General features: G+C 31.7%; 14 protein-coding genes across 16 annotated transcripts; 11 read left to right on the forward strand and 3 right to left on the reverse strand.

Annotated features, from left to right (window-relative positions):
• The first annotated feature begins 1,153 nt into the window (after positions 1–1,153).
• LOC123208557 (zinc finger protein 3-like) lies at positions 1,154–1,915 on the forward strand. Its single transcript, XM_044626091.1, has one exon. The coding sequence runs from the start codon at positions 1,154–1,156 to the stop codon at positions 1,913–1,915; it is 762 nt and encodes a 253-aa protein (XP_044482026.1).
• Positions 1,916–8,613: 6,698 nt separating this feature from the next.
• Positions 8,614–12,507, reverse strand: LOC123208558 (double-stranded RNA-binding protein 1-like). The gene is made up of 6 exons (XM_044626093.1): positions 12,253–12,507; positions 11,913–12,014; positions 11,009–11,235; positions 10,583–10,802; positions 9,276–9,443; positions 8,614–9,161 (listed from the first exon to the last, which is right to left on the reverse strand). Exons 1-6 carry the CDS (start codon positions 12,467–12,469, stop codon positions 8,779–8,781), a joined length of 1,317 nt encoding a protein of 438 aa, XP_044482028.1. The 5' UTR covers positions 12,470–12,507; the 3' UTR covers positions 8,614–8,778.
• Positions 12,508–13,851: 1,344 nt separating this feature from the next.
• Positions 13,852–19,292, reverse strand: LOC123209441 (5-methyltetrahydropteroyltriglutamate--homocysteine methyltransferase-like). The gene is made up of 12 exons (XM_044627506.1): positions 19,081–19,292; positions 18,644–19,006; positions 18,468–18,555; positions 17,558–17,685; positions 17,034–17,425; positions 16,788–16,951; positions 15,944–16,024; positions 15,697–15,863; positions 15,500–15,605; positions 15,116–15,366; positions 14,837–15,038; positions 13,852–14,502 (listed from the first exon to the last, which is right to left on the reverse strand). The coding sequence occupies exons 1-12, from the start codon at positions 19,203–19,205 to the stop codon at positions 14,134–14,136; spliced, it is 2,436 nt and encodes an 811-aa protein (XP_044483441.1). The 5' UTR covers positions 19,206–19,292; the 3' UTR covers positions 13,852–14,133.
• Positions 19,293–33,314: 14,022 nt separating this feature from the next.
• LOC123203953 (non-specific lipid transfer protein GPI-anchored 12) lies at positions 33,315–35,326 on the forward strand. Its single transcript, XM_044620451.1, has 3 exons — positions 33,315–33,789; positions 34,755–34,805; positions 35,034–35,326. The coding sequence occupies exons 1-3, from the start codon at positions 33,375–33,377 to the stop codon at positions 35,138–35,140; spliced, it is 573 nt and encodes a 190-aa protein (XP_044476386.1). The 5' UTR covers positions 33,315–33,374; the 3' UTR covers positions 35,141–35,326.
• Positions 35,327–38,705: 3,379 nt separating this feature from the next.
• LOC123209420 (F-box/WD-40 repeat-containing protein At5g21040) lies at positions 38,706–40,885 on the forward strand. Its single transcript, XM_044627481.1, has one exon. The coding sequence runs from the start codon at positions 38,950–38,952 to the stop codon at positions 40,633–40,635; it is 1,686 nt and encodes a 561-aa protein (XP_044483416.1). The 5' UTR covers positions 38,706–38,949; the 3' UTR covers positions 40,636–40,885.
• Positions 40,886–44,234: 3,349 nt separating this feature from the next.
• Positions 44,235–46,444, forward strand: LOC123209483 (GDSL esterase/lipase At5g37690-like). The gene is made up of 3 exons (XM_044627557.1): positions 44,235–44,565; positions 44,773–45,402; positions 45,949–46,444. Exons 1-3 carry the CDS (start codon positions 44,364–44,366, stop codon positions 46,182–46,184), a joined length of 1,068 nt encoding a protein of 355 aa, XP_044483492.1. The 5' UTR covers positions 44,235–44,363; the 3' UTR covers positions 46,185–46,444.
• A 1,918-nt stretch (positions 46,445–48,362) lies between these two features.
• LOC123204610 (geranylgeranyl diphosphate reductase, chloroplastic-like) lies at positions 48,363–50,017 on the forward strand. The gene has a single exon (XM_044621373.1). The coding sequence runs from the start codon at positions 48,476–48,478 to the stop codon at positions 49,811–49,813; it is 1,338 nt and encodes a 445-aa protein (XP_044477308.1). The 5' UTR covers positions 48,363–48,475; the 3' UTR covers positions 49,814–50,017.
• Positions 50,018–51,049: 1,032 nt separating this feature from the next.
• Positions 51,050–64,504, forward strand: LOC123209152 (probable apyrase 6). Of its 2 annotated transcripts, none has more exons than XM_044626954.1 (8): positions 51,050–51,651; positions 53,638–53,750; positions 55,035–55,137; positions 57,223–57,294; positions 59,478–59,633; positions 60,765–60,862; positions 61,665–61,861; positions 64,151–64,504. In XM_044626954.1, exons 1-8 carry the CDS (start codon positions 51,129–51,131, stop codon positions 64,419–64,421), a joined length of 1,533 nt encoding a protein of 510 aa, XP_044482889.1. In that variant the 5' UTR covers positions 51,050–51,128; the 3' UTR covers positions 64,422–64,504. The 2 variants fall into 2 exon arrangements, with proteins under 2 accessions (XP_044482889.1, XP_044482890.1); XM_044626955.1 differs by having other exon boundaries at positions 51,051–51,651; positions 55,035–55,142; positions 57,240–57,294.
• A 1,548-nt stretch (positions 64,505–66,052) lies between these two features.
• On the forward strand, positions 66,053–68,146 carry LOC123205449. Its single transcript, XM_044622400.1, has 5 exons — positions 66,053–66,372; positions 66,452–66,516; positions 66,611–66,671; positions 66,785–66,931; positions 67,910–68,146. The coding sequence occupies exons 1-5, from the start codon at positions 66,129–66,131 to the stop codon at positions 68,008–68,010; spliced, it is 618 nt and encodes a 205-aa protein (XP_044478335.1). The 5' UTR covers positions 66,053–66,128; the 3' UTR covers positions 68,011–68,146.
• Positions 68,147–68,577: 431 nt separating this feature from the next.
• On the forward strand, positions 68,578–78,691 carry LOC123208983 (NADH--cytochrome b5 reductase 1-like). The gene is made up of 9 exons (XM_044626673.1): positions 68,578–68,933; positions 71,700–71,841; positions 71,998–72,088; positions 72,195–72,272; positions 74,145–74,225; positions 74,341–74,430; positions 76,580–76,645; positions 78,087–78,173; positions 78,269–78,691. The coding sequence occupies exons 1-9, from the start codon at positions 68,819–68,821 to the stop codon at positions 78,359–78,361; spliced, it is 843 nt and encodes a 280-aa protein (XP_044482608.1). The 5' UTR covers positions 68,578–68,818; the 3' UTR covers positions 78,362–78,691.
• A 2,090-nt stretch (positions 78,692–80,781) lies between these two features.
• On the forward strand, positions 80,782–82,386 carry LOC123208984 (60S ribosomal protein L30-like). The gene is made up of 5 exons (XM_044626674.1): positions 80,782–80,942; positions 81,039–81,144; positions 81,409–81,510; positions 81,976–82,044; positions 82,139–82,386. Exons 1-5 carry the CDS (start codon positions 80,922–80,924, stop codon positions 82,177–82,179), a joined length of 339 nt encoding a protein of 112 aa, XP_044482609.1. The 5' UTR covers positions 80,782–80,921; the 3' UTR covers positions 82,180–82,386.
• A 2,259-nt stretch (positions 82,387–84,645) lies between these two features.
• LOC123201958 lies at positions 84,646–88,763 on the forward strand. Its single transcript, XM_044617636.1, has 3 exons — positions 84,646–84,895; positions 87,657–87,984; positions 88,440–88,763. The coding sequence occupies exons 1-3, from the start codon at positions 84,748–84,750 to the stop codon at positions 88,645–88,647; spliced, it is 684 nt and encodes a 227-aa protein (XP_044473571.1). The 5' UTR covers positions 84,646–84,747; the 3' UTR covers positions 88,648–88,763.
• A 12,898-nt stretch (positions 88,764–101,661) lies between these two features.
• On the forward strand, positions 101,662–103,427 carry LOC123206857 (calmodulin-7). The gene is made up of 2 exons (XM_044624123.1): positions 101,662–101,837; positions 102,683–103,427. The coding sequence occupies exons 1-2, from the start codon at positions 101,762–101,764 to the stop codon at positions 103,054–103,056; spliced, it is 450 nt and encodes a 149-aa protein (XP_044480058.1). The 5' UTR covers positions 101,662–101,761; the 3' UTR covers positions 103,057–103,427.
• A 1,873-nt stretch (positions 103,428–105,300) lies between these two features.
• LOC123206843 (SNF1-related protein kinase regulatory subunit beta-1) lies at positions 105,301–109,220 on the reverse strand. Of its 2 annotated transcripts, none has more exons than XM_044624105.1 (4): positions 108,976–109,220; positions 107,867–108,042; positions 107,515–107,674; positions 105,301–105,741 (listed from the first exon to the last, which is right to left on the reverse strand). In XM_044624105.1, the coding sequence occupies exons 1-4, from the start codon at positions 109,114–109,116 to the stop codon at positions 105,415–105,417; spliced, it is 804 nt and encodes a 267-aa protein (XP_044480040.1). In that variant the 5' UTR covers positions 109,117–109,220; the 3' UTR covers positions 105,301–105,414. The 2 variants fall into 2 exon arrangements, with proteins under 2 accessions (XP_044480040.1, XP_044480046.1); XM_044624111.1 differs by having other exon boundaries at positions 108,905–108,978.
• Between the last annotated feature and the right edge of the window lie 7,399 nt (positions 109,221–116,619).

Below are 116,619 nucleotides of genomic sequence, written 5' to 3' on the forward strand. Positions count from 1 at the left end.
TGAGCACGTGTCCAAATCAAGTCTCTCCTTCTCGCCATTAATTATTTAATTAGTAATACTAATAACTACAGAAATTTGACCATTCATATGGAAATAAGCTCACATATACCTTACTAATTCATGATATATTTGGAATAATTTAGATGAACCGCATTTTATGACCCAAAACTTGAACAGCTTAGTCATCAGTTTAACACTCAGATAATTAGCATTAACTTAACATTATATTAAACACGCAACATGATTTCCTTCTATAATTGAAAACTGCATAGTCAATTTACAACATCCATCTCTTTCACATACCTTTTCAAACTCAAACTCCAATTCATATTTATATCTGTGGTTAACAGTTTAATCTAAAATTTCCCATTAAAGACAACAGAAATCTCTCTATTGCTAGAGAAATAGAAAAATCTCTCGTGAGCACATAAATGGCTGTGTGAAGATTATTATAAAGACAAAAATACTATTTATAACCTTTAAGGTGTAGTTTAAATAGTAAAATATGAGACTTCATGTAAAAGAGAGTATTAGTTTAAATCTCTTCTAGTAATATATCATGATAAATTCTTGATTTATCTGATTCAGTAGTTATAAAGTCGATCATTGGACTTGAGGTTTAACCTACTTGGTATGGTTGATTCAATTCCAAAAGTGACAATTTGGCTCTAGTGGGGGTTCCTTACTATAAAAAAAAAAATACTATCTAAAGTTAACAATTTATCTTTGTAACTATTTGAGTACATAAATGAGTAAATATTTGATGGGTATTTTTACATAATTAAATAATTTTGAAGTAAAGAGAAACTATCATCCAATCATATAATGACACATATAAGAGTATACCCATTTGTGTATTCAAAATGGGTTCGCATAGCATTTTTTTAAATTGGAGGGACAATGTTATTTGAACAATAAAAGATCAAATGTCTTTGTTAATAACTTTCCAATTGAGATAATATGAAATCTTCTATCTTTAATATAGAAGTATAATCCCTGTGATAATGTCTTAACATAAATTAATTTACGCATGTTTAAATTTAAAAACATCTTGTGAGTTGTAATTTCATAAGTTCCTTCCATAATCGAAGATGCAATATACTCAATAAATACATCTCTTTCATGTACCTTTCTCAAGCTCAATCTTAATACCATGGAAACCCTAATTTCTAGCAAAAAATCCCCTTCAGAGATCCCAATCAACTCATCTTCTTCTCATGAAAAAGCTCCAACTAAACAACTATCTAAACCAAACCAACCCAAATCAGATTTTCAACATTTGTTTAAACAGAAGGGTAATGAAAATGATGATTCAATTCGTGGATCTGAAGTAGAACTAAAACTCTTTAGCATGGGTTCTTCGTTTCAATCCAAAGAGTTGTTATCATCTATTGAAACCATACGCAACAGAAAACAACCAAAACAAAGAGGCTTCTCATGCAATTTTTGCAACAAAAACTTTTCTACATCACAGGCCCTAGGGGGGCATCAAAACGCGCATAAACAAGAGCGTGCAATAGCAAAACGACGGAAGGAGATGGCGATGGGGGCTCTAGGGCATCATCATTTCTCTTATTATCCTTTATCAACTTTAAATCATCAAATCCCTTTTTATGGATCTTATAATAGATCACCACTTGGGGCTAGTCTGCAGTCTCCGCTGATTCGAAGGCCAGTTGCAACGTTTCCATGGGTCCCGCTCCGGGATCGGTTGGGCAATGGACAACTCCCGATGAATTCAAGGTTAGATTATGAAAAACTGAGGCAACAAGGTGTGATGCAGGCTCATAATGGTTCGAGCATTGCGGCTAATAAGCCTCCCACTAGTGGTGACTATCTGAAGGGAGAGGGTCTATTACAAAGTGAACATCAGGATGATCAAGCATCAAAACTTGATTTATCTCTCAAGCTTTAGATAACTTATTTATTTTAAAAGTATATATTTCCATTGTTATGATCTTAAGACTTTCTTTCATTTACAACTCTAGTGGTTCAAGCTCATTACTAATGATCAACGGGTTTAACTTGATTTATCTGAAGGAATTCGTTCCATTACAAAAAAAAATGATCATCAGCTTGAACATTCATGAGGATTTGATTTGTCTCTTAAGCTTTAAATAATTGTTGACTAGTTATATATTTTATATATTAGAACTATTTTATTCTTAACTTCTAATGTCAAGAGTCAACTTTTTATCTTCTGTTTTAAGTTTTATAATAAATTTAACCTTAATTTCCGGGCATTTGGTGCATGTTTGTCTGTGTGATTTTAATTGGTCCTTAATGCAGAATAAAGGAACGTAATCTCAGCAAGTACACATATCAAAATCAAACTCTTAATTTATTGGATTCAATGATTGTGAAATCAGTTATTGAATCCAAAGTTTATCTTGTTTGATGTGGTTGATTCTGACCAAATATATCGGTTCAATTTGGATAGAATTTCTCGTTATGAAAAAAACAAAGTACTGATTACACTTAGTAGGGGTGAGTAAAACGATTCTAACTATAAAATCATATCAAATTGTTGGAAGTTCAAAAATTGGTTTGAATTTCAAAACAGTTTGGTTTCGAATAGAAAAATTTTAAAACAAAGTTTACAGTATGAATTACAATTTGGTGACTTTCATGTTGTGTGTGTGTGTGTGTGTGTGTTTTATGCAAATAATGCATGTTTGTTTGTATGTCATGTTGGATTTAGTTGATAACTATAATTTTGTTTGGCTTGTTTTTAGTGTCAAAATTAAACTCTACGTGTAAAATGCCCCTTCCACTTTTCAAGAGGTAATGAATAAAATTTTTCGGCCAAATAAAGAAAGTTAAATCAAGGGCAACATTTCTAGACTAAGTTTAGTCTGCTTATTACCGTTATTTGTGACGGTTCTATATCTCAGTTAAATAGTTTTGGCTCAAAGCAAGAATGACAATACATATTTGTAATTCTTGGTATATCGAGCCTACAATTGTATTGACACTAAAAATAATTAAAATTAAAAGAAAAAATTCATATATACATAAATAAATAGATAAAAAAATCAGAAATATGATTGATAACACATCGTTTGTTAATAATATTGTGTTTTATATTTATAGACCCAAACCTGTAACACTCATCTCTAGACGTATACACTCCAAAGATCTAGAATCAAAAAAGACATGTTGAATTAATTTACTTAGAATTTTATTTTCCTGAATATCAACGCAGTGGAAATTGGAACCTAAAAAATTAGTAAGCATGACAAACATCTTATGAAAAAGCTTGCAAAAAGTGTCTCATCATGGATAAAAGCAAATACATCATTCATATATGTAATAAATGTAAATAGTAGTCACATAGCAAAAATAGTCTAATGCATAAATAACATAATATAAAGGGAAATTAAATTAAATGGCAATTTTACCTTTTTATTAAGCAAAATTACCCATTTTTTTATTTTTAAGCAAAAATGTCCTATTTTTTTTTAAAATATTAAAATTACATTTCACCATATCTATATAAACCCTCTCACTCTCATTCTCATTACATATATTTTTCATATCACTTAAGCACTAACATTCACTCTTATTTTTATTTAAATATCAATTACTATGAGTTCGTTCAGAAGAAAGAAGTTCGTATTTTTAATTCGAATCGAAAAAATTAATTCGTAAAACAAAATATTTATATGAATCTTAACTCAAACTTAATTTTATTTGTTAAATCTAGTTTGTATGTCATGTAAAGAGGGTATTTAGATATTTGAAAATAATTTAGGGGTTAAATAAAATATTAAAAAATATGAGAGGCTTTATGATATTACACAATATATAAATGATTTAAATAATATGTTAAGAATAAATAGATATATTGAAACTCAAGATGTCAATAATAAAAAAATTACTCGAAAATATGAAAAAACATATATAAATTTTGAAAACTTCATGTTCATAGGAATGAAAAAACCGAAAAATCGATCTGAAATTCCATAATTACATTATAAAACATGTCTAGAAAAGCACCAAACTAAAGAGACAGATATCAAATTTGAAAACTACATATCAAAAAATTCTAGCCTGGTCACAAACAAGCTTAAAATCATAAAAATCGAAAATCTTAAATTTGGTAAAACAAAAAAATTGTATAATACACACTGAAACAGTTTTACTTAGGCCTCCAAATTGGGCACAACTAGCAAAGCTAATTGTTATTATAGAACTCGAAATGAGTTTTGCGTTGGTATATTACAGGTCTCGTAACTCCTCCCGGATCAAAAGTTATGGCCGTTCAAATTCTCTCTCCTACAGGCCCTATAGTTTTAAAAAAAGTCAATTTCCACCCAACCTACGGTTTTCACGAATTGTCCCACGGTTTAATGTAAAATTTTTCACAGACCCCCGTGGATCTCCCCCTCTTCCCCCTCCCCCTAAAATTTTGAAAACACTAAATTTTCCTCCACCCCACGTGCACCCGTGGGGAGATTATCATAGCGTCGACAGATCTAACCTATTTTCTAACCAAAAATCGTCATTTCAGCTTCTAATTTCAATACAAATCAAGTCTATACATCCAATAACACAAAACCCTTTAAAAAATTCAAGCAAAATAACCAAGAATCAAATTATTCTATGTATTATTCAAAATCGAAATCTTAAACATTCAAACCTCAAAATCTCTCTCAAATCTCAATACTCCTAACAATAAATTAATTTAAACAATAAATAAGATGATATATTATCCTTATGTGTCATTTTTTGTTGTCAAAAAACACAAAAAATCTACTGAAAAGATGAAAATCCATTGTGCCTGTGGGAGATCCGAATTTTTCTCTGAATTTGAACAACAAATCCATGGAAAATATGGGGTTTATATATAAGAGTAGTTTAGTCATTTTCCAAATTAAGGGCATTTTTGTTTAATCCTTAGAGTTTTGAGTAATTTTGCTTAACACCCTTTAGTTTTAGACATTTATTATAATTTTCCTAATATAAAACAATGACATCATAAATGTCTCTCCCTGTGCAACCCTAACATAGCCAATCAACTCTCCTCCTGTAGACTTGTCTGACTTTTCTTTTACCTACAAAACAATTTAAAAAAAAACACTCAATAAATAATTAACCATAACTTGCACACTCATAATTCTTAATCATAGTGTTTCACAACTTATTTCTTAGCGTAAATTTAGCACATAACAATCATTATTAAGATTTCTCAATTTTATGTTCTGTTGATGATGTTATGCATTTGTTTCTCTCTTAAAACTCCTCGACATCACATAAATGTCTCATGAAAGCTTGGTACTCAAACTCATACACAACAACTCTACAAAGTGCGTATAACAAATGTCAATCAAACTATAGGCTCTATAGGGCGTCAACACCTTTGTCACATGAGGAATCATTGATGTAATCATTCTTTCCATGCATATAAATTAAGAAGTAGCCTACCCAAAAATCCATCTAGAGATGGTCCCTACCATAGGCACACATATGAAATATCTCACTGATTATAGGAGGAATCTTTTATGCAGTTTTTCTTTCCATACACAAATTCATAAGTGAACTATTCGACTGACACCCTCAACTACGAATACCTCATACAGGTGTGGGCATGAAACATCTCATAAGTACTATGCTATAACTCTCATGCTTTTACATGTGTTTGTGAGTCTGAGATCACACAATAATAACTCTGAATTTGGGCTAAAGATCGCACAATATTGACCTTATCGTGTTAAAGATCATAAAATAGTAGCACAAAATCTATTAACGTTAAGATCCCACAACATGACACCTCATGTTAGAAATCACATAATAGTGACACAATATCTCCATAATGCCAAAATCACACAACATGACAATTAATCGCCCTAGATAACATAACAAGGGCATCACCCTAAGTCACATAACAAAGCTTTAATACTTTACTCATACCAAAGATCATACGACATTGATACTTTTTTAATCCTTTCAAAGATCACACAACATCAACTCATCATCCATATTCTTATGCCACATTGCACACAATCATTGGCTCATCATAAACCATTCAATTGTTTCTGTATAGGTACAACTTCTTAATTCTTTTGACTTGAATTTGAACTTCCCGAGATATATGCCTTCATCCAAATAGTTAGGAACTCTTAATTATTCCTTAATTTAACCATATAAGGTTACGCTTATTTAATCCCCCATCAATTACACACAATTTAATGTAGTTCGGTAATTTTAGTTCTTTAAATGGGCACAAATGGTCTATGCATGAACATTCACTATATCACATGTCTGCACTAGTGTCACTATCCTAGTGATGATTGTGCATCCTTGCATGTCATTATGACCATGCACCCATGCACTCTCACTGTTCCTCATCTTCATCCCTATGTATGAATGATGTGCACTTCTTTTGGCATTTGTCTATACACCCTAAATCATGAAAATTAAATCTCTAACACCCTAGGTTAATCTTATCATCCCAAATTGCTTATTAATATTCTCAGCAATCAAGATTAGAAATACAGTAGCTTCAATATATATTTAAACTCAAATTTTCAATTCATACATATCATTACTTTTCATTCGACTCTTAAATTCATAATACTATAATTTACAACTAGATATTAACATGATCATGGATTCCTAACATTTTTAACTTTAAAGAACATTGTAGAATAGAATCACCTACTTACCTCTATCTCTAACGACTCAATAATCATTAAGTGGCTATAGGCTTTCCGTTGACTTCCTTCCTTTTCTGATGTTCTAGGAGGGTTGTAAAAATATTATAAAATTCCTCTCAACCAAAATCAATCTCTTTATATTGTTTATAAGTAAAAACCATCATGTACGGCAGTGAATTCCCCATGCACGTTCATCCAAGAAGTTACAATTGCCATGGGTCATGTCCTTTATCATCTAGAGACACGATTTATCCATAGCCATTGCATATAAATGGTGGTGCATCATCAATGCATGATCATTCATCATGTTCATCTTACATAACTCCCTATTGCACAATCATTCACATTGCATGAATGATTCTAGCAAATGAATGGGCATACAACTAATATGTTTGACTGTGCATCTTCACAAATTTTCAAAATAAAATAATTTAAATAACATAAAATGATTAAAAATACCCTTAAGACGTACCTAGAATTGAATTAGAACCGAATTAAACCCGAATAGAGTAAAGTTCGTTTTTGGGGAGATCAGCTTGAGCTTAGCTTGGATTCACCAAGCTTGGGCTTCGTTAGGCTCTTGTTCAGTTCAGCTCACTTCATAGATCAGGAGTTTATGTAGATAAGCTGAACTTAACTCGAGCTCGCCAAACTCATTTGCTTGAATTTAGTTCACTTGTGATTTGTGTGGTATAGTTAAAAAAAAAATTTAATATATTTTAGCTCTGGTTCGACTTTGAGTTCGTATATGTCAGGCTCAAGTTTAGATTCGTTTGAACAAAGCTTATATCAAGCTCGAGCAAACTCATTTCGAATCCAACCCTAAACGTACCTATGAATGTTACAAAACAATAAATCAAACTAGACCAAACCATAGTTTTCTAGTTCGGTTTGGTTTATTTTAAAACTCAGAATTGTCTGGTTTGATTCGAAATTTTGTCAAACCACCTTTTTTTTCCAATTTGGTTCCAGTTATATTATTTTAATTAATTTTAGTAATAATTGTACCAATTTTAACTTAAGTTGTATAATTCATTGTAATACTTCTTTTTCTATGAAACTTATGTATCAAACCTCCTTTTAAGATTTAGAAGCATGTGTTATAGATATCAATCATCACAAGAGTAGGTCTAGCAAACGGACCTCTTGAAATCAAGTTTGGCTAGTTATTTCAAAAAATAACTATAAAAAAAAAAAGATATTAAATGGAAAATAAAAAGTAAAAGTAAAATAATTATGTATGTTTCAATTAAAATTGACTAAATTTGTATTGTTTTTGTTTATGCAAAAAATGAAATCAAGTCTATTAATATGTATATCTACTTTGACATGTTTAACATATCTGCGGGGGATGTATTTAATATTGCATAATTAAAAAACAAGTGTATCCAACTATCCATGTTATTTACTTATTACTCCAAATTAATTTGGTCAAGAACTAGAATAATTTACCATTATTGTTGGAAAAAATCATACTAAATCTGTAAATCGAAATACTGTAAATTGTGCAACCAGAATATATCAAATCATTCGTGGGATTGATCCGTAATGTTCGAAGAGATCCAAAGTTATTTGTTTTCACAGCACAATTTGTCTTTTATGTACTTTGATTCCGGGAGTGGAAACACCTTTTCTATGTATTTTGAGAGGAGTATTGTGTTTATCATTTCTGCCTCTTTTGTGTACCTTTAATCATATGGCAATTGTTGGGCTTTAATACGTGTCCAATTGTCAATAACCTCCTTCAACTGCGACCAATACATTTAATGCAAACAGGTCAGATCGACTCGTCATGAGTAGATTATAAACTCAATAATTATTAACTTCGAAAGAAAATCCCAATCAGGGGTTTAAAATTGTGTTTTTAATCCTGATAGATGTACTAAAGATCAGATAAATTTAAGTGAACTGCTTCAGCAGCCAAAAATGTCACACAACAGACACAATTTATAAGTATGGCAATAGTTATTATTTATTATGTATATAAGTCTTACGGTCTCAGACTATGAGATCCATAACAAGTCTTCTAAGTTGATTTCAAATTTCAATACAGAAGAACATTTATCAGTCATATCATGATGTATAGGCGATAGACATAGTTACCAGAGAGCAGCATTTTCTAATTGGTTTCATTTGGGAACTCCAAGCTCACGGCCACCCATTGATTGTCGCTAATTGGCAGCAGTGTGATGCCCTTGGGGAATGTAATCTCAGGGATGCATGAATAAACCCTCACCCTGTTGCAAAGCAAGTAGCTTCTTGTTTCTGCAGGAGTTCCGACACTTAAGTCTGCAATCGAGAGAGAAGAAATATCCGGTAATTGCTTCATTGTTATCGGAGGAGAAGGAATTGAGCATCCTTCGGGTGAGGTGGGTATATGAAAGCTAGACAGCGTGTCATGCATACATGGAATAGATTCATCAGAGCTGCTCTTTGCATTGGCTGCTTTTGTTTCAGATGAATGTACTTCTTGGACTAATTGTGTGATATGCATTATGTCATCTATAATTGAAGAAACAATCAGTATAATTTTTGGCTAATGCAACCTGAAATTTGTTTCATGCTTTTTTAACATATGGTTAATATAAAGAAATAGGAATTGCAAGAACTTGTTACCTTCACTATTATACGTGTAATTAGTTACTAAAGATGTCAAGACATCAGATTTTTCTTGGAGGTTTTCGGAATCGAAAATGACTGCCAAGTCTGAGGTAGAAGTAGATGTTGAAGCTCTATTCACCTCAGTAGTGCGAGAAGATAACCCAATTGTCGGACTCTGTCCACCTGAACAAATACCAGAACTTAGGTACCAAATTGAATATTCAGCTATTCTATTGCTTAATTCAATGAAGCGGAAACAATCGAGAGAGCAACAGAGAGACGCATTTATATGTGCAAATGCATTTGGAAGCACATATATAAAGTAAAACATTCAAGCAAATCGTTAAATGACGGAAAATTTGATGATATCAAAAAGTGAAATTGCCAGGTACAAAGGGTATTGGTTTACTCACTCCGGTAAGATGAAAAACTTGGAGACTAATGATGGACGGAAAACTTGGAAATAATCAGGAAACAGAAAATAGGTACAATGAAACTAATGCTAATGGGCCACAGATGAACTATGCAACAGAATGGCCTGAGAGACTAATGAAGGCTTGATGGTAAAATCTGGAAAAGCTTCAGCACTATTATAGCTCAGAAATTTACATCCAAATGAATAAGAAAGAAAATGTAAAGTTGACAAATTAAATAATTAAACAAGATAAGCACTCAAAAATAGGATAACAAGATGAACCAAGAAAGAGATACCAAAGGATTGAAGTTGTGACCTATGTAGCACGGAAATGGAAACAGAAAAACATGGAAACACATTTTTTAAAAAATATAGGAACACTTATATATATGAAAAATATAAGGGTTTTTTTATAAATATCAAATTTTTTGTAACAAAAATACATAAACTTATATAATATAAAAATAAATAATACAAAAAGAATGAAGAGAAATAACACTATAAATAGAATTATAGAACCTCTTGTAAATTGTTCTTGAGCAAACACATATAGATATTTAAAAAATAATAATAATACACACTAGTCTATATAATATGTAAGGAAGGAGATGAATAACACATCGAAAAGTGGAGATGAGATGAATTCAATATGAGATTTAAAGACATTTCAGATTTGAAAATACAAAAGATATGTGTTTAATCGATTTTATGATTTTTTTTTTTTAAAAGCGTTTCAAAATTTTTTAAAAATTTCAAAATAACCCGAAACGTTTTGTACAAGTTTCAAGGAGTTTTGGAAATAGAAAAGTTTCTAAAATATGGAAATGCACCCCATTTTGAGTTTATGTGCTACTTTGTGACGGAGAGAATAACATCGACGAAATACAACAGAAAAAGGGTAACATACTCTCTATTAAAGCTATGTAAGCAACTATCGCAGCATTGATCTCAGCCTCTTTCTTGGACTTTCCTGCCTTCCCATAGAAAACTTCACCTCTTACTTCCAAAGTAGAATAAAATACCGGCATGTGAGATGCACCAGATTGTATTGTCTTATACACCGGCAAGGAAAGATCTTGTCTCTGGCAAAACATCTGTAAGAGATTCTTGTAAAAGCCATAGTCATCCTGAAAATTAGAATACAATCAACAATATAATCCTTGGAAATTAGAATAAAATCAATAATATGAGTCACAATAAGCATGAAACACATTACAGAATCACACGAATATAAGCAGGCATGTGCATGCAGACAAACTTTTATTAATTAATGATTGTCTTTGTGCCCAACATATTGTTAGAGTAAAATGGAGGATTCAATTTTGGCATTTACCTCTTGAAGTCCATCCAATGACAATGATGTTAAAGCAATCTTTGCAGCAGCCTGTTCTGCTTGATTTAGATTTGCGAAGAACTCATGGCTCTCAAAAGTATGTCCATCAACTGTTACTGTAGCCTTAAAGCAAGGGGAATGAGCTGAGCCCTCTGTTATACTGGAATACACTGGTGACTCAAGATTTTTGCGTCGAGCATAATTCTTCAGCAGACATTTGTAAACATCTATAACCACAAGTCAACCCGGTAAGATATCTTACAGAGGTACCCGGGCAAGCACAGCAAGAGATGTGGTAACTTACAGGAAATCAATCATGGCACAACAAAAAATTTAAAGAATGTGTCATTCACATGGAATCATTTAAAATAGTGCAAAAAAATTTTTAGTTTTAATGTCACACAAGCTGACGCCCAAATTTGAAATTAGGAGGTTAGTTGTCTAATCTATTCTGCCCTAAAATGGATGTTAAAAACAAAGAAACAGTCTGTTCTTGGACTGGGGATAAAATGAGAAAGAAAAAGAAAACATTGAAAAGCTACTGTCCTGTGATTTTTGATAACTATAGCATACGAACAATAGCATAAACTAAAAAGCTTCATATAACTGCCCTATTTCTTTCCGATAAGAATCAAATATGAAGAATCCAAAGATAGGCATAGTGGTACATTCAATCTTCCTTGCAAATAAACAAATTCCAGAACTAATTGAGCCATGAGAAATTGTGTGAGTAGAAAGACTAAAGAATTTTCCTTTCTTAGTTGTAAAACTGTTCTCCAGCATTTTAGTGATTTATTCCGATAAGAGCTTTAAAAATATAAGTTTATGAGGATTGTAAAAGAAGAGTTCTAGCTTTTCATAAGATAATTTTTTGAAAGAAACACGTGATCATGAAATTCCTCACCATTTTTGTCAGCTGAAGCTTGTAAATAAATCTCAGTACCCCTAAAATTTTCTCCCATTTCTGGTTCTCCTGCAGTGGGTTCAGCACTTGCAATCGAGGAACCTGATGATAATTATAACAAGAAAAGATCATGCTACTCATTTCAATATTAAAAACCATAAAATTTGTAAACCCTTTATGTTGACTCCATATATCTTCCAATAATTATAGTTAAGAAAAATTAGTATAACAATACTTCAATGAAACAAGGAAACACAAAAAACAGAAGGAAATTCATTTTCAAAATAATATATAAAAAATTTTCAAGACATCGTTCCTTCAAGTGCATTATCAGTCATACCAGTAGAAGCAGTCAAGTGGAGATAAGCGAACATGGCAGCGTCGTTTTGAGAGTGTTTAAAAGATTTGCAAGAGACAGACGAGTGAAAGGAGAGGCCATTGACGACAACAGAAGACTTGAAACGAGGGTTGTGATCAGGTCCGTCTTTCATGGAGGAGTAGCTCGGCAAGCTCCAACGCCTCTTATGGCACAGCTCCTGCAGCTTCGCCTTATACATTTTCGTTTATTCTGAAATATTAATCACTCTGTCTCGAATTTTTGAAGCATCTCAGAGGACGAGCTTTGTGAAGAATAACTTCAAATTCATGCTTGCCGCGTGCTGTACTTCCATCACGATAGTTTTGTTTGCATGATTTTTTTATCAAATACACAATTGGCAATTGATTCAAGAAGTTCATGAAAACTTTTATAAAAATTCAGATGCAAGTTTTATCGTAATGGCAAAATTTTGTTTCACTAAAGGAAACATTTACGACTGTTTAAGATTTCGAATGTACGGATAAACTGATCCAAGCCAATTTAGCTCGAATTGGCTTTCAATTTGATTCACATTGAATTCAAACTGAAATTTTATTTAGTAGCTCAATTTAAATTTGATTTGAATCTTCTTATAATGATATTGTCAACACTATTTAATCTATCAATAATACTATTTATTTCATCACTAACATTTTTTATTCTGTCAATAATACTACTCATCCCACCTAGAGATGACAACAGAGAGGGGCAAAGAGGGGATATCAATCCCCATCCTCATCCTTGTAAAAGATATCAATCTCCATCTCCATTACAAATATGATAAAGATTTTTCGTCCCTTCTCCATGAAAGAAAATCTCCTCCCTATCCATTTCTTATACTCGTCCCCACAAGGAATAATCCCTTTCTCATACATTATAAGCACAACATAAATATATTAAATAATAAAATTAACTAAAATTAAAACAAACTCACTATTTCAAATATAACAAATATCATATATTAACTACATTAATATACACAGCAAAATAAATAAATAAATTTGAAAAACATAAATAATTTAAAATTATAAGGATATGTTAATATCTTAAACTTATTAATGAAAGATTATTAGTAAGATTGTGAACATATTTTTTATTTCCATCTCCTTTCTTAATTATATTAGAAAATCTCTTATCTGATAAGGTTAAGAAAGGCCCAAGACCCTAAATTCGGACCAAAATAGTTATCTCTAATCTCATCAATAATCATCCAACAATATTTTCCATCAGTTCAAATTCAATCTAATTTTAACTCAAATTTGACATAATGAATTTGATCAAACTCTAAGCAAATCCACATTCAAGTATTACTTGGCTCAAAGCGCACTGATCCTATTTGCTTCTCTAAGGTCTCAATCACTAAAGGAGGATAACAATGAAACTCCAAGGAAGTCTTAATCTGGTCTGAAGCCGCTTGCAAGTTTATTAGAGTCGAACACCCTATAACTTGAGTTCAATAATGTTACATACCCATGGCTTGAGCCCAACTTATGGCCGTTCATTTTGAGCTTCAACGAATTGAGCCAGTAATCAAGACAGCTCAACTGGGATCCACCCCTACAAAGAGACCAGAAAAGCAAATGGTACCAATATGCAACTACATTTCTATATTTTCCATTCCATTTTTCCAGGTATTTATACAACACAGTAAAGCCAGGCAAATATGGTAAAGATAAAATTGCTTTATAGAAAAGAAAATTGGAGGCAATAATGGCCTAGATAGTATACCCAGATACAGTAGAAAAACATAATCATCTCCCAAGAAAAGGAAAATTTATCTCAGAACAAAGCCGCCAAATTATTCAGTCTCTCGCAGATAATCTCCTAACTTTATAAGATATACTTGCATGCCACCTTTTGAACTTACTTTGTGCTTGCAAGCTGGTTACGAAGAAGCTTGGCAGCAGCAACCATGTTGCTAAGTGCAGGCTTGACTTCAGAATACTTGCGAGTCTTGAGACCACAGTCGGGGTTTACCCAGAGGATGTTACTCTCAAGAACGGCAAGCATCTTGTTTATGCGGTCAGCAATTTCTTCTGAGGAAGGAATTCTTGGCGAGTGAATATCATACACACCAGGACCAATTCCAGCACCATACTTTATACCCTCACGGAAAACAGAGAGAAGCTTTTCATCTGATCTAGAATTCTCAATAGTGATTACATCGGCATCCATGTCTATAATTGAGTGGATGATATCATTAAAGTGCGAATAGCACATGTGGGTGTGGATCTGTTGAAATTAACAATAACATTTTTCAGATGATATTATTAACTCATGATGAATACATAAAGAGATGTGCACATTCACCAATACAGCTGCAAAACTGCAGGCTCTATTTTGAAAAACTAAAAAATATATAAAAAACACGTTCGTCCTATGATCAAGCAGAGTGTTGCACATTAATTTTCACAAGTAAATTATGTAATTTCATTATGGAAAATGTCTGTTAAGGTATTTGTCAACATGACCTGCATATTCCAAGATTATACAAGCAATACATAAAAGAACATTAAGCAAAGATACAAGACAAGTAACATTAAGTAGAAAAAAATTAAAGATGAACCTGGGTGGTGTCTTGTACACCACAGTTGGTGATCCTGAAGGAGTGCACAGCCCACTTTAGATAAAATTCTTGCTCAGACTTTCTAAGGGGCAAACCCTCTCTTAAAGCAGCCTCATCAATTTGGATGACATTAATACCAGCTTTCTCAAGATCCTCAACCTCATCCTTGATTGCCAAAGCAATTTGATAGCAGGTCTCAAATCTAGAAACAGGAAACACATAAAAGGTTAAAATACTAGAAACTGAGTTTTATAACATTAGTTGGATTACTCTTCTCACCTGGGCTGGTCATTTCTGACAAAGGACCAGTTCAAAATGGTGACTGGCCCAGTGAGCATTCCCTTCATTGGTCGCTTGGTCATACTCTGTGCCATTGAAGACCAGAAGACAGTCATGGCCTTTGGGCGGCTTACATCACCATAAATGATGGGAGGCTTAACACAACGTGAGCCATAAGATTGAACCCAGCCATTCACAGTGAAGGCAAAGCCAGATAGTTGCTCCCCAAAGTACTCAACCATGTCATTCCTCTGCATTGCCAAGACATACAAGTGACAAAAGAGAGACAGACAGACACAGAAAAAGAATTCAATATCTTATTTCTGCAGCAAGCACAGCTCCAGTGGACATACTAAGTTAATCTATTCAAAAGTTTTAACTCACCTCTGGTTCTCCATGAACCAGAACATCAATGTCAAGCTCTTCCTGAAGCTTGACAACTTTGTTAATTTCCTCCTTCATACATTTGACATAATTATCCTCAGAGACTCTGGAAATAAACCACAACTAGTTGCATAACACATAAACAGAAATAATGAAAGAGTTAATCAAAACACAACATCAAGAGCAATAAATCTCACTTTTTTGCCTTGTACTCACGGCGCACTCTTCTAAGATCTGTAGTCTGTGGGAAAGATCCAATAGTGGTGGTAGGAAGCATTGGAAGGCCTAACTTCTTCTGCTGAGCATCCAGCCTGGCACTTACATTAGTGGATCTGCGGTGGTCGGAACCCTTCAAACCACCAGCCTAAACAAGAATCAACAAGTAAGCACCGGTCCAAGAAAATTAGCAATGTGAAAGAAAAAAATAGTTCTGTAATCACTTACAGCCTTTTGGACAGCATCATGTGTCACCCTTGGGGAGGATTTTCTAGAAGCCTGAGCTGCAGCGTTAGAGGAGAAGTAGGCCTGCAGAAAGGAAAAAATGCAATGAAGCACTTAGAAGCATTCATACAACAACAAAAGAATAAAATTAAAACCAAAACTTCGCAGCAACAGTATGCTACCATCCACTCTGAATCTAAAGGAATTAACAATATATTCTAGGAATACAGAGGACTCAGTCAAACAGAGTATAAGTTAACTTCTTGGACACAACTGAAGGGCTATGAATCATCATTTCCAGAGTCAAGAATTTCAACCACCCTTAACTAATGAGGATTTAGCAGAGCTAAGAAAAATGGCCAATGTTGTGCACACGCATTCACGAAGAAAATTTTATTAAAAAATTCAGAAAAAGTAACATAACGAAGAAAATTAGGTTTCAGAGAAGGGGAATCTCATATTAACATGAGAGAATTACATTAAAGTCTTTCCCTCAAAGTATGTAAAACATATGCAGTTAAAAACATATCAGGCAATGAATAGAAAAATATCACTTCATTTCTTCTGTTAAGACATGATAACACAACAAAGAATCAGCTTTGTTTCTTTGGAACCCTCAAACTTTTACTTTGTATATGTCAACATATATAAAACATTGACCCAAAATGATAGTTTTGAGTCATTCTAAGAGTTTTGATTAGCCACAATATTATCTCAAGGCTCTGATGGGCAAAATGTATAACAGTAAACTTAAAAACAATATTCTGTAAATGTTATAGACTATAATTTCAACCATTTAAATAATAAAAACACATATAAAACAAATCCTCGTGGCAGACTGCAGTACCTCATCCTTGTGCCCAGAAATTGCCTTGGCCAGTGCATTTACTTCAATTATTTTCTGTGCAGCAAATGCCAGCCAGGACTTGATCTCACTATCCAACTTAGTTTCATTCACTAGATCAACTGCTGTGTGGAGTAGTGAGCAAGCTGTTGAGACTACAAGCTTATCTGCAGAACCAAACAGCTAGAATTATTAAAACCATAAAAATAAGTCATAAGTGCAATAGTAAAGGAATGCAACAGAAAATACCCTTTCCAACAATGCCCTCAAGAGTCTGCAGGGTACTAAGGGAAGAAGCTAGATCATTAGCCCAAATGTTCCTACCATCAACCAATCCGGCAAAGAGATATTTGCCAGAAGGAAATCCACCTTTTACTAATTCAAGTGTCTTTGTTCCACGAACCAGGTCAAACCCATACCCAATGACACCCTTCAACGAGGTTAGAGTTTTGTATGCCTCCGGAGTAACATCAGCAAAGTATGTCTCAATTAAGACATTCAAGCCAGACAGAGATGACTCCAGCTCGGAGTAAGCATTAGTAAATGCCTCTAACTGATGAGAATCAAGATCCATCACAAGAGTTGGCTCGTCAAACTGAATCCAGGTAGCACCAGCAGCCTTCAACTCAGCCACAACCTCCCTGCCAGTATATATAAATTCACATGGATCAATCAAAGAGAGAAATGCCTCCAAGTACAATATGCAACATGACCATGATGACTCAACTCAGTCATATATAAACATTAATAATCAATCTTATCACATGACTTACTTGTAGACAGGAAGAATCTTGCTAGTAAGGGAAAGAAGAGAAAAAGATTTTTCCACACCCTTTGATGGTTTAGAAAGCAACAAGTATGAGACAGGGCCCACCAGGACGGGAACTGTATCAACTCCAAGCTGCACAAGAAAAAGCAAACAAAAAGAGACTTAGCGAATCAAGAAGTGCATAGAAAATCAAGAAGGGATATTATAGAATTAAAGCCACCATTAATCATTTCATGAGTACACTTAAAAAGATCTCTTAATTGAAGGTAATAGCCATAATGAAAATCTATATGATGCAATCCAAAAGTTGATCATTAAACTTAATTTAGAAAGGTGGTTATTCAATCAGAAAAACATCAAGTTCAAAAATATTGTTGTTAATTCTCATGCTTTAAGCATTGAACCATTAATATGAACCATTGAATATTTCATTGATTTAATTGTATGCATGCCCCAGAACGAAAACTTTCATTCTGGTTTAACAAAGCTATAATTGGACTTTTAACTTCTCTGTGTTCGATAATTTTTAGCATACAATTCATGTAACATTGACATTGTGCTTTAACTCGCCTATTATCACACTTTTTTACAAAAAATTAGATCCTTAAAAGGCAGGAGTTTCGAACTTAACTCTTTAACACTCTTTTTTCTGTTTTATTATTGGGTTTATTAAACCATTTGTCAAAAAACAATGTAGTTCAAGGAAGGCTGTAGATTATAGAACAGACAGAGTAAAGAATGTTAAATAAAATAAAGTGGTTAAAGTATAAACTAAAGGAATTCTTTTAATTGTTTTTCGGCATCAGATTTTGTACTGGGTAAGTGGATAAAAGATTTATCTATGTTATACAATTTAATTCTCAATGATGTAATAATGTAATAATATAATATCAATAGTAACAGAGCAAACTTACGGCTTTGGCCTCTTTGTATTCATTGACAGCCTTGTGAGATGCATATGAAAACTTGATCTCCGGTCCCAATTCAGGCACAATATAATGGCTACAAAACCAACCAAAAACAACACATCAAACATTTATCCACAAAAAAATAAAATTTGAAAAACAAATCTTTGAGTTTCACAACTTACTAGTTGGTATCAAACCACTTGGTCATTTCCATAGCGGGAACAGAATCATTACCCCTAGCCATTGAAAAATAGACATCGAAACCAATCTCACCACCATTCCAATTATATCTTGAAGGAACAGCACCCAACATGGCAGTGGTATCCAACACTTGATCATAGTATGAAAATGTATTACTGGGTATGAATTTAATTCCCACCTCGGCCATCTGTTTCCAAATGGACGATCTGAGATCAGCCGCCACCTTCTGCAAATCATCGGCGGTGCTCTTGCCGTCCCAGAACGATTCTAATGCAAACTTCAACTCTCTCTTTGGCCCCATACGAGGGTATCCAATAATATGGGAGGCCATTGCTCTTATAGATCTATCAATGAGATAAAAACATAAGCAAAAAATGAAAATATAAGTAAATTTTCAAGAAATAAATGAAAAATGCACCTGAAAGAGAAACGAGTTGTGTGAGAAGTGAAGCGAAGGAATGAAGGGGAAAAAGAGTAAGAAGAGCGAGTTGTGAGAGATATGGATATGGATACTCCTTTTATGGGGGAAGTGATTTGGCTCATTTATGCTCTTCCTTGGATCTAAATCTCTTTTATCATTTTTTTAAGGTGATGGCGAGTTTTCTTGGAATGGTTGTATTGGGTTGAAGGTATTTGATGTGATACAGCATATATACATATATTTGGGAGAGTGACGGCCCTCTTCTAATCTTCTTAATTGATTCATTCTTTAAAGGCCAAAGGACTTATTTTCACTTAAGGTTGGATTCAAATCGAGTTTATTCAAATTTGATTTCAAATTTAACTCGAATAAACTCAAAATGAGCTAAACTCAAACAAACTTGAACTCAAAGCTAAAACTTCAATATTTTTGAGTTCAAGTTTTTGGAGTGTTTAGCTCGTCAAGTTCGTAAGCTAAAAATTTTGATATAAAATGATATCATTTTAATAACGAGTTACTTAAAAACTCGAACTCAAGTTTTGCTCTTTTGAAACTAGTTAAACTTGAGCTTATTTGAAAGGAGTTTGAGCTCAATTCCATGCAAATCGCATTGAGCTCGAGCACGATTCAGCTCAGCTCGAATCTAACCCTATTCCCACCTAAGATTGATGATTTCCCAGGTTTTTACTTTTTAATTTTGAAAAATTTTTTTACTCACTCATGAACAATAAAAATTAATTGAATCGATTAGTTTTAAAATTTATATTGGTTTCCCCTCCTAAACTCTAAAAACTAACAATTTTTCTTTTGGTGAAGTTTTAAAAAATCATATTTCCCTCCTAAGGGTTATATCCAACCACTTCCTCTGGTGCCACCACCAGCGGTCTCTCCCTCTTGACAATTCCTCTTTCTCCAACGGTCTCCCCCAACGTCTCTTCTCCATCTAGCAATCAGGCGATGTTCATTTGAAAAGACAAATCATCTTCTCATATGAAAACAAGATCAACCTCCCCTTTGCCTAAGAGTCGCACAATCGCTAAAGGGAGAAGAGAGGTTGAGCCTGTCGAAGAAAGAAAAACTGTCGAGAGGAAGAGACTACTGGCAATATGCCAGAAGGAGTGGTCGAATATTGAAGTATAAACCCTACGGGGGGAAATGTGATTTTTTTTAATTTATCATAGGAAAAAATTGTTAGTTTTTAGAGTTTAAGAGAAAAAAATTTAGTGTATTTTTAATATTATAGGTAAAATGACGATTTTGCTCTTAAAACTAACTAACTTAACTAGGTTAGAGTTGAACCAAGTTGGCTCAGGCTTGAAAGCCAACTCGGCTAGGTTTGAATTCGTTTACTTCGAATATGAATCAAGTTCGAGTTAAGAGATCGACTCGTTTTAAAATCAAGTCGAACTCTAGCTATAGAGAGTTCGGCTCGGTTTGACTCATGAGCTAGATAATAGCTCGATTCAATTCGAACTTGGCTTGTGGCTTGATTCGAATTATATTAAATAATTGTTAAACGACATCATTTTGTTAATGAGCCACAAATTCTAAGCCATGAATTTGCGTCATAAATTCAAATTAAACTTAAATCGAATTTAAACTAAAATATTTTTATTCTAACTGAATTCAAACCACCCTTAATATTGGTTCGACAAATTCAAGTCAAGTTATTTTTCATTTAAGTCAAACTCGAGTCAAATGGTGTTCGGGCTCTTTGGGTGGGAATAAGTCCATTGGCCTTCCTTAAATGATTAATTTGAATTTAGAGCTTTCAACCTCTTCCTCCACTACCCTATTGTGGAAAAGAATGATTTATCATGTCATTCAACAACAAAAACTAGGATGGAAGTGCTAATCTTGGTGTTTGCAACAACTAATATTCGAGCACCATATCTTGCAAATTCTGACATTGCTAGCTTTGCCTGGATTGAAAAAACAAACATAATTCTAAACAATATTAACTTGTAATTTTAAGTTTCGGGTCAGTTCCGATTCCCAAAGGCAAGGAACCAGAACCATTCTTGAAACCTATAGGTTACTTAAGTTTATTACTCAAAACCGACAATATTTATTTTCAATTGTAAGTAAGAACCTAAACCGATAGTCAGGTACCCATTGGTTTCACTTCCAAACATGTAATTTGCTCACCCCTAATGCACACCTAATATGAAACAATCTTCTAATAAATGGTAAACTTAAATTATTCATTATTAATTAAATCACTCTATTATTATATTTGACATTATCTAATGTAATTGTAATAATAGAGTTATCAATTTAATATTCATTAAAAATATTTGTTAATGTTTGATAAATAGTAACACCAGAATAAAGATATTTTAGTGACATAAATGCGATATTTTTTTGCACATCTGCTAATTATAATTAATGTAATTAGCGCAATTGTGCAAAGGTATACTAGGCCATAATTAGAAGCAGTCTATAAATCATAATAGAAATAAGATCAATAAAATCAAATAGCTTTGTCATAATGTAAATTTAGAAATTCTTCTAAATATTGGTTGAACATTATGTTGCATTATCCATTTTGGACAATAAGTGTTTGATTTTAGAAGCAGTCTGTTGAATGAAAAACGATTATTAAACAAGTTACAAATAGAAACTAAATTGTTACATATAATTAAAAATTGATTGAGACTTGAGACAGTTTGAGAATGAGAGATTGATAGAAGTGTAAAAAAATAAAAGTTGCATTTGTAATTTTTCTAGTTTACATTGCTTTTTAAAACATGCTGCCATGTGCAAGATCTCTAGCTGCTAGGATTTGTATTAAGCTACTCCCAAACTGAAATGTTTAAACTGATTAGTTGATAGCCAAGCTCTATTTGGTAGATCTCAAAATCTACAAAGAGCTTGAATTGCCACTTTAGCAGACAGAATTATAACATACCAATGATAATCCCTTTAGCAAACACAAGTTATAAACAAATAGAAGACAATTTGGGGAACTTTATTATGACATATTTTTCATTTTACCTGAAGGTTTAAGTTGATCTGCAATAGCCCAACAACAATATTTAAGCTCTAAAAGAAATATATGGCAACGCTGCTCTAAAGGTTAATCATTATAATAGGATTATTTGATTTTCCATACCATTGTTTTGTGTTTTTTTTCACTAATGTTATCAGCAAAACTCGGTTTCATTTATATATTATTTGTTTGGGGATTGCATACTGCAATATGCAATGACTGTTTTCTGTAGTTGCTGCGATGTTGTGTCATAAGCATGTTTGTGGTTCATACTCAGTTAAGCATTAGAGCCAAAGAAGGAACATGAAGTCTTATTCCAACAAGCTGAGACTGATTTGTTGGTCAAGTGTGATTCATTATTATCTAGGCTATTGTACCTCATTTGTTCTTGCTCTTATGGGAGGGTGAGTGTGTAAGGAAGAGAGGCCTGTGGTGATTTTTTTTGGGTTAAAATTTGAGTTTTTGCATCACATGTCATCTGCACCTTATGGAAGGTCGCATGAGCGATGTACAAGGATTTGTTTGCAAACCATGGTAGCCATTGTGGCCTGGTTGAGTTTTGCTGAGATCAGTTTCTGGAGCCATCTGTCTGCGGGTCTTTCAAAGGGACGCGTTGTTGCAATTAAATTTTCTTGATAGCGATCTTCCTGGTGTTCCCGGGCCTTACCTGTTACAGTGACAAGTTGTGTTGTGCCAAAATGCAGGTCCTGAGGCCGGCTCGGTCCCCTGCTATGTCCAAGCCCAACTGCCGATTATCAACGAACTTATTATTCTTTGCCGACCACAAGAAATGATTCCACTTATCAAAGATCATAACTCAAACAAAATCAGAAGGTATTTCACACAAAATAGTAACTGAAAAAAGAACAAAAGTTGTTTCACCCAAAATAATAACCGATTATGAACCAATATGGCAGCCAAAATATAAAGAATGAACACATCCACTCTAGGGTAATTAAAATTATATGGGAATCAAACCGAATTAATTTTCAAATTGAAAACTAAATTGAAAATTAAGTTATTTGATAAATCAATTTAGATCTCAATTCAAGAACATAGAAAACCCATTTTGAGGTTTGGTTACTAGTTTGTCTAATTTTTTAAAGTGGTTAATTATATTGAATTAGTTTTTAAAAAGTTGAACAAAAATTAATAAAGCAACGAGTATATTTTCAAAAAAATTAGAGAAAAATAAGAAAGTAAAATAATCCTTAGAAATTTGATTTAAAATTAGTGAACTGAAAATTTGATTTGATTAATTAGTATTTTTAGTATAGCTCAAATCAATTACTCTTTAAATTAGTTTAGTTTTGATTTATGATTTTTTTCAAATATCGTCAAACTGATCTCAATTACTACGAATCGATTTAATTAACCAGTTTTGGATACCATCAGTCCACTCACAAGTTATAGGAAGGTAGGAACTCAAGTTAGGAAGCTGAATCAATGGAGAAAAAACCCATGACAAATCATCAAATATCCTAGAAGTGTCTATTGGTTATTGAAAGGAGAACCCTTGAAAGAGATGAAATAAAACTTGATTGTCAAAGAAAAAAAACTCACTTATTATGGCCCCGGAAAAGAGAGTTGTGACTTGTTCTTGGCTAAAGAGAGAGCAATGGTAAGAAAGAAATCATTAAGGCACCCATCAATGGTCGAACAAGAATAGAACAATCAGATAGACAAAAACAACCCTAGAAGTTGATAGCCGATGACTGAAAATTGTGGAAACAACACCAAAAAAGGAGAACCGATGAGAAAAAAACCCATGAACACACATTTGTTTGTCATAGAGAAAGGAAAGAACAACGTTGAAAAAGAACCAAATTGGCCAGAAAGAAAACTTTCTTTTGATGTGAGGTGAAAATGAAAGTTTTCAAAACTAAAGGTGGCAGATATATATATATAGCATGAAAAGTATCCTTTAAGGTTGGATTTAAATCGAGTTTATTTGAGCTTGAAATGAACTTAACTCAAGTGAACTTGAGTTTGAAAGTTAAATATTTTTTAGCTCAAGCTTGAAAAGTGTTCAACTCGTTAAATTCACAAATTTGAAAAAATTTTATATGAATCGACTAAAATAATATCGTTTTGATTAATATGCATTAAAACGATATTACTTTAACCATTTTTCAATTGGCTACTATACCAAGTCAAACTCAAAGTTTGACTTAATTTAAATTTGAACTCAACTATCCTCAAGCAAGCCAAATTCAAACGACTTTGATGAAGGTTTAACGAACTCGAGCTTAAGTTGAATCTAGCCCTAGTATCACCTTGTATAAAATGAGTTGTTACATTAATAGCTCTCATATTTGCCTTGCCATTATATTGATCCAAAATGCATAATATGAGTATTAATTAATAGGTTTCACATTAAAAAAATAACTTGTTTAGATGTATGGGTAACTTTTATGACTAGCATGGCTTTACCCCATTTGCACCTTCTTTGATATGGCAGAAGTAGAAAAAATCCACACTGATAAAATGCGTATGATCATTGGACATTTAATGGTGACATTCTTTTCAAGGGAAAAGGACTATTTCCCACCCAAATTTTAGCCCAATTTCAAAGTCACACCCACGGGAGATGAAAAACCTAAACTTCTACCCATGATCAAACTGCCTTCCAAATTTTCAGTTAAAGACAAGGGTAAAATCATCATTTTACCTATAAACTGTAAAACTTCAAAATTTTATCATTTTCCCCTTCAAGTTTTAAAAACTAACACTTTAACCCATCCACAAAGTTTGAGAAGTTTAGATTTCACCCCTAGGGTTTGCTTCCTTCTCTGGCCACTACTGACAGCCAACGCTTTCCATCGATCTCCCTTCTTTAGCTACAAAGGACGACAAAGAATGAACCTTCGTCGCCCAAATCTAGAGGAACAGACAAATGATGACGTTTCGTTGTCACGTCTAGATAACTTGATGAGTGACGAAGGATGATGAAGCATCATCCTTCGTCATCTAGATTATGCAACGAAGAAAGATCTCTTCGTTCCATGACCATCATCACACCAGGAGAAGGAGGAGGTTAAAGATGACGTCGGAAGATAAAGTTGAAGAGTGGGGGTGAAACTACTATTTTTGAAAGTTATCGGGGGTGACTGAGTTTTGAAAAATATGGAAACCCTAGGTTTGGGGGTGAAAATGTTACTTTTCAAAGTTTAAAAACTTTAGGTAAAGGTAAAATATTAGTTTCTAAAACCTTGGGGGAGGAAAAAGTAACAAACTTTATAACTTTTTATATAAACAGTAAAATAACTATTTTACCCCTCCCTTTAACAGAAAAAATTAAGAGAAGTTTGGTCATGGGTGAGAGTTTAGGTTTTTCATCTCCCATGGGTGTGACTTTGAAATTGGGCTAAATTTTGGATGGGAAATAGTCCTTTTCCCTTCTTTTCAACTATAATAAGTTGACATCTAGTACATTTTTTTTAGAATTCTGGTGTTGAATATTAAAGTGCCAATACTGATGTGTGTTCATAGAGGTATAGTTCAATTGAGATTAGAATTTAATTCAATAAAACCATGTGTATAAACTTTATACATAATTAGATATATAAATTATATGTCATCATATAATTATGATCATACTTTATACAAATATATCATCATATAAATAAATAATAATATTTTTTATATAAAACTCTAGTTTTTTTTTTTGATAACCGGAAACTCTACCAATATTAGTTAGTTGCATAAACTTGGGATAGAGTAACCATGTAAATCAAGGTTTCACAGACATAATCTCCTTGAAAGTTTTAATTTTCTACCAATTTTATTAACCGTTATAATCTAAAATTATAGTATTTTGGCTCTGTCCATATTCACTTAATTAATTTTGTGTCTGAGATCAATTTTCTGGTTTCCCCTCTTAGTATTCAAACAAACGGATTAATGATGAATATATAAAGAAAGATAATTACTAAAGAGTAATACTATATGTAAACATTTTTTTTTATATATAATTTAAGTATATAGATATGTCATCATATGATTGATGGTTTTTTTATTATTAATTTAAAATTATCTAATCATAAGAAACATGTTATTTATAGGCCAAAAGACTTATTCTTACCCAAGGTATAGTGAAATCTTAAAATCATACTCTCCAATTTTCAAAAACCTAAATACCTATCTAGGAGGTAATTTCTGTTAAAAATCTTAGATAGAGTTAGGGGTAAAATTGTCATTTAACAAAAAATTTTAAAAATTAAACTTTATCACATTTTCTCTTTTCTCTGATGAGACTCCGCCTTCTCCTATCATCAGTTATTCTCCCTCTCACCTTATCTCTCCCTCTTGGCCTCTCTTCAACCACCAATTGACGAAAATTGACTGAAAATCTAAACGATTTTCATTTGGACGATGATGTCCAGACGAAAAGAGTCATTTGGACGGTGATGCTTCCAAATAATTAGTTTAGACGTCATCATCCAAACAAAAATTGTCTGAATTTCCAAACAACTTTTGTTTGGATTTTCATATGTAAATCTTATGGATTTTTAGACGATTTTCATTAATTAGTGGTTGAAGAAAGGTCAAGAGGGTGAGATAAGATGGAAGGGAGGAAAACCAAAGGTCGAAGATGGCAGATCCTCATCAAAGAAAAGAGAAAAAAATCTTCAGAGAGAAATTGTCATTTTTTAAACTTTGGGTGAGAGAAATTGTAAGTTTTTAAACTTGAAAAAAGAAAATATGATAAAACTTTAATTTTTTAAAATTTATTAGTAAATAATAGTTTTACTTTTAACTTTAACTAAGATTTTTAATAAAAATTATTTTATAAATAAATATTTAAGTTTCTTCAAAATTGAAATATATGACTTTAAGTCTTTTGACCTTGTTTATATATATAAATCATGCAGTAAAAATAAGTGCCGATAATTTTAGTAATTACCAAATACGCAGTGTGAACCATTGAAATGTTAGTAAGAGTCAGAGAAGGACGCCCTGATATAATGGGAATGTATCATAAATGCTTTCTGCTTAATCTCAACTGCCAACTTCCCCTAAGTATAAATATTAAATAAAATCCAACCACCCGCCAAAGCTACAATATGGCAAAAATGGTTGCGTGATGGATTATAACTTCTTGTGTGCATGGTTCCACGTCATTATCAGCTTGCCTCCATCTAACCATGTCTAATATTTATGATTTTCACCAACAAGGCAAGAAACAGTGAATGAATAATAATAAAGGTTCTTGCATGTGTACCCATTCCCATTTTCTCAGTTTCTTGTGACATGAATATATCTTTTTCTTGTGGGTGGGTGGGTGCTTGTCTTTGCCAGTTTGTAAACTATTACTTGTACTCTAATTCCATAATAAATTTAAGTGTAGGATTATATGACCGTTGTCCTCCTAAAGTATCACAAATTGGATTGACATAAGGTAGAAGAAAAAATTATCACATATTACACAAATGCCCCTCCTACAGTCAACTTTCATTATTAAATCTACATGTTGACCAATAAAACTAATTAAAAAGGTTGGGGAACCATGTCTGTATTAGTTGAATGAGTAAACTCAATGCACAATGATTGAACTCAGAATTATTGAATCAGATAAATTAGAGTTTCACAAATATGATAGAGATTCAAACCCAGATATTTTCTCTTAAAATTTTAGTGTTAAACTAATTTTATTACCCTCTAAGATCAATTAAAGCATGATTGATTTGATTAAAAAAAAAAGAGTCTTAGAAGATCGATAAAGTTTGAGAAAAAGTTGCATTATTATATCACACAATAAAATCTATAAAAAATATATATTTATAGATGATATTGTCATAACAAAAAAGAAAAAAATAAAAATTATATATTTAAAATTTTAAGATATTTTTATTGGTTTATGAAAAAAATGTGTAAATTAAATATTGTTGTTGCACATTTTTTACTTAGTATATTGATTTTTTTTTAAATGAATATTAAGGTTATTTCTTACTTTTCTTATGTAAATACAAGGTATTTTATTCTTTCTATCATTCCTTTAAATTATTTTTTTATTAAACCAGATTTTTTTTTTTTGGCCTATTTATTGGCCATTATTGGATTGTAGTTAAAGTTAAATGATGAAATTGGCAAGGCAGGTGTCTATATATTATGTGATCATTTCAAAAAACAATAAAATTATATATATATAACTTTTATGTACAAATAATAATATTTATCTTTAATTTTTAATTATTCAATTGTATAGTGATACATTATTATTTGTGTATATAACACTGCTCTTTAAACAAATGACAATTTAGAGGTTTAGTTTACTGTGATTTAAGGGCTTTTTTAAATTAAACTGAAAAAATGGTTTGAAAAATTTCAAACTAAAATAAACTATTTTAAGTTTCAAACAAGAAAGAACGATTTGTTTCTTACAGCATCAAAAGATGAGAGAATCTCCTCAAAAGAAGAAATAATCACTAGTAAAACGTTTATTTGTGGGATCACCCGCCTATTCAACATTAGAATATGCATGTAATATAAGAAGTCTAAGCAAAGAATGAAGACCATGAAACAATGTATTTTCAATATATTAAAGGACACGAAACACTTTCACAAAGTGAATAGTATAATGAGCAACCATGAACTGACTAATAATATGAATGACATATGTTTTGTTTAGTCAAGTGACAATTAGATAGATAAGAGTTCTAACCAATTGTCCATGAAGAGTAGGATAATACTGAATAATTCTTTCAGTGCATAAGAGAAAACATGACATTGGCCTCAAGTGGAATGTTGATAGTTTTATTATCTAAGAGGACTACATGGGATAAAAGATTTGTAGTATATTTGGCTTGAGATAATTAATAACCAACACAATCAGATAAGACTTCTAATCCAAAAAAATAACTCAAGTGATCAAGACTTTTCATTTCAAACTATGTGTTGAAGAATTGTTTTAATTTTGTAATACCTTATAGATCGTCTATAGTATATAACAACAACAGAGTACATTCCCTCTCAATTTTATAGATGAAAAGAAAATTATCATAAGATATAAAAAAAATAACCCAAATTAGTTAATAGTAGAGATGAATTTGGCAAACTACACTCTTGAAATCTACTTAACTCCATATAAGGCTTTGCGAAGATGACAAACCTTGTTAGGTGTATCATTAAATCCAGGCAAAGGTTTCCTATAGGCTTCTTTAGAGATATCCCTATTCAAAAAGCTTTCTTCACATCCATTTAAAAAAGTTTTCACTTTCTAATAACTACAACAACCATAAGACTGTGAACATAAGTAATATGAGCCACTAAAACAAAAGTCTCCTTACAATCAATGTTCTTCTTGTGAGTAAACCGTTTGCCAGTAACTGGATTTTATAGTGTTCCACTAAGCAATCGATATGGGTTTCAATTTTGTAAACCTATTTTCATCCTATCATAGATTTACCAAACAATAAGTAAACTAATTCTCAACTGTAAGTCTTTACTAAAGCATGCAATTCTTCTTGTATTGTTTGTGGCTAAAGAGGATTCACACTAGTTTCTGGGTAAGAGGAAGGTTCATGCAAAGAAACAATAGTAAGTAATAATGATAATCATATAGATAAAGTGGTGGTTGATAGACTCTAGTTAACGTCTCTTCAACTATCATCCCAATGAACTTACATCTAATGTGTTAAAGCGTGTTGTTGTGTCTTTTTCTACTTGATATTCTTGTCTTGATCATATTTCCTCCTCTTGATTATATGCTTTGATACCATGCAAAGAATTGAATGAAATAATTTTTGTATATATACATGACTGAATTTATACATGAATCTTTCTTTTATACAAGGAAATAATACCTTAAACAAGGAAAATGATCACATAGTTGCAAATCGTATATTCTAGCTAAATATAATTTAACAACAACAACAAAAATAGTAATAATAATAATAAGGAAAAAAGGGTGTAGAAATATAGTATTCTCTTCAATTGTGAAATATAACCCCTTCTAAATTATATTCCCTCTAGCACCTTCTTATGATTTATCTAAGTTAAACATTGGTAGGGTTGCAAATGAGATGAGTAACTTGCAAGAAGCTTGTAATTTGGCTCATCTTAAGTTAGACTCGATTTAACTAAAGTTGAGTCAAGCTTAAGTTTGATGTTGGCTTGTTCGATGGGCTTATAAGCTCACAACTCAATTTGAGTAAATATTAATAAGACCTAAAAGTTTTGAATCTTTCACTTCTTTAAAATCTTATCTCTAAACTTTAAATATAGAGATAATTGATATATAAGTTATGAGATTAAAATTTATTTACTTTTTAAATTACGGAATTAAATATAATTTTTTGAACCAAGCTTGAGTTAGTCATTTATGTCTCTAACTCAAGCCAAGATCTTATGGGTTTGACAAAATTCAACCTTGAGTTAAGCACTACTCGATTCAATTCAACTTGTTTGCATCTCTATCCATTGGTGAAACAATTTGAATTTTGTGTTCTTCCCTTCCATCGAAGCATTTTTAGAGGGTTCTCAGCTACTTTGTTATATTCATTGTCCTTCACTCAATAACTTAAGATTTCGAATAAAAGGCCCATAAATGACAATTGAATTTCTTTTTTTTTTTTGATTTCTCAAAATGATGTTGCATGAAAAGTATAAGATGGTAATAAGGGATGTGATTAATATTTTAAATTAAATGCCAACTATTTTTCAAACATATAAAGTATTCTTGATGAATTAACCTTTAATATTAAAAATTCTAAAATCATAATTTCATAAATATGTAAAGTGATCCCTCTTGCTTCCTTATTTTCTGCATAAAAGTCTCTTTTTCATCCTATTTCTTCTATGCAATGTTTTTAAAATCAAATTGGTAATCGAACTAACTATCTTACTGATTCATGATTTGATCAGTTTAATCAGTCAGTTCAATCTATTGTCAAATTATAATAAATTTATTAAATAATATCAAACATTTAACACATGTTTTAAACAGAAAGCATATGAAGTTTAATAGAAGCAAATTTGTACGATTATCAATAATAACAAGGTATATTTGTTTTTTTTAAACATAAAATTCAATTCATTAAAACAAAACAAAAACTAAAAAAATTTAATAGAAATTAAAATTAAAGGTTAGGGCAATAAGACTTGGTCAAACTCGATTATATTGATTTTAATCGGCTTACCCGATTCACCAGTTTTAATCGAGTTTGATCGAGTCTTATATCAAACCAGCTTTTAGTGAAAATTGAATCAAACCATAGGCCAATTCTCGATTAAACTGACTAGTCCGGTCCGATTTTTAAAATATTGATTTTATGCTTATTAAGAAGTTCCAATGCTTAATTACCATATTGTATCAAAAGAAGGTCCTCCATCTTTCATTCTAGTTATAATTTGTTGCTAGCAATATTATTTGTACTCAATTTTAAATATCGAATTGAATACTAAGACAATGTATCATTATAAACTACCAAAAAAATGATGTATCGTTATATAACTAAGTATTATTTTATTCATTAATTTATACTGTTCTAATCACACAACGACAGATCACCTAATTAGATACTCAAAATTAGTTGTACATGGTTTATTGTTTTGTTTTGCCAAATATCAATATTAATACATGATCAACTTTTCAAAAACTCAAAACACTCACTCATGAGTTAACTTCAGTTAGAATTTTCTGTTAGAGGTAAGGGTAAAATTATCATTTCATCATTAAATCCTAAAACTTAAAATTTTATTATCATTTTCTCCTCTTAATTTAGAAAACTAATATTTTCCCCTTAAAGTAAACTTTGAAAAGTTGCATCCTCCCCGCCCCCCAGCCCAGCCCAGCCCAGCCCAGCCCAGCCCAGGTTTAAATTTTTTAGCAGCCCCTCTCTCTCCAGCAACCAACACCCTATGGTCATCTCTCTCCCTTTTTCTAGTCTCATTCTCGTTTAAGAAAACAAGTATTTGTCTAAATGAAAATGATTTTATTATTATATATGGGTTTATTGTTTTATTGCACCAAATATCAATATTAATATATGATCTTTACCTACTAATTACCAAGTATCATGTATTACTAAAGTTACAACACAACCTTTCGAAATAAAACTCAACTTTAATATTATTAATTTTATTCCAGTTCGAATTTTTTGTTATTATTTTCACTAAAAATTAAGAGAGGTGATTCTGTGACTTGCTTTAATCATATGAATGGCTTGACTCAAAGAAGCCAATTCGGAAAGTATGAAAAGAAGAAATCAAACAGTCCTTCCTACACTTGCTTTTATTGCGATCTAGCTAACACAGGTCACGGTGTAAGCGAATATTGAGAAAAAGACTAAAAAATTAGGTGGTAGTTTCACTTATTTAATAAGGGGAAAAGACAATTTCCCACCTAAATTTTAGTAGAAATTTAAAATCACACTCATTATATGTGAAAAATTCAAATATCTACTTATAAGCTAACTATTATCCAAATTTTTAGTTAGAGACAGGAATAAAATCATCATTTTATCTATAAACCCTAAAACCTAAAAAATTTATATCATTTTTCCCCTTAGTTTAAAAAACTCACATTTACCCTCATTATTAAACTTTAAAAAATTTGTGTTCTCCCTTTTTAGGTTTCATCTCCAGTGGCCTAGAGAACTAACCAATAATCAGAAAAAAGCAAAAGGCTTTTCTAACGAAGGATGACTCTTCGTCGTCCAGATCGACAAGAAGAGATGAAGGGCGACGTTTCATCATCATTCATTGCGTCATCCAAACACGAAAACGAAGCATCGTCCTTCGTCGTTTGGATGACAGGACAAAGGACGACTCCTTCATCAAATCTTCCAGATGACAAAGGATGACTCTTCGTCATCGTCATCCTTCATCATCACGTCTGGACGACTATCCTTCATCGTCCTTCGTGGTTGGATCTAGAAGATGAGTGAAAAGCATCGACCATCGATCGAAATGATGGTTGCTAAAGGAGGAAATAAACCCTAGAAGTGAAATCTAAACTTTTCAAACTTTGAGAAAAGATGGAAGTATTAGTTTTTAAAATTTGAAGGAAAAAATGATATAAATTTCAAATTTCTATGATTTATAGGTAAAATAATTATTTTTCTCCTATCTCCAACTGAAAATTTGAACGGCAATTAGTCTATGGGTAGGTGATTGGGTTTTTTTATCTATTATTAGTATGATTTTAAGATTAAACTAAAATTTGGGTGGAACATAGTCTTTTTCCCATTTAATAATCTCCGCTGGCACAAAGTTAGGTTCTGTTTCCTTTTCGGCACCATATAAACTCTTATCCATCCATCTCTAACTCTTCACTAACTTCCTCTTCTTCACAAAAATGGGCACCCTGCGATCATTTTCAACCATGTTAATGATGGCAGCGTTGTTGATGGCGTTGGTTTCATTTTCAGCTGCTCAAGCACCAGCTCCTGAGCCCTCCTCCTCCGCCGCTTTTAGCCCCTCAGCTATACCTATGGGGCCATCAGCTATGGGGCCGTCGCCATCAAATGACTGTTTAAATCAACTACTTAATATGTCCGATTGCTTGTCGTATGTGACGGCCGGGAGCAATGTGACGGTCCCGGACAAGCCGTGCTGCCCTGAGCTGGCGGGGCTGGTGGACAGCAACCCTATTTGCTTGTGTACTCTTCTCGGTCAAAGTTCTAGTTTCGGCATCAACATTGATCTCAAAAGGGCTCTTAAGCTCCCTTCTGTCTGCAATGTTACTACTCCTCCCGTTTCTTTGTGTTCAGGTATGTTTTTTTAAATTCTTCTCTCATACTTAGAAGATCTAATACATGAATATCAGATCATTCAGATTAATCTATATAATATCACATCAATTCAAATAAATTAGCTTTTTATGCATGAAGTTTATAAATTAATAATATATTTTTTGAAAATGTGTATATTATAAATTTCTTGATGTGGATTGTGAAAGGCACTTAAATTGGTAACGTGAGCTTCTTTAATAATATGAATAATGGTGGCCCAACTAACTTCCTTCCTTCCTTCTAGCATACCCTAAAAATCACAATTAGGGTTAAGAAAATCGATAAAAAATATTAAAACTTTTAAAAAAAATATTTAAATTTAAATTTTTATTATATTTATAAAACGTTAATGTATTATGGATTCGATTGTTATATCTTAAATTTATTTATTTAACTAATACAAATAAAATCTCCGATTAAAAAAAAAAACCCTAAAAGTTGGCACTAAATGCAATTTATGTGTATAGATTTTTAGGCTACTTTATTGATTGCTTTATATGCGTAAATAATTAGCATTTTCATGATTAGTTTATAATAAATCTTTAAGCTCTAATTAATTGTAGGCAAATTATTAATTATTTAATTTAAATCTTTTCCGAGATAAATGCCTTTCTGTCACTTAAAAATCATGACAGGTAGACACTTACCTGTATTATAAATTCCCTAAGAACTTGGGCAAAGCATTCCACCTACCATGGGCCCTTTTCTTGGAAAAGAGAGATATTCATTTAATGCCTTTTAAAGATTCTCACCAGAACACCTGGGCCGTCAAGCATGGCAAGTTTATTGGTTTAGGTCTTCTTATTTATGGGTCAAATGTGTAAGCTTTGTTTTGTCATAGCTCTTTATTCAGCCCTGAAGGCTGTCCTTGGTAATAAAGGGGTGAGATTTGAAATACAAAAATAAGGGTTCAAATTTTCTAACTTACTGTTTTGTTTTCACAGCTGTGGGTGTTGGAGTTCCATCTCTAAGTCCAAGTGCAGGACCCGTGCCTGGTAACACACTAGTCCAGTCTACTTGCTACATTTTGTCAATTATGAAGCTTAAGCACGTATTTTTACGATCGATTAGCTTTGTGATATAGCGTTAATTAAGAGTAATATTATATACATAAATCATAACATATACATCGTTATTTATTTACATGGTTTTATTGTTTAATTAATATTAAACTGTCTGAATCTAACATCATAATAATGCTGGCATTGGTGAGGCATCCCCAGGTTTAGCTGCTAGTCCTTCATCAGGAGACAATAAGAGTGGAGCTTCAAGCATGGAAGGCTACGTTTTGGGTGTGGTTGTTGGCTTGCTTTTCGCAATTCTAATTTAAGGGATTTGTTTTGTTATGATATTGCTACTTTAACATCATTGGATTGGTTTTTATTGACTTATATTACTACTTTAGGCTTTTATTTTAGTCGATTCGCATTCATAATATAATAGGAGTTGTGTTGAATTCCACATTTGTTATTTCAATTGAAGGTTGCCTAATGATGGAATAATGTTTGCTCTCCCATTTGACACCTTGTCTTCCCTCTTTCACAATAAGAGACTTATATTAATATAAGAATAGTTGAAAGGGTAAAAAAGAAAGTTTCATATTTAATTTAGTTTAGCGATTATAAGATGAGTCATTAGACATGAGATTTGTCATATTTAGTGTGATTGGTTTTGATCTAGATGGTTCGATTCAAGTATAATTTCTTGTCTAAAAAAAAAAAGAATATATATATATATATAATTTAATTGATGTTACGAGATATTAAGCTTATGTAATTTATTTATGGAAGGAAGTAGTAAATAAAATAAAGAAAATTGTGTGCGAAGAGTGAGAAATTAGAATTGGAGAATGAGAGGAAACGCATGGGGCAAAAGGAGGGTTTGTACGTTTTAATAATAAAATTATGTGTATATATTTTTTATATATAATTTAGATATATAAATTATGTATTATCTTGTGATTAAATAATTTTGAATTAAATATAAAATAATACTCAATTATATGATAACGTATTATCTGCGTATGTAAATATATATATATATATATATATATATATATATATATATATATATATATATATATAGGAGATTACTTATCTTTTAAGTGTCCAATGTTGTATAACATAGACAAAAATAACAAGGGTATAAAACCTTGAGTTGCTATTATGAATTATTGTTATTAAAGATTTTATTCTTCAACGATTCAACAAACTTTTATAAAATTTTCAAGAGTATGAACAAAAAAAAGAATAAAAATTTTGACTCTAACGTTATTAAAACTAGTAAAGTATTAGAACTTTTAAAATTAAGATATTGGTTTAAATCTCTTCCACACCTGTGAAACATTGACTTACTTAATACAATAATTGTAGGTCCGATCATTGTATCTTCGAGTTTATACCTTTAACAAATACGGATGAGGTCCTCAATTATTAAAAAAAGAATAAAAAAATAAAATATATATAAACCCAAAAGAACAAAAGACTTTGAGAGTTTATAAAAATTACTTTGATACTTTATTTTTTATAATTTATATTGTTTTGTTTTGTTTATAAGTAATAAAAGATTTCGATATTCTTCTATTATTAATATTAATATGATAGATAATATAATAACTACCTTCATCCGGAGTATTAAAATATTATCAAGTTAACTTTAATTTTATTATAATTATATTTTTATTTATTAATTTTTAAGATAAAAATAATCTTACTTTTAATTAATATAACAAATAACATAAAAATATTTTAAAATAATTAAATTTAAAAATATTTAAATAAAATTATTTTATTATTTTTAATTAAATATAATAATTATTTTTATCTATTTATTTTTATCAAATTTTATTAAATAATGTAATGACTTAATTTATAATTAGATTATGATCGTTACATGGTGAAGAGAAAGAGGAAAACAATATTGTAAAGTTTGTAAGCGGTCATGAAATAAAAACTTTAGGGGCCATTTGATTCCAATTTTTGAATATTACATTGGTAATCTATCTTTTATTCTCTTGTTTAGTTTATCAGTAATAAAAAATCACAGTAATCTTCTATTACTAATGCTGACATGACAGGTAATATAAGTGATAATCTGATTACCACATTCATCTTAGGTATTTAAATATTACCAAGGTAATATTGATTTTATTATAATTATATTATTATTCATTAATTTTTTGAGACAAAAATAAATTTATTTTTAATTAATATAACAAATAATATAAAAAATATTTAAAAATAATTATATTTAAGGGTATTTAAGTAAAATAATTTACTAGTAATCTTTTATTACTTTTAACCAAACACAATAATTATTTATACCTATGAAATTTTATTAAACATAGTAATCATTTATATCCAGTAATTTTCAAGATAATCTTTTCATTTTGAGAATAAAATATTACTCAAACCAAACACCTCTTAAGATCTTGTACTTAGAACTTAAGAAACTAGGCCCGATCACAATTGCAAAAAGGCCTCAAGGTAGTGCCTTATAGAGGCCATTTTCTAGCCTCTTGGAACATACAAAGGCCCAATTTAGCATTTCCATCGAAACAAAGGTTGAATTTGGCCTTTACCACTGATGAGAAGGCAAATCTTGCTCATGACTCTAATGAACTGATCTAGTCCGTGGACATCAGAAAATGTCAAAATAAGCCCTACTAAAGGTCAAATTTGACCTCTATGGAGGAGATGCACACTAGATGTAGCCTTAACGAAGCATATTGAGTAAAGATAATAATTTTGATTCGAATTTAAATTCTTTGACCCTCTTTAACTTTAATGGAGAGAAAATTTTCTATAAAAACTTTAAAAAAATGGAGATAAAAAAGAAAAATATCCTTATAATTAAAGACGAAAATACATATATCCTCTCTTCTACCCGTCCCATTCCCATTGTCGTCCTCATCTTCATTTCTGTTTTTTTATATTTATATTTTTACTTAAAATACTAACATATTCTTATAGTTTTAAATTATATATATTTTTCAGATTTATTTATATTTATTTATGTATATTAATATACTTAATATATAATATTTGTAATATTTAAAATAGTAGATTGATTTTAATTTTAGTTAATTTTATTATTTAATATATTTATATCGTATTTAAAGAATATGAAAAAGAATTTTTTCTCGTGAGGATAAGAATGAAGACGGAGAGAGCATTTTTCTTTACAGAAGGGGATAAAAAATTATTGTCATCTACTTTATAGGGATGGGGATTCAAATCCCCTACTTGCCCCTTTTCATTGTCATCCCTGCTATTGAGGCATTTTATATCTAAAGAGAAAAAGATTAGGTGGAGAGAGAAATGGAAAAAAAGCAAGGGGAAAGCAGAGGAAAAACGGAAAAAAGAAACAAGGGAGAAAAACAAAAATTAGGCTGTCATTAAAAAAAACCTTTCTCACAAGTTAAAAAAGTAATATTATGTATATATTTTTATATAAACGAGTATATAAATTATATATTATTATATAAATAGATATTAAAATTAAAATTATTTAATTATATAATGACACATAATTAATATAACTAATTATGTGCTTAAAAGAATGCACATATAGGGGTATTGAAGCTAAAATTACAAGTTGACCTATTTCTGATTAGTAAAGTTTAACGAAAATGTCAAAGAATGGGACTAGGGTTAAACTTTCCAAACTAACTGATGCTTTTCAGAAATTCCTTAGACGCGTCGGGGTTCTTGTAGAAATCCACGCGAATGAATTTAGCGTAAAAGTTAAAATGGGCGCGTGTTCGGTGTAAACAATGCACATTTGGTAATCCTACGGCTGGTACCATTCTATGACTTCTCAACCGTCCGATTCCTTAACCAATGTACGGTGGAAATATCGAACGATATTCCTCCCAAACTGCTTTCGGTCCATAAATCCCTAACATTAGCCAATCAACTCATCACTTAAAACATTTTCTTCTCCGAAGGGCAAGGTAACTTTTACCATTCAACTCCTATATAATTTTCCTGGCTTAAGGGATTGAATTTTCATTTTGATTTATTTTTTCACATCTCTTAAACATTTGCTTGTTTAATTGCTTTCCTGATTTGGGTTTTTGGTCGCAAGACTGTTAGGTTGTGATTATTGATTTTTTAGGTTAGGTTTAACGATTCTTTTATGGCATTTGAATGCCAACAAAATCCTCTGGTTTCCCGGGATTTGCCAATTTGTGTAGAAAATAGCGTTCAAAGTCGAGCTGATTCACTACACTTTAATTTGATTGCGGAATCTCAAAATATTGAATCTAACTGTAGCGATCTCTTTGCTAAACCCAAATGCAAATATTTTGAAAGTGCAAGTTCCACCTTAAAGGGAGTTTTATGTTCTTGTAGTGGAGAAAAGTTGCCTTGTAATGATGTTTTATCAAATTGTCGTCGGTCAATAATTGATCTTCCTCCAGCATTGATATCTGAGATTCTTAACTGCCTTGACCCAAAAGAGCTAGGTGTAGTTTCATGTGTATCGACTCTTCTACATAGAATTGCATCCGAACATCGTGCTTGGAAGGAATTTTATTGTCAGAGATGGGGACTTCCGATAGTTCCTGCAGCATTGAATGCAGGGTTTTTGGATGAGAAGTCATGGAAGGATCTGTTTGTGGAGAGAGAATTTAGGAGTAGGATTTTTCTGGGACGTTATAGCATTGATGTTTTGAATGGTCATACTGAAGCTGTTCTCACAGTTTTTGTTTTGGCTTCTGTGAAGCTAATATTTACTTCTGGATATGATGCAATTGTGCGAATGTGGGACTTGGAGGAAGGGTTTTCAATTGCATCATCTCGAACCCTTGGTTGCACTATTAGAGCGGTTGCAGCTGATAGGAAACTGTTGGTTGCTGGGGGTACTGATGGATTTATACATTCTTGGAAAGCAGTTGAGGGTCTCCCATATTTGTTTGACCTTTGCGGTTCAGATAAAGAAAACACTGAGTTTCGTCTTTGGGAACATGAAGGCCCCATAACATCCCTTGCATTGGATCTTAAGTGGATATACAGTGGTTCGTGGGATATGACTGTACGTGTGTGGGATCGAGCTTCACTGAAGTGTGTAAAGATCATGAGGCATAGTGACTGGGTTTATGGCCTTGCTCCTGGTGACACTACAGTTGCTAGTACATCAGGTTCTGATGTGTATGTTTGGGATACTAATAGTGGTACTATAATGACTGTTTTTCACGGTGCCCATTCTGGTAATGCTTCATCACTGGCTCGAAGCTGTACAGGAGATTTTCTTTTCACTGGAGGAGAGGATGGAGCGATACACATGTTTGAGATCTTAAATGATCGTAATGAAACTAATCTTTTCCAAGTTGCAACATGGATTCCTCACTCTGGACCTGTTAATTCTATAGCTTTTGAGTTTCCTTGGCTTGTCTCAGCTGCTGATGATGGGAAGCTTGCACTGATTGATGTTAGAAAGTTGTTAAAGACTAGCAAGCAATGTTCGAGAAAGAGGATTGCAAAGGTTAGTAGTGTGGAGCCACCTCAGAGAATGCTACATGGGTTTGACTGCAATTTAATCTCAGTGGGCATTGGTGCTGATCGTATAGTATGCGGTAGCGAGAAAGGGATTGTTAGAATTTGGAACTTTTCACAAGCTTTAGAAATTGAACAAAGAGCCCGTGCTCTAAGAGGAATACGATTGGAGAATAGGATGAGGAGGCACAAGCTTCAGATAGAAATGACTAGTAAAGTTGGTCGAGCCGGTCGATGTTCAGTTGCAGCAAAGAAAAACCCAATGAATGGCGATAGAAGTGGTGTTTGGCACAACAAACGTGGAACAAGTGGCAAGTTGAATGCATAGCTTGCTGCTGTAATAGTTCTTATGCTTTAGATGTCACTACAGCACTTCTTTTAGGTGATTACTGATTGCATAGCAGATTATACACATTGAATGTTTCAATATGCATGATAACTGATTTTAATTTCTTTTACATTAGCGTTTACTATTGTAATTGCATAGCAGTTCATAGATTTATCTTGTTGTGATGGTTGCACTGGTCTTGGTTTTACCTGGTACACAGGAGATTATATATACATTTCATTTGTGGTAATGTTGAATGTATATGCATTCTTCTGTATTTTTCAATTGGCATTCAGTAGTGTTTGGCCAAAATATATTTTGGGCAGATTTACTTCATTATTCTGTCATCATTTTTCCACACAAATAACCTAGCTCATTTATAGAGATCAAATTTTGCAGTGCAACAATCTGACTTCAAATTTCGATCTATATCTGGTGTAGTCAAATATATATTAAACATATATGAGAGAAAAGCTGTTGACACATGCAAATTGTGGTTCTTTTTTGGAACTTTGTCATAATAAAATTTAGAATAGAAGGCAGAGGTTAGAGGTAGACTGCCCATTGTGGTGGATTAGAAATTTTTACTCTATCTTGACTCTTCTGCCCTTAAAACGATTGGTCTTGTTGAATGGTGAACTGATTTCAAATAGCACATAAGATTTAGATGCAATACCAATCTTGGTTCTTCATCCTTGTCACTTTTTTAGCTTATTTAGACCCCTCTCACACCCCACCTATTTGGTATCATTTTGTTTCCTTCTAGAGAAGAAAATCTACTTGAAATATGAGATCATTTGTTAATTTCAATTTTGAGTAATAGTTACCGATAAGATATGATTTTGGTGTTGGTTTGTTTCTCTGTGATATATGCAATCTCTGGGGACTGAGTTTTTTAAAAAGTGGGTCGTGTTTGATTGAAATGTAGGCATTAGAACGATGAATCCATTACAAATATAACCTTATGGCGAAATTTGTTTCCGGTTAAAGTTCTTGGCTATTGTCATGTAAAAGTTACACTTCTAGTACAATGGAAATTAGTCTAGACCCAGAAAGATATGTATTCAATAAACATTATGTATTTTATTTTACCAGTATTCTTAGAAAACCAAGAGGATTTGTTGTATATCAAACGAAGTAAACTACTGGGAGTTCAAAGAAAATTTTTCTTATCTTTAAATTTAATATTACAGTACTAGATTTCATCTAACCAATTTTCTATAACATAACTTGAATATCTACTAATGATAATTATGTAGATGAGTGGTTGATATTAGTTGTTTGGATTAGCTTTTTGATAGGGGTGTTAAAAGATGAATTTTACAAAAGTTGAGACTTCATATTAGCTTAAGATGGCAGTCATTTTGGCAGCCAAGGTTGAAGACGACAAAAACAAAAGTCGAAATCAACCAAGAATTCGAAAATGGGCCACATCCGTGTTTCTGCCAACTTTTCCTTTTTGGTGCCAAATACATGATTATTGGCTGAACACAGGGACTTGGCAAATGGCCAAAATCCATGGACCAACTTCTGAACCTTTTGGTTTTAACTTTGTTTATATGGGCAATGTTAGCTTGGGCATCTTGGAGGACGCAAGGATCTGAAAAATTCATCACTTTGCTCAGGAAGAAATATTGAACAAATTTTCATTTGTGTTTTGGGGAAGATGAAGAAGAAAAGAAAGAAATTTTAAGTAATGCATATCACGAAAAGTGTAGCTTTAACTTGTACCAATTAATTAATATTGAGCAATATTATTGTACACACTTTTGATACATAATTTAAATACACAGATGATGTCTCATTATATGATTAGTTATTATTTTATCTTTAATTCAAAATTATCCCGTCATACTATAATACATCATCTACACACTCAAATTATATAAAAAAAGTATACACATAGATTTATCGATTAATATTAGCCAAATCTATGTTTTAACCATCTATCAATTCTTTATGTTTTAGCATGCACAATGACAATTTATAGAAACTAATTGATTGTGTGGTTGATGTTTGGAGCAATTTTTTTTAGTCAAAACATAAGATTCATAAACATTTGATTTATAAAAGGATAACAAGGGTGGAATTATCAAACTATCACTTTTATATATTGAAACGAGTTAACTTTATTATTTTTTAAATTAAAATGATTAAACTTTTAGATTTTTGTATTGAAGTGATCAAATTTTTTCATTAAAATGATCGAACTTTCACGTTATCATATTGAAGTTATTAAATTAATCTCTTTTCTTTCAAAAACAAAACAAAACAACAATCTCAATTGTGTTTGTTGTATCTTCAATAAGAAATATTGAACATTTTTTTTACTTTTAATATATCAAAAAATAAAAAAAGAGTAATACTATATACCTAAATAATATGCACAATTTTGTATACAATCAATTACATGTCAACATGCAAGTAGATAGTTTTAAATTAAAGATAAAATAATACTCAATCATATAGTAACATATCATTGTTTATGAAAAAAGTTGTGCACATTGTTTTATCATAAAAAAATAAATTCATAAAATTTATTTTTTAAAAAAAGGCAAAGGACTATTTCCCACCCAAGTTTTACCCAATCTTAAAAACACACCCATAAAAAATGAAAAACCCAAACACCACATATGGACTAACTGTTATTAAAATTTTCAATTAGAAATAAGGATAAAATCGTTATTTTATTATTAAACTCTAAAATCTTTAAAGTTAATATCATTTTTCTCTCAAGTTTTAAAAACTAACACTCCACCCCTCATTCTCAAATTTTGAAAAGTTTAGATTTCACCCTTAAGGTTTGTTTTCTTTCTCTGACCACCATAATTTTGACCAACAGTTGACCTTGTCCACCCATCTTCTGAATCCAACCATGAAAGACAATGGAGGATGTCCACCCATCACTATGAAGGACAACAAAGCATTGTTTTTCCTCATCATTCAGATGCGACAACAAAGGATGACGCTTCATCATTCAGATGATGAAGAATGATGCTTCGTCTAGATGACGAAGTGTTATCCTTTATCATTTCTCTCTGATTTGGACGATAAAATGTCATCCTTCATCAGCCAGATTCCTTAACCCTAAGATTGGAGATCGGACTCCCCCAACCACCAGAGATGAAACCTATAAAATGGGGGGGGGGGGGGGGGGTAAAATTTTTAAAGTTTAATCATAGAAGAAAATTATTGGTTTTCTAAACTAATAAAGACAAATATACAAATTTTTAAGGTTTTTTAGTTTAAGGGTAAAATGAGAATTTTAATATTGTCTCTAACTGAAAATTTTAACAGTAGTTAACCCATAGACGAGTATTTAGGTCTTTCATCTATCATTGGTGTGCTTTAAAATTAGGCTAAAACTCGGTGGGAAATAGTTGTTTGGCCTAAAAAAAAAAAAATTGTTTTCTTTGTTACAATTTTATTATATATTTTTTAACGTCTTTAGATTCATCATAAAATGCCTTTGAATTTTATCAAATTTTATAAACAATATTCAATAAGAATATCAGTAAAACATTTTGACAGTTACATAAAATTTAAAAATATATATATTATATTTCTCTTAAAAGCTCTATACATACTTGAAAAATCAAACGTTTAATGTTGCATTAATTTTGGTACGAAAATGAAGAAAGTGAAAATGGCAGAACCAATTTGAATGGTGCTGAATTTCAAAAGCAGAATCAGAAACAGAGGATTGAAGAACTACAAGAACAATAAAAATGATGAATGGAGGGTTCTATGTTGTTGTTGTTGTTTTGATGTGCCTGATGAATGATGTAGCTTCAGCTCAACCCTTGTTTGTTTTGGGTGATTCTTCTGTTGATTGTGGAGATAACACTCTTTTTTACCCTTATTTTCACGGAAATCTCTCTTTGCTCCCTTGTAATGGATCCGATTCCTCTCTTCTTCCTCACCTTCTTGGTACTTTCTCTACCTTCAATCGCTTTTCTTTTCTGCATGTCAATTTACCAATGAATTTCATGTGACTGTGTAATGTTCATTTTGCCATCTTGTTCTGCTACATTACTAACTAGTTTGTTGATATTTGACTTGAGCTGCTTTAATTAATTTTGGGATTTTGCTACAAAATGTTTGTCAATTACTGATGAGATGACATGTGTAATGCAGCTGAGAAAATGGGGTTGCCATATATTCCTCCATTCTACAGCCAAAATGGATCTGTGCAAGCGTTTTTCAGTGGTTTGAATTATGGTTCAGCGCAAGCAACCATAATGAACCCCAGCCGCCAGCGCCACCAGTCTCTCAATCAACAGTTGCGCCAAGTGTTTGAGACCATGCAGCTATTGCGGCTGAAGCTTGGGGAGGGCATTGCTGACTCTTTCATCAACTCCTCCATATTCTACCTATCCTTTGGCAAAGATGATTACATTGACCTTTTTCTCCACAATTCGTCAGGTGTAATGGTCAAGTACACTGGCCAAGAATTTGCTGGCATTTTGGTGGACCAGATGGTACATGCTATGAGGAACCTGTATGATGCAAATGTGAGGACGATGATATGCATTGGGATATTGCCATTGGGATGCACGCCGCGTGTAATTTGGGAGTGGTATAATTCAACTGGAGTTGATGATGGAAGTTTTTGTGTGGGGGAAATCAATGACTTGGTTTTGGAATACAACACAATGCTGGATGAGCACATTGTTGAACTTAATTCTGGGTGGCCAGATGCTCAGATCATCTTCTGTGATGTTTACCAAGCAATTATGAAGATAATTACCAATCCAAATTACTTTGGTATGAACTCTATTCTGCACTTTTTTAAGGAACCTAATTTAAATTCAATCCATTGAATCATCTGGACTTAATTCTGTGTTTGCATGGACTTGATTCTGTTTTTTGTTTTGTTCTCTCAAGAAAAACCTGGTATAGAACTAAATCCTGTTATATTGAACTAGGATGGCATTTCAACATTATATAGATAAAATACTTATCTGCTAAGAATACAGAAAATACTGTTCACTTGGCCATCATCACTCCTAGTTTCATCTTGTTTTTGTTGCAGAAGTTAGAAACTGACACCTAAGCTTAATTTTCTTGTACTATGGTAAATTTTTTGGCTTAGAGCTCTACTTTGGTTCCTAAATGTTAGCTTTTTTGTGGCTATTCTGTTTCTTAATTTAAGCTGCTCTAAAAATCCATGTCTCTTCTATATGTCACTTTGATGAGACAATAGTAAAACTCATCTGATATAAATACCCTTAGAATCAGGGAATTCCTTTTATAGCTTGTATACAACATATAAATTGAACTCTAATCTAGAGGCAATATTGTGATACTCAGGATTTGAGGATGCAAAGAGTGCTTGCTGTGGACTTGGTTCATTTGGGGCAAGGATTGGTTGCCTTTCTGTTGAGATGGCTTGTGAGCAGGCTTCAGCTTATGTTTGGTGGGATTTGTACAACCCAACGCTTACTGTGAACTCCTTGCTTGCTGATTCGGCATGGTCAGGCCAACCATTGTATGATATGTGTCGTCCTTTTCCCATCCAGGATCTACTTCACACATCTATCTCCTGAGAGTCACTTATCAGATGCATGCATGCTTCATCTATTGATTGGGAAAATCAGAGTGAATGAAAGTCTCTTCTGTAAGCTGTTTATCCTTTAGATTCTTGTAGCATCTCTCATCACTTTCTAACAAGTTTACCAAGCTACTACAAATAATGTTTTCAAATTGAAATATATACACCATCAAACTGACCTTGTGTGTTACTGATATTCAAGCATCAATGTGACTATTGGAAATGTTGGTTATAATGTTTGATAGGTTGTCTACATTTGAGCATCATTTTTAGTGATACTATTAATGAATTATAAGTACCGGTATTTTTCATATGAATAAAATCATATATATAAACAAATTGTATAAATTTATTCATACAAACTAAGGTGATAATTTGTAATTGTGTGATATAATTATTTATTTTTTTCTCTTACTTTAAAATCATTCCATCACATATTGTCATATTAGATTGTATAAATAAATTTATACAATTTATTTGAATATGTAGTATTTCCTAGGATTTTTTTCTTTTTCTCTCTGACGACCATCTTCTTTTCGATCATTGGCAATTTCTCTCTTTCCCATTCTCTCTCGTCACCCTCTCTTACCATCTTTATCAAAAACGAAGACCGCCAAAAAAGAAACCGAGAGAGAGAGAGAATGCGATCGAAAATGACAAACTTTGTCGTCTCCGATGACAAAAATAAATTTTAGGAGAAATTATCATTTTTCAAATTTTAAATAAATAAAATTACTAGTTTTTTAAATTAAAGGGTAAATTTTTTTTTAAAAATATGTATAGCTAAATAACACTTTTACCCTTGATACAAACAGTAAATTTAAATAGAAATATAGGATTTTGGGTTTTTTAAACTTAATTGAAGAACTTGGTCATTTCAGCAAACATGGGTGGGAAAGAGTGTTTTTGGCCTTTTTAATTAATTAATTTTTTGATGAAAAATATCCTATTTGCCTTTCTAATGTTAAAATTGACCGTTAAAATTGATGGGGAAAATAGTCTTTTCAATCTTAAAACAGTGAAAAATAGAGCGTCCAACTAATTTTATCATAGAGGGTTGCATAGTGCCTGTTGCTTTCATTTGAATAGAGAATCTGATTATAATATTGATATGTGGTTGGTAAAAGCTGTTGAACAGAGAAAACAGAAGTAATTTTAAAGCACATACACAATCATTAATGCGGCTAAGTGACCATTTACCACCCAAAATTTATTAAAATGACAAGATTGATCTTTAAATTTCAAAAATCTAAGTTTTATTTTGTTATCAATTTTTGTTAATAAATTTTGTCATTTAAAAGGATAAAGATGCCATTTTAACACAAATTCAAAAGTAATAATAAAAAAAATAAATATATGTTTTTCTTTTATCTGCAATAATTATACATTTATTTTTCTCTATTTTTCTTTTATTTATTTCTTTTTTGTAAATGTCAATATTTTTGTTTCGTTTTTTCTTTTACTTATTTTTTTGTTATTGTCTCCTTTTCTTCTTCTTTCACTTTTTTTTTGATAAATATCAATTTATCACTCTTTTTTACCCACTAATTTTTTCTTTAATAAAATTCAATCAATCTCTTTCACTTCTTTTTCTTTCTCATTTCTTTACCATTTAAATACTATTAAAATGTAGGTTCATTGGAAAAGTTTTCCTATAAGATTGAAAAAATGGAAGAGTGGTGGCAAAGATAATGGGGAAAAAGGATGACCAATAAAGAAGATAACTTGAGAAAAAATAATGGTAAGTAGTGTTGATAGTGAAGATGATTAAAGGAAAAAGATAATCGATAATGGTGTTGCTAGTGAAGATGACGTGAAGAGAAAGATGATAGTCAATGATGCTATTTATAGTGAAGATGAAGTGAATAGAAAAAGGATAATCAACTATCAGGAGTGAATAACTAAAGATAATAAAAAAAAGAATTAAAAAAATATTTTTTAGAAGAAAATAATAAATTATAATTATAATTATTGAAGAATAAATTGGTTAATTAAAATTTCATTTTTCACAAAGGTATTTTTGTAATTTTGATAAAATTCAAAAAAATTAGTAATTTTAATTTGTATTAAAATTATATTAATAAATGATAGAATAATGATTTATATTGAACCATTTCACTGTTAAGGGTGGAAAATTGAACTGTTACCAAACCTTGGGCGGCCATCTTTAGTTTTCTAATTAATAAATATTTAAATTTACCCGTCACTTTCCACTCCCCTTTGCTAAAGCCAGCAATAATCATCACAGCTTCAACTTTCTTCCCTTTTGATCAACCTTCTTCAGTAATGGCATCTTCACTCTCTCCATATCACACCACTTTCTCTGCTCTTTTAACTCCAAAACCAATCAAGTTTCTTCCCTCTATCACCGCCTCAATCACCCTTCCGGGCCGCAAGCTTCGCGTCGCCGTCATAGGTGGAGGCCCAGCTGGATCCTCTGCCGCTGAGGCGCTTGCTGCCGGCGGCGTTGAGACTTTCCTTTTCGAACGTAGTCCTTCGACCTCCAAACCCTGTGGTGGTGCCATCCCTTTGTGCATGTTAGAAGAGTTCTCTATCCCTCTCCAGCTAATTGACCGCCACGTCACCAAAATGAAAATCATCTCTCCCTCTAACATAACCGTCGATTTCGGCTCCAAAACGCTTAATCCTCACGAGTCCATCCCCATGCTGCGCCGCGAAGTACTCGACTCCTTCCTCCGCTCCCGCGCTCAATCACACGGCGCACAACTCATCCACGCTCTCGTCACAGACGTTGATATCCCCACCTCCCCTAATGGCCCCTACATTATCCACCACTTGATCAACAACTCCCGACACAGCCTCGCCGTTGATGTTGTAATCGGAGCCGATGGAGCCAACAGCCGCGTAGCGAAATCAATCAAGGCAGGAAATTACACTTGTGCCATTGCCTTTCAAGAGAGAATCAAATTGCCCGATGACAAAATGGACTACTACAAAGACCTTGCTGAGATGTACGTGGGAGATGACGTGTCACCTGATTTCTACGCATGGGTTTTCCCCAAATGCGACCACGTGGCAGTAGGAACAGGGACAATACGGTCAAAGCAGAACATTAAGAACTATCAAAGAGGGGTTCGAGAGAGAGTGAAGAGCAAAATACAGGGAGGAAAAGTGATAAAAGTGGAGGCTCATCCAATTCCAGAACATCCACGTGGCGTGCGAGTAGCTGGACGGGTGGCGCTGGTAGGGGATGCTGCTGGCTACGTAACAAAATGTTCAGGCGAAGGGATTTATTTTGGGGCAAAATCTGGAAGAATATGTGGAGAAGGAATCGTAAAGGCCTCTGAAGGAGGAGAGAAAATGATAAATGAAGGCGATTTGAAGAGGGAGTATTTGAGAAAGTGGGATGACAAGTATATGAGTACATATAAGGTATTGGATTTGTTGCAGAGAGTGTTTTATAGGAGCAATGCAACGAGGGAAGCAATGGTGGAATTGTGTGGGGATGAGTATGTGCAAAGAATGACATTTGACAGCTATTTGTATAAGAGGTTGGCTGAGGGAAACAGAGTGGAAGATGTGAAGATGGTGCTCAAAACTATCGGGAGTTTGATTAGGTGTGAGATTCTGAGCTGGGAGATGAACAAATTGTATCAGAATTAACAATGATAATTACAACTTACTGCTTCACACTTCATTCCCTTTTCTAGTTTTCAGTACCAATTAATTTGGTTACCCTTTAATTATGGCTTAACCTGAATTTTGGTGTGGGATCCAATCAAACCGCATGAGTCAGTTTGGTATGTTTAACTTGCTTAGAGGAATAATCTACGCATTATTATATGAAGAGTATTATTTTGTTATTAATTTAAATTTATATAATCATATAATAATATATATATAAATATGGCCAAACAACTATTTTCCACCCAAGGTTTGATGTTTTCTCAAGTTTTCACCCTTTAACTATGAAAACACCAAACACCCACCCATAGTCGGTTAGATTTAACAAAACCCTAACGGTGGTAAATTTAATCTTATTTTCCCCTCTAAAAATTTAAAAACAAACATTTTTTCCTTAAGCTAAGTTTAAAAAGATTACATTTCCCCCCTAGGGTTTATTTCCAAACCCTTTCACTTTCTCCGACGCCATCACCGGTCGTCTTCCCCTCCCGACGGTTTCTCTTCCACCGACGGCCGCCCTCAACTCTTGCACTACGCATCCAACACAGAGAGAAGTCGTCTGGGAAGACGATCGTCTTCTCAGATGAAAACGACTTGTCTTCCCAGAGAACGATGAGTCGTCTCGTCTTCATCTGGGAAGTTGATCGTCTTCCCAGAAGACAACGACTGGGAAGACGAAGAACTTCGTCTTCCCTGACGAAGTTCTTCGTCTTCCACGACTTCTCCGACTCTGATCGGATGTCCAAATGGGAGGAAAGAGTTTGCTGGAAGGAGAGGAAGCTTCGGGAGGGAGAGGTCGTCGGCAATGGAGCCGGAGATTTTAAAACGAAACCCTAGGGTGAAACGGTGATTTTTTAAAACTTAGGCTGGGGAAAAATTTTAGTTTTTAAAATTTAAGGGGGCAAAATAGATTCTATTTTAATTTATTTTTAATATTATAGCGAAAATGATGATTTTACCCTTACCACCGTTAGGGTTTTGTTAAATCTAATCGACCATGGGTGGGTGTTTGGTGTTTCCATAGTTAAAGGGTGGAAACTTGAGAAAACATTAAACCTTGGGTGGGAATAATCATTTGGCTTATAAATATATATATATATTTATACATTTAAAATTTAAAATAGGTATACATAATTTGATTGGAAGAGAAATAACAATTATAAGGACATTTGAAGAGCAATCAAGTAAACAACAGGGTGGTAACTGATATTTGTCCTAAACTTTCTAAGTTACTAGTGCAGGATAGCAGTAATCTGAAACTGAAGATGTGGAAGAAAATCTCTGATTCATTCCAATGGACTTCTCAAACCTCCAATCCAGAGTTAACACTCCCTACATTCCTCCTCACCGTACGCAGCTACACCCTCGCATGCACCATCCCAATCCTAAACTCCCGAACAACAGAAACAAATTCCTCATCCTCTTAGTCTCTCTTTTCACAATCCCCACGCTCTATTACCTCTTCTCCACCGCCCGAAAACTACACCAATCTGCTAAATTCGCGGAGCCCGATGTGCAATATTACGGCATTGTTATCGATTCGGGTCTCGCCTCCGCCCGCCTCCGTGTTTTTAAGTTCCTTGGCTACGGACAGATGCCGTTCATTGATTCCACTAAGGCCAGAGGAGATCTAGATCGTTCAATTCAAGCGTTGATTGATTTTGCCAAGAAGAGGGTGCCCAAGAAGGAGTGGGCTAACACTAGGGTGCAGTTGATGGTGAACAATGCGGTGGAAGATAGGGTTCTGGAACAATGTCGCAGGGTTTTAAGAGCCTCTGGTTTTGCTTTTAAGGACGCCTGGGCGAGCGTTCTTGAAGGTTTTGTTACTGTTAATTTGGACATTCTTTTCTTTTATCTTGTTTTTGTTAAAACGCATTGTTACTTCCAAATGTTTCCCTTTTGATTAGAGAGCTAAATCTAGGAGCTTGGACTAAAGCCTACTCTTTGCGTATAAATTTTGTTATAAAACCATGTAGATGTAAACAATTGCGATTCAAAACAGTTTATTTTAGCTAAATAACGGGATTTGTTTTAGTTGACTCATACCCAAAACTAGCAGACTATATGACTAGGAGAGTGGTTTTTCTTTTCCAAAGACAGAATGGATTGCCTGTCTTATCATTCAACAAGAAGGTAGCAATTCTTAGGTATTTTAGTGATGCTGTATAGTTTGGTCCTATACAGTATATTATTTTACACTCTTTCTTGATGCTCTTATTTTGAAGATGACTCTATTAGAGACTATTTGTCTAGCTAAATGTTGTCACTCCAATTCAATGTGTCATTAAGAAAAAAGAAATAAGTTGCATTTTGCTTGAACATTAAAGAAATGCTGCAAAGCCCTCTCTTTGGCATTCAATAATCAAAAGCATATATGGGATCCATTGGATGAGACACTAAAGAAGTAATTAGTGGTTCTTGTAGATGTCCTTGGACTGATATTTCCCATGGAAGTAGCTTATTTCTTTCTAGCATAAAACTGATTGTTGGCAACGGACAGAAAATCAAAATTTTGGGAAGATATATGGCTTGGTGAGGTAGCCTTTTGTTGGTCTTTTCCCTAGGTTTAACATGATATCAACTAGGTATAATTGCAATTTTGCTAATGTGGTTAATTTTTCATCATCTCTGGGTGTTGAAATTTTTGCTCTTTAGAGATTTAGATGGCAGAGAGTCTCAACAAAGTGCTGAATTCTTCCGTCTATTGGAGGGTGTTACTCTAATTTCCATAGCCTCAGTGATCCTCAATGTCTATTTTTAAGGCTGCACGTGTGATTTGGAGAGCTAAAGTACAAAATAAGTTAAGGTTTTTAGCTTGGATTGCAATTTAGAAAAATCAACACAAATGACATGGTTCAAAGAATAGGACTTCGTATGTATTTATCCCAAAACTGGTGCAACTTATGCAAGACTGATTTTGAAACTGCTGACCATCTTTTTCTCCATTGGTCTTTTGTTTGATGCTTGTGGCACAACTTGGTCAATTGATTTAATTTATCACAGGCACCTTCGTCCAGCTACTTGGCTTTGGTGAAAAGGCATATAGCTATGAAAGACAATAGGAAAGCTGGTATCTTGTGGGATTGTATATTTTCTAAGATCTAGAAAGGAACAAAAGAGCTTTTGAAGATATGGAGAATGAATTTCCCTATGGGCGTATTGTCCTCAAAATTCAAGGAAGTTTCATTCTTCATTATTGTTCAAGGCTAGGAAGCTTTAATAAACAAATTGTAGAGGGCTTTTCTAGACTTCTAGGCTAGGGTTTCATTTGTCTAGAGAGTTGAGCTGACTTTTCACATGTATGGTTTTTGAAACCTTTATGGGCTTTTGAATAGCTTGTTAGTCATCCATATTAGTAACTGTATTTTTTATCTCAAATACAAATTTTCTTGTTTCCTAGCAAACAAATTTGGAAGAGTACATGGAGATAAGAAGAAGCCAGTGTTGGACTGATTAATTTTATACTTTTTTTATTGCATTTCAGATGAATGATAGTTATGCAAAAGCTTCACATTTTCTTTATATGCATAGAGTTATTGATTTTTGCCACTATGCCATGATCCTCCTAAAGTGGAATAAAAACTTTAACTGTTTCTAAGTTCAGGTTTTTGCTTACATCTTTTCTATGCAGGCTGTCATTTTGTTTGCTTAGTTACATAACCTTTTAAATCTCCTCAATTGTGGTTATTCAAAGTGTTCTTATTTCTATATATGCTCTCTATAATCGGGAAGCTAAGTGTTTGTCTTGTAAGTAATAATCGACTACCAGTGATGAATGATGTATAATTATTGTCATGTTGCAGGGCAAGAAAAAGGTATGTATGCCTGGATTGCTACAAACTATGTTCTTGGAACCTTGGGAGGTGAGCCCCAAAAAACCATTGGGATAGTTGAACTTGGTGGGACTTCTTTGCAGGTTTTTCCTGATTACCAATTCCCTTGGCTATGAATAACTATTGATATATTTCCATAAATCTATGACAAGTAGATGCTTATTTAATGTTGCATATCAATTCACATCCTTTTTAAATGATAACTGATCCCTTCCAATTACTGACAAAAAGAAATGCAGTGCTAGATTCACTGAAATCCAGTGAAAGTGTATGAATAATTAATTTTGTTGAGGAACTTGTTTTGTCTTTATTGCTATTATCATTCTCTAATTCTTTATGTTGTTTGCACAAAAATAGAGATTGATTTAATTACACGCATCATCATTTTATACATTTACATCTCTATGTTTTGTTCTTGTGCAAATTATCATACTTGATAACTAATATCTGTTGTGGATCATGAAACTAGTATTTTGTTCTATAGATTTTTTTCTAAATATTTGCACCCATGTGTAATTTTATTCATTTATGGTTGTGCACAATGAGTTCTATATGTGGTTGAAACCATTTCTCCTGGTTGATGACATAATCAATTCTAACTAGTTCTTCAATAAATAAGAATTAAGTTGTTGAACTAGCCATACTTTGATAAAAATTCTTACTTTGTAAGGCTTTTCAGAAATGGTTCTAGCCTTTCATGTCCTTAAGCCAAACTCGAGCAGCTTTTTGTGATAATTTTCCTTGTATACACCCGCATAAATATGTTACATTATTTTTCAAGTTACCTTTCCTGACATGTTAGTACATATTCAATTATGGAAGAATGTTGATCAAGATGTGAAATTTTGATTTAGGAAATGCAGTTAATGTGCTCTACATATATCATGGAACCTTGAAGATATGATCTTTGGATTTAAGTTTTTAAATTGAAAATAATTTAATGCAGAAAAAGGAAGGGCATTGTACAGAGAAGAAAGCATTTAAGGAATGGTTTGCCAGAAGACCTAGGATTTGAGATTTTAATTTAATAAAATCATATAAGTTTATCTTGTTTAGAAGTTTGATAAGCCCATAGGAAATTTCTTACTTTACAATGTTCTGCAGAAATCAATGTTTTTTTTTGTTTCAAATGGCTTGTAATGTCAAATGTTTATCTCTGTTAATTCTGAAACCTCAAGGTTATCTGGGAAAGTCGCAAGGGGTCCATTCAGTATGCCTTGAATAAACGAAAAATTAGATGTTCGTTGAACATTTTGCCACCTGTTGGTTACTATAGTATGGTGTCTTGCATAACCTTTTTTTAGATAAATTTTATTTGTTTGTGCAGTCACTATTTGAATTTTGAACCATTTAACTGAAATTTGCAGGTTACATTTGCTATGAGAGAATCTTCGCAAGTAAAATCTACACAAATGTTCAAATTCGCTGGAGTTACTTATGATCTTTACACGCAAAGTTTGCCGCAATTTGGTCAGGTGTTTCTTGACTATATATATGTGTGTGTGTGTGTGTACATACATACATACATACATATGTGTACACATATTGTTCTTTTAATTTGTATACTCTCAAATTTTATGCTGTTGCAATATTGAATTTTGACATCCTGTTGCTAGTATGGTTGTAATTTATTCGCGCCTTCTTCAAGAAGTAAATGTCTACATCAAAGCTTCTTAGAAGAGTTATTTGGCTCATACAATTGACGGTTGTTTACTTTAAAATCATAAGCTTTTGAGGAGACATGATACTGTTGCAAGATGGACTAGCTTACCTTCTTGGCTCATTGTGATACATGATTGTATCTATTTTTCAAGCTTCCATGCTCAAATCATTATCCTCGTTTAACATCTATTTAGTATCAAGCTATGTGGAGTATGCACATGAGAGGCTGGCGTTAGGTAGATATTTATACTGTTCTGCCAGTTGCTGATCTATTAAAGTGTTTGCATGCATGAAAGAATAGATTTTGGGCAAACTTTGTTTATTAACTTGGTGCACCATATGAAGGCCTAATGTTTGAATCCTTAGACCCTATAATGTGTGCTTGTATTCAATTACAAGTGGGTGGGAGTGTTGAAGTAAATTTGTATTCAATTCTTAAATCTACAAGCATATTTTATCACATGCGTCAGGAGATTGACTGTGCGTGAAGTAGTTTCTTATGAACTGTGGTGTCTTAGCAATAGTGAGGAAGGTATTGGTAAATGGGTGATTCTAAACAAAGTGGCATTCCTGTGATTGAGGTGATTAGGTTAACAATATGTGATGGTGGGTTCTCTTTGTTAGTATATTGTTTATTTATTTTTTGGGAGGGGTGCAGTGTTGCTATGTAGTTTGAATAGTGTTGTTCGGGTGTCTACAAAATGTTTGTTGATGTTTTACTGAAGTTATTGTAAGAATGGTTTGTAAAATTCTTTGGGTTACTTTTACCAAAGTTTCTGTACTGTGTAACCTGTTGTGATGCAGTGCATAATATACTATATATCTAAATCCATAGTATTGGAGATATCTAAATCCACGTTGGAGAACTTTGGATAACTCAAACTAGAATCATAAGTTTAGTTAATGCCAGTGTCCTCTTAGTAAAAATTAACTACTTCAGTAGTTACTCTAGCAGCTGCTCTTGGAGCTGGAGCATGTGTTACTCTGAAATGTTTTGGTCCACAATTGTTCTCATTGCTGTTGAAGTGAATGGTAAGCCAGAGTTAACTATCTCTAATTGTGCCTCATGCCTACAACTTATTTTTAGAACCGTCATGATTCTAAGACCAAGATCTGTTATCGTTGGAGTACTCAATCTACCATAGGCTTTCTCTCCAATTTCTATGTTTCTTCCTTGGTTCTTGTTTTTCACCCATTTCTATTTCTTCTAGTCTTGTTTCTTGTCTTCTCTAATTCTATGCTTTCTGATATCTATCATTTGACATTAGAGGCCAATTTCAATTATGCTTCTGCACAAAAACCTTAAACCCAATCTCCAATCCTTTCAACTGAATTAGAGTCCAATCATTTTCTATTTTTTCCGATTTCTCCTTTTTCCACTTTTTTGTGCTTTCTTTATTTTGTTAATCCTTTTTGATCTCTATCATTTGGCATTAGAGTCCAATCTTGATTCATTTCTGAAAAGTAAAAAATACAGGTCTGTAACACACTCACTAGGATTTGACATTCTTTTAAGTTAGGGCAAATGATGTAGGACAAAATAGAAATTTCAGGGATATAATTTGTTTGTTTTATTTTCTTTTGTAGTTGGATAGGAGAGGATTTACCTTAGATTAATCTGTTTTCATTTGTGGTGGTGTTGTAATTTCCTATTTAGTTGCTTTGCCTCCAATAAATAGAGGCCTAGATGCTGTTGGTAGACTTAAATCATGAATTGATAAATAACAATGACTATTTCTCAACTTCTATATTTCTCCTTTAGTTACTTGTTTGTGTCCTGTTCTCATTTCTTCTCAGATTTTTTGTCTTTCTTGCTATATCTATTTTATTCTGCTCTCTGTTCTCTATTAATTGTATTCAAAGGTCCCTGAGTCCCTGACTGAGTAATTTCAGTTTTTCTTTTGGTACAGGAGGCAGCTTGGAAATTGCTGTCTGAGTTGCAAAATTCTACAAAGTTGAAATCTGGTAAGTTTCAGGTGTATCCTCCCCTTCTGTACAGTTCTATGATCCAAAAGTTGATTAAAGTGAGCTGCATAATTTCACGGCCTATAAATTATAGTTTCTATGGCTTAACTCAAATGGCTGGTCTGTGATGTAGATCCATGATGGGTTTGGCATGGGTGGGGTTTGTGTACTTTTTCTAACGCGTCCAAGATTGGGTTTAGGGTAGGAGTGGAAAAAACTAGTTTGATTTGGTTTTTAGGCCAATCCGAACTGAAATTGAACTGAATCTTACCATTTTAAATGATAAAACTGAACTGAAATATATCAGTTTGGTTTTGTCATGTTTTTTGGGGTTTTTTTTGGTAAACTTCTGTTTGATTGTAATAATCATCCATGAATATTTTAATACCTATTAGCAGTATAAATTAAAGAAGTTAGGTCTATTAGCATGATATTAACCAAAAAAATATCTACATATACATATTAACATACATTTAGGGAAAACCAAAATGGTAGAATGAATTTTATGTAATTGGTTTGTTTGCACAAGTTAAGAATAGTATTAAACCAAATCGTCAGATACTGAAAAAAATTGCGTATTTTTTATGCAGAATAACCGAATTGAACTATCATTTGGTTTTCCAGTTCAGTTTGGATTGTTAATATCTTTGCTCACCCCTAGTCTAGGCCCATTTTGGATCTATGCTTAGACCTGTGCACAAAAACTGAATTCTTTTTATTTCATAAAACAAAGTAAATAAAATATACTTGACTAACGGAACTCTGGACACGACTGCTAGGCCCTTATGGTGGGGTTTGTGATAAAAACAATTGACTCCTGATGGGCTAGGATGTGTATGCTTCTTTCTTTCTTGTTCCTTTTATTTTCCTAATTCTGCACTTGGGGCTAAGCAGATCTATTAGCACATTTTTATTTTCCTAATTCTGTGCTTGGGGTTTCTTTCTTGTTTCGTTTAAATTCCTCCTTACCTTTCATCGCATTTTTTATTCTATTACCATTTTGCCCTTTTATACACAGTAGTCTAGCCAATTTAATTTTGTACGCCATCCCTATATTCTGAATCAATTTTCTTTTACCAAAATTCATCACTTTAGTTGCATTAAACAAAATGGAAGCTTAAATAAGACCTTTCTCTGCCTTAAACTCTACCAAGGGCTGTAATGTAATAACAAATTTTACATTGTTATTATGTTAGTCCTAAGAGACGTCATTCTTATATATCGGATGAGATTTTGGAAATTATGTTTATCTGCTGTGTTAGAGTTCAAAGAACTGTGAAAATGGTAAAGTTGAGGTTTTAGACGGGAAGTAATGTAGGAAAGGAACAGAAAGAGGAGAACCAAAAGAAGGGAAAGAAAAATAATTAGAGAAAGTTAGGCAGGTGCAATAATCTTCATTAAGCATAAAAAATCTGTCTTTCCATACTCTTAAGTCTTATTCATATGCTTAGAATAATAATCCTAATTGAATAAAATCCTTAAGTAGAAATAATCACAAATAATAAACATAAAACCTCTATATTGTGTCAAACCTATATAAGATCTCATTTATTAGTTTTTTGACCTACAAAAATCCAAGTAAATTCCAACTACGGTTAACCACTTTAGTTTGATAATCATTCTATGAATTGGGATGTGGTCAGTAGGCTGATGAGGTGACCATTTAAGATTCAGGTCTCTTAGGACTTAAGTCTTGATAACAGCTTGTACGAGCTGCATCACATTGCTTTATTCTCTCAGGGTAAATTGTGTAAATATAAACAATTTAGAAACGAGATGTTTTAATTTGTTTTCAACATAATATTCTTAGCCCAGAATATATAGTTGTGTTTATCATAATTTTGAATAGAGTTTTTTAGGTTTATCTAGAAACCATGCATTTTGTTGTTTGCTGGGAGTTTTCACGCTGTACATGTTTGCTAATACATAATTGGATAATTGGAGCCCAGTGTTGGTAGTAGTCAGTGGTATGTACTGTGTGTATTCATCCGACTATTTCCATTTTGATAAGCGAAGAACTTGTATGTGAAATTTTTATTGTAAAAATAAAATGAATAAAATTTACAGCAATCTTGATGGTTTGATGTAATGAATGCACAACCTCTTGCATGGATGGTTAACATTTGGATTCCATGATCTGCTCTATAGTTGACTGTGTGATTTAACTTGTTGATTTTATTCAGTTTCAAGTTCCAGAGTAGGTTCTAATAACCCTTGCATCCCTAGAGGCTATGAGCTGACATTGAGTAGCAGTGATGGGAAAATAATTAAATCTGATGCTGCTGGAAACTTTTCTGCTTGTAGATTTGAAGCTCTAACTTTGTTGAAGAGAAGACGAGGTACCTTCTCTCTTTCATCTTCTTTCATCTGACTTTGTTATGTTGTTATATAGCTTTACCTTTGTTCTGAGCTTGATGGGGTGACAATGTACCAGCTCCTTTGATCTCTTTTCACCTGAGCTGATATCTTATAGTTTCTGCTTCTTAAATGTTTTTCTTTTTAATTTTTCTGATCTTGCATCTACAAGTGAATGTAAATAAAGTGCTTGGAGGCCCTTATAACTGGACAGATCTATCCCTAGTAAAACTATTGTGATACACAAGCGCTTAGGACATGCTAGAAAGCTAATAAAAATGATTGCAAATTTTTGATGGTATGCTTAATTATCTTTTGGCATTTAACCCTGATGTATCATATATGTATGCTCTATCAATCTATTGATGTGTCACAATAGGCATTGATGCTTACACGTTTTTGCATGAAAGCCCTCTTATTTTTTCTAGTTTCTCTTTTATGCCATGTTTGCTTTGTGGATAGGATTGAAATAGAATGGCTATGGTAATGGGAAGGGGATAAGGGAATGGTAATGTAGGATGGAATGATGAGAATCCCATTGTGGACAAAATATTTTGATGTCATTAATATTAGATATGTGGACAAAACTGTCCTTGAGTCTAAAAAATTCAATATCATTTAAATGTAGTTAATTTTTCACCATTATATTAACCTAATATAGAATATTTAACATTTAACAAATAATTTATTTTAATGAGAAGATAATTCTTTTTTTTTTTGTAATTTACACAGTAAATTTTTTTATTTTAATAATTATTTGATAATTATATGACAAAATTTACAAAATTTCAATAGAGGTTAAAAATGAAATTTTGTTTATACCAAACAATGGGATGGGGAGAGAATGGGCATTCCTATTCTCATTCACTCCATTTTATCTAAGCAAACATACCCTTGTAGTTTATATCTCTAGCCTTCATCCATCTTTTTCTTACTAATGTTGTTTTATGTGAGTGCATATCTTGTGTAATTTTAATTTATAGTTCTTGTTTAAAAATGGAAGTATGGTGTTTGAGTTTTTATCTTCTTTATGTGATTCTCACAGTTGGAAGCACTTTCCTAAGTTCTGTAAAGTTTCATACTCTTTCAGTGATATTTTTTCATTACCTGTTCAGATAAATGCTCGCATCCACCTTGCCATATTCTTGCATCCTTCTTTTCAAGCTTACAAGACCAGACCTTTTCACCAGAAAATTTCTTCTATAGTTCTGAGGTTTGTAAATTATGATATTTAGATGTAGTTCAACAGTCAAAAATTCAGTTGATATAATTTCATTATTTGCAATATGTGGGCTATGTTTGATACTGATTACACATATTAGATTTTTGAGGCACTCTCTTATCTGAATGTTTTGCCGCTGATCAAGGAAAAGATTGTAATAATGGAGTGCTTTAAGAAAATAGATTTTATATATATGGCAGTTGTAAACCTCTCCTCGCAATTGCTGTTTTACCTGAAAAGTTTTTCCCTGTAGTTTCATAGATCCAAAAGTTCAGTTCCAAGGACGTGACAAAGAAAAAAGTTTATGCATTTTCTGTATGTGGATTATGTCTGATGGAAGGCCTTGAACCAACTCAAATTTACATGGACTAATGCAATCAAAATGTTTATGGTTACCTATTAGTTCAAGGCATAAATCTAGACAAGATGCTATCCCAAAAACTGTAACTCATTTAAGTTATGTTCTAAGTAATACTTATCTGCCTTGATGCAGTCTTTAATATTTTGTTTCGTCTTTCATGCATAAACAAAGCAAGCTTAAGACAACCCTCTGAATTGAATTCTTAGGAAATGGACAGCTTTTCAAACAAGTGAATTGTCTTTCTAGAATTATTTTATTGCATTTTAAGTCAGTGACATTTGTATGCCAAGAACTGCTGTGACCATGTAGTAGAGCTATTCTAGTAGGAAAATAATTTATTGCAGTAAAATCCTATAATTAAGCAGTGTCTTCTGTTAAATATATTAATGTAGTTGCTATTTTTGGAATTATAACTTATCAGAACTTTGTCAGCTTTTTGGGCTGGTTCCTAGGACTTCTTTGTTTGAAATGGAGGCATTTGGAAAACATTACTGCGAAATTGATTGGGGTGAACTGAAAAAACAACATCATGGCATTGATGATTTAGATTTGCTGAGATACTGTTTCTTTTCTGCATTTGCGGTGGCTCTGTTGCATGACAGTCTTGGAATCCCTTTGCATGATAAAAGGTACTTATTTACTTATTGTGGCTGAATAAGCATGATAGCATTCTTCTGTTTGTTAATTTAGATATTATCTCAATGAAGCTCCAATTTTATTTGTTAGTATCTCTTCATCATATTTTTTACTGTGTTAGCATAATATTCTGTTTCACAGTCCATTTATCTTTGCTCATTCGGTGATTCATTTATCTTGATAAAATGTTGTAAGTAATGTGAGTAGTAAAATTATCGCCCTACCTTTTCTTTAAATTCTGTTGTAGTATTTTGTCAGATTAAGAGATGATAGCCGATACTACTATAGGAATCTCATCAAGTTCCATAATAGACTTTGTTAACCAAATAATTATTTTACAAGTTTGTTTGATCCTCTTCTAATTTATGGCTTCACCATGAATGGTAAACACATTCTGCTAAAATCTCTATTCAATTGAGAAATTGAAATCTGTATACTGTACTGGTATTAGATCCTTTTCTTTGGTTGAGAAGTATATACTCACTCATTCTTCTAAGATACTTGAGTATATCTTTTACTTCTACTCAACTGAGAATGGGTTAGGGTCGGTTCCGGTTCCCACCTACTCATTCTTCTAAGGTACTTGAGTATATCTTTTACTTCTACTCAACTGAGAATGGGTTAGGGTCGGTTCCGGTTCCCACCTACAGGAAACTGGAGCCTAACCCGGAACTTGCATGTTCCTCTATTTAACCACCTGGACCTGACCCTATTTTTCTCGGTTCCGGATAGGAATTAGAACCAACAACCGAGTATCCAACAGTTCCAATTCCAGATGGGTAATTTATTCGCCCCTATCTCACTTGATTTACTCTAATTTTCAGTCACACTTATTTTCACACTGGTAGCATTTTCATGGGTTCTTGTGGGGCATCTTCATCTAATACCATTTTATGGGCATCTTCATCAAAGGGTCAAGAAAAGACTATATATAGTTTGCCCAAGCTTTTATATGGACCTAAGTGAGTGTCTAGATCCTGGAATATTTTATTTGATCAAGCAGTGAAATCCTCTGTCCTGACCAAAATCTTGGTGAATTTTTTGTATAATAAAGAAAGATGATATTATCATATTCTTGGTCTTGCATGTTGTGATATACATTCATTAGAATGATATAGGCTTATTATCATTAGTTTAGGTTTCATCATCTGACCAATGTAATCTAAAAGACCAAGGGGGAAGCTGAATTGATCTCATAATTAAGCTTTTGTGTGGATGTAAGGTTATAACTTATAATGTTTAGCTTACCACCCAAGTAACATATATAGATGAAATCATGCCTAAGTTTTTTATACGAACCTTAGGAGAACCATACCTCAAAAGCTAGCTATTGAGATGGGAGAGCCCAAGGTCATATAAACCCCACACTAGTTGCTCATACTTTCCAATGTGGGATCCAAGTCTCATACCTTGTACTTGGGATCCTAACATACCACCACGCTCCGCAGCCCCGGCGCCTACGCTGGCTGGCTGTGCGCTAGCTCCCTGCTAGCTCCGGGCGAACACTGCAATGTCGACGTCACCACCCGCGCCGCACGATTGCAACTGGGAGACGTGGTGATGACTCTGATACCAAATGATACGAACCTTAGGAGAACCACACCTCAAAAGCTAGCTATTGAGATAAGAGAGCCCAAGGCCATATAAACCCCACACTAGTTGCCCATACTTTCCAATGTGGGATCCAAGTCCCATACCTTGCATTTGGGATCCTAACAGTTTTCAATGCATTATCTGAAGAAATGATATACATTTTAAGAAATACAGATTTCAGAACATTAACTTTCATTGCTTTGCATACGTGATTACTATAAGTTATTTGAGTATCATATAATCTTATATTACTATATACACTAAGGAGGCCAAATATATGGCTGCTTTAGAAACTTCCAAGAACTATAGTTGTACCGCTTATTGTCTTTTATTCTAACAATGATGAGACTGTAATACTACCAAATGAACCAAAACAGGTGAAGAAGTGAACTGCAAGTACCATCTCCTTAGAGAAGTTGTAGTGTGTATCACTTGGTTTTAAAATTTTGCTGAAGCAAGAAATTTGATTGTTAATATTTTTGGTTCATTACTTATTATTATCTTGGATCATCATGTAATTAAAAGTTTATTGGTCATATCAATATCGGGTAAGTTATCAAGACTAGTCCTTAATTTCTTCTAGTCTTTTCTTGTTAGTGAAATATGCCGGAATAATGGATATTGGCTGCAAGAAACCATCTTTTGCCTAATTCAGGTTATAATTTTGATGAGAAATTATGAACTTTCAGAATTGGATTTATAAATCATACTGAGAAGAATCCCATTGATTGGACTCTTGGAGCATTCATCTTCGAATCAAAGCTGAAGTCCCTTGAACAGGAACGTGAGAAGCTGGACCAGTTTGTCGGAAATGAGTCAGTAACATACTTATCTTTGTTTGCTTTTCTGTTGATAGTATTACTTACTGCAATTTTTGTCGTGCAATGGCGAAAACCACAGTTAAAAACAATATATGACCTTGAGAAAGGGCACTATATTGTTACCCGAGTGCCCAGATAATTGTTTTCTTACTTGATAAAGAATTATGTATATCGCTGCTATATAATCGATGATGCTGAATCCTGGGAAATTTTTATTTTTCACTTTTATGGTGACTCCTATCTCATTTTGCAGTATATTAGTGTGTTATTGTAAATGCCTAAGATAGAAAGACTTTTTGTGCTTGTAGGCAACTGATGTATGAAACAAATTTATATATGAATGTGGATTTATTAGTTGATATGATACCAAAGAATCATATTTTTGGTTGATCTTGTACTAGAGGTTAAAAAAATTTAACTTAGAGAATGAAATTGCTTTGACATTTCCAAGTAAAACTAAATGTTCTTACCTATTTTACTTTTTATTTTTTTCTCTAGGGCAAAATATGGTAATAAATGGTGCTTAGGTTTTTGTTGATATGAGAATGAGGGATAAACATATAAAATAAAACCATAAATACCAATTTTGAGTACACAAATGGGTATATACTTATATGTGTTATTATGTGAGAGATAATTTCGAATTAAAGATAAAATAACACTTATTTATGTGATGACATATGTCAGTGTATATTCATTTATATACTCAAAATGAGTATACATAGTATTACTCAAATTGAGTAAATTTGCAACACTCCTTCTCAAAGGCAGCATTAATTAATCTATTTGAGACATTGATTTATTTTACATATAAGTTATAGATATTGCCTTAAATACAAAAGGAGTGTTACTTAATATAATTTCTGTAATCTAAAAATCTAAAAGAAAATATTCATATCAAACATAGTTCTCTTATTAAAGCTAATAAAATAACATATACAATAAAATTATGTACACAATATTTGTATATAAATAATGAGTTTTTATTATATAATTAGATATTATTTTATCTTTAATTTATAATTATCTAATAATATGATAATATATTATTGTTTATGTTAAATTTGTGCACATAGCACTACTCAGAGACGCCCGTGCTTCTAATTGGTTCTATAGAGTGGTAGATTGGTGAAAATCTACTCTAAACTCAACTAATTTTCACACAATAACGCACAAACAATAAAATTATATGTACACACTTTGTATATACAAATATATATACATAAATGTATTATAATATGATTGAATAGTTTTAAATTAATAATAAAAATAATATCTAATTACATCATGACATATCTATATGTGTATATATTTATGTGTCAAAAGTGTATATATATATATAATATCAATAAAACTATGTGCACTTATTTTTTGTACACAATTTATGTACACAGATAAGATGTTATCATGTGATTGAATATTTCTTTATCATTTGATGAAACATGTTTTAAAATTACCTAATTATATTATGACACATCACTGTATACATGAATTATGTATAAAAAATAAATACACATAATATTACACATATAATATTATTGATGCACAAAACAACTCAATTTGAGAGCAAAAGTTAATTATAAAGTTTTCCTTAGCCTCTATTATTTACAGTTCAATCCCAATGTTTGGCTTTAAAACCCTTTTTTACCCTTACATATAAAACACACTTCTTCACCCAAAAGCTTAATTTTGTTAATGAATACGAATCTTTATACAGCGTAAGAAAGTTCACATCACCCGAATAAGTCTTTTAGCCTTTTAAAGTTTTATAATATTGTTATCCACATCCTTATCAGAGCATTAAATTATTGCCACACACGAGCACTAAAAGATTTTTGAACAAACGATGGAAATGAGTTTGCAGTCTCCATGCCAGGGCCTGGCTAAGCTTCTAATTACCTCAACAAATTTTCAGTCTAAAGCCTGTCTTCTTCTTTCTAGTTCAGTCCCTTTTCATTCCTCCAAAACCAGCTCCTTTCTTCGAATCAAATCATCAAAGAAACACGTAAATCTTAGAGTTGTTCATGCTTCTGAATCTGAAACCACCTTAACTGATTTTGTTGCTGAAAGGTGGCTTCTCGAACCTGTTGGTAAGCTACGATACTTTCTTCTTTAAACTTTAATTAGAAATTCGCATTCATTCTTTCATCATCTACAAAAAATTCGTAGGTGATGGAGATTCAAGGCACCTTGGCTATAAGGCTCCAATGCCAGATGCTTTCGTAATTTCTTCTGTAAGTAATTCTTCTCTTGTGCCTTTTAACAAATGGTTGTGTTATCTCAATTTGCACCAAACTAAGTGAAAATTTCTCCTTGGAAATTTTGCAGAGTGAGGTAACCGTTGGACGTCTTCCCGAGAAGGCAGACATGGTGATTCCAGTTGCAACAGGTCATTTTCTTTCTAACCTAATTATGGATTGGCCAATTGATTCACTATTTGCACCAAATTGTTTCTCTGTGTTTAATTCTTGTTAATGAATGCGTTTCATGTAAATTAAATAGTGTCTGGCTTGCACGCCCGTGTTGAGAAGAAAGAAGGGAGCTTGTTGGTGACAGATCTGGACAGTACAAATGGGACATTTATTGATGAGAAGCGACTCAAGCCTGGAGTTGCTGCCGCTGCATCATCTGGGACTTGTATTACATTTGGTAAATTTTCTCTTCGTGTTTTTCCCAAGAAACAAACAACGAGAGACCTTAGTCTTGATGCTTAGAATTTTGAATCCCTTGCCTTTTCACTAGTCAGATTTTCCTAGTTTAATCTCTTGAAAATACAGTCTAATTGCATTATGCATATCAACTGAATTACATGTGATGCTATTGACTGTCGGGTACAGAAGAAATAATGTTATCTAATTAATGTATAAACTTTCTCATCTTAGACAAAGTTTAAAGAACCTAGGTACCCCAAGATTAGGTTAAGTAATAAGAGAAAAAATTTTATAATTCAAGTCTCTTTTAACGATATATCAAAATTAAACTTTTGATTGACTTAGTTCAATGGTTATGAGATCAGTTACCGGACTTGAAATTTATCTTATTCGATATAGTTAGTTTGGACTTAAAAGTGATAATTTGACTCGAATAAAGTTTCTCATTACAAATAGTTTAATCTTGAAAGTGATAATTTGACTCGAATAAAGTTTTTTATTACGAAATAGTTTGGTCCCAAAAGTGATAATTTGACTTGAATAGAGTTTTTCATTACAAATAATTTGGTCCTAAAAGTGATAATCTAACTCGAGTGAAGTTCCTTATTTAAAAATAAATAAAATCTAGATGGGATCTTGTTTGTAATTTTTTTCATTTTCTATCAAATACATATCTATACACCATATTCCATAGAAATATAAATAATTTTTCTTGCAATAAATTTATGTGTATATATTTTAAATACACAAATGAGTACACATTTATCATTATATGATTAAACGATTTTGAATTAAAATAAAATAATACTTAATTATATAATAATATATATTTATATACTCAAAATAGATACGTATAATATTACTTATTTTTCTTGAAGTGGGAAAACAGTATTGTTGACTTAATGTGGAGGAGTTATTGGTGTATGACGTTGTAATGGTCCATCTTCAATTCCTAATAGATTTATTTTTGGTGTAGGGGATACCCACTTGGCAAAGTTCCGTGTGTCAAAACTGGAGAATTTGGAAGAATCTGATGGTACTAGTGAAAGCTCTTCTGTCACTACTGAAACAAGTTAAAAAAAATCTATGATTTCATATGACTTGGGGGGAACTCGTCTGTTTAATCTGTGTTGTATCAATTTATTTTCGACATTACTGTTTAATTTGTCTTTGGTTTCATGTTGAATAAAGATCACCACTTGACGAAGAGAAATCAGAGGTTAATGTTGGTTCGGTCTTGATAGAGAAGGTGATTGAAGATGGAGAAGCTTGATCGTCGAAAAAATGTGTAATCTATGGGGGGTGTAGGAAATTTACAAAAATATTGGAGGTGATTGCAATATTAAAAAATTAAAAGAGATGAAACTTAAGGTTGAAGGGAAAATTAATTTTCAAAATTAAAAATTATAAAATTATAAAAAATTATTAATTTTTTAAATAAAGATAAAAAAGTTAGATAAATTTTATTTTTTAAAATATTATTAATTAAATAATATTTTTATCTTTATAATTAAGAATAAATTTTAATAAATGATAAATAATAGGTTGGATGGTTAGATGTCAAATTCAGTACTCATTTTTGACAATAGACAACAAAACCTTACATGGGAATAAGTTTTTGGCGTTTTCTTAATTTGCAGAGACTTGTTTGTAAATTTAACGGCAAAACCTAACGACAAAGATGAATGCAGAGCTCATCCGTGACGAGGGAAGCCTGTGAAACGTGTCAACCCATCACATGCTTGGGCTATTATCTACTGCTACAAAGAGTAGTCGGTAGTGTGCTGCAACCGAAAGTTCATTGACCTAAAAGTAGACAGATTCTTGTAGCTAGCTGCTTCTTGAGATCAATAACCTCCATTCAATTGACTGTTAGAGACCGAAAATGGAGGCTTTTCGGTCTCACAGAGTGGAGATGCTGAGCATGGCGGTGGCTCTGCTTGCCATTGGAGCTGGTACAGCTTACTATTTCTATGTCATCAGGACCAAGAAACCTAAAGGTTTTATTTTTATCTTTTGTTCTTATTTTCGATCGTATTTATACTACTTCGCTACAAGTATTACTATTTGGAAATCAATTTTATCTTAATACGGAAACTGATTCTGTGATATGTGTTGAACTCTGAACGGTGCATTTAGCTAGATGGCTTCGCATAAAAGAAAATTTCCATTTTTTCATTTTCCGATGCTTTACTAATTAATTTAATTTTTTGAGAGTGTGAAGTGCTCTTTTGAGAAGCATTTTGTTGGTGCTTCTGCAAAAGCACTTTGTGTATAGATATATTCATATCCAAGTGCTTTGTGGAAAGCTGTACTAAGCTTTATAGCTCTCTAAAACACTTGCAATAAAAGGACTCACAGACAACTGCTCCTTCAGAATACTTAGCCAGGTTTCAGTTTCATTCTTGTCAAATTGTAGGAAAGACATTTTGCAGCCAGTATGATTTTTCAGCAAGCAAAATGACTTTATGTGTGGATTCATGTAGTATTCTACATCTAAGTAGAATAAGCTGTGAGAATCTTAATTCCTATGTTTATGTATGAACAGTTGAATGCTCAGTGTTTCTAAAAAAAGAAATTTAAAGTTATTATGGGTGAAAGAAATAACTACTGGAGTTCGCTGTTGTGCCATATAAATGTTTTATTATGCATTGTAGAGAAGGAGTGACAAGTTTCATAGTGCAACACTCCTCTAATATTATCAAATCTCATCCCTTGTGTCAAGTATACTACACCTTTCTTATAAAAATATAACAGACAGCATTGCCTAAAGCCCTTGAACTGCCTGCAAGCAAAAGATTTTATGAATCAAATGTTCCCTTTCTCTCTATTAAATTAGAGGAGAGGCTGGATATCTTCAAATGTTGGGGGTTTAGAGGAGCCATTATGTTGTGAATGCTGTAGAAAAATGATATCCCTCATGTTTGTCCATGTGCATATCTGGTGTGGATGTAATGGTACTAAAGATGTGGTACACCATCATCACTTATTGTTTAAGATAAAAATGTTTAATCATGATTTTGCTGATGAATAAATTGATATTTCATCTTAACAGCCATTAAATCTATTTTAATTGAGTTAGAACATTCCTAATTTGGAGAAATGGCACCTCATGCTATAATTGGAAAGGAAGCAAATTTTTACTTCATAAATCTTCTGCCTTGCTATTCTGAATTTCTATTTCAGTGTCATGCTACCTTCCAATTTGGTAATCAGGTCAACGTGTTCTTTTACGGTTTCTGGTTTTAAAATAACTTGTGGTTCATATGTTTCTTTAAAACTTTATGAGTCCCTATTGCTTTTGAAGGGGTTTCATATTAGAAAAGCCTTAGGGGTGTTGATATAAATCTTACTGTTTAATCAACAAAAGTGAATAGTTGGATAATGCTTCAACCAAAAAGACAAAAATTTACGGAAAAATAACTTGTGGTTCATATAGTTTCTTTAAAACTTTATTAGTCCCTATTGCTTTTGAAGGGGTTTCATATTAGAAAAGCCTTAGGGGTGTTGATATAAATATTACTGTTTAATCAACAGAAGTGAATAGTTGGATAATGCTTAAACCAAAAAGAAAAAAATATAAGGATAAAAGACGCAAGCGACTTTTTTAACTAGCTAGGAAATCCACTATCCGTGATGGTCTTGTTTCTTTTTTTAAATTTATTTTTTAGCAATTGATAAAAGCAGCTGTGTCTATTAATATGCAGAGTGTTTACATGGGAAGGAATTTATGGAGTGAACAAGTGTCCACCGAAATTTCAATAAAAGAACTTGGAGTATTTTTTTTGTCTTCAATGAGGGAAATCCTCAGCATCCCCCCATCCAAAAGAAAAAACCCAAACCCAATATGAAAACCGAGAAACTAGATGTCAAAAAGGGAGGAAGGAAAAGGGAATTTCTCTAAAAGAAACAGAAACTCACTTTTTGATTGTGCCATAACAGCAAGACATTTGACCCACTGACATCCTAATAGTTCTTGTTTCTCTTGTACAGATCCCCCTTGAGATGTTCATTATCATTTTTCCTTAAAGCATTAAAGCTTACTTTCTAGATCTGAAATCAGAAAGCCTTTCAACCAATAAATCCAAGATGAACTGAGGCACCACCCAAGAGATCTTAAAGGTTGAAATCTGATGTCTAACCAAAATCTAATATTGTTGTGTCCACCTATTACCAGCATTGATTAACAGCAGCTTCAGCTTGATTAACAGCAAAATCAGTTTTTTAACAACTGATGATAACTCTGAACTTGCCATCAGATCTTGCTAGTGAAGAGGGTAGTCTTCCTTAGCAAGGCCTTTTTTTAAAATATTAACTATATAAGGTAGGTTTCCATTTGCTTTATAGATTATTGGTTGAGAATGGACATTTTTCTGTAAGAAGATGTAGAAAAATAAAAAATATGACCACGGTATCAGATTTATGTATTTATATTCTTATATGAAGAACGACCTCTTTAATGAGAGGTATAGGATGATCTTCCTGGAGTCTTCCTTATAGAAGATGATCTCTCTGCCTTTTAGATGGTACCCTTCTCTAGGATCATTGATAATCATTTTTTATTTTTAGGTCTTGCTGATTAGTTAACAAAGGAGAGACTCAATACATTTCAACACTGTTTCCTGGAGATTGTTTTGCACTTACATGTTTATAAACATTTTCTTTTCTTCCAGTTTTGCTTTTCAATTGATCTTTCTCTTTTTCTCTCTCCTTGTATATGATTGAATCTAAAGACAAGGAATTTAAACCCTGATATGCCATTACAGGGTGCTTGGATCCTGAAAACTTCCAGGAATTTAAACTTGTTAAAAGAATCCAACTCAGTCATAATGTTGCTAAGTTCACATTTGCTCTTCCAACGCCAACTTCAGTATTGGGGCTTCCAATTGGACAACATATGAGTTGCAGGTTTGTTTCATCGTTGGCGTTGATTTCTACTATTTACATTCAGAATACAATGCAAATCCTCTATTTTCTTGCATGTGCTATTATTATATATTGTAGTGGGTTCTATTATGGTCCACAATCAAAATACTACTTATAAATATTAATTTTCTCACCCAGAGGAAAGGATAGTGTTGGTGAAGAAGTTATCAAGGCATATACTCCAACAACTTTGGACTCAGATCTTGGACACTTTGAATTGGTTATAAAGGTTTGAACATTCTGGAGTTTATTGCTAGTTGTTAATTATATGCAAGAATTAATTTGTTCTTTTTTAAATATTGGCACTGCAATCATTATTTTCTCAAATTTAATAGATGTATCCACAAGGAAGAATGTCTCACCACTTTCGTGAAATGCGAGAAGGTGATTACCTTGCTGTGAAAGGACCCAAGGTGAAAATTTTTTACTTAAATTATACAACATATTTGAGTTGTTGTTATTTTCCAACATTTTGCTGTTAGACAGTATGAAAAATAATAGTGTGATTGCAAATAAGATTTGCTCCTCTCCTCTTCTCCCCTCCCCATTTAGTGTTAATGCTAATGCAAATGCCACCTATAGTTATTTTGGGTTTCTTTTTTATCTTGGGCAGAGCATCTGGGATCCCAGTAAATTATTAGCAAATGCCACCAATGATAACGTGTAATAAACTCACATCAAATTATTTATAGCTTCAATTTTTCAATTTTTCAATTATTTACTTTTATTAACTTTTATATAATAAACTAACATGTATCAAACTTAAATTGCTTATTTATAATTGAATTACATATACTTTGAATCACTTTATATTTTTTTAGTAATACTGCATACATTTTCCCCATTTTCATTTTCAAATACTATTGAGAAAGATAACTAACAGAATCTTAAATTTGGTGAGTGAAAATCAATTTTCTTATTTTCATTTCAGGTTCATATTTTAAAGCAAATATAAAGATTTCAATAATGAATGGGCCCTAAGTTTTTCTGAGAATTGTCTATAGAGCACAAGTACAAAATTTGTTTAGACTATCAAATAGAGTATCCCTTTCGGTTTTCTCACGAGGGGTTATTTGATTTTAATGTCATCGCATTTGACTTCAATCATGTAGAATTGTCACATGGAAGAATAGACTGAGGTTATATGCAATTTCTCATCTTTGGTTCTTCTTTAAACAAGGAGGAAACGTTTTTTAATAAACAATTATAATATATTATATTATAAATTTTTAGAGAAACTAACTCATGCAAACGTGTTATAGCATGATTGGATGGTTGAAAATTAAGGACAAATTAAACATATTAAACTGGATGATGTGGATGTATGAATGGTTTCTACATCAGTGTGTATGGAATAATTTGTGTGATGAATCTATTTATATAATATTATTCTACAATATTTAACACATAGCATATTCATATTTGATCTGTATTATTTCATTTAAACTTGATATGTTACTTTACTTCTCTTGTCATTAATTGCTCATTGATTTTTGACTAAAAAATCCTTTCTGCACTCCACTTTTTGCCATAAAATATTCATCCGTACGTTTTGGGGAAACAATACTTCATTTTTTATTAGAACTCTTAGTGGTAGCTGCCAATATATCTCAACATTTTTCTCTTGTGCGAGAGACGACTTCTTTCCTTACTATTAACTTTATGTCCTTTTCTCTTTATTAGTGCTACAAATGTTCCAAAAATGTGCACATGGTAAAACTCATATCCTCAATATCTCAAGCAGTTTTCACTTTATAACAATTATCATTGCCTTTTTCAAACATTTTTTATTCTTTTTCTTTTTGCTTCAGAGTTGTCTGCCTTACTCATCGTGTTTTTTTTTAAATTTATTTTTCATCTTTGCTCTTAATATTTGTTTGCACTTTAAATGCTTATTTCAGAAAGTATTTTTCACAAAATCTCTGGAACTTCTTATGAATGATTACAAATTTTCCCAAAGAGTCCTGCTTATGGAGTTCTCATAAATGATCATATTTAAGTTGACTTTAATTAATAAGATTGGTGTGTTCATTATCGTTGTCATTTCTTTTTTATTTTTTGGAAAAAGGTGTAATATTTTTTCTCTCTAAAGTTCTCTTCTTCTCTTTATCAAATAGAAAAAGAAATAGAATTACATGTAAATTAAAAAATTAAACATACACAAATAAAAAAAAATAAAGGATATTATATTATCTAACCCCTATTTTAGGAACAAAAAGACTCACTTGTGCAATAAAAAATTTGACATACTGAAATGCTTTTATAATGATTATGATTCGTTTTAGGGACGCTTCAAGTATCAACCAGGACAAGTTAGAGCCTTTGGCATGCTTGCTGGAGGCACTGGCATTACTCCAATGTTCCAAGTATGCAATTTGAAAATTTTACTAGACTGATAATTTTGCAGTTGGCCTTTATTTTTCTGTTGCTTAAATAATCATTTTTTTATTTTGTAATTGCTTGCATTTGATGCTTCCTCAGGTTACGAGAGCCATATTAGAAAATCCAAATGACAAAACCAATGTGTATCTTATCTATGCCAATGTGACATTTGAAGATATTCTTTTGAAGGTAATGTTCCTTGCTCTCTCTAGTATGCATTCTCTTTATTTGATATGCAGTACTACAAATTCTAATCTCTTAGGCAATAAGAAAAAGCAAAAGAAGGATTCATTTGTAGTAAAAATGATAGCCAATTAAAGAACAAATTGTGTGTTGTAAGTTGTATTTTCCCCTTTAGTAACCAAAAGAATTTTAAACATTTTATGAATCAGAGGTTAAAGTGGGAAGCAATTAGAGTTTATGCAAATGAAGGGGCTGTAACAATTTGTTGCAAAGGGACGTACTTTATGTTGATGGCATAATGATAGCAATTTTTAAAGTGAGGTATAAAGCTATAAATAGTTGGATATATTTTAGGCAGAACAACATTTTCCCACCCAAAGTTTGCCGTATTGACACTTATCCACCTCTAATTTTCAAAACAGCATTTTCCCACCTATCATCTGATTCTGTTGTGAAATTTATAAATTGATGTGCTTCAGTCACTAAAAAGACAAAAATGCTCCTTTATTGACTTTATAATGTTTACCAAAGTTGAGTAATTTTAACGCCCAAAATTTTATTAAATATACTTTTCATCTTTGGTTTATATTAATTCTAGGATTAATAATAAATTTAAACAAAAGGTCATTGGTGGAAATGCTATCGTCGAACTACCAAGTGCAATTTTGGCCAAATCATACCTGGGATAGTCGCATTGGGATGGTGCAAATCTAGTTGGGATTTTAACTTTGGATGAGAAAATGTTGTTTTTAAAGGGTCGGAAAGTGTCACTAAGGCAAACTTTAGGTGGCAAATGTTGTTCTGCCTAAATTTTGTCAGCTGTATTATGTGGGGCTAGAAACAATTGGATTCTGTATTGTATTAGAGCTTAATATCCAGGTTGATGATAAAAATCCTCCGTTAATTTGATCAATAGCCCCATTCTTTTATTTCAATGAGGGTAAAATTTTAGTCTTATTTTTTTTATATTTAATTGAAATTTATTTCATGTTTTAAAACCTTATTTATTATCAATTGAAAGGTATTCTTAAAAACTTATGAACATAACAAAACTATGAATCCAACGATTAATAAATGAGGATGATATAATATCAGTCAAATATGAGTAAGGGAGATCTATTTCATTTATGTAATTTTATTTCAAATAATTGTTAAGTTGTTGCAATATATTTTTTTAATATAATAACTTTTTAAAATTCATTGAAAATGTTGCAAAAAATACTCCAATTTATTCATGAGGAGAGGATAATAAAATGTTTCGAGTACATAGTAACTTATGAAAAAATAAATAATAAAAAGAAAATAATATTTAGGTGGCATAAAAATGTAGAGGAATTTAATGTAAGTTTTGAGATAATTTCATTAACTAGAATATATTTTATTGATGAAGAAACAATGGATCTAGTGATTGGAAGGGAAGGAAGAAAGCTATATGTGAGATCTCAATTAATCAAATTGAAAGACCACTGTATTGGTATTAGAAACCAAAAAATAATTTGTGCACTCTATAAAATTTGAATGATGTGTAAAGGTGCTTTTTTTTTGTGGTCAGTTGGTTCAATGATTGAATAATGGTGCAGTGCAGAAAATGGTGATTAGGATTGAAATAAAAATTAAATTTTACTTATTCTCCTGTCCGAATTTGCTCTAAATGTGGGGTATCTATTGGTGTGTATCATATTTTATGTCAATCAAGGGAAAATGTTATATAAAATCTCGTCCAATCCAGTTAAGGTCCCAAATATGCAGTCCGGTCCCAAATATGCAGTCCTGTCCAAAATACTGATCACTTCTGATTTGTTTTCTTACTATTACGATGATATAATTCACATTTAATTCTTTTATTTTTTGATAAGATAAACAAACTGGGTTTTAGGTGACAGTTAATGGTCATACTTTTTAATATCACTGTAATTTCTTTTATTTCTTTGTGGGTTTTGTACAGCATAATTTTAATTTAAGATTTTTTATCTCTGTATGTATAAAGCAATATTTGACATCTATGGAATTGAAATTTGAAGAAAGATTTATCGCAAGGACTCCATCTATTTGCTTATTTAGAGAATTTTCTTTTATGTCTTCCTGAATGCTTGATCTTGGAATTGGATAACTTGATGACAGCTGTGGTAACTGTTTAAAAAATGTATCCTTGCAGGAAGAGTTAGATAATCTAGCAGCTAGTTTTCCTGGCCGCTTCAGTATCTACTATGTTTTGAATCAGGTATTACTCATTACTTTTGTTGTTATAATCTAATGCTCAATCTCAGTGTCTGTTATGTTCAATATCTTCATTTAGTCATCTTTTCTTTGAATCAAAATGATTCTTGTGTTTGAGCCTTCTTTATGGAAATCCATTGAAGCCCTTTTCTTCTTACTTTTTTTCCATTTTGAAATTCTATTGAGGATATTGTTGTTTTGCTCTAGTTAAGTTTGAAATGGCTTTTGACAATTCTTATGGAGCAGAATTGGAAAGCTATAGTTGTGCATGCATACAGCTATCTCCAGCTAAAGATAATATAAAGTCTCCATGAGTGAAGATTCTGAATGTTGTCATTAGATAATATGGCAATAATTCCATTTTATTAGGATGCATCCCATATATCTGCATTTGTACATTATTTTTATGTCTCAACCTCCTGACTTGGATTTGTTTTTATTTTTTTTTTGTTTTTGGTGAAATGTTGATGCAATTGCAAAGAGTATTTATATCAGTAGAAAATATTTATAGGAAGAGCTTATTATTCACAATTAAAATCCTATTGCCAGACTAAATGTAGGAGATAGAGTGGATGCTAGGTTTATTTTGTAGTTCGGGGTTCAATATGTGGAAGTTATCTTAATCCTTAATCCCTTATTCTATTAGAATTAGTATCACATTTTCATTATTCAATTAGGATTATAATTATATTTTGGTTTAGATTAGGTTTCTTAGAGCCTGTTTAATTGGGCTTATTTACAGGCCAAAAAAGCTCATTCATAGTCATAAGCACTTTTGAGATTTTTTTAGGTTATTTGGTTACATCTCAAAAGTGCTTAGAGATTTTGTATAAGCTATTTTACAATTTATGAGAGATTAAGCTTTTTCCATAAGCTCTTTAGTGTTGATATTTCAAAATTATCTTTATTCTGTTTTATAAAGTTGACTTGATCTATTCTTATATACTAAAGCCTTTTTTATCATTAGTAAAGGAGAACTGTTTTACATTTTTCTTAACCAAACAACTAGCAACTTTTTTCATATTCGGTAAGTTCTGTTCCAATAAATCGAATCAAACATAGACTAAGCCTATATATACAGAATTCTTTCGTGACCGGGATTGCACTTGGTTTATGAAGAAACTTCATTAATTCTGGTTTTCTCTTCCTCAATCTATTTTCTATCTTTTTTTTTTTTTTGGGTTGTTTCGGCTGTCTATCATTCTCTATCTCTGTATTATTTTTCTCTTTCCTGTGCTCTACTGCTAAAACTCCTAAAATCAATGAGGGAAGTGAAATATATGAGAACTTATAGCTGTTGAGATGGATGGTAGTATCAAAGTAACATCGCCTGTATGTTTATTTTTGGTGATGTTACTTACCACTGTCAAAGACTTAATTGAAAAGTAAATGAACTGACCTTGTTCTTTTGTGTTTTCCTGTTAATTTTAAAATATATACTTCAGCCACCTGAAGAATGGAATGGCGGTGTTGGGTTCGTCTCGAAGGAAGTGATTCAAAGCAACTGCCCACCTCCTTCACCTGATATCCAGGTAATTTTATAATACCAGTTACCTTAATCAACTCCCCGACTATCATTGTTCAATGATGATGATAGTGATGACGATGTTATCTTGTCCTTGTGTAGATATTGAGATGTGGTCCACCACCAATGAACAAGGCTATGGCTACCCATCTGAATGATCTGGGATACACTCCTGAAATGCAGTTCCAGTTTTAAATGAATGTATTATCATTCTCAACGCAGCTAGCACAGGCATGATTTTTGTTCAATTTATATGAAGCATTGACAGTGGAGTTTGGCATGCTTGATACAGCCTATAAGGTTCAGAAATTATTGTTCAAGCTATTGCACCCAATTAATTCTTGATGTAGCATAAGATAAATTTAAAAAAATATACAATAATACATTATAATAAACCCTTAAATTCGAGATTTTAGGACATAGACATTTATTGTAAGATCCATTGAACTAGACTTTGTGAAATTTTTTATTTGAGTAACTACCATAATAGAAATATAAACTTCAGACCTTAGCAACTTTGACATATATACATTATTTCTATGAGTAGTGTTATATGTATAATTTTTATATATAATTTTATACATAAAAAATGATGTGTTATCATGTGATTGGATAGATAAAAATTAAAAATAAAACATCAAATCATCTAATGATACATCGTTGTTTATACGCATAGTTTTATTGTAATCCTAGATAGGTAATATACTTTTGATGTATAGAGTGCAACCTTTGATTTATAGAGTGCAATTTTTTATTAGAATAGAATGTGAGATTTTGTTCATAGACGGTCAATACCTTGAATGATTAGGATTTAATTTTGTAGATCATCGGACACTTTTTTTTTATTTCATAGATTTGGAATTCACAACTCTAGAATATTTTTTCACATATTTTGATTATATCTCATTTTTGTCTACATTGGGTCATAGGAGATTGAATTCAAGTCTTGTGTGCATTGTTTGTGTTTACGACATTGAGGATGATAATGATGTTACTTGTATCATTGATCTTTCTAAGAAGATACAACTCATTGGTATATCTATAACCGTTACTCTTAAACTGAGAAAAGAATCTCTAGTTTTTGGTTCCGAAGCACATACATTTGGAAGTCGGGATAATCTACTTAACAAGGTTACACATATAACTTGTGAACCTTCCAATCTATTTCAAGGGAACAATAAGCTTTGTAGACTTGTTTTCAATATAAAGTTTTTAGGTCAACAATATATAGATAAGAATTTAATGTCTTCATAAACTATGTTGATGGCATGCAAAGATGATAGAAGTTGGAACATTGTGAATATTTACAACTTTGATGTATAGATACGTTGCACATGTTCTAGAGATCAAATCCTGCACTATAATAGACAAGTAGATGTTTGTGTTCTGAGATAAGTGGATGATGTACGGATACCTTTTCTTTGCCAACAACCAACCCACCACCACTTCACATTTCAAACTAGTCAATTTGTATTTACTCTTATTTCAGTTTTTACTTGCATGCAACGGAAACCACTTTTCCTCCTATCAACTCACTCATTAGGATCGCTTACTCGGTGAATTTTCTTGAAGTTATCTTTTCATGTATGTTTCTTGTTTGACAGATGAGCTTACTTGGGTTTTATTCAATTTGATTGCAACTGTATTTAGACTTTGTTAATTTGTTTATTTACTCATTAGTTTTGAAATGATTGAAGATTAGATATGGAGCCATCCACCTTGATTCCCACAACACGTCCAATTTTCCTCGCTCACTTGCAAGACCATCCAAGAACTGAAAATCAAGACTCAAAATTAGTAAAAAAGGTTTAACTCAAACAATCACACATTGAAAATACCTTGTCTTCACTTGCTACTCAAGGAACAAATCTCCCATCACTCCACAACCATTGCATCAAATTTACAAAACTATGCCAAAACGTTTGTTATTTGCTCAAGAGCCATGCCTCCTTTTTTGATCCTCAATACAAACTCATTCATCCCAATCTCCTTCCTTAACCTATTGTTAGAGGAGAGATCATATATATTTGTATCAATGAAAAAGTCCATCAAAAGAGACTTGAATCTTGTCGTAATAATCTTAAAGATATATTATGTGTATCCAATTTTGAATATTTAATTGGGTATCTAAATAAAGTGTATTAAATGTTATTTTATCTTTAATTTAAAATTATTTAATCATATGACAATATATTATTTAAATAATCAATTGATTATACATAGTTTTATTAGTAATTTTATTAGTGAAATTCTTCTTAATAAAGGTTTTCGACAGATCAACCTAATCATCTTAAAAATTTAAAAGATGATTATAGATAAGAGAAGAAGTTCTAACCAATTTTGAAATCACTATTTCAATTATCTAAGATTCACTCCAAAAAAAGTATTAAAGGGTATTTTTGTCTTTCCATTGACTCTATCATTAAGGTTAATAGATTTTATAAGGGGTGGAAAAACTAAAATTTTCAAATTTGAGAGGATGAAAAGTATGGTTTCTGCAAATCTTGAGTGGGACTCTTTCGGCCAACTTAAAATTGTTACTAGTGTGAAGTTTAGCTAATCCAGTGTTAGGACAAAGTTGAACCTATGCTAGAATAGGTTACTCCCGCGTCCAAACAAATGCTAATGTTCTCAAAACCCTAGTCATCCCTCCTATATAAATAAATTTGTTATAGCACACAATTTCGTTTGCCTTCCAGTGGTGCGGTGAAACGCTCATTTTCTGCATTTGGAAGTCCAGCAACGAAGCAGCAGCATGGTGGCCGCCAAGAAGACCGTAATCTTTCTGTCTGAAATTCTTTTTTTTTTTTTTTATGGGAAATAAATTTGGATTGTGATTGGAAGGTTATTGTTTGTTGTGTGGAATTTGCAGAAGAAGACTCATGAGAGCATCAACAACAGGTTGGCACTCGTCATGAAGAGTGGTAAATACACTTTGGGTTATAAGACCGTCCTTAAATCTCTTAGAAATTCCAAAGGTATTCATTTCTTTCATTTTGTAATTTCATCATACATCTCGAACTCGCTTTACCATAATTTCAATTCGATTTTTATTTGATGGGAACTCCTGTGATGTAGATTTTATATTTTATTAGATATACATATTTTGATTTTTATGAAATGTGTGTTATTTATTTCGATTGAGATGAAATCGGTTGTTTTGTATAATTTGGTTTTTGTTTTAAAGCTTGAGGATTTGCTGAAGGAACAGTTTGATTTAATTAATTAATCATTATTTGCAGGGAAGTTGGTTATCATTGCCAATAATTGCCCACCTCTTAGGAAGTCTGAGATAGAGTATTACGCTATGTTGGCGAAGGTTGGAGTTCACCACTACAATGGCAGTAAGTTTCTTAGCATAATTTTCTTACTTTTTTTATTTATTGCTTTTTTTGGGTGATCTTGAAATTGAAGTTTATAACTATACATGACATGTGACGCGAGATTTTGAATTTTAAGCCCTGTAGTATATGAAGATTTTGAATTACTCTGGTTTCTATGGATTGGATTTTATGTTAATTTTTTATCTTCTAGACCATGATCGGAATTGATCACATCATGTTTCAGATGAATTTTTACTTAATGCTGAATCACCATCGTATATGTGAGAGACGTAAAACTGATATGCTTCCGATTCTGTAGTTCATTGTAGTGCAATATGTTTTGCTTGTGTATTATTTCTTTACTACCCAGATTATCTTTACCTTTTGTGCCTTCACTGTAACAGCCAAATGTTAGTTTAGTGCAAGTTTTTTCATCTATCTTATGGAAACATTTCCCTCAAAAGATTTTGTTTTATATAATGTCAGACAATGTGGACTTGGGGACTGCATGTGGAAAATATTACAGAGTTTGCTGCCTCAGCATTATTGATGCAGGTATATTGATTAAGAAATTTTTCCTTACTTGGATTGTAACTATTTGTGTTAGAAAAATTATCTAACTTATTGTGTTGAACTTGTGTTTTATTAGGTGACTCCGATATCATCAAGAGCATGCCCGGTGATCACTGATAAGATTAGCAAATCTTCGTAGGCTTGTCATTTTTCTCAAATATATTTTAGGTTGCAACCTTTAATTTGGTTTATTAAAGCTATATAATCTGGAACTTGGAAGCTGCTTTGTAGCATTTTTGAGTTGGAGACACAAATGTCATTTGCTATTATTTACTAGAATGCTTGAGAGTAAATTTCATTAAAGACTTGCTTCGATTTTTGTCATTTTCTTGCAAGTTCTGGTTGTTTGAACTGAAGCTTTTGCTTTTATCGCTCTTCTCCGCTTTTTGGTTGCCTATCTCCATTTTCGGCCTTCTTTTTTAAGTGGTATATTCAGAAATTGTGGTAGGGGTTATGTTGGGGATGATATCTTAAACACTTCTTCTAGTTGTGGCATCTGAAGTTGGGTGGGAAAGCGAGCGGATGTTTTAGGGTTGGGGACAATAATGGTCGGGAACATGGTAATCAAATTCATGTATTGTATCATATATCAAAAATTTAATTTTTTTTATCAAGTATTGTATTATATAATACAGTTTTAACAAAATAAATTAATAAAATAATAAAAAATTATAATTAATATATTATTATTTTAAAAAGTATTATAAATATTTTTTAAAATTAAAATTTTATTTTATATATTTTTAATATTGTTTTTTAAAATTATATTAATTTAAATTGATAATATATATTATATTAATATATTTATTATATTGTATTTATTTGGTAGCAACCATATTAGGCCTCTGCAAGGGCCTTTAAAGGCTGGCCATATTATTCTGTAGCTTGAGGGACTTGCGGAGGCTAAATCCATTTGGTGAGAGGCTTTTTTAGATGAGACCTGAGAGCCAAAAAATCAAAGATAAAATAAAGAGAATAAAAAAAATATAATAAAAAGAATATGAAGAATAATGGTATTTTAGTCTTTTAAATGGTCTTTTATAATCCTTTTTCTCAAATTAGGGGTATTTTACTCTTTCAATAAATCGTATCAAACATTTTTTTCTTAAATAAAAGATGTTTTGTGTTAACTGATCAACAGTTAGATTTGACGGTGGAAGTTTGCAGCAGGGACGTGTTTGTGTAATGTAATAGTTTTTGTACCAAACTGATAGTTTTATATACTTCAGGGAGGATAACAATAGATTCCTACCCCTAAAAACCGAAAAAAATAGATTTTCTTACATTTTTAAAAAATCAAATGTTCCTATATAAAATATATAAATATTATACGATCAGAACCACTAACACTTTCAAAGTATAAACAATATACATTTTCTCCTGTCAACTTTCATTTTCGATTGAAAAAAATAAAATCTCGTCTCTAACTATAACCAGTTTCAAATTCATATGTACACCGACTATAACTAAATTTTGGGTAAGAATTATGTCTAAATTGCATTTAAATGATGTGATTATATCAAAATCCTACCATCCAGGTTCAAAATCATATGTAAATCGACAATAACTAAATTTTAGGTAAGAATTATATCTAAAGTGCATTTGAATAATATCAAAATCTGACTATTTTTTTGTTATTTTATCAAAACGGTGTGATTCTGCTAACTTACATCATGTCAGTATGATTCTAATTGGATTTATATTATTTTAATATAATTATAGTTGAAGTCACACTCGTATAGTTGATGTGATTTCAATTGGAATCACATCAAAATATTGTGATTCTAGTAGTTAAATTACATCACTTTTACATGATTTTAATTGGAATCACACTATTTTAATATGATTTTGATTTGAGTTATATTGTTTTGATAATATTCTAATCGTTGTTGATAGTATTCTGTCGTTGAGAATAATCATAGACTTTAAATTTTAATATTTATAAAATAGAAATAAAAATATATTTAATAAAGTTTGAGATTTAAATATTATTTATTTTTAATAAGTATTAACCAATTTCCATAAGAAGTTAACCAATTTCCATAATTCGAAGGTGGAAAGTTGTCATTTTCACAAAGATTGTGTGAAAAATAGTGGCTCATACTTATTTGTTTAAATAAAATTATTCGTATAAATAATAATATATTATCATATAATTAATTGATTTTAAATTAAAGATAAAATAATATTTTATCGTATAATTATTATTATTTGTATATAAATTTGTTTTCATTATTTATATATATAATATTATTTTTTTGATAAATTTATTTATACAAATAATAGATACAATTTTTAATATATTATTGTATAATTTGAAATTTTTAAATAAAATGATAAATAACAATACATAGTTTACGCATAAATTGTGTATACAGTTTTTTTGTTTTCACCTTACCGTGTCAAATTATCGAAGTATTTTACATAGGTCAAAAAACTTGTTTTCACTTAAGATATAGTGAAAATTTAAAGTTTTATCTTTTAATTTTAAAAAATTTACTGCAAAAGAGTTTGATAAAAATAAGGGGTAAAAATGTCATTTGGTGGAAAAAATTAAAATATTAAAGTTTTATGCAGGAAATATGGATTCAGATCTACGAACATCATTTTCACTCATCCAATTTCGCTTGCATTGAGTATAATAAACAAAATCAAAGAAGAAGAACAACAGTGGGAATTAGGGAGATGAATACTTTCAGTGCAGAAGATCTGTCAACAATTGGAGGCATAGCCACCGTTTCACTTCTTCATTCCTTCATCCCTACGCATTGGCTTCCTTTCTCCATAGTTGGTCGCGCTCAGAAATGGACTCTTTCCAGAACCCTTTTCGTCAGTATGTTTCTTTCTTTCTTTTTTTTTTAATCAATTGGAGTCCAGATTTTTTTTTTATGTTAATCTGATAATGAAATATTTACTTATTACGAGTCCTTGAATTACAGAGTTTATAGTACCATTTGAAATTCAGTTGACATTTCTAGCCATTAATTTGGAAGGAAGGTTACGACTTTCCTAGCTGCATCATTTTAAAATTATTAAGCTTCTTGCGATATTGGAAAGCTTATTTGTGTTGTTTGACAAAGAAGAAGATGTAGTGATCGGAATCTGGTAGATTTTTTTACATAATATATTTGGGAATTTTTGATTGTGCGATTCTGCATATACTTTTAAGTTTTAACTTTGTTTGTGCTTCATAGCACACCATTGCAATGTGTTTGACAAGCCATCAGTTTGGCTTGTGCAATGTGTTTGTTGCACTCATATTGTAGTTTAATTTATTGACCTACTTTGAATAATAGAAATTAAGGATGTGAATTTCAAAGTAATTCCATTTTAGAACAATATTCATGCTTGTTGAAGCTATTTTTGGTTATATTCTGTTATAATTCTAAATGTTATGTTATGTTTCTCTCCTTTTCTCAGATCTTGGACCTGAAAGCAGAATGAGTAATTCAGATCTTAGTTGTAAACTGTAATAGTTATCTGACCCGACTTTAAAGTAATTCAGATCTTAGTTGTAAAAGATAACATTGGAGAATAGGAGGGTCACGATGAGAAAGAGATAGTTTGAGTCTCCTTAGAATGAATGGGAAAGGCATCACTGTAGATATTTGATTATTACTTTTTCTTGTCTATCTGTGGATCCTTTATCAGGAATATGTTGTGGTAGACAATGATTTTTGAGATGGCACAAGTTGAATTTCTGGATTAAAGTTTGTAGGTTTAACAAACTGTGATTGTTTATGTTCATTTGTGTGAGAAAATATGAATTCATCTGTAATGGAAAGGCTTTGGGTTTGTTAGGTGTTTTCTATTCCCCAACTTAAACGAATGAGTAAATTGTTTGTGCTCAAGGGTTCAAGTCTTCTTAGGGCCACCTACTTAAAATAGGGATATTATGAATTTAGGTACAATGCTTTGTTGAGATGATTAAAAAACACAAGTTTCAAATCATTCAATTTAGGAACAATTTAAGGATTATTACTGTTAATATTAGCAGAAAAAACTGAAAAGTTTTAAATGCCCTGTAATGCTTATTCAATTTAGACACTCACTTTCGTTTTGGATTTCATTAGTATATTCATTCAATTGTGCGTGTAAGTCAAGTTCATCAAAACCAAATCCAATTTCACATAAGAGACAGAGAGAGGAATAAGTTTTAAGAAATCCGAACAACTGCTTTAGGATTTTTTGGCTTTAAAGGAATTGAATTCTTCTTCTTAAGCTGGATACATTACTTGGCCAGGAGGCTATTTTGCCTTCTTGTCTCCAGAAACCTATGCACAGGATGAGGGGGATCTAAAAATTTGGAAACAAATGAGCACCCTTTTAGAAAAGATGTGTTGAAAATAGCTGCCAAATTTAACCAAATTGTTATTTGGGCTACACCTCTGACAAATAATTCTTACATGGAAAGAACACCTGCTACTGAACTGCCGCTATGAAGATCTCATGATGATCCTGATGTTGTGTGGAGTGTGCACACTCTCTAACCATGAAGGATTTTGCCCTGATCTGACTGGAGACAGATCTTGGCCAGCGGTGTTGGTGACTAGTGGCACTGCTTCCTTTTTAAATATATCTTCTTTTAATTTTCTTTATGTTTTTAGTTTGAGTCATTTTTTTAAATATTGTTTTTTCTATTTTCAATTTTTTTTTTTGATTGGAGGAATAGTTGTTAGCATTTCATTGGACGAAAGTTTTTACATGTCAATGTTTTATTGGATGGAATTTTTTAGCTGAATTCTTTTTTATTATTTATTTTTTAATTTATATAATATTATATTACTGATGTTTCTATATTTGATGTTTAGTGCCCCTAAATGAATAATTTGAAACTTGTGTTTGTTTTAATCATTTGGACAAAACAATTTACCTAAATTGATCACCTCCCCTTGATAATACATTACACAAGAATCTTCACAACTGATTTTGTAAGTTTTGGAAGTAGCACTCACTGAACATGTAGGGGACAGTGAAGGGGTTTATGTTTATGCGAAAAAAACTCAGATATGTTCTGGACTAGAAAGTTATTCTTGTAGTAATGTTTTGGTGCCACTTGGCACTATCCAACTTAATTAAGTGGAAGCAAGTCTTCTAGTAAATGTTTTCTCAGTGAATTTCACATTTTTATAACTTAATTAGGTGAATTTGCCCTTTGAATTTAACCAAACTTGAGATAGAAGATTTTTTTTATTTTTATTTTGGTTTATCCTGAAAGCAAGTATTCTGTTATCCTTTCACATTTTAATAAATATTTTAGGCAATTGGGGAAGATGGGCTGTTTTTCAACTTACCCCAGGTCAATGTAGAATGGGTTTGGACAGACCAGTGATCAGCTCTAGATAAAGAGGATTATCTTATAACTTATGACCACACTCTATTGTTGTATTAGGTTCTGTCACGGATTATTGTTTTACCTGTAGAAGTCATTATCGTAAAAGTTGCAATCTGGACTTAGTGCTTTGATGATTCTATTAGGAAGTTCTGTCTCTATCCTTTATTTGTATGAAATTAATGACTGAGAGACAAAGAAGTTATTTTAAATGTTGTTGAGGCAATACTAATGATTCACTTCTCTATGTTTTATCTCACAGCTGCTTTTGGAGCAGTTTTGCATGTGATATCCACTTCACTTCTTGGAATAACTGCAATCACCATGGCAAACACTATTGCTGGTGAAGAAACAGTGCATAAACTAGCTTCACTTCTGCTTGTAGTTCTTGGTGGTAGCTATGTCTTGTTGTTTGTGTCTGGCAAGGGTGGCCACAATCATTCTCACAACCAGCCAATGGAAAAAATGGCTGTTGCTGGGCTTGTTCTTGTCCCAGCATTATCTCCTTGTGCAACCACACTCCCAGTGTTTCTTGCTGTTGGGAATTCATCCTCCATGATGGTACTTGCCATCATAGTGCTTCTATTCAGGTATCAATAATGAAGGCATAAGAAATTATTAATTTATTTATTCAGTTTTTTTCTTTTTCAGTTAATTTGAAACAATCGTGATCAATAAGTTTCTCAGTCTGTTTGATTGAGCGAAATGAATTTGGAGCAATTAGTTGCATAGGCCAGAATAAAGTTTCATACAAATGAAAATATGATGAATTAATTTCTCCTATAATGTGCCGTTATTTATTTTATGCACATGTGTAAGTGTTCCATTGACAATGATTTGCTTCATGAATTCCAAGACTGAATTCTTTTAGGTTTCACATACCTTCCCTTCTTATATGAGCAGCTTGAGGGTCAGTTCAGTTGTCTGGAATTCTTAGTAATGCTATCATCTTTCATTATTTCCTCTGTCAGATTTAAGTTTAAATACTATTGCTGATTATATTTCAATCTGAAAGCTTGAGATTGAGTTGTTTCTTTCATCACAGTACAATAACGGTAATGACCTCACTGGTGGCTCTATCATTTTATGGTGCAAGCCAGTTGAAATTTCATTGGGTGGAGAGGTATGACAAACTTCTTGTAGGATCAGTTCTTTGCTTGGTTGGAATCTTGACTCTTGTTTTTCATGACCATGATCATGGTCACGGAGCTTCTATTGGAGAGAATTTAAATAGGAAACTTATTGCTTTTTAAGAGGTTGCAATTGCAAGTAGTGTTTGTTACCATACATAAATTCCTACATGTAACTGTGAATCAGAGATCACTTAATGTGAGCAGTTTCCTTGATTTGAGGGATTTGTTTGCTTTTACCACTTTTCACATATAGTTTAAGTCTTTAGATTGTTTTTTTTAATTCACTTTTTTTGGATTAAATCACTTAACAGAAAAACTAATTTTATGTACCTTAAATATGAACAGTGAAATAACACAGACAAAAATATTGTAGATTATCTCCACTCCAATAGTATCCTTTGTTAATAATCATTAATGAAATTCTATAAATTATTAAAACGATATTTTTATCCTTGTAAATTGCCCTAAATTATTTAAAATTATAGATATAAAATAGATTTTATAAATTAAACTTTGGAGGAATTTTGAAAGTAACTATTTTTTATATTTTATATATATATATCCTCTAAACTAAAATCTTCTGGCTTATACAAAAGTTTCTCTTATGATCACTCCAATTTTGGGGCAAGTTTGCAATTATAGCCTCCACTTAGTGGATTCAAAATATGATATAGGGTTGTTTAAGAACAAAAGATCACTCAAAGAATTAAAAGGCTTACCACCATTTTTTTTTTCTTTTTGGATAGGCTCAAACTCAGATTTTCTTCTTAAAAATTTTAATATTCTATCAGTTTTGTTAAACTTGAAAATCGTTATCGCCCATGTTTGACACCAAAAGATTATAAATTATCACCATCCAATGAAGTTTAAACAAGGGATACAAAATCATGGAGCAAGTCAAGAAGATCATCAAGTAGTGAAACAGGAAATCAATAGTCAATAATTATCTTAATTACCTGCACATACGTTAAGATTTGTCCTTCTTTGGCACCAAAAAAGCAAGAACACCACATGGAATCATACTTTCCCTTACTAAGTCTTTAGTCGTTGCAACCCTTTATGCTCTCCTAGGGACTCATTCTATAGTTGGGTAGGACAACCTCTAGTACTAGGTCAATACAATATTGAATGTCTTTCATTGGAGGGAGACCTGGTGGAATCTTATCTAGAATGACATCAATTAAATCTTTGTAGATTTTCAAACTCATGATTAATAATGGCTCATTTTTCTCTTCTTTTTTTGCAAACAGGACAAGAACATAAAGCTTTAGTATCCAATTCCAATTTGTTTTCACATTCAGATGAGAAAGAAGCTTATTCCTTCCCCCATTAAATGGCCAAGGAACAATTTCTAACCAAGAAGGACCCAAAGCAATCATCACTCCTTTTTTAACAAAGGTATAAGGGTTTTTTTTATCCATCATGTAAAACCCTTTTATCATATTGCCATGGACTATAAAGAAGTAAATGGCAAGCCTCCATAGGAATGATATCACATCACGTTTCATCTTTATAATGCTTCATAATAGAAAAGATACATGGCTAACATGTATTTACCTTTACCTTCTTGTCCTTTTGAAGCCAGAAAATTTTTTTATAAAGGTGAGGATGTTTCTCTGTTTTTAAGCGTAATTTATGTACTATTTGAGTAGGCATCATACTTTTGAAGCTACCACTTTCAATGATGACATTGCACACCTTAGGCTAATGAGTAGATCTTCTATGGAAGATGTTCTTTCAGAGCCAATCGTCTTCAGCTTCATGCACCATGCTTGGAATTTTTTTAATGGAAGAAGAATCTCCTTGATCAACATAAGTAACATTCACCTCTTCATCTTCTTCGTTAACTCTAGAATTCATTTCTTTCTTTACCTTAACATCTTTATCATGTTCTTCTTCCAACAGTTTGACAATTTTGCTATTAGAACACTCTAAAGTAACATGCCTATATTCTTGACACTTGAAGAATTGTTTAAAACTAGTCCCACCATCATAAAGAAGCATGCTTTTTCAACTGCTCTAGTACATCCTTGTGATCAAAACCTCAGTCTACAATGTTAACCCTATCAATTAACTTATAAGGTTACACCAAATTCTTTTTGAACAAAATGATTTCTCAAAGCTCGACAAGGAGAAGTGCTTCCACTAGATGCTTGGTTGTTGCTATTCTGAAATGGATTGACTTTCTCAGCACCACTAGATTCATAATTCTTATGGGCATTTTACGTATCATTATATTCACGATTCTTAAAGAGTTGTAAAAATTGTCAAATTCGTTAGAGTTACTCTGTAAAATCATCAATCATGATATCGAATTGATCTATTTGAGTTTTAGATTATTCTTCGATAATAAAATAATGTAACACTTATCTTCAAAAATATTATCTTTTGAAGATAAATATTATTACTCTTTACTAAAATAAAATGCTAAAATACCTTTATAATAAAAACAATTGAAACTTTGGAAAACGTCAAAGATGTCAATAATAGTCAACAAACATCATAACATAAAATGTATAACATCATAACATAAATCATAAAGTCATAAAAAAGACAAATAATAGAATGTTATAAGTTGTATTTTTCCACCACGTGAGAGAAAAAGTTGGTAGCTCCATGTGAATACTTTTATAACTTGGATGGCTATATTTGATGTTATTGAAAGCAAGTCAGCTTTTGTGAGCATATAGGGCAGTGGCTAATGCTTATAAATACCACCCCCACACCGCCCCCCACCGCCCCGCCCCACCCCTCTTTTATATTTTGATCATCCGTTTTGCATAAATATTATTCTCCTGTCAATTCTTCATTCCCTTCAATTCTCTCTAAGTTATTATTATTATATTTACAACACGTTATCATTATATTTTGTTTAATATGATTCGTTCAGATATATTTTAATACCATTACTAATATTTTTATTATTATTGTTATCCCATTTGTAAAAGCAAACAATAGATGTCATCATTTATTTGCAAAAAATACAAATTGTGGTTGTTTATATTTATGTTATTTGTTTTTCATGTATAAATATAAATTATGAGTATATCATATTTGTAACCCGAAATTTGTAAAATCATGAATGTTGCCCTGAAATTCTAATATCATTAGAATTTTTATTTGTATTATAATAATTATGTTTGATTTGCAACCTGAAGATTGTAAAATTGTGGTAATATATATATAGACGTTCTAAATTTCATTAAAATATTTATTTGTTTTAAAAAAACCATATCTCATTTATAATATGAAGTTTGTATAAATTGTGAAAAAAATATATACTTAAAGTCCAAAATATCATCAGAATTAAAGTTTTAAAATACTATAATATTCTAAATATTAATTATAAAACCAGTAGTTTTATAAATATGAAATAATATTTGAACTTAAAGTTTCTAAAATTGGATAGATAAAAATAAATAGGTTTTTTGCACAATTTTTCACCTAGAATTTGAGTGTTGAAAAAGTAATTTAATAAAATGTCCAAAAGGACAAAATCCAAGGTTACTATTTTTCTCTAGAATCACTTCCCTGAAGGATTGCGAATCGAATATGTGAATAGAATGGTGGACTCACTAAAATGGTGGAGGGTTTTGAAAGATAAATTTGAACATCACATTTAATAGTATTTTCCATGACTTTGTAATTTAGTACAACTCTACAATATTCATAATTTTTTCTTGATTGAGGTAATGTGGAAGAGAAAATATTCTTCACATTTCATCTTTATAATATTCTTTTATAGTAGCAATATTGGGAAATAAAATTCTGAATTGATGTTATATTTACTCGTGATAAAAAAACCATTAAACTCGTCTCACAAGCACAACATCATTCCTTTAAGTAAACGTTACTATCAGTAGTAGTTGTCGTGGGTATGAATAAGGTTATAAATAAACTAATTTCAATCCGAAAATGATCACAATAGAAAATCTCAGTTATATCAGTGGAAGTAGACTAAAATTGAAGCAAAATAAAAAATAATGTAAATTAAAATGCGAAACAATAGGTGAGGGTGTAGATGACATTGGTAGCGTTCTTGTCGTACTTACAAACATTGGATAAATCTATATTAAGCATCCATAAAAATATAATCGAATTTGTTGATGATTTAAATTCTGTCAATATAATGAATTTTGATGTTTCAAGACTTCTTTTAAAAACAATAATATAGGTCACTTAATTAATGACGTGAATGTTTACAATTTTCATAGTTAGAATCTATCATATTTCCTTATTTTAAAGTCATAACTATTATTTTGTGTTTTTAACCATGTTTTCATTCTTTTTACTATTTTGTATATGTTATGACTAACTAAAGTTTTAAAAGAAATTATATGGACTCCAAAATTGAAATATTAACTTCAAAAGCTGATGATGGAGAAATGTGTTTTGTAGATAGTGCAACAACGCATACAATTCTTAAGAAAAATTATTTTTCTGAACTTTAGTACTGATTAAAGCTAAAGTAAATACAATTTCAGGGTCAATGAATTTGATTGGAGGCTCTAGTCACAATTTTGCTAAAAAATAAGACCAAATTAAACATCAATGATGTATTATATTCAAGTAGATCTAGAAGAAATCTACTTAGTTTTAAAAACATAAAAAATAATGATTATCATATTGAAACCATTAGTGAAAATGGTACATAATTTCTCTATATAACTAATAATGTCTCTATAAGAAGACATATACTAAAAAAATTATCTATTTTATCATCTAACTTGTATTATACGATCATAAAAGCAATTGAAACATACGTAGTATTGAACCAGAAATTATTTGATCCAAAAGTTTTTATGATTTGACTTGATTGTGTAGGTCACCCAAGATCTACAATGATGTATAAAATTATTAAAATTCCACATGAATATGCACTAAATAATTACAAGATTTTCTTGTCTAGTGAAAAATTATGCATTGCCTATTCATAAGACAAATTAGTTGTCAAACTATCTTCCTCCAAAGTTAGAGTTAAATATTTATCATTCCTATAAAGGATTTAAGGGATTCATCCGCCAAGTAGGTTATTTCATTATTTTAAGGTCTTAACTAATGCATATACACGATAATCTCATGTTTGTTTATTACCTACTCAAAATATTGCTTATGCTAAATTATTAATACAAATTATCAAATTGAAAACACATTTTTCAAATATTCAATCAAGTCAATACAATTAGACAATGTTGGTAAATTTACATCTAAGATAGTTGATGATTATTGTATGACTATGAGGATTGATGTTGAACATCCAGTTTTGTATGTCTACAATCAAAATAGATTAGTTGAGTTTCTTATCAAACGACTCCAGATAATTGCACTATCTTTTTACAAAGAACTCAATTACCAACTTTTATCTAGGGACATGTCATATTACATGTTGCAATGTTAATTCACTTATGACCTTCTTCTTATCATTAATATTCTCCTTTACAATTGGTTTTTCATTACCAACATAATATATCTCATTTAAGGATATTTGGTTGTGTTATATATATCCATATTGCATCTCTTCAAGACACAAAAATGGGACCCCAACATTATTTGAGAATTTATGTTAGATATAATTCACTATCCATTATCAAGTATTTGAAACTCTTGATAGATGATCATTTTACTGCACACTTTACAAATTGTCACTTTGATGAAACAAAATTCTCTCTTTAAGTTAAACATGAACTCACTTGACATTTACCTACCATCTCTCATCTAGAACTTTACACATCCTAAAGTAAAACTAAAGTGTAAAGGATAATGTGTTACAAATTATTATCAATCAAATGTCTGATACATTTGTAGATACAACAAAAATGATAAGATCATATGTACCAGTTATCAACACATCAACAAGAATTAATATGACAATTAAATTGTTTATTCAAATCATGACTGATTAATTTACTGTATACTAGAAGAATGGTGACCCATTAGATTGAAGGATACTATTCCTCAAAAAATCAAGACAAAAAATGAAATAGATATTAATTATGACAATGCAAAAATAATTGAAAAATTCACACTTTTTAATATTCCTTCAAAAGAGGTTATAGTCTCTAAAGAGACATGAGCCCCTGAAATGACACAAACCTCTGAAATACGGAAAAATAAGAATACAAAAATCTCTATAAATGATGTTTATATAAAAAAGATATGGAACCGTAAAAATATTAACATTAATGATGAATTCTTATATGTAGTAGCTACTAAAATTATGAATGCTAATGATTTTGAGCTACACACTGTAGATGAATATCGATAAAAGTATGACTGATCTAAATGAGAAGAAGCAATTCGAGCAAAATTAGGTTCACTTACAAAACATAAAGTGTTTGGGCTTGTAGTCTTAACACCTAAAAATGTCTAACCTGTTGAATATAAATGGATATTTGTATGAAAAAGAAAAGAGAAAAATGAGATTGTTAGATATAAAGCAACGCTTGTAGCCCAAGGTTTTTCTCAAAGGTCAGGTATAGACTTTGATGAAACATACACACCAGTGATAGATATGTAACACCCGGATTCAGGTATGCCAGTAAACTTCACTTCCAAAATTACCCTTAAAGTTAATTTTATAACTTGTTGTTTAAAGAAATTGTAAAAGAATTATAGAAAGTTACTAAATGAACAATAATTTTCAAAGGGGGTAAAATGGTCATTTTAGAAGGATTTAAGAGATAGAGTAGGAATGTAAATTGAATGGCACACTTGAAATTATATAATGGTGCTAAGAGTTTTTGGTAATTGGTTAATGATAAAATAGTCATTTTTGGAAAAGGTTAAAGGTAAATTAGTCCAAAAAGCTTATAAAACCAACCAACTATTCATTTTCTTCTTCCTTAGCCGAGAATCTCCATAATTTTAACTAAAGTTTTTCCTTCAAGCAAAATTCATCAAAAAACTTAGCTAAACTACCTAATTTCCAGAGCCTCCAGTTATAAAAAGTATAGATCTATCAATTCTGGTAAATTCTAAGGTAAACAGTTTAATTTTTAAGACATATCAAGTTTAAAGTTTTGATGGATGATTATGTTTTTAGTTGATTAAGGTTGCTAGAAAAAAAAAAATGAGGATAGACTTAAATTACCTAATTAGCAAAGAAAATGTAAGAATTTTATACTTTACATACTTGAAGTAATTTGAGTTAGATTATTTAAATAACCTTTACTTATATAAGTGTGTAAGGTATTAAAATTAAGGTGATTTATGCTTAAAAGATTAAAGAAATTCATTATTACTTATGATGTAATTTTGTCATAAAGGTATTTTAGACATTTCATATTCTTGGAGTTAGCTTAGTGGATTTTGTGTGTTGAATATGTGAGAAATGATGAATTGATAAAAGAATTTGCACTAAGGGTAAGCATGTAATTTTTTACCATAAGGGTAAAAGTGTCATTGAATGTGATGTAGGTTAATTTTTGTTTAATTATGTGCATGATATGTGGAATAACCCTTATATTAAGTCTATATTGTATATTTTAAAATTAATTTGATGCATGAGATATATATAAATGCATGAGAAAATAATATGATGTTTGATAAGGAGTGAAAAGAATAAAGGAAAACAATGAGTGGATATATTTCATATTATGGTTATACATGTATACGTGAGGAATCATAGCATATGCATTATTTCAGAAAAATAAAGAAAGGGGAAAAACATTTTATAAGTTATGCATGTTTTTGGAAAATGGAAAACAAGTGTTTTTGGTTTTATAATGACTCATATAATACAAGAAAGCAGAAAGCCCTTAGTACAAATTCTTTCATCAATTCATCATATCTCACATATTCAACACATAAAATCCACTAAGCTACCTCAAAGAATAAAGGAAAACAATGAGTGGACATATTTTATATTATGGTTATACATATATACGTGAGAAATCATAACATATGCATTATTTTAGAAAAATAAAGAAAGGGAAAAAACATTTTCTAAGTTATGCATGTTTTCGAAAAATGGCAAACAAGTGTTTTTGGTTTTATAATGACTCATATGATACAGGAAAGCAGAAAGCCCTTAGTACAAATTATTTCATCAATTCATCATTTCTCACTTATTCAATACACAAAATCCACTAAGTTAACTCAAAAAATATGAAATGTCTAAAATACCTTTATGGCAAAATTACATCATAAGTCATAATGAATTTTTTTAATCTTTTAAGCATAAATCACCTTAATTTTAATACCTTACACACTTATATAAGTAAAGGTTATTTAAATAACCTAACTCAAATTACTTCAAGTATGTAAAATATGAAATTCTTACATTTTCTTTGCTAATTAGGTGATTTAAGTCTATTCTCCTTCTTTTCTTCTTCCTAGCAACCTTAATCAATCAAAAACATAATCATCCATCAAAACTCTAAACTTGACATGTCTTAAAAATTAAACTTTTTACCTTAAAACTTACCAGAATTGATAGATCTACACTTTTTATAACTTGAAGCTCTGGAAATTAGGTGGTTTAGCTAGGTTTTTTTATGAATTTTGCTTGAAGGAAAAACTTTAGTTAAAATTATGGAGATTCTCAGCTAAGGAAGAAGAAAATGAATAGTTGGTTGGTTTTATAAGTTTTTTGGACTAATTTACCCTTAATAAATGACTATTTTATCCTTAACTAATTACCAAAAACCTTTAGTACCATTATATAATTTCAAGTGTGTCATTCAATTTACATTCCCACTTTGTCTCTTAAATCCTTATAAAATGACCATTTTACCCCATTTGAAAATTATTACTCATTTAGTAATTTTATATAATTCTTTTACAATTTCTTTAAACAACAAGTTATAAATTACAATATATAATTACTTTTAGGTATTTGATCAACTTAACAATCTCTGAAGGACTAGATATGAGTCTAATGGATATAGTTACTGTTTATTTGTATGAAAATTTGAATACTAAAATTTATATGAAACACGTTGAAGGATTTAAATTGTCTGAACAAAAAATAGTTAATCCAAAAAGTATGTACTCAATTAAATTACAAAGATTATTATACGAATTAAAATAATCTAAAAGGATGTGATACAATCACCTCAGTGAATACTTAATAAGAAAAAAAAAAAGGTTATGTGAATACTTAATAAGAAAAAAAAAAAGGTTATGTGAATGACCACATATGCTTATATATCTTTATAAAAAGATCTAAATCAAGATTTGTCATTATAATAGACGGGATATGTTTTCACTTATAATAACATAACAATATCATAATGTTCTATCAAATAAACTTTGATTGCAACATTTCGAATTATTCAGAGATTTTAGCTCTCCATGAAGCTAGTCGAAAATGCATATGGTTACAATTTGTTATCCATCACCTCCGAAATATATGTAATGTTCCTTCTAAACAAAAATCTTTTCATATTATATAAAGACATTACAACACGTATTGCTTAAATTAAAGGTGGATATATTAAATGAGACAAAACCAAACATATTTCATCAATTTTTTTTTTACACTCATAAGCTCTAGTAGAGTCAAAAGATTGATATTAAATAAATACAATCTAATAATAACCTTGCAGACTTATTCATTAAGATACTACTGACATCAATATTTGAAAAATTAGTGTATAATATCGATATGCAACAGCTTATCAAGCAACTAAATTAATCTCACTACAAAAGGAGGGAGGAAATTTTTGAAATATATCACATATTAGACAAAATATGGGTTGTCCTCTTTTTTTCTTTTTCATTACATTTTATCCTATTAGGTTTTTTTAATAAGGTTTTTAATGAGTAAGCACATCAAACCCTATTTATAAGACATTAAATAATTATATTTCTCTGTTTTGATTTTATCTCACTAAATTTTTCTTTAGCAAAGTTAATGTAATTATCTGTAAGTGATGGAAATCCAAGAGAGAGTGTTATAAGTGGTGTTTTTTAATGTTATTAAAAGCAAGTTAGCTTTTGTAAGCACATAGAGTGGTGGCTAATGCTTATAAATACTCCTCATCCCTTTGTATTATGATCATTCATTTTTCGCATAAATATTACTCTCCTCTCAATTCTTCATTCACTTTAATTTTCTTTAAGTTATTGTTTTTATATGTACAACAAGAATAACCTAAAAAATAATGAAGTTGAAACTTAAGGGAAAAAAAATTAGATATTATAGAACAAAATAGATTCCTTATAATTAAAATATAGTGGTGTTTTGACGCTAAAAATAAAGGTTCTCTTTTACAACAAATCTCTCTGTAATGAATTAAAGAATAAAAATGAAACCATCCAAACGACTTTCGTCTTCAACTAATCTCTCCCTAACGAAACAATAATGATTTGTGTTTTGTATTTTTTACCATAAAAGCCATAAGACTGTGAACGCCTATACACAAAATGAATAAACCATATTTATTGAAGTATTTGATATGTGTGATTGACTTTGTTTTTACAATTTTAATTTTAGGGAATAAATGAAGAATTTTAAGATTTTATTTGTTTTAAATAGGGACTGGCATGACATTATAGTGACATAGAAGATAAGGAGATTTGTCATGTTACTCACCACGTAAATTCAACAATGAACTGTGTTAGGTTAAATTTTTCCTGGCCTGTCATGCCTACAAATCTTCGTATGCCAAAGCATGTCAAAGGATGGGTCTTGCAAGTCATGTCGGTTAATGGCATGACAAGGCCAATGGCATAGGTTTGGGTCCCCTAGGCCAAAGCCTCTTAGATTGTGTCTTCGTAAACTATTAGCAAGGTAGCCTGTATATTTTAGCAAATCGGTCTACCATATTATATATCTATATTTTTTTAAAAATTTTAGTTCTTAATTTTTTGAGGGTTGGGTTGGACCCTAAAGCCTTTAATACAACTCACAAAATTACATATCATACTCCTACAAGCTATGTTTTGCCAAAGGGATCAAGTCAGCCCCCAATCCCTTTAACATATGTCAATTAATACTAATTTGTATACAAATTTTGAATATGTATAACATTGCTATTCTTCAAATATTCTTACCCTTAGGCAATGTAGAATGAGCTTATTATCACACCACTAATTATCCAGACCTGAAGATAAGGCTAAATGTGTGAGAGGTTGGTGCTCAGATAGGGTATACATGCAAGAATACAAGATAGGAGCGCGCATAGGGTGCCAAGATAGGGGCACGCATGGGGCAATGAGACACATGCGCAGGAAGCCAAGACAAGGCATGCATGGTGCCAAAGTAGAATGCACCTAAAATGTTGACACAGGTACACATAGTGCAAACAGTTAAGGTGCACACATAGAGCTGGAGCTATGCAAACTAGTCGTGCACTTCAGTCAAACATGCAAATTTGTTGAGAATTTTGATAATAGCAGATAAGGGGATGATAAAACAATATTTTATCTACCCAAAACAAAGCTCTTTGGCTTAACAGGGTGGTTCACAAAAACAAAATGAGCAAAAGCTATAAACTGGTTATGGACATGAAGCTTGGGTGGGCTTATTTGGTTTTGCCTAAGTTGCGAGTGCTATTTGAACACACTTAGAGTTGGCTTTGATGGGAGCTGCTAAGGCACTAATGTGGTTCTTCATGTCTTAGATATAGCAATTCCTTGGACAAGATAATTATAAGGGCAGCTAGGTGTAACTATGATTGTTTAAATTTAAACATATGTAAATTGCCTTGTCTTTGTCTTTGTCTTTGTGTTATATTAAAAGGGGCAAGCACCCATGCCATGTAATGAGCGAAATTGAGTATTTTACATGTAATGTTGTCCTTTGTAATCATTTTGAGAGATTAATAAAGGTAGGGAGAGTTGCTTGTATATGTCATGCAAACCATTTTACATGATGCATGTGTGCTTGTGGCTTATCTGTTGCTTGTTGATTGCATATTGTATTCACCATTGTTAGACCAACGAATTTACACCATCTTGGCCCTAACATGTGAGAGTATTGTTGAACCAGGTTTAAGAGATACTTGGTTTCATCAGATGAGCCAATTTGAAGCATAGGCGACATTGAAGAATTGGTCTTGTGATGCTTACTCCCATAACATAAAAATTTCTAGCTTGAAGCCCAATATAATATGAGAATTGCCTTATTTGAGAATAAAGAAAAGTAAGCTTTTAAAGTCCCAAAGATAGCTTGAGTAATAATGGAAGAGTTCTGGATAAGAAGATATGAGTTCAAATCTTCTTCAACAACATTTTAAGATTAATCTTCTTTTTCATTTGACTTATGTTTTTAAATTAAGGATATAGTCACATTTAATTGCATAATAACACATCAAACGTGTATTTAAAAGTGGGCACACATAACATTATTAAAAAAAATGCCTTTATAAAACTAAACAAAGTAGAATGAAAAATAACTTCTGACCCCAAGGAGTGGCTTAAGTAGCGAAGGGCTAAAGATTATTTACAAATATTTAAGGTCTGAGTGATCTTAACGTGATATACCACAATAAAATTTACCTTTGATTTGTTTGATTTGTAGTTGTGGGTCTAGATGATTACGAGCCCTCAAGCCTCGAGTTAACCAAAAAAAAAAACTTCCAAATACATCTCCCCAAAAAAACCAAGAGAACTTTTTAATACATCCAATTTGAAGCCATTCTTGCTTTTTATATGAATGCCCTTACCAACTTTGCTAATTTAGTTTTCAAAGCTCAATTGTACTTTATACTTAACTTACAAATAGGTCTTTTTACACTAACTAATTTTCTTATCAAAGTTATATGCTAATTTTATTACCTTAGAAGTTTTATAAATAAAAAATATTTTTAAATATAAAAATTTTTGTAATAAATATATTATTCGGTTGAGTGATTTCAATAATAGACTTTCGTTGATATTCTAGACTTTCTTCTCTTTTTAAAACTTATTTAAAAGAGAATTTAAAACTCCTTTTTTATTGTGAATATCTGAAGAGGATGAACCACCTCGTGAATATCTTTCCTTCGGAACAAACGAAATCAAATTAGGTCTAAAAAAAGCAGTTTTTAAATGATAAATTAAACATTTTGGCTTTGAAAAAAAAGTCTAGAGGAGGGTAAAATGGTAACAATGCGGGGAAAACAGAGAGAGAAAGAATCAGATGCTAAAATGGTGAAGGTCCACCACGACCACCTCTTCTCCCTTTAAAATCCAAGTATATATAATCCCTCAATATCTCTTTCATTTTCCACTATAACTAATTACGACAAACTCGAACTCAACACAAAACCAAAAGCAAATCAAATCCCTCTTTCTTTCTTTGGGAAAAATGGCGGATCAGCTCACCGATGATCAGATCTCCGAATTCAAGGAAGCTTTCAGCCTCTTTGACAAAGATGGCGATGGTCTCTTCTTTTTTCTCTCAGATCTTCTTCTTTTTATTTATTTACTTGTTTCTTGGATCTAGGTCTCTTGTTTTAGATCTGATTTGTTTATTGTCTTAAATTTTTTCTGTTGATGCGTGTTTCTACTGTTTGATGAGATCGTATTCGTTTAGTTATTATTTTTTTAATTATCCATGCCATCTAGGAAATGATGTGAAATTTCTTATACAATTTTTGCGTTGTTCGTTTTTTTTGAAAATTTTTTATGCACTGAATTGCTTTTGTGAATGCGAGAGTCGTCGAGGATACTGCTAAAGCTTTTGGGAATTGATCTCATTTTTAGATTTCTAGTTTTTGAATGTGTAATGTTTGTTCTCTGTGGAGAAACATGCTTCAGAATTTAGAGTCTGTTTTTTTTTTTTTAATTTTTAATTTTGTTTTGCATTGCAATAATTCTGGCAAATTGGTTATTTATATTCAAGTTAGTTTCGATATTGGCTCTCAAGTCATTATAAGCTTGTGGAATTTGAGATTTGTTTATTTCTCGCAATTAGTCATTTTGTTTTCTGAATGTTGTTGGTCACTGATCATTTAATTTTGATGTTGCAGCCCTTTGTCTGGTAATAGAATGTGAATTTTATTGAGTTTTGTAGCCTTCTATAGTATTTAAGAAACATAGAAATGAAGTTTACAAATACTAGGGAATACAATAAAAATAAATAATATTTACAATCTGGCAGTAGATAACTTCCTTCTTTAAGGATTTTTTTTTATTTCTTTTTTGGTGGATTCTAGGTAATTTATATGTGTAAATCTATTTATTAGATGTTTTATGTAATTATGTTTTTGTTTAATTTTTTGTACAGGTTGTATCACTACCAAGGAGCTTGGAACTGTGATGAGATCTCTTGGGCAGAATCCAACTGAAGCAGAACTTCAAGACATGATTAATGAAGTTGATGCTGATGGAAATGGGACAATTGATTTCCCAGAGTTCCTCAACTTGATGGCACGCAAGATGAAGGACACAGATTCTGAGGAAGAGCTTAAAGAGGCTTTCCGGGTTTTTGACAAAGATCAGAATGGATTCATTTCTGCTGCTGAGCTCCGTCATGTGATGACAAATCTTGGCGAGAAGCTGACTGATGAGGAAGTCGACGAGATGATTCGTGAGGCTGATGTGGATGGTGATGGTCAGATCAACTATGAGGAGTTTGTCAAAGTCATGATGGCCAAGTGAGGATCTCTCAACCATAACTAAATCTCAAATCGACCAAAAAAAAAAAATGGAACAGAGCACTTTTGTTGATGAAATTTCTATTTCCCATTAGGAAATCAGCTACATTTGGTGTTATTAGCTTTCATTGGGTGTTTGCTTTTTTTCATGTCTGCATTGATTTGTGGTACTCTTCTTTAGTATTCAGCTTTATTTTTGTTTTTCTTGTCCAGTAGTCTGGTTTGTTAGTGTCTATCTTCTATGTTGGCTGTCTATTTTTATGTGTTCTCTGTTTTTTTGGCATTATGGGCTTCGAACAATTGGGAGAATTTATTATTTTGATTATGGGTGACTAATTTTGGGGATTACTTTAGTCCTCTACCATTTTGCTTGTATGTATATGTGCATTGTTTTCAGTGGTTGATCTTGATTCTTGGTTTGGATGCTGTGTTAAGTCAGTTCATACACAATGCTGTTTGTAGTTTGATAAAATTATATGTTTCTCAAAGTTACGTGAGTTGAAAAAATCACGGTGTTTGTTTGGTTGATGTTAGCAGAGTTAGTAACTTCCGATGGGTTAGCACCTTAGATTCCCATATGCTGTTAGCCATGATATGTTTTGGTTCATGTGAACTCTGCATTTATTTTCAAATAATACATTTTATTGTGAAATAAAACAAGTTTTGAATTCGAGAAAGAAACTGAGCTTTGCAAATTCTGATAAATTGGATCACCTTTTTCTAATCTGTACTGTTATGTTTTTTTATTAACACTAAAATGGTTTCTGAAATTTCATACATATGGTTTTAACCATTTGGTTTATAATTAATATTTCTTTTCATTACTGTCCAATATTCTTCAACTTAAATCAATTACTTTCTTTTCTTTTACCCTTTTATTGGTTTTTGAAATATAAGTTATGTGCACACAATTTTGGGTTGTTATCATGTGATTGAATGTTATTTTTATTTTTAATTTAAAATCATTCAATCATATAATGACACATTATTTATGTACCCAAATTGTGTATAAAAAATATACACGTATAGTTTTATGGTATCACGATGTTGTAAAAAACTCTATTTTGAGATTCAAAGTTTCCTCAAATGATTTGGGCAGAAAGCAAGAAGACACAGATATAGAAGAGAAAAACTTTTGAGTGATACTATATATATTTATTTTGAGTACATAAATAGGTATATTCTTATGTGTATACTGTATAATCACGTAATTGAATGTTATTTTATTTTTAATTCAAAAATGCTTAATTTCGTAATAATATATATATAAATGTGTATCTATTGATATACTCTAAAAAGGATAACCATTTTTATTTCCACTTGTTTGGCTTTGTGTTTAGGGCATTAAGGAAATGTAACTGTATGGAATTACTGTGCTCTCACTACTTTTTAACTTTTTAACCCAACAATTCTTTTTCACCAGAGGATAAAATTAAAGATTTGAAAAAATTCATCTATTCATTCCAAGGTTTAAATGTTTTCATACCATGAATATGCCCCAAATTTTTATTCAATAGAAAAATGAAAAACCCATTTGTACATACACTAAACCAATATATGAAAGATCATTTAAGATGCTTTAAAGATACTAAACCTTCATTTGTGCAATAAAACTATAAAATTCAAAGTGGAATGACTTGATATCCACTTTGGTGTAAATTTGAACTGAACCCGAATAGAAGTTTTCATAAAACTACGATCATATTTTGGGACTTGAGCTCCCGAAGATTGAAAAAAAAAATTGTTAAAGAAAAAAATCGTTAGATAAAAAAAAATATAAATAATATCTCGATCGATTATTTTTTAATAACTTGTTAGATTGGAACCGATTCAGTTTAACTCACCTAACTTGATTGAGCTGAATGCTTTGTCAATTTCATTCGATTTTAATCCATATAAGAATATAACAACTTTTTTATAGTCTAAATATCAGGAATTTGTATTTACATATTAAAGCTTCGGTAATTTTATGAATGATTTATTTAACCCTAATTATGATATTATTCAATTTTTTTTTTAAATAATTATATTGAGAGAAATTTTGTTTAATTATTGATTGTTTGAAATACAGCCGAAGAAAAAAGACGAGGGAGAAAGCAGGAATCCAAACCCATGAACGAAAGTCTTGCAGGTCAAAAGGTGAGAAGATCAAACGACGTCGTGTGTGTTCGATTCTCTAAAAATCGTTAAACATCTGTGTGTGTGCGCCCATTATTTCCAATGCAAATCAGCCAACTTTGCAGTCCAGTGAAATAAATTCAAAGTTTTTATGAATGCTTAAATTTACATTACAGAGACAACTAATTCCTAAATCAACATGGATAATCTCCACATCCCAACCTTCCTTTTATTTACAGCAAACTTAGACTGCCAACTTGAGTGGCTTATAAAGAAACATAGTCACATATTTAGATTCAAACCTGTTGGTTACTCCGAGCGCAACCACTGACTGTGCTGCGTATGAGGTGTCCATGATCATATGGTTAAGCACAACATGTCGTGTCTTTTTCGAGCAAGATGATGCTTCTTCCGACTTGTGCATATCAAAATGTATAGGCAGCTGAACTGGAACCGCTACAGGCTCCTTCGCAAAATCTTCCTCCGAGAGCATTGTTTGACCATAACCTGAGTCTGGCGAAGGCGGACCCTCAAATGCGGTTATGCTATCAAGGATTTCTGGCACATTATTCTGCACAAATACCAGTATGTAATTAGGATGATAATTTTCTATAGATAAAGAAAGTTTTCTTGTCTTTACAAACTCCCTAAAACAAAGGCCAATTTGATCAAATGATAAGCCTGTTCAGCTGACAGCATAAAATCTTAAAAGACATTCAATGCCAGAGTTCATATGTGTGCTTCAAATAGCTTCCTAATTATTGTCATCGATATCAGAAAGCTTGACAAAGTGAGAAACACTAGCCATGTGCATCAATAAATTAAAAAGAATGAGGGCAAGGGAAGGAATCCCACAGCAGATTTCTTCAATGGTAAATCCCTTTTCTGAATCCCTTCAACAATTTCACAACACACTAAATCACATGGTATCCAGGCATGAATACGCCAGCCAAGTAATGGGTAACTTGTAAAATCTACTAATAACCCCTCGCAATACTGTTCCAACCAACCATACCATTTTGCAGTATAAATTTCTGATACGAAAAGCTTAAATAAAACATAAACAGCTAACCTATTGATCCAAGAAGATTACCAACAGTAGCAAATACAAGTTACAATGGTCAAGAAGAAGGCACAATTAGCACATGAAGAAAACCACAAAGAACAAGAACCCAACATCACTGGCCATAAATAATTGAAGATATGTTCTCAATCAAGCAATCACAGTCTAAAAGCAGTAACGGAAGAAAAAAAAAGGCAACTGTTAATCTTTCAAGCTAAGTCATAATGTCATAGGCATTTAATTAAAGGGTCTATTTCATTATAAGTAAAACTGGAAAACTAAGACACTTTCAGAGTAAACTAGTCTTTGTATTCGGTCTCAAATGGCAATTGAGTGTTAACAAATTTTCCATTAGAAGGAGGTTTCCAGTGAAGACTTGTGCTTTATTAGCATCTGTCATTTCAAACCAAATGGTAAATTCATAGATTCACCATTTGGCATTCTATACTATGATACTGACACAAACTAACACACACGTTAATGGTAATATCAATGGAATTCTTGAATTATATCTTAAAACCATGATAAAATATTAGTGTCATCATAATATAATATATCATTTTTCATCTTCCCCTTAAATTTGTGCAGAATCTCATCTTACAAATTTTTGTGTAGTATCAGCTACATTTGGTTTTAGAAGTCCAATTAATATCTCTAACATTTCACATAAATTATACTATGCAGATTATTTCAAAATAAATTTAAAACATACAGTTTTAGTACAGGTTTTCTTCAACGTGAATTATGTGAAATGAAGATGACACTGGCCTTGAAGCTATTGTAAAAGTCAAATTGTGTGTGTTTTATCAGGCAGTGAAATTCTCTAATCCTCAATTGACATAAATTCGCTGATTTACTGCAAAATTACATGCAAGCACTGACAGACAAGCTTACATGTAACTTTCAATTTCAGAGACAAAATTCAGCTCTTCACATGGGAAACTATTTTCACTTATGCTCTCTTTATTTGTCGTTATATATGCAGTTGTGTACTGCTTAGGGAATATATGCATGTAAAATTATAGGCCATATCAGTATTTACTCACCACACAAACAGGCGTCCTATTCTTTCTCTGGTTTTGTATTTGCAAACATAGAACAACGAACCATCACAAGACTCTCTCTCTCTGCATGTGTGTGGATTGGTGTTGAATTGGTGTACACTAGAAGCCTTCTAAAGCACACATACATGTATGGATATTGACTGAAGAGAATGGAGCACCAGACAGAATAAATATGGATGATCTAGATGCAACCTGATTGGCATAGAATGATACTTACATTAACATCAAGAACATTACAAACACCAGCTTCATCAGCTTCAAATGGCAGTTCTGGAATATATCTCCACTCACCATCCACAATGAACTTGTAATGGTATATGCCAGATGGAAGGACTAAAAGAACCGTGTGATCCTTACCAGATCTCTGCAGCATCTTCCTGCAAGTAACAGTTATAGCCTATTATGGTCCATCTGCACCCAGACTTTTCATGAAGGAAGAATAATAATCAATAGTTCTCAGTGAAAATAGTATCTAAATCTTTCATGCTTAGAAAAAAAAAATATGCATACCTGAAATGAAGAATACTTTATTACTTCCAAGCAGAAGTAAGTAAAAGACTGGAGCTTACCTTGATGTCCACCTGTCCCAAGATCCTGTAACAGCCACTTCATTACCACCATAATTCCATGCTATGATAGTGGGGATTCCTTGCTCTGGAGGAATACCAGATACATGAGATTCTGTTTGCCACATTTGATTGGAAAAGGGAATGCCATCAACCCTATGCAAGAGAGATATAGGAACCTGCAATAAATGGGGAAAAAAAACAAGCATATCAACAGAAATGCCATTAACCCAGCAATTCTAGCTCCTTAGTTCTAAGCAAAGACATCATAATAAATTTCAGCTTCATTAGCTACCCATCATCTAGAATCAAGAAAATAAACTCCTCCAAATTTTGCCTTCCTACTAAGTAAAATTTCAACCTACCATTTTGGCTAAACTTGCACTACTCTTATAACAAGACCTAAAGCAGAGCTTATATGCTCTAGCAAAAAAGAAAACTGTAAGTCAGTTAATGGCATCTAAGCACTATATCCATTGAGCAACAACTTGAATTGAAAACCACTTATAAGACACTAAAAATGAAGACTTTTGGTTGCAATTATCAGTCTCACTATTGGGCTCAATTAATATTGCCAAGACAAAGCCAACTGAATAGGTGAAATAAGATTATCTGTTAACACTTTATGCATCATATCATTTGCTGAACATAAAAAAGGGTAATAAAGTGTTTACAACGTAGGCAAGTAAATGTGGAGCACAAACAAGAACTTCTTAGACTTTACACCTTTCAATAATTTTAATCAAAATAACAACATTCTAATTTCAAAAATCTTATCTTTACATCACTATAACCATCCTCATAGCACACAGATCTCGTTTGTTATACTCTCATTTCTTCCTGAAGCTTCACAAATTTTTTAACATCTTCAGCGATTAACACATTTCCTTAAAGACAAAACAAAATCAGTTGGCACCAAAACTTGAAAATAATAAAGATCCCACTATTCTAATTGGTGTTAACAAACACAAATTATCAAACAAGCCCACAAAACAAAAGTTAATTGTAAATTATAAACACCATTAGTTGAGCATAACCCACATTTGGAACCCATCTAAAAGCCAAAGTTGAAATCATTTGATTAAAAATAATAAAGGAGAGTGAAAGTTGACCTGAGGAGTGAACAAGAGCGGAGATGGGGAAGGGTTATCACGAGGAGGAAGAAGGACACCCAATTCACCGTTGGATCTTGGGACTGTTGGATCACTTGCATTAACTCTCTCTTCTGACTCTTTTCCATTTGCATTTCCCATTTGTATTTCTTTTTTTCTTAACTTTCGGACTAGTTAAGACAATTATTTTTTTACGGCAAGAAAGAAAGAGGAGGAAAAGAAAAGAAAAGGAAAGAAAATTGAAGTTTTGTTTCTGTTGTAAGGGATAAATATTCAAGTGGGAATGTGGGTACCATCACATTCTGCTATTAAAGCTCACTTCTATCCAAAACCGAACAAGAAAAACGCGGTTCCCAACAGCACGCTTCCTTTTTTTTCTTTTTTTGGTGTTTGAGTTGGATGATGATTATGACGCCGACGACTATACGACGTGGAGGTGTGCTGGAAGTGGGCACATATTAATCATGTTTAGGTTTATCTGTGGCGACATCACGTCACATATTCACAATGAAATTTCCTTTGGTAAACACACTTGACCGTCGGATACAGAAATTAAAATAATGATAAAATTACCTATAGGCCATATTTGGTAAACACGTCACGTCATATATAAGTCATATTTTATTCACTTTTAAAAATTTTAAAAATTATCATTTTATCAAATTTTATTATTATTATTATTAATAAAATTATTATTTAAAAATTTTATTTAAATTTATATTTTAAAATTACATTTAAGTTTTAAAATATTTATTCTTGTCTCTTAATCTCATATTTTTTAAGTTTAAAATTAACATTTTCTCCTAAGGTCCTAGATTTCTCTGAAATATTTTTAAAAACCCCACATATTTTTCTCTCTACCTATCGCCACCCCAAGGTTTTGAAATATTGTTGGCACACACCCTAATCTCTTCTTCCAATTGCTATTGTGTTTTTAATGTCGTCCCTTCTATCTCCAACGACCAATCTGCTAGAGGTCAAGCAGTTATCAAGCTTAGTGTCAATCTCTGATGAGTTCGCTCCTTCCCAGTGACCTCCAGACGTGATTTTTATTCTCTTTTGCATCGTCGTCGAGTGGTCCTTCTCAGTTTCTTACTGTCACCGTCCACCGAGATCTAGCAAGTCCAATGTACTCCACTTCGTCGACACCGTGACACCTTTGTTGTCAGCACCAGCCTTTCTTCCTAGTGACTTGCGTTAATGCAAATTTGACCGAAATTGAACGAGATCTCTTGCTCAATTTTAGCCACATTTTGCATTAATAAGAGTCACCATGGGAGGGAAAAGGACACCGACAGCTCGATCTTGGAAGAGAAGCACACCGATGATGGAGGAATAAGACGCTGATGATAATCAAAAACTGAAACTAAAGACGGGGTGAAACTATGATTTTTCAAAAGGCAAAGGGCAACTGTATATTCAAAAAATATGAGAGTTGAAGCCCTAGATTTGAGGGAAAAAAGTTAATTTTCAAACTTGAAAAATATGAGGTTATGAAATAGAAATAAAATTTTTAAACTTAAGAGTAATCCTAAAATATGAGTTTATATAAAATTTCTAAATGATGATTTTACCCTATAGTAACAGTAAAATTTAATAGAAAAGTAGGTATTTACATTTTTGAAAGTTAGTCTGTAGGATATTAGAAATACACGAAACCTTGGGTGGGAATATGTCTTTTGGCCTTAAAATAAATAACATTTTCCCACACTACTTTGAACTGAAAAATATTTTTTTATCTTTAATTAGTATAAATAATATTTTTATCTAAAATCAAACTCTATTACAAAATTTAAAAACAGTTTTTATGCACTCGTGTGGAAGGTTTTAGAAAGTCTTCATCGTGTAAAAATTTAAGAAAAACCTCCTAAATCTTGTAAACTTTTTATGTGATCAAGGGTTTTGTTTTATAATTTCTTTTGTGACTAAAGGGTTTTTTGTAATTTTCATGCAACCCCTAGTGAATTTCATATTGGTTGAGATTTTATGCAACTAGCATAGTGTCCATGTGACTTGTGTAGGTTTTTTTACATGGTCAGAAGGCTTATTTCCACTCGAGGTTTAGTTTATTATCAAAATGATATTTGCAACTTCTCAAAAATTTAAATATTCATGTGTTATTTAATTTCTATTAAAATTTTTTATTAGTTATAAGAGTAAAAACGTCGATTAATAAGTAATATAAAAATAATAAAATTTTATCTTTTTTTCTTACCTTAATTTTAAAATTGACAATTTTTCGACTAACCTTATATTTTTTCAGTTTTGAAAAGTAATTTTCCCTCCTCCTCTCCCCCCCCCCCCCCCCCTCCCTTCCTATTCTAGAGTTCCATCTCTTTTAGTTTTCTATTTTTTCAGCCACCCCCCAAATTTTTAAAATTTTCATTTCACCCCAAAAGTGGCACATCCTCTTCCAACAATCAAACTCCTCCTTCTCTGACCACCTTCTTTGTCCAAGACTAAATCAACATCAGATCTACTTTCTCTTTGACAATTGGGCTCGATCTTTAGGGCAAATTGCAATGCAATAGAGATGTTGTTTTGTCATCATCAAACCTCTTTTCCTTGTCTATTTTGTGTCATAATAGAGATGTCATTTCGTCATCATCTTTGCCGACAACCATAGTTGTATCTATTGTCTACATTTCTGGCCTCTCTTCAGCACGTTTTGACATCTCTTTTGCATGCACCGACCTTACAATATGGCATCTCGAAAAATTGCCATAAAACAATAGATCTTTCTCATGTCGTGATTTGCTCCTGAGACCAAGCCTAATCACCAGAGAAAAAGTGAGGCTGACAATGACTCGATCTTGGGTAGAGAAAATGACTAAAGACAAAGGAGTTTGATTATTGGAAGAGGATGTGCCACCATTAGGGGTGAAATAAAATTTCCAAAAAATTTGGGGAGCGACTACAAAAATTGAAATTTGAAAGAGATAAAACCCTCGAGTTGGGAAAGAAAAGTCACTTTTTAAAACTAGAAAATATAAGGTATAGGAAAAATTGTTAGTTTTCCAAACTAATGTAAGAAAAGAAAAGAAAATTTTATTTTTTAAATATTATTAATTAAATGATGTTTTTACTCTTACAACTAACAAAAAATTTTAACGGAAGTTGGATGATGAGTTGGTATTTAGATTTTCAAAAAGTTGCAAATATCATTTTAACAATAGACTAAACCTTGGGTGGGAATCAATTTAAAGTCTGAGACGAAGACAATTTCTTTGTCTTGTTTGTGACAAAGCAAGTTGGGGAGGGAGGCAAGAGAGCTCGAGAGGGAAAAAGAATGCAACCAGAGACGGTGAAGTTCGCCAAAAAATGCTAACAAGAAAAATAAAACCTTAAGGGGGAAATACAACTTTTTAAAACTATTAGTAGAGGAAAATTATTAGTTTTTTAAATTGAGAAAAATGAGATAAAATTTTTTTGTTAAATAACAGTTTTACCCTTAACCCTAACAATCAATTTTAACAAAGGATGAATATTTAGGTTTTTGAAATTTTATGGGTAAAAGTTTGAAAATATATTGAACCTTGGGTGGGAAAAAGTCTTTTTCCTATATCGATTTATAAATTACCACCACTTTATTTCACTTTAGTGAAATTATTCATTTTAAGTACTTTAGATAAAAGTATATCATATTCAAGTATTTTATATCATTTTTTATTTAAATGATCTAATCAAATTAGCACCTAATTTTGAGTAAGGTGAACAAAATTGGAAATATGGAAAAGAAATCAAGCTAATTATATATAAAAAAAAATTAAAATCAGTCCAAATGGAGAGAGATATTAAGGTTGTAACTAGGGCTGGATTCGAGCCCGAAACCAGCCGGGCTCTGCTCGGCTCGATCGAGCTCGAGCTGGCTTAGGTTGGCTCGGTAATTTTTTTTTAAAATTTTTTATACAAAACGACGTCGTTTTGATCCATATATATATACAAAACGGTGTCGTATTGATATGAAAAACGAGCCGAGCCGAGCCGTAAACGAGCCGAACTCTAGCCGGCCATAAAAAACCGAGTCGAGCCCGAGCTGGCTGCGAGCCGAGCTCGGCTCGGCTCGAATCCAGCCCTAGTTGTAACAAGTGAAGATGTAAGTGAAAGACCAAAATAGAAGAGGCCAAAAGACTTATTCCCACCCAAGATTTAGTGTATATATAAACTCCCATCCACTAACTTTTAAAAACTCAAATATCCATCCATAATTCATTTTCTGTTAAAATTTTCAGTTAGGATTAAAGATAAAAATATCATTTAAAAAAACTAAAATTTTATCTCTTTTTTCCACCTTAATTTTAAAAATAAATAATTGCATCCCTAACCTTATATTTTTCAAGTTTGAAAAATGACATTTCCCCTTCTAGAGTTTTATAATTTTCAAAAGCTTCTTCTCTAGCCACCCCCCAAATTCTCTAAAATTTCTTTCACCCCCATACAATTTCTGGTTTACTATCTTTCTTCTGGCATTACATTCATCTATCTTCGATTGCCTCTCTCCCCAAGATATGAGTCATCGTTAGCCCAACATTCGTCTCCACTACGAAAACAACACTAAAATCTACTGAGAAATTTGGGCACACGATTTAGGGTTTTGGCTTGGATGATTCATCTTCGATTCAATGAATTGACGCTCCCTCCCACTTCCATTCGACAAATATGAGGAAAGATATGGTCACATCCTTATTGACCACTGAAGGAGAGGTCGATGACGGCGAGAAATCGAGTTAATCTTTCGTTTGATTTCAATCAATTACAATATGGTTTTCACGTCGAATACCACTAGAGAGGGAGAGGCTAACACAACAACTCAGATCTTAGGGAGAGAAGGGATCGGAGATGGATAGATGTGACGCAAAAAGAAATATAGTAAACCAAAAGGTATATGAGGGGTGAAAGAAGTTTCATAAAATCTAAGAGGTGGCTGGAAAAGAAGATTTTGAAAATTATGAAATCAAAAGCTGGTGGGAGGGGGAATGTCTTTTTTCAAACCTGAAAAATATAAAGTTTAAGATGTAATTATTAGTTTTCAAAATTAAGATAAGAAAAGAGATAAAATTTTAGATTAAAAAAAATAACATTTTTATCTTTAACTTTAACAGAGAATTTTAATAGAAATAAATGATAAGTGAGTATTTGAGTTTTCAAAAATTAGTAGGTAAGAGTTAGACATACGGTAAACCTTGGGTGGGAATAAGTCTTTTGGCTATTGGCCAATAGAAGAAAACAAAAACAGAACTCTACCTTCTACTTTATAAAGAATCCTATCATAATATAAAACTTGTATGATTTGGATTAAGACTTTGTGACAGAGATTTGTATCCATAAGTATATCAATATAAAGTATTTATTATTTAATCACTAATTTTATATTGCAATAAAATTCCTTTCCTTTGTGCTGTTTAGATTGGGTCAATTATGGATTTGATTTAGTTTTCCTTTAATTATCAATTTTCTGTGGGTTTTTGTTTCATAAATATATGCTTCACATTCTCTGTGGGTCTTGTTTGTATACTTCAGAATCTCTCTGGATTTTTTATTGTAAATTCCATAGTTTTCTTAAATTTCTAAAATCACTTGCACCATTTAAAAACTATAACCCGAACATCCATTTCAATAAAGTTGAAAGTTGACTAGACATGTCAAAGGGTTCGGATCATATTTTTCGCACACTCAATTATTGTAATAGTCGTGTCAAAACCCATCGATTATACGGGTTATATCAAGGTTTTAAGATAAGGTTTAGGGGTCAATTTAACACAATTTGTGAAAATTTATTAAAAAATTAAAAATAATTAAATATTAATGAAAATAAAAAATTATTAGATTAAAATAATAATAGATAAGGACACGGGCGTTGTTTAGGTAGGAATGACTTATGAGGAGGAGATTAACATATTTGTTGCGTGAAAAAGAATAAATAAATACAAAAAAAAGATGAGAAGGACGTCCATCTTATCCTCTGATTAAGTTAAAGCCTTCTTATTTGTGTCCTTTTCCTTATTTTTCCTGCTGTCTCGTCACATGTTGCTACAAATCTCGAATTTCATATATGCTTAAAATGCTCAAATAAAATAAAAACTCTATTATTTAGATCAGCCAATTATTATTAACAAATGGAGAGAGCAATGGGAGGGAGAGAGGGCAAAGAAATGCGAGTTTTTAAAATTTAGATTTAAGAAAATTTAAAATAAATAGATGAATTTTTTTTTAATATTAAAGATTAAATAACAATTATAAATTTAATAGATTTTATTATCTTTACACATCTTATAAATGAGTATTTAAAGGTTTAAAATTTAACGAATGAAAGTTTAAGATTTAACTAAACTTTGGGTAAAAATATGTATTTCGGTAAAAAAAATAATAATAATTACACTTTTCAATAAATTAAGTTATAATAATTGGAAAAAAATGATATATTAATTAAAATAAGATAAAAAATTGTCGCTTAAATGTATTTGAGCAAACTTTTGATAAAGTTACTTTTTTAAGCAAATTTATATTCTTTTCCTTTAGTATACCTTTTCTTGAATTGTGTTTTTTTCCTGATAGAACTGACGACGATACACTCTAACAGTATATTATAATATTAAATACAAAATAATTTGATAATTTAAATTATAATAAATCGAAATTTTCATTGAAAACTTATTGTAGAAACTTTAACGGATAAAAGTTTAAAACTTTAAATATTAATTTCTAAAGTTTGAAGACTGATTTCTGAAAGAGATTTGATTTTGTTTGGTTACCGATTACATTAATTGTATAGATAGTGAATATTTGTTATATTAGTTAAAGTAAAAAAATTCTGATGTCATATTAGAACAAAACACAAAAATAGGATTTTCCAGAAACCGAGTATGAGAGTAAGTGCAAGTGCAAAGTACAATTGCGAGCGTGAATGTGAACTGTGAGTGCAAGTGCAAATACAAAGTGCCAGTGCAAATACGAAGTATGAGTGTGTGTATGCGAGAATGTGTACATCTCTTTCACTTTATATAAAAATATTTATATACATGAGCATGAGTCTTATATAAATATTTTTCGTCGCGCTTGCACTTTGCACTTGGTTTCCAAAAAATTGTATTTTTGCTTTTTGTTCTAATCTGACATCAAAACTTGTTCAACTTTAACTAATACAATAGATAATTATTGTTTACACAATTAATGTAATCGATAACTAAACAAATAAACAAAATCAAACCTCCCAAAAATCAGTATTCAAAGTTTTAAACTTTTATTCGTGAAAGTTTTCATAACAAATTTTCAATAAAAGTTTCTATTTATTATGATATAAGTTATCAAACTATCTTATATTTAATGTGATAATGTATTGATGAAGTATACCACCATCGATTGTGTTGAGAAAGAATAAGAGTAAGAAGAAGGCATACTAAAAGAAAAAAGTATTATTACAATAAACAATAAATTTATTTAGAAAAATAACTGTATCAAAAATTTACCTAAAAATGTTTAAGCGAAATTTTTTGTGTTATTTTAATTAATATCTCAATAAAATCAGCATCTCAATGTAAACAAGTATCATCTGATTTAATTGAGAATAAATATCCAATTTCTTTTTTTTTTTAAATTAGTTGAAAGTTTACAGTCATGGTGAAAATTATTTTATAATGTATAACA

This window comes from Mangifera indica, chromosome 2, assembly GCF_011075055.1.
Source record: "Mangifera indica cultivar Alphonso chromosome 2, CATAS_Mindica_2.1, whole genome shotgun sequence".
NCBI classification, from domain to species: domain Eukaryota; kingdom Viridiplantae; phylum Streptophyta; class Magnoliopsida; order Sapindales; family Anacardiaceae; genus Mangifera; species Mangifera indica.

What these genes read in the sequence shown, in the direction of transcription:
- LOC123208557 (XM_044626091.1), top strand. Translation starts at nt 1,154, where the DNA reads ATGGAAACCCTAATTTCTAGCAAAAAATCCCCTTCAGAGATCCCAATC.
- LOC123208558 (XM_044626093.1), bottom strand. Translation starts at nt 12,469, where the DNA reads ATGTATAAGGCGAAGCTGCAGGAGCTGTGCCATAAGAGGCGTTGGAGC. An exon ending in CCACTTGACTGCTTCTACTG is followed by an intron (nt 12,015 to 12,252) that starts GTATGACTGATA and finishes AATTATCATCAG; the next exon opens with GTTCCTCGATTGCAAGTGCT. An exon ending in TTACACGTATAATAGTGAAG is followed by an intron (nt 9,162 to 9,275) that starts GTAACAAGTTCT and finishes CTTCAATTATAG; the next exon opens with ATGACATAATGCATATCACA.
- LOC123209441 (XM_044627506.1), bottom strand. Translation starts at nt 19,205, where the DNA reads ATGAGCCAAATCACTTCCCCCATAAAAGGAGTATCCATATCCATATCT. An exon ending in AAGTGGTTTGATACCAACTA is followed by an intron (nt 18,556 to 18,643) that starts GTAAGTTGTGAA and finishes TTGGTTTTGTAG; the next exon opens with CCATTATATTGTGCCTGAAT. An exon ending in GTCAGAAATGACCAGCCCAG is followed by an intron (nt 15,039 to 15,115) that starts GTGAGAAGAGTA and finishes TCCTGTTTCTAG; the next exon opens with ATTTGAGACCTGCTATCAAA.
- LOC123203953 (XM_044620451.1), top strand. Translation starts at nt 33,375, where the DNA reads ATGGGCACCCTGCGATCATTTTCAACCATGTTAATGATGGCAGCGTTG. An exon ending in TCCCGTTTCTTTGTGTTCAG is followed by an intron (nt 33,790 to 34,754) that starts GTATGTTTTTTT and finishes TTGTTTTCACAG; the next exon opens with CTGTGGGTGTTGGAGTTCCA. An exon ending in AAGTGCAGGACCCGTGCCTG is followed by an intron (nt 34,806 to 35,033) that starts GTAACACACTAG and finishes AGGCATCCCCAG; the next exon opens with GTTTAGCTGCTAGTCCTTCA.
- LOC123209420 (XM_044627481.1), top strand. Translation starts at nt 38,950, where the DNA reads ATGGCATTTGAATGCCAACAAAATCCTCTGGTTTCCCGGGATTTGCCA.
- LOC123209483 (XM_044627557.1), top strand. Translation starts at nt 44,364, where the DNA reads ATGATGAATGGAGGGTTCTATGTTGTTGTTGTTGTTTTGATGTGCCTG. An exon ending in TCTTCTTCCTCACCTTCTTG is followed by an intron (nt 44,566 to 44,772) that starts GTACTTTCTCTA and finishes TGTGTAATGCAG; the next exon opens with CTGAGAAAATGGGGTTGCCA. An exon ending in TACCAATCCAAATTACTTTG is followed by an intron (nt 45,403 to 45,948) that starts GTATGAACTCTA and finishes TGTGATACTCAG; the next exon opens with GATTTGAGGATGCAAAGAGT.
- LOC123204610 (XM_044621373.1), top strand. Translation starts at nt 48,476, where the DNA reads ATGGCATCTTCACTCTCTCCATATCACACCACTTTCTCTGCTCTTTTA.
- LOC123209152 (XM_044626954.1), top strand. Translation starts at nt 51,129, where the DNA reads ATGGACTTCTCAAACCTCCAATCCAGAGTTAACACTCCCTACATTCCT. An exon ending in GCAAAGTTTGCCGCAATTTG is followed by an intron (nt 55,138 to 57,222) that starts GTCAGGTGTTTC and finishes GAGTAATTTCAG; the next exon opens with TTTTTCTTTTGGTACAGGAG. An exon ending in ATTTCTTCTATAGTTCTGAG is followed by an intron (nt 60,863 to 61,664) that starts GTTTGTAAATTA and finishes GAACTTTGTCAG; the next exon opens with CTTTTTGGGCTGGTTCCTAG.
- LOC123205449 (XM_044622400.1), top strand. Translation starts at nt 66,129, where the DNA reads ATGGAAATGAGTTTGCAGTCTCCATGCCAGGGCCTGGCTAAGCTTCTA. An exon ending in GTGGCTTCTCGAACCTGTTG is followed by an intron (nt 66,373 to 66,451) that starts GTAAGCTACGAT and finishes AAAAATTCGTAG; the next exon opens with GTGATGGAGATTCAAGGCAC. An exon ending in GGTGATTCCAGTTGCAACAG is followed by an intron (nt 66,672 to 66,784) that starts GTCATTTTCTTT and finishes TAAATTAAATAG; the next exon opens with TGTCTGGCTTGCACGCCCGT.
- LOC123208983 (XM_044626673.1), top strand. Translation starts at nt 68,819, where the DNA reads ATGGAGGCTTTTCGGTCTCACAGAGTGGAGATGCTGAGCATGGCGGTG. An exon ending in TTGCTGTGAAAGGACCCAAG is followed by an intron (nt 72,273 to 74,144) that starts GTGAAAATTTTT and finishes GATTCGTTTTAG; the next exon opens with GGACGCTTCAAGTATCAACC. An exon ending in CTCCTTCACCTGATATCCAG is followed by an intron (nt 78,174 to 78,268) that starts GTAATTTTATAA and finishes GTCCTTGTGTAG; the next exon opens with ATATTGAGATGTGGTCCACC.
- LOC123208984 (XM_044626674.1), top strand. Translation starts at nt 80,922, where the DNA reads ATGGTGGCCGCCAAGAAGACC. An exon ending in TGGTGGCCGCCAAGAAGACC is followed by an intron (nt 80,943 to 81,038) that starts GTAATCTTTCTG and finishes TGGAATTTGCAG; the next exon opens with AAGAAGACTCATGAGAGCAT. An exon ending in AGTTCACCACTACAATGGCA is followed by an intron (nt 81,511 to 81,975) that starts GTAAGTTTCTTA and finishes ATATAATGTCAG; the next exon opens with ACAATGTGGACTTGGGGACT.
- LOC123201958 (XM_044617636.1), top strand. Translation starts at nt 84,748, where the DNA reads ATGAATACTTTCAGTGCAGAAGATCTGTCAACAATTGGAGGCATAGCC. An exon ending in TTCCAGAACCCTTTTCGTCA is followed by an intron (nt 84,896 to 87,656) that starts GTATGTTTCTTT and finishes TTTATCTCACAG; the next exon opens with CTGCTTTTGGAGCAGTTTTG. An exon ending in ATCATAGTGCTTCTATTCAG is followed by an intron (nt 87,985 to 88,439) that starts GTATCAATAATG and finishes CTTTCATCACAG; the next exon opens with TACAATAACGGTAATGACCT.
- LOC123206857 (XM_044624123.1), top strand. Translation starts at nt 101,762, where the DNA reads ATGGCGGATCAGCTCACCGATGATCAGATCTCCGAATTCAAGGAAGCT. An exon ending in CTTTGACAAAGATGGCGATG is followed by an intron (nt 101,838 to 102,682) that starts GTCTCTTCTTTT and finishes TTTTTTGTACAG; the next exon opens with GTTGTATCACTACCAAGGAG.
- LOC123206843 (XM_044624105.1), bottom strand. Translation starts at nt 109,116, where the DNA reads ATGGGAAATGCAAATGGAAAAGAGTCAGAAGAGAGAGTTAATGCAAGT. An exon ending in TGGGACAGGTGGACATCAAG is followed by an intron (nt 107,675 to 107,866) that starts GTAAGCTCCAGT and finishes TGTTACTTGCAG; the next exon opens with GAAGATGCTGCAGAGATCTG. An exon ending in GTAATGTTCTTGATGTTAAT is followed by an intron (nt 105,742 to 107,514) that starts GTAAGTATCATT and finishes GTATTTGTGCAG; the next exon opens with AATAATGTGCCAGAAATCCT.